Raw genomic sequence first — 126,625 nt, 5'->3', positions numbered from 1 at the left:
AGCCCTCAAGAGCTCCATCAATCACTATATTTGAAATTTAAATTTCAAATATTTTAACCCCTGAATAGGGTGTTTGAAATTCAAATTTCAAATATTTTAAGCCCTCAGTGTTTGAAATTCAAATTTCAAATATCGATAGAGTCTATAGCTCCATCGATGTATCATAATTATCTAAGAAAAAAAGGAAGCTACTCAATACTTGTGTTTTAGCAAATTATAAAATTTATTTATTCTGCGGAAATAACTTTTATAAATATTTAAATATATTCTAAACTCTAATTTTCCTTAATTATAAATCTAAATTATATTTTATTTTACCAAAAAATAATTATAATAATATATAGATAACTTTCTATAAAAGATTTTAACTTTGTTTGACATTCTTAAAAATGATAATTTGTTTATTATTTTGATTTTAAATATCACATATTTTTATACTTAATCATTTTATAATTTTTCATATTTTTATACTTAATCATTTTATAATTTTTCTATTTTTTATACTTAATCATTTTATAATTTTTTTATATAGAAATTTTCAATAAAAATAAATCAAATTATAATGAATAAAAAAAACAAATCTAAACTAAATGTTATAATATTATTATTTTAAAAATAATTTCATATGCACATTTAATTCTAGATTACTCAAATTCAAATTAGTCAAATAATGTTTTAAAATTTATGATTTCCTTAAGTTTTTATTATTTAAAAATATATATTGTAAATTTAAATCAAGAGTAAATATTTCTATATATACTTGGCAAGTGTGCAAACTACCCACAAATTTGAGTGCAATCACAATCTACAAGTTGAGAAAGATTTATAACAACAGATAGCATTGCATCCATTACAACTATAGTAATTATAACTTACAACTATTACAACTACGTTAATTATTACCACACATTTTTTTCTTGAACAAGTATATATATATGTGTGTTTGATTTTAATAGTTACGATTATCAACTCTCTAGTGAATTTTATAAAATATATATTTTAAGTAGTATGAAATTACAAGTTCAATTACAAGTGGGATGGAATATTTTTTTCAAATCTATACACAAAAACTTACCATTATTACAACTATGTTAATTATTACTACACTCATTTTTTTCCTGAACAAGTGGATCTATATATTATATATAGTGAAAACTAATTTTTAAGTTACTAAAAATATTACAATTTCAATTGTAAGTGGGATAGAATCTTTTTTCAAATCTATACACCAAAAAGGTAGAAATGTAATGAGAAATTAATCGACACCATTGTTAATTACTTATTAAATGTAATTAGTAATTAAATTTAGTTTTTCTATAACTATCAAATACTTACAATTTTAAAGTTTGCATATCATTATCTATATTTACATAGATTTTAACGTGGGGTTACACAGGAGCTCGATTGAGGGTTTGTTTAAATGCTCAATCAAACTATTTTTAACTACCTCAACAACTCGATCAAGCCCTTAAAAATTGATTGCCCTTGAAGTTGTTCCATCGCTAAAAAGTGTAACCTAGCTCCATGTTATCACCCATATGTCCAAAATAAAGATTGAAAATTGAAGATAGTTGGAAATATTCTTTTTCAAGAGTTGATGCCTAGTTCGAACAAGTGACATCACCAAGTATGCCAAGAACATTTGTTTCTTCATAAGAGGTCACAAGTTCAAATCTAAAGGGAATAAATCATGTACACCTCCATAGACTTTAGTATTCAAATGGTTGTGAAGAGTCTTATTCCCCACAAGCAATTTAATTTCATGCACTTCTATATTTAGGATATTTTTGGCATATTTTTTTCACTAATTTAACTAAAAATCAAACTAAAAATGGTTAAAATTATAACTTTAAGTTATTCAGCCTATATAAAATAAAAAGTTTCAATATCTTTAAAACATAAATAAATTCAAAAAATACAATTTTAAAAATAAAATTTTTTAAAATTTATTAGATAACACTATTCTATGAATGCTAAAAAAAATTACAAAATAAACTGATACTTTATATTTAAACTCGTTCTTTGTTTGATGATCTTGTTTCATTGATGGTTAAATAATTACACGGGAAAAAAAACTGTATATTGTTTTTTAAAGTAAACAAAAATTAAATGTTATATATTCTTAAATCTCGATTAATAATTAAATTTACGAAGAACATTGTTCAAATAGATGTAGTTTACACGTTTTGCTCATATTAATTTTGGCATAAAACTCTAAATCTTTTTATACACTAAAAATATATTTTAAAGCAGTTAAATTCATCCTAGCAAATATTGCATATAATAATAATAATATTTAACCATTAAACTGCGTTGTTGAAGTAAATCTTGATATTTATGAAAGGTTGAATGTGCTGCAGATATTTATGAAAATTGATGTAGGCATACCATGGTCCATGTTAAATCACGTTTCTCCGTACTGTCATTAGCAACAACATTTGTGAAATGTTTTTTCCAGAGAAAAAGCAGCATTGTATTATATTGAGAATATATAATATATCTAGATAGTTACAAAAATCCGCTCTTAGAAGGTTAAGTATCTTGATCATGAAAGCATAAATTGTAGGTAGAGTTCCCTTGTAAATAAGAAAAAACAGAGTTCCCTTGTGAATAAGAAAAAACACCTGAAATGTGTAACATTTGTGAAAGGTTACCTAAATGGTGTAGGTGTTTATGAAAAATGATGTAATCATAATGAAAAATGAATTACAATTAAGTTTCTGTTAAATCACGTTTCTTCGTACTGTTGTATAGTAGCTGAATTAACAAGCTCGAAAAAAGAATAGAAATTGTGGCAAAATTATTCCAACAAAAAACCGTCCATGCCGGCGAATTTGTGGCTTCTGTAAACAACGCTAACGCACATTGTTAATTTCTTCACCATTGTGTATTGGAATACATATCCTTAGAATTTGTACGCATAATGATTTAGAGAAAAGTTTTATGCACATTGTTAATTTCTTGACCATTGTATAATGATTTAGACAAAAGCTTTTTGAGTTTCCACTGAGTTGATAGTTTTAAATATAAAATTTTTCTTATGAATTGATATGGTGCGGTATATTGATATCACAAATTTATTTGGGTGTTGGATTTGTTTTCAAAATTTTTGAAAAGAATTTAAAAATTAGAGTGATAGAGTGTTTGAATTAATTTTTTTTATGATTAAAATATTATCAAAAATTATTGGGATACCTAAAATCTTGAAATTTAACAACTGTAATTTAGAATTTCAAAAAATTTTGTCAAATTTTATCATAATCTTATAAAAATTTCTATTGTTTTCTAAACTATTTTGTGAATTCTTTGAAGTAACCTAATGATATGTTTAAATATAAATATAAAAATCTTTCTCTTAGCTATAAAAGCATATACACTTTTTATTTGTTGCTAAGTGAACTTAACAAGGTTTACTATTAAATGCGCTCGACAAGGTTGAAATGTCAAAAGTATAGTTTTCTTTTGAGAAAAGAAAAATTAATAAGAAATGATCAACCTTTGTATTGAAAAGATAAGATTTCATGTACAAGTCATTAAAAATTCTTTAAAAAAAAACACATAATCTGTGGAAGAATAGAAATTCATCCAAGATTTTTGGAGTGCGTAAAAATATTTAAAGTCAAAATCACTCATGACTTTACAATATAGAAATTTATCTATTGAATGTGGAAATCCTATATAAAAATAAAAGGGGCACAGTGATCTAGCCATGAACAAAAATTACTGAGATTAATTTGTGTGTGGTCCAAAATATTGAATCAAGTCCCATTTGTGTCTTGTTGTCCAGCTAAACTGCCAGTGCTATGATTTACTGTTCATTATATAAATCAACTTAAGTCCCGCTTCTCTTGACTGCGTTCCCAACTCTGTCGAGAGAATTTAGAGTTGAAAGTAGAGGGCCCAGTTCAGCATTTTTGGGTATTCTAACGTTTTTCAACCAGGCACTGTCCTCTTAACAATCGTACAGTCGTATTCAACTTTTTCCCTTTACCAGAACCTCTTCTTCCCTTGACAGCCTGTCTTCCTTTCTTTCCGTCGCCTTCTCCGCGTGATGTGAAAGGAATTTCTTCCAAGTTGTGGAGAGCAAAATACCGGATTACTTGCTCTATCACTGTTCTATTTTCCTGCATACGGTTTATTATTCGTTACTTAAGTATAATAGAAACCCTAATTTAATATAGTTATTCAAATAGTTTTTACCACCAGATCACAAAAACCTTCCATGAATTATTGTACCAAGAAAACCCCATTGTTATAGGAATCAGTGTTATATCTGTTAAGAGTAGAACCTGAGGCGCCAAGACCCAGTTTCCCCGGAGCCAATGTTGAGCTGGGCGTAATTCTGAATGGGGGTATGCCTTGAGAGTGCGAGTGTCAGGGAAGTAGACCGCCCAAAGCTCCTCTTCTGCGCCTGTAAGCAATTTGACGATGAAGCCGCGCCACCAGCAGTCTGTGTCATAAGCTTCCACTGCGTCCCCAGCTGAGCAATGGAGAGGCAACTGAATGTGGGGTGGAATTGGTCTCCTTTTAGCCCTTTCCAGAGTATAGCTTTCTATTTAAAGAACAGACGGAGCATTTAATGATTTCGTATCCTCATGCGTGCGACGGAGCAGTGGTCGATGCATTTTCCATAGAGGCGTGGGGCGTGGCGTGTTAAAAGCATCATCGCTCGTCTGATATAACCTGTGACATACTGCCATGGCCTGCCTAGCAGTATGCCACATGCATCCATCGACACTATATTACAAATGACCTTATACCACATGCATCCAGCGACACTATATCACAAATGACCTTATCCCACATGCATCCAGCGACACTATATCACAAATGACCTTATCCTTATATTCGTTGATACGAAACTCCACCTCGCATTGCTCATACCAGCAACTGATGGACACGCAGAGCTTCTGAAGCTTACGATCCGATCGATTGAATTCGGGATCCTTATACAGGATGATCAAGAACTTGGATCTGCTGATTCAAACGGGAATTCAATCGCTTCTGAAGCTTCCGATCCAATGATTGAATCAGCAGATCCAAGTTCTTGATCATCCTGTAAATGAAGATACACTTCTTCAATAGAGTAATGAAAATGTTGAAAATACGGCCGCGGAATCCGTCGCCATCGAAAAAAGTGCGGGGATGGTCGTTTCGCAAAATGAGAAGGAAGTCCGTTTCCCCCTTTCCCGCGGAGAAGGTTATCATCGTGTGTTTCCCATGGTCCATGCTTATTAGAATTTTTTTTGTTTTTTTTTTCTAATTAAAAAATATTATAAATGATGTAGATTTAATAATTTAAGAATAAATCCAGACGCGCACACAAAGTGAGAAACTTTATGACATGGCAACCTTTCCCATGCCATGTCATATTCAAATCTGGTTCTCCGTCCAAGTCAGCTGAGGGAATGTTATGCTGTTGCTATTCATAGTTCGGTTGGTCAAAATGCTTTTGATGGACCTGTAACAGATTGCGGATGAGATTGGCTTAACTGAAGTGTAGACTATGCAGATCATTCCATGGAGTTTGATTATAATAATATAAAGGTGATGTGATAATGGACCTATATCATATCATTAAGGTAGGTCGGTGGGAACTGTCCACAAGTAGTAATAAGTGCCAACTTGTCTGTGTTGGTCTAGTCATTCCCCCACATAAAAAGAGACATGGAGGGAAGGGAGAAATATCAAATTCACAATTAAATCCACCATTATTATATATGGGATATATATATATATATAATTAATATTATATATAATTATAATTATAATTTAAATTATTAAAATATATAAATTACTCATGAAAAACTAAGCTTTATAATATATCCCTAACTTAAATTTAAATTATTTATTTATATTTTATTAAGTTATAAAATTAAATATTCAAAATCTTGATAATAAATAATATCTTTAAAAAAATTAATCAATATAAAGAATTTATATATATATATATATATATATATATAATTAATATTATATATAATTATAATTATAATTTAAATTATTAAAATATATAAATTACTCATTCTAATATTAAATGAAAAACTAAGCTTTATAATATATCCCTAACTTAAACCTAAATTATTTATTTATATTTTATTAAGTTATAAAATTAAATATTCAAAATCTTGATAATAATATCTTTAAAAAAATTAATCAATATAAAGAACTTGCGGTATTTTATATTTATAAGTTTATAGAATATATGCTATATAAATTATTCATATGAGTTGTAGAATATGTTCTATTTAAATTATTTATTCAAATACAAATTATTCATATAAGTTATAGAATATGTTCTATATAAGTTATAGAATATGTTCTATTTAAATTATAATAGTGAAATTTTAATTTTATTAAATTTTAAAAATGATAATGAACAAGGAGCCATTGCCGTGGCGGTAGTCCCTGCCGGGGTCTGCAGGGAAGTGCAGAACTTGGAAAAGTTGGGCTGGCGGAAATTGTTCCAAGTCTAGAAGGGATGGGAGGCAGAGGTCAAAGAATAAATGGAGTGAACCAAATATTACATAGTAAGAAAATAGCTATGGGGCCAGTTTGTTGACTGGCCTACATGCTGCAGAGCAGCGACCATTTGCATCCATCTGTCCAGGTATGACAAGAACGATTATGAACTTAAAGAAGCTTTATTTGAATGAAGATGCTAAACAGAAATGCAGAAAATGATTTAGGAACAGGGTTTGGAGATACAAAGTGATCCCTTTCAATAATGCTCAACCACAAATAAACATTCTGTTCAATGTTGACTGAAAAATTAATTGCCTATACTGAAAAATATCTTTAAATCTTAAAAGCAATAATTCATATAAGTCGATGTTTAAACCTTAAAAGCAGTGATTCATATAAGTCGCTCAAGGCAAGCAGGTACTCTCAGCCGTAAATCATTTCACAGTGGATGCAAATATTACATAGTAACAAAATAGCTATGGGGCCAGTTTGTTGACTGGACTATGTCAGAAGCACTTCTTGTTGCATGAGTTGCATCAGCAACAACAATTCCTATGTCTGCCTTTCTTAGCCTGCAATCGTTTAACGATCTCGTACTTATGCTCTGCAATGACCAGTCAAAATCAGGAAGGATATGGAATCAAACACTAATTAAGGAAATGAAAAAAAACAGAAGTAAAAGATAATTGTTGCTCACCAGGGAAAACACCAGCAAAATCATCAGCCTTCTCTATCAATTCATCAACTGGCGAAGCTGCAATTGGTTCATCTTTGTCCTGACCTAGTAAAGCGGATGATGGATACATGTTTGTACCCATGTCCAGTTGGCAAGCTGTCTCCTTGGCAATAGCCAATTGATCTCCTGATGAACATTTGCAAGTAAATGGTTAAATGTTGGCTCGTTGCATTACAAAAACAGTAGTGAAACTGATGACAGCATAACCTCACCATACCTGTGATCATTTTGACATTTATACCAAGATTAAGAGCCCTTGTGATTGTTTCATCATTGTCATGGCGTGGGGGATCAAAAAGAGGCATCAATCCAATAAAATGCCACGGCCCTTCTGGACTCTCCTCCTTGCCCTTTGGAACTTGTTGCAAATATTTTGAGATAGCTATAAAAATATACATAATCAACAAGAAGAACTTACTGGGAAGATTGAGCCCATGGATAAAGCAAAAGAAGCCATATTATTAACCTGATATGCAACTGCAAGAGAGCGAAGTCTTCGTTCAGCAAAGTTATCAATAATTGTATGAACTCGTCGGTCAATTTGTGGCTTATTATGTGCGAGGTTAAGAATCTAGCAGAAGGTATTTGGTCATTTCAGTTTTAATAGAATGTATACAAATAAGTTTTGAAGCACTTTCTAAACAATACAGCCCATTACCAATGCAAGTTAAAAGTGGCATAAGACTAGGGTTTCCAATTTGAAATCCTTACCTATAACTGTATGTTTTGAAGGCAAGGTCACCATATCGCTTTCAACACATAGAAGTTGACATGCCTGTGACTTAAATTAAAAATAATTGTGTAAAAATATGTATTCAAAAAATTTGTTTATATATATGTGGATAAATTAATCCATTAACAAGTATAGGTGTTGTGATTACCATGGAAACTGCATCAGAGATTATAGGCTGGTTCTCCAATAGAACGGTCAACTACAGGCAGATGAAGTCGGCATTGATCCTTCTCTGATGCAATAGATTGTAGACGCTTTGCTTTCAGCGAAGACTTAAAAGCAAATGCCTGTTAATGCAAAATCAAAGTCAGAGTAAGCTGTAGCTCTCTAAGATGGTAAGTCCCAACTACCATGTTGGAACATAGCACTGTGGCTTTTGTAATCTGTGCAAGTGAACCGATTTGGAAAATTTTCAAATCAGTGATCATGACCACTGCTTGATAGTTCATCCAGAAACCATCAGTCCTAACTAATATTATGGTAGAACCAAATTTGCAAAAAACTGTCACGCCCATTGAATCTTTGAATAGTTACAGGGATTTGGAGTCTTGGATTACATAATCATACGTTTTGTCAATATATTCAGTTTGCCACCATGTTGTCAATAAATCAGGGTCACTGTGCTTAACTAGTATGTTATAATCAAATTACTCAATTAAGTCAGCTTATGCCATTGTTAGATGATCTGATTAAGGCTTTGTCAGTTTCATTAGAGGCATACGCTGGTGTATACACAAAACAGAGCTTAATTCTGAGGAAATAGTAAAACATTGGAAACACCATCTTATTAACATTTGTGGAGAACGTTCATATCAAACCACAACTGCAAATGTGGGCCTTCATCGAGACTGGACCACCCCCAATTCTTGTCATTTTCCAATGGGCAGATCAAGAAGAAAATATTTTATTGATCTTAGTGCAAATTTTTGCAACATTCTGTCGTAGATTTTTCGTTCTTCTTTGAGAGACCTGATGATGTTTGTAAAGTACTTGCAGGCTGATACTATTATTTAATTTGCCAAAAAATTATTGATGAACTTGCCATTCGCATGAAAAAACTTGTAAGGATGACAAGAAAATCCAGTGCGTACATATTGAACAACTACATGGTAATTAACCTACTGATCAGTGTTTGAAAACTGCTAATTCGACAATTAGACCGAACAAACTTCCAGCCTTGATGGCATATGCTGCAATGCCTACACGTTCCTAAGCTGATGTGAAAACACTCAAACACTTATACTAAAAATAGATATTCAACAAAACAATGAATTGAACTAGAATCTTATCCATCCTTGACAGAAATCATGTCAAGCACTTCGCCTTGAAGACGATAGTGGTCCCATTTGACCCGGCTAATAATAACAAGTACGAGGATGCAATGGCAAGGGCTAAGAGTATCATCCTTGACGGGGTCAAGGACCATATAGTACCACATATTGCTGAGAAGAACACGGCAAGAGATGTGGGAGGCCCTAACATATTTGTATTAGCGTACTTCTGTGTAGAGGAAGATGCTCCTAGAAAATCAGCTGTGGTCATAGAAGATGCAAAAGGGAGAACACATCAACACCTTTCTCGATTGACTAAAGGAGATCTGGGATCAACTGAATTCCATAGGGCCCACACCAGATCCAAAATGGATGGTGAGAACAGCCCTGAATGCAATCTCAGAAGACTGGGAGGTGTTTTTCCATACCATAATGGGTAGGGCGACCCTTCCAGATTGGGAAGAACTATGGGCGGCTCTTTGCCAAGAAGAGATCAGGAGGCTGACCAAGACGGGAAGCAATGACAAGGGGATCAAAATAAAGAAGGAGTAGGCAGTGGATGCTACCCTAGAATCTGAGGGAAAGCAGGAAAAGCGGAAGAAGGACCTCTCCAAGGTCAAATGCTTCCACTATGGGGAGCTGGGTCATTATGCAACCCAGTGTCCAAGGAAGAAAAGAAAGGGAGAGGCCTCTGAGACCAAAGCTGCGCCAAGAAGGGCAAAGAAGGAAGTGGAGACAGATGATGACTGTGCCATGAGTGCTCACACACCACTTGAGCGGAAGTGGGGAGACATTGAGCTATAGTCAGACAGACTACAGGGGCAAGGTCCTCGAGGTACCCAACCTCTTGGATTATACCTTACTACGGGAGCCCCAATGAGGAGTAGCAGTACTAGTGGATGTCAATAGAGACAAATGTAGCTAGAGCGATAGAGGGAGCTATAGTGCAGGATTCCCAAGACAACGTGAGGCAACAATGCGAGAAGCACGAGAGTGTTGCACCAGTGCAGGACGGAACAGAGAGGTGTGCAATGGTGCGAGATGAGTTGCAGTGGCACAAAGGTAAGAAAGGGAGCACTTGTCAGCGATAGAGGGAGTTTCAGCATCGTGGGTGTCTCTAGCCTGACAGAGATGTCAAACTTGGAAGATTAGTTACTTACTTCTCAGTAATTGAGTTGCAATGCAACAGTGCCAGTGCTATGGGCAACACAATGCACCAGGATGAGAGGGAGCTGCCATACTGATGCAGCAGTGGGAGTGGCAGGGCCATGAGTAGCAGTACAGGATGCAAAAATGTAGGTTATGGGAAACAACCCTACCATTGACACAGGGACTGATGCTGGATGATCGGAGTGATGCTCAGTGAGGAGTATTACTAGAGCACAGTGCTCGCTAAGAGGGAGTGTGGATTTTGGGTAGCATCGGATGTGCTCTAGCCACGAAAATTGGTGAAGAGGCTAAGACACATGAGATATCCAATACCCAGAAAGGGTTTGGGCAGATTCTAAACAGTATGGAAGATATTAAAATAATTAATATTTTTAATGGAGTCCCTAAGTCTAAACTTAGGGAAATTAAAATATTAATGTGAATTAATATAAAACTGTGTTAGAATGGTCCAAAAGTCATGTATCAAGCCAGATCTAATCTTAGCCGTCGATTAGGGACTTAATCTCGGTCGTTGATTTGTCAACGAGAAAAGTATAACAGAATGCTTGAGGGTCACTTGGAGAACACATCGAGTTGATCAATATTTCTATTTTCTGGGGCAAGGTTTGTTGAGGAAGTCGAAAGAGTGATCAGAGTTGCAGCTAAGGGGTAGTGAATACAGAAGCAGAGAGGCAAAGAGGGTACCAGGAGAATCAATGTAGAAGCCAGGAGAGAGGGACACAGAGCCAGCCAGAGGCCACGGAGAACCAGCTAGGGCCCACGTAGAGGCAGCCAGGAGATGCACAGTGCCTCAGAGAGCCAGTGTGGGTGATGCAGAGGCTCTAGAGGCTAACGTAGTTCCTTCGGGGGTTGATGCAGAGGTTGACGTAGGGGTTATTGAGCTGACGCTGGGCCAAGAAGCGCTAACGCAGTCCCCAGAGGTAGACGTTGAAGTTTTCATGGGGTAGATTGGAGCTAGGATCTGCCAAAGTGTTTATCCGGGGTTTCAACCAGAATATATCATTTTGAGTAGAGAGGTACGACTGTCGAGATTATTCCCTATTGGGTGAGCAGGTTTTTGCACCCATATTGTATTCTGAAACTATTTAATAATTAAAACCCTCAGATAGCCGCACCAATTTTCCCGCATTGGGTTTTTTCGGGGACATTAGTCCAAAAACAACAATGTCACTTGTGTGCTTGTTTTGTTTCCTTCAATTGATGATCTGTAATGTGTTGAGCATGTACTTGTATTTATTTTCAGTATTTACATGATAAATAACTTGTTAATTAATCAGAACAAGTAGGCAAACATAAATCAGAAAGTACATGAAGGGTTTCTAACAACTAGACTTAGAAATTCCAACAAAATCTCCAATGTGGGGATGTGTGGGCTCGATTGGGATGACTTGGCCCATTATATCCATCATATAGAAAACCTCAAATTTGGGCAAGCGCTCAACACTTGAGCAAACTTATCCGCACTCAACTCATTGAAGTCATGTGAAATCTTCTCAATTGTCTCATTTGATCATGGGCACACTCATCTCGACTCCTTTGACTGAGAAACATCAAAATGTCACACAATCATTGCAAATCATGCTATGTCTATCTAGTCTTGCGACTTGACAAGAAAAAATTGTGGCGCTTGTGGGGCAGTCAACCCTAAGGCCCTAACATCCTACCCCACTTCAAAGATGTTGTCATCCTAGAAAACGAACACCCTTAGCAATCCATCCTGCACCCAGGTGTTGCATCCTCAAGAATATTGCCCATCAAACTAACATCTCATGCCATCAAACAACGTCCTATCAAACTACATGAATCATGTGTTGAATGATCATTTCCTAACACTACATCAATCATGTGAACTTACAAATTCTCTCATAAGAATGCCATGTGTTGGATCCCTTTATGTCATTAGCTAATTAAGTAGCTAATCTGATCATAGCGCCAACTCCACAAGAACTCATGCCATCCAAACAAGTGCAAACACATCACATCCCAATGTCGTCCCAAACATATAAAATCCATCATCTCAAATCTTCTCCTCAAGAAGTACCTCTACTAAGCACTCCACATATCTTTATACTTGCAACCCTGAGCAATTGACGATGAGCCCATCTCCAAGATCTCACTGAGAAGATGAAGTCTGGTAGTCTTGAGGACTACCTTTCCTCACTCCATATCTGACTCCAAATCTTGATGATGTACCCTGCTCTCTTGAATATGCTCTATCTAATGCTACAAGCATGCCTCTAGCTACTAGAATCACCCCTCCATATTTGTTTGGAATGTATCTCAACAATAGGGGATAGGAACATATCCTACCCTTGTTGTCCTTAATTAATCTCTCCAACTTTGGATCCTCAAGCCATACAACTCATTGTTGTTTCCCTAGACTCCTCAATCTCCCTATTGGCTTGTCTCTACAAATATTCATCATTTTGAATCTCATCCCATACTGCAAATGAAACCCTCCTAGCCCCATCATCATCGAGGAAATCGTCAATAAAATCTCCCTCCTCGTCATAAAAGTCAACAAACTCATCAAATTCAGGAGATGATGTCTTAGCATCAACCATCCGAGGTCTCTCCGCAAGGCTCAGGACCCTCTCTATCAAGTCATTCATCATCCTGGTATGTTCTAAAGTCTAGAATGGACTCAAAGAGGTGCCCAGGGCCTGGTATGCGAGGATTGATAGTTATTTGTAGGGAAAAGGCTTGACCAAGAGTGAGGGAGATCCCAACCTATATTTCTTGTTGGTAGGATCTGAGACCCTAATTTTGGTGTTTTATGTGGGCGATCTCATTCTAAGAGGTGTAGAGAGACTAATGCAGTTTGCAAGTCATATCTAGTGTAAGAATTTGAGATGAAGGTGTTGGCATTATGATGCGTGTGTTGTACTTGATGGCAACCCACTTGTAGAAGAACAACTCTCTTGTATATGGTAACTAGATGAATCTACAAAGGAGATATCAGATGTGACAGAATGCATGACAGGAGTGTTTACAAATGTGATGAATTGTAGGGCAGCTTCAAGGAATCAGTTCAGAAAGCAACTCATTCAAATCATAGATCACAATACTACAAGTTCACAGCACAAAGTTACAGATCAGACTACACAGAATGAAGAAAGAGACATATATGCATGTACACCATTTACTAAAACACATATACATGTGGGTTCACTATATACAAGTCGCATATACGTACACACGCACTTTCACAAAAGGAAAAGAGCGTATACCTTGGAAAACTAAGTGTTTGGTCCAACATATTTGGTCCATGGTATTGGTCCAAGGTATCGGGTCTGAGGTATTGACCCCAGGTATTTGGTCCAAGGTATTGGTCCTAAGTGGTTTTGGTCCCATGGTATTGAGAAAGGCCTAAAACTATAAAAGGAGGAGAAGATCATAGGACAAGTATACAAGTATCGAATATCTGATATAGTGTGAGATCTAATATGCAGGTTATTGGATTATGGTGTTGTGCTTGATCTGAACCGATGAAGAACCTTAGCGCTTGATGAAGGATAAGATCTAATGATGTATCAGGATCTTAATGCTTGAAGTGAATTATCTTTATGTGGTTTGATCATGTATCTGAATAACTGGCACATGTTGTAGTCTATGAATATGATGTTATGGGTATGACTAAAGTCTGGAATAGTTGTTATGTTTAAATCATCTTTTACAGATCTGTACGCAAGTTCACTTTAGAAAATAAGAGTATACACGCTAGTTCTGCATATCAAAACAACGTATACATCATAAATTTTATTTGTAGATCTATACACTTGTTCGCTTTGAGGAAAGTGCATATGCACGTAGGTTCGACATAAGGAAGTAGTGTATACCTTATAAAATATGTTTTAGTTGCTTCTGTTTGTTATTGCAGTGTTCTGGGTTATTGCTTGGGTTCTGGTTACTGTATTTTGGTGATAACATTCTGAATGATCAGATTGATGGAATGATTGATTGATTCAGTTGTGGTTGGTTCAAAAGGAGATTGGTTGATGCAGATGATTGAATGATGTTGTTGATGGATCCAATCTGAAAATTTATGAAACGTGGTCCCTGGAAGAAAAGAGAAAGTTGTAGCCTTCTGTAGGCCGACACCCATGTATTAGTAAACATATCAGCTAGTACAAGAGCTAGGGGGTCATAGCTCCCTTCCAGTAGAAGTTGGAGAACAAGATAAGGTTGTAGCCTTCTGCAGGTAGAAGCCTGCGTACTGGTATAAGACTGCACTAGTACAAAAAGTGTAAACAGATTATTCTTATTATTAAAAGAAGACAGAGACGATTGCAGCAAGTGGTTTTCACCCACATTTGGTTTCCACCTTATATCTTGTTGTTCATGTGTGTTTCTTATGTGTGATGATCTGTTCTATTTTTACTGCACCTAGTTACTGTTTATATGGTTAATGAAGTTCTGATGCACTGATTAAAGATCCACATATGATGAATTAATTGAATCATAAGTTTGCTGGATATACGCTGGTTGCATTAAACACAGTGGCGTGTACACGCATGTTCCCTTAACTGAAGTAGTGTATATGAATCTAATTATGGAAATGAAAAATTATTGATTTTTTAACACTGATTCACCCCCCACCTCTCAGTATTATTTCCAACAGAAGGATATTGGGTCGATGTATTACTTTCTAGCACTTGAGGTTTGGTAACATCCAGGCGAGATCCTCCTCGAACAAGGGAAGTACACTCCATAGATGCTAAAGAGATTCCAGAAGTAGGATAGCATACCAATGGCCACTCTAATGGTCACTGGTTTGAAGAATATTGATTCTTCAGTTTTAAAGTTGGCTAACTCAAGATAGTACCGGCAGTTGACTTTCTCATTAATGTATCCAATCAACACTCAACCAGAGATTAGCTTTGTTGTTAACACCCTGAGCTAGTTCATAGTGTAACCATGGGAGGTTCATTGGATTGAGAAAAGCACCTGCTTGGATATCTTCAAGGAACATTAGGATATGTATTGCAGTGTCTTGGTGGAGATTGTATGAGGTTGCAGGGTTGATCAGATTCAGACTGGGAAGGCAGTGATATAAATTGGATGAGCACTTTTGGGTGCTACTTTAGTTTGGGGTCAATAGTTATTTCCTGATTCAGAAGAAACCAAACCTCAATAGCACTAAGTTCAACTGAGGTAGGGTACATGGCAGCAAGTCAAGCTCCAATATATTTCTACAAAGGAGTAGTTGGAAGACATTTTCACCAAGTCCTTGGCGAAGGGCAAGTTTTTCTAGTTCCGAGACAAGCTTGGAATGGTGGAAAATACCTTCCTCGCTAAGAGGGAGTGTTAGTGTTTGTAGCTCAGGCGGGTGTTTTCATGAGGGTGTCAACTTATGGAAATCATCATTAAATGTATCTTATGTTTTTTTCTAGAAATTCACTTAATTAATTAATTAATTAATTAAGTGAACGTTTTTTCATTAAAATGACTTTTAATTAAAAAGTGAATAAAGTGGGTCACTTTATGATTTAATTAAAAAAGAGCCATCTCTCTCACGATTAGACCTTAGCCGTTGAAGATTAGGCTTTTAACTCATGTCAAAGTTAAAAGAGATGGAAAGGGCAAAGAAACAAAGAGAATTCATTTCACAAGTCACGTGAGAGAAGAAGAAAAATAATCTAATTTTCGGCCATTGGCGAATATTTCAACAATGGTACAACAAGCAAAAGGAAGCGAGTGTTGACTAAAGAGACGACAACCAATCCTCCATATAGATTTCATACAGTCTTATAGATTGGAGAGCAACCTGCCTCAATTTCAATGAACACTGAAATTTTCAGGTTTGTTGTATTCATGGTTAATTTCTCAAAGCCATTTTCCTTGTAAGGGAGCTCTTGTAAATTGTAGAGATTGTTTTAAATGATGAACCAATCTAGAAGACCATAAATAATTATGAATTGTCTATGATTGTTTTTCTCATTTCCTATTTCAAATTGCATACAAAAGTTAATAATTCCTACAAATAACTAGATTTGATAAGTTTGCCTAGATAGTTCGTTTTAGGATAATTTAACATCCTCTAAAATCCATTTCCCAATCAAGGCAAATGCCCTTACAATTTATTTCTAAACTGTTGAAACCCTTCCATTACCTTTTGATTCCTTTTCAAATCACTATTCTATTGATATTAGAGTCATATACTTTTCCATCATTAATTTTACCTATAATGAGAAAAATTTTGTATTCAAATGTTTTAATGCAAAACATAAATTTTGCCTCTCAAACAAGAGGTTTCCTAAATAGTAACCCTATTAATTTTCATCCTTTAGGGTTGTTATGAAATATTAGAAAAACATTGTTGACAACAAACAAGATTCCATTCCTTAATCCCCCTAATCGGCTAGGCAATTCAAGAGATAAGGCATCGATGTGTTCCAATGACTTGCATCCCTATTATAGGAAATTATGCACCATGAAGAATATAAATGGTTGACAATCAAATCTACAATTTAAAAAATTAGTGGATAGTTAAAAAATTCATTAATATGCCTAAAGATGAAGTTCATGCACATCAAAGGATTATCACCACGCTATTGCAATCCCCTAGCTCTCCAAAACCCTAGTTAAGGAAAACAATGAAAACCCTTTCTCACACCACTAAGGTGTAACAATCATATGCTTAATTTATTATTATTGACTATAACTAGTGACCGTATAGGAGTAAGTCAATTTAACATTCTTGACTATAACTAGTGACCCTATAGGAGTAAGTCAAATAGACAATCCTTTTTAGTGTTGTAATGACATATTATAATATATTGTAAATCAACAAAGCCCTATAGGGAATTAGTAAATAGACAAGTATTTTATTGTAACAAAATTGTCATTGAATCAAAAATTGGAAAGAACGCTTTGAAACTTCTATTGTTCCCGTCAGTCATGGTGAAGATCAACGAAAAAAATCATATGAAAATATACAAATAAAACATGTTTTTTAAGAATTGAATCAAACTACAAGTAAACTATGAAAGCCTTACTCCTACAAGAAGTTTTAATAAGGGCTATTGATCACAAATGAGACAAATGAAAAAGGATTCCTCCATAAAGAGACCTTTTCAACTTCTAGAAAAAACTTGTACATGCTGATTTCTAGAATTTAGAATGACTTGTGTAACTACCCTTGAAAAAAAGTGTGATATTTTGGTGGCTTAAACCAAATTATGATGGAAGGTTGTATATGAACTCCTCTTGCCTATAAGCCAAAAAATGTTTCTCAAACAACTTTATTTCTTTTGCAACAACCAAGAGACATAGATGTCAACGTAATGAAGCCTATAAAAACATTTGTGAACTCAATTTTAACTTACCTCAAGTGATCAGGCTCAGCTGAAGTGGCCAAGCATACATCATGAAGTTGAGATGAGTCACAACTCATCCATGTAGTTATTTTTTGGTTATTGGTTACTTATTTCCATTTCACATCATTTTTTATACCATGAAGTTGAGATGAGGCACAACTCATCCATGTAGTTGTATTTTGGTTATTGGTTACTTATTTCCATTTCACATCGTTTTTTATTCCTAACAATCGATGCTAAAGCATATGTTGCTTTGAGAGAGAGATTGTGAAAGTTGTAAGATGGAGAATTTTTTTGTCTAGTATTTTTATGTAGGAGGAATATATTGTTGCTGGTTGCAAATTGCCCAGACTCCAAATCTTAGAGTAAAGTTGCAACTGTTGTGCTTTTCACGTGTTGCTGAAATCATGAAGGTGTTGCAAAAGCTCGAGTTTCCATACATATCATATTTGTAAGTGTGAGAAATGGGTGTCGAGTCACTTTATTCTGAATGTCATAGTTCAATCTTTTTTTTTTATTGTTAGAGTTTCACATTTGGCTAAAATACAATGATATTGGAAGTACAAACATATATATCGTACTTATATCTAGATTTGTAGAGTCAATAGAAAATCTGAATGGAATGACCTCTAGCAGACTAGATTAACATTAATCGATAACCTTAGGAAGCAATCATAGTTTTTCTACTGGCTCAAGTTTTGGGCACCTTATGAGGCTAACCATGATGTTGCACAACATTCAAATACTTGTTGTACCTGAATTTAAATGATGTAAGGTTGTAGGTGCTACATCATTAATTGTACCTCACATCCTCAAGTTTTTGGACAAAATTATAAAGGCCGACCTTACACAAGTTACTTAAGCATACATTTTGTACAATCATTTGTTTGATTGCTAGAGTTTCCCATTTGGCTAAAATCCAGTGTAGATAATGGGAGTTTAAATATCTAAATTGCACTTTTATCTAACATTATAAAGTTAGAATAGAATATGAATGGAATGAGTTCTTGCAAACATGAGCGACATTAGGTGATAACCCTAGTAAGAAAACATAGTTTCTTTGATTGGCTTGTGCTTTGGGCACATGATGAAGCTAATCTTGATGTTGTTGTACAACACTCAAATACATGTTGTACTTGAATTGAAATGATATAATGTTGGAAGCGATGAATGATCGGTTGTACCCAACACCCATGCATTTTTGGTCCAATATGTAAAGCCTAGCCTTGGGAAGGTTACCTAAACATACATTTTGTAACACATGGAGTCCTCCCTCTTATGCACGGAGGATCAATTTTTAGAATGAACCACTTGGATAGGTACCACAGTCGCAGGTATTCGTATGTTGACCCAATGTTGTTGGAGATGTTCAATATTCTATTAAGGGGAAAATGTGTGAAGCAATCTCAGAATGTGTGATAGTTGAGACCAAGTCCCTAAGGAATCTAGCATGCAAATGAAAATATTTTCTTTAAACTAGTGAGTACAACGGTTACCACCCGTGTATCTCAATAGATAGATTTCCTTTTATATGGACATCAAAGATAGATTTCTGTAGGTACAAAAGGAACAAGCAAGCAATCCCAAGAAAGAATGAACTAAAGATAAGAACATGACTCAAATCAAGGCCAAGACAACAAATGAATAAATAGAAGATTGGATAAGAGGATAAACATTAAGGAACCATCTTGTGAATTCTTAGCAACATGATTAAGGGGAAGTGTTGGAATATTATAATTACACTGGTAATGGATCTACAAACTAGTGTTTTGTTAGGTGTTTTCTAACTATTATACATTTTGGAGTTTTTTGTTGGAATTTGGCAAAACGATTTTTGGTCAAATTATGATATTTTGTATTTAAAATGTGTTTTTGACTACATATATGGATTCATCATCTTGAAAAACCCTAAGGCACTCAGAGTCTGAGTTCACAACTCAAATTTGTGATTCCAACAAAGACATACAATATTCTAGGAAATTTTGACCACAATGAAGCTGTTGAGGACATACAACAAAGGTGAATGCACCTTTAATGAGTTCACTGATTTTTCCATGGTGGGTGGGATCACGAGGGAGAATTTAGTGGCCTACAACCTGCAACAAAATGGGGTTGCAGAGAGGAACAACGAGTGTATCATTAGTGAGGGGAAGACCGTGATCCATGATTAGAGTTTGCTAATGTATTTCAACATCGAGGCATGCAACAATGTTGTGTATTTTCACAATAAAAGCCCACACTGGATTCTAGAGGATAAGACACTAGAGGAAGCATTCACAGGAAATAAACCCAAGATAGGACATCTCTAGATATATGGTTTTCCAATATATACCCACATAACTCAGGAAAAAGAGGAAAAAGTGACAACCATCAAGTGAGAGGGGCATCATGGTGGGATATTGAAAGGATTCGAAGGCTTATAGAATCTTCCTAATAGATCGATGGAAGACAATGTTGAGTGGAGGTGTCAAGTTCGAGGAGAACTTGACATCTAGGAAATCTCAGGACCTACCAATAGTGGCAGAGGGGGCTCAAGAGAGGAACCAAACGAGGAACCAAGAGTAGAGATTTCCAATAGCAGAGAAATATAAGGCCAGATTTTGTGCTCTTAGGTTCTATCAAAAAAAGGGAGTAGACTATGAGGAGATGCTTGCTCCTGAAGGTACTTACTCCTCTAGTTCTTTCAATAGCTTTTGAGATGGGAAGGAGCATCCATCAGATGAATGTGAAGATTTTCTTCCTTAACCGCATCATTGAGGAAGAATTTAACATCGAGCAACAAGGGTTTGAGGTCCATGACAGATAGAAGCATGTATGCAGGGTTAAGAAATCCCCATATTGACTCAAACAGCCGCCCAGGGCCTAGTATGCTAGGATTGACAACTCTCTATAGGGCATAGGCTTCACCAAGTGTCAGGCAGATCCCAACCTATATTTCTTGTTGGTTGGATTTGAGACCCTCATTTTCATGTTGTATATGGGCGATCTCATTTTCACAAGTGTGGAGAGACTAATGCAGGTTGGAATTCAAATCTTGTGTCAGAATTTCAGATGAAGGATATTAGGTCAACGCATTACTTTCTAGGACTTAAGGTTTAGAAGCTACCAAGCGAGATCCTCCTCACACAAAGAAAGTACAGTCTAGAGATTCTAAGGTCATTCAAGATGGCGCATAGCATAGCGATGGACACTCTAATGCTAACCAATGTAAAGAATATTCAGGACTAAACATCTAAGTTTGTTATTAAAATCACAATTCCAATCCCTCAACTACTATTCTCATCCAACTCATGCACAAAACCTCCTCTCCAACTTCTATTGATTCAGTTTTCTTCTCTTCTTTATCCATGAGGTAGAGCGAACCTCAAATTCCATTCTGCTCTCCTTGATGGCTCAGAATTGTGACACAATTTTGAGTTGAGTATTGCTCGTCTTGCCTTGCTCTATGAACTTGCCTCCCAATTCTCGCTTCTTTCCTTCCAACTCAGTTACACGGATCTAAATATATATGCATCACATGGGCTAGTGAACGGACTTGTCCCGTCCAATCGACATGTCTCTTTGATTGGCCGACACTTCATATCTCACTAACCAACACTAAAAATACTCATGCCTACTTCCTTTCTCATGAAGTCAACCCATTTATGATGAAATCACCAATGTGGGGATGTGTGCGCTCGGTTGGCATGACCTGGCCTACTCAATCCATCATACAAAATACCTCAAATTTGGGCAAGCGCTCAACACTTGAGCCAACTTATCCCCACTCAACTCATTGCACTCGGGCACACTCATCTCAACTGTCTCATTTGATCATGGGCGTAATCATCTCGAATCACTTGACTAAGACCCCAAAATGCCGCAAAATCGTTGCAAATCATGCTATGCCTATCTAGTATTGTGACTTGACTAGCCAAACTTGTGGCGCTTGTGGGCACTCAACCCTAAGGTCCTAAAATCCTCCCCCACTTCAAAGATGTTGTCGTCCTCATAAATGAACACCCATAGCAATCCATCCATCACCCAGGTGTTGCATCCTCAAGAAGATTGTCCATCAAACTAACATCTCAAGCAATCGAACAACCTCCTATCAAACTGCACGAATCATATGTTGAATGATCATTTCCTAACACTGCATGAATCATGTGAACTCGCAAATGCTCTCATAAGAATGCCATGTGTTAGATCCCCTTGTGTCATTAGTTAATCAGGTAGCTAATCTAATCGTAGCGACAACTCCACAAGAACCCATGCCATCCAAACAAGTGCAAACACATCACATCCCAATGTCGTCCCAAACATCTCTAGACATAAAATCTATCATCTCAAATCTTCTCATCAAAAAGTACCTCTCCTAAGCACTCCACATATCTTTTTCTTGCCACCCTAAACAATTGACGATGAGTCCATCTCTAAGGGCTCAGTGAGAAGATGAAGTCTAGTAGTCTTAAGGACTACCTCTCAACGCTCCATATCTGACACCAAATTCTGAACATGTACCCTACTCTCTTGAATATGCTCTATCTAATGCTAGAATCATAACTTTAGCACCTAGAATGACCCCTCCATATTTGTTTGCAATGTATCTCAATAAGAGGGGATAGGAACCTATTCTACCCTAGTTTTCCTTAATTAATCTCTCTAACTTTGGATCCTCAAGCCATACAACTTACTATTGTCTCCCTAAACTATTGAATCTCGTTGTTGGCTCATCTATATCAAGGCTCATCATTTTGAATCTCATCCCATACTGCAAATAAAACCCTCCTGGCTCCATCGAGGTAATCCTCAATCAAATCTCCCTCCTCATCATAAAAGTCAACAAACTCATCAAATTCAGGAGATGATGTCTTAGTGCCAACCATCTGAGGTCTCTCAGCAAGGCTTAGAACCATTTATTCCAAGTCATTCATCATCCTGGTCTATTGTAAAGTCCTGTAAGCACTCAAAGAAGCGCCAAAGGCCTGGTATGCTAGGATTGATAGCTATTTGTAAGGTAAAGGCCTGACTAAGAGTGAGGTAGATCCCAACCTATATTTCCTATTGGTTGGATCTGAGACCCTGATTTTGGTGTTATATATGGACGATCTCATTCTAAGAGGTGTGGAGAGACTAACGCCGGTTTCAAGTCAGATTCAACATCATAATTCGAGATGAAGGATATTGGGTTGATGCATTACTTTCTAGGACTTGAGGTTTGGTAGCAACTAGTTGAGATTCTCCTCGGACAAGGGTAGTACACTCCAGCGTTGTTAAAGAGATTCAAGATGTAGGATAGCATACTAATGGCCACTCTAATGGTGACAAATCTGAAGAATATTGATTCTTCAGTTTTAAAGTTGGCTAACTCTAGATAGTACCGGCAATTAAATTGCTCATTGATGTATCCAATCAACACTCGACTAGACATTAGCTTTGTTGTTAACACCCTGAGCTAGCTCATATTGGAACCAAGGGAGGTTCATCAGATTGTAGCAAAGCACAAGCTCATATATTTTCAAGGAACATTAGGATATTTATTGCAGTGTCTTGGTGGAGATTGTGTGAGGTTGCAGGGGTACTCAAATTCAGTCTGGGAAGGCAGTGATATAGATCAGAAGAGCACCTTTGGGTGCTATTTTAGTTTGGGGTCAATGGTATTTCCTGATTCAGTAGGAAGCAAACCTCAATAGCACTAAGTTCAACTAAGGCAAGATACATGGCGCCAATCAAGCTCCAATATATTTCTACAGGGGAGCAGGTGGCAGACGCTTTCACCAACTCCTTGGTGAAGGGCAAGTAATTCTCGTTTTGAGAAAAGCGTAGAATGGTGGAAAATACCTTCCTCGTTAAGAGGAAGTGCTAGTGTTTGTAGCTATGGAGGGTATTTTCATGAGGATGTCTACTTATGGAAATCATCATTAAATGTATCTTATGCTTTCTTTCTAAAAGTTCACTTTATTAATAAATTAATTAAATGAACGTTTTTTCATTAAAGTCACTTTTAATTAATAAAATGAATAAAGTGGGTCAATTTATGATTTAATTACAATCGAGCCATTGATCTCATGATTAGATCTTAGGCGTTGAACATTAGATTTATAACTCTTGTCAAAGTTAAAAAAGGAGAACGCAAAGACACACAGAGCATTCATTTCACAAGTCACGTGAGTGAAGAAGAAAATTAATCTGGTTTTTAGCCATTGGTGAGGATTTCAACAATGGTACAACAAGCAAAAGGCATTGAGTCTTTAACCAAAGATAAGGCAAACAATCATAAACAAGGAAAAGAGAAGCCATAAAACCAACTAGAGTAGGTCGTACAATCGTCCATATAGATCTCGTACAGTCATATAGATTGGAAAGCAAGCCGCCTCAATTTCAATGAAGACTAAAGTTTTCGGGTTTTTTGTTTTCGTGGTTAATTTCTCAAAGCCATTTTCCTTGTAAGGGAGCTCTTGTAACTTGTAGAGATTATTTAAAATGATGAACTAATCTATAAGACCATAATTAATTATGCATTGTCTGTGATTGTTTTTCTCATTTCCTATTGCATACAAAAGTTAATAATTCCCACAAATAACTAGATTTGATCAGATTTCTTAGATATTTGGTTTTAGTATAATTTAACATCCTCTAATATCCATTGCCCAATCAAAGCAAATGCCCTTACAATTTCTTTCTAGACTGTTGAACCCCTTCCATTACCTTTTTATTCATTTTCAATCACTCTTCTATTCATCTTAGAGTGATGTACTTTTCCATCATTAATTTGACCTACAATGAGAAAGTTTGTGTATTCAAATGTTTTAATGCAAAAAAAAAATTTCTCTTATCAAACAAGAGGTTTCCTAAATAGTAACCCTATTAATTTTCATCCTTTAGGGTTGTTATGAAATAGAAACAAAACATTGCTGACAACAGACAAGATTCCATTCCTTAACCCCCCTAATCAATTAGGCAATTCAAGATATAAGACATCGATCTATTCCAATGACTTTCATCCCTCTAGGGAAATCTTATCATGCATATAACATATCTAAAAACATTAATGGAACCTATAATAACATCAATAAAACTTTCCTTTTGTTGTTTAATTATAATATTAAATCACTTAGAATATCTACCCTTAACTTATGTTGAATTGGCAAAACATATATTATTGGAAATGGAAATTATGCACCGTGAAGAATCTAAATGGTTGACAACCAAATCTACAATTTAAACGAGTAGTGGATGGTTAAAAAAAAATTTAATGTGCATAAAGACGAACTTCATGTACATCAAAGGATTATCACCACACTATTGCAATTCCCTGGCTCTTTAAAACCCCAGGTAAGGAAATTAATGAAAACCCTTCCTCATACCAATGAGGTGTAACAAGCATATGCTTAATTTATCATTCTTGATTATAACTAGTGACCCTATAGGAGTAAGTCAAATAGACAATCCTTTTTAGTGTTGTCATGACATATTATAATATATATTAAATCAACAAAACCCTATAGGGAATTAGTAAATAGACAAGTATTTGATTGTAACAAAATTGTCAATGAATCAACAAATGGAAAGACCACTTTGAAAATTCTATTGTTCCTAACATTAATGGTGAAGATCAGCGAAAAAGGTCATTTGAAAATATAGCAATAAAACATGTGTTTTAAGAATTGAATCAAACTACAGATAAATTATGCAAGCCTTCCTCCTACAAGAAGTGTCAATAAGGGTCATTGATCACAAATGAGACAAAAGAAAATAATTTCTCCTTAAAGAGACATTTTAAACTTCTAGAAAAAATTTGTACTTGTTGATTTTCTAGAATTTAGAATGACTTGTGTAACTACGCTTCAAAAAAAGTGTCATATTTTGGTGGCTTAAACCAAATTATGATGGAAGGTTGTATATGAACTCCTCTTGCCTCTAAGCTAACAAATGTTTCTCAAACAACAACTTTATTTCTTTTCCAACAACCAAGAGGCATAGATGTCAGTGTAATGAAGCCTATAAAAAGGCTCGTGAACTCAATTTTAAGCTAACTCAAGTGGTCGGGCTCAGCCAAAGTGACCAAGCATATACCATGATGTTGAGATGAATCACAACTCATCCATGTAGTTGTTTTTTGGTTATTGGTTACTTATTTCCATTTCACATTGTTTTTTATACCATGAAGATGAGATGTGTCACAATTCATCCATGTAGTTGTTTTTTTGTTATTGGGTACTTATTTCCATTTCACATCATTTTTTATTCCTAACAATCGATGTCAAAGCATAGATTGATTTGAGAGAGAGATTGTGAAAGTAATAATATGGAGAACTTTTTTCTCTACTAATTTTGTGTAGTTGGAATATATTGTTGCTGGTTGCAGATAGTCCAGACTCCAAATCTTAGAAAAAAGTTGCAATTGTTTTGTTTTCCAAGTGTTTCTGAGATCATGAAGTTGCTGAAAAAGCTTGAGTTTAGATATACTTCAATACATATCATATTTGTAAGTGTGAGAAACGAGTGTCGAGTCACTTTATTCTGGATGTCATAGTTCAATCTTTTTTTCTATTGTTAGAGTTACCATTTGGCTAAAATACAATGATATTGGAAGTATACATATCTATACCATACTTATATCTAGAGTTGTAGAATTAGTACAAAAGTTGAATGGAATGAGCTATAGCAGACTAGATTAACCGATAACCCTAGTAAGCAATTATAGTTTTTCTACTGGCTCAAGGTTTGGGCACATGATGAGGCTAACCTTGATGTTGCACAACACTCAAATACTTGTTGTACCTGGTATTAAATGATGTAAGGTTGCAGGTGCTACATCATTAATTGTACCTAACATCCTCAAGTTTTTGGACCAAATTATAAAAGCTGACCTTACGCAAGTTATTTAAGCATACTTTTTGTACAGTCATTTGTTTGATTGCCAGAGTTTCTAATTTGGCTAAAATCCGGTGTAGATAATGGAAGTTTAAATATTTAAATTGTACTTTTATCTAACATTATAAAGTTGGAATAGAATATGAATGGAGTGAGCTCTTGCAAACAAGATCGACATTAGGTGATAACCCTAGTAAGCAAACATAGTTTCATTGATTGGCTCGTGCTTTGGACACATGATGAAGCTAATCTTGATGTTGTAAAGTCTAGAATGGACTCAAAGAGGTGCCCAAGGCCTGGTAAGCGAGGATTGACAATTATTTGTAGGGAAAAGGCTTGACCAAGAGTGAGGGAGATCCCAACCTATATTTCTTGTTGGTAGGATCTAAGACCCTCATTTTGGTGTTGTATGTGGGAGATCTCATTCTAAGAGGTGTAGAGAGACTAATGCAGTTTGAAAGTCATATTTAGTGTAAGAATTTGAGATGAAGGTGTTGGCATTATGATGTGTGTGTTGTACTTGATGGAAACCCACTTGTAGCAGAACAACTCTCTTGTATATGGTAACTAGATGAATCTAAAAAAGAGATATCAGATGTGACAGAATGCATGACAGAAGTGTTTACAAATGTGATGAATTGCAGGGCAACTTCAAGGAATCAGTTCAGAAAGAAACTCATTCAGATCACAGATCATAGTACTATAGGTTAACAGCATAGAGTTACAGATCAGACTACACAAAATGAAGAAAGAGAGGTATACGCAGGTACACCATTTACCAAAATGCATATACACGTGGGTTCATACAAGTGGCGTATACGTACACACACACTTTCACAAAAGGAAAAGCGCGTATACCTTGGAAAACTAAGTGTTTGGTCCAACGTATTTGGTCCATGCTATTTTGATCCATGGTATTGGTCCAAGGTATCGGGTCCGAGATATTGACCCCAGGTATTTGGTCCAAGGTTTTGGTCCTAAGTGGTTTTGGTCCCATGGTATTGAGAAATGCCTAAAACTATAAAAGGACGAGAAGATTATAGGCCAAGTATACAAGTATCAAATATTTGATATAGTGCGAGATCTAACATGCAGGTTATTGGCTTATGGTGTCGTGCTTGATCTAAACCGGTGAAGAACCTTAGCACTTGATGAAGGATAAGATCTAATGATGTATCAGGATCTCAACGCTTGAAGTGAATTATATTTATGTGGTTTGATCATGTATCTGAATAACTGGCACATGTTGTAGTCTGTAAATATGATGATCTGGGTATGACTGAAGTCTGGAATAGTTGTTATGTTTAAATCATCTTTTACAGATCTGTACACAAGTTCACTTTAGAAAAGAAGCATATACATGCTAGTTCTGCATATCAAAACAATGTATACATCATAAATTTGATTTGCAGATCTATAAGCTGGTTCGCTTTGAGGAAAGCACGTATGCACGTAGGTTCGACACAAGGAAGTAGCATATACCTTATAAAATATGTTTTAGTTTCTTTTGTTTGTTGTTGCAGTGTTATGGGTTATTGCTTGGGTTCTGGTTACTGTATTCTGATGATAGCATTCTAAATGATCAGATTGATGGAATGATTGATTGATTCGATTGTGGTTGGTTCAAAAGGAGATTGGTTGATGCAGATAATTGAATTATGTTGTTGATGGATCCAGTCTAAAAATTTATGAAACGTGGTCCCTGGAAGAAAAGAGAAGGTTGTAGCCTTCTATAGGCCAGCACTTACGTATTAGTAAACATATCAGCTAGTACAAGAGCTAGGGGGTTGTAGCTCCCTTCTAGTAGAAGCTAGAGAAAAAGAGAAAGTTGTAGCCTTCTGCAGGTAGAAGCCTGCGCACTGGTATAAGACTGCACCAGTACAAAAATTGTAAACATATTATTCTTATTATTAAAAGGAGACAGAGATGATTGCAGTAGGTGGTTTTCACCCACATTGGGTTTCCACCTTATATCTTGGTGTTCGTGTGTGTTTCTTATGTGTGATGATCTGTTCTGTTTTTACTGCACCTGGTTACTGTTTATATGGTTAATGAAGTTCTGATGCACTGATTAAAGATCCACATATGATGAATTAATTGAATCATAAGTTTGCTAGATATATGCTGGTTGCATTAAACACAGTGCCGTGTACATGCATGTTCCCTTAACTGAAGTAGTGTATATGAATCTAATTATGGAAATGAAAAATTATTGATTTGCTAACACTGATTCACCACCCCCCCCCCCCCCCTTTCAGTATTATTTCCAATAGAAGGATATTGGGTCGATGTATTACTTTCTAGCACTTGAGATTTGGTAACAACCAGGCGAGATCCTCCTCAAACAAGGGAAGTACACTCCAGAGATGCTAAAGAGATTCAAGAAGTAGGATAGCACACCAATGGCCACTCTAATGGTCATTGGTCTGAAGAATATTGATTCTTTAGTTTTAAAGTTGGCTAACTCAAGATAGTACTGGCAGTTGACTTTCTTATTGATGTATCCAATCAACACTCGACCAGAGATTAGCTTTGTTGTTAATACCCTGAGCTAGTTCATAGTGTAACCATGGGAGGTTCATTGGACTGCAGCAAAGCACGTGCTTGGATATCTTCAAGGAACATTAGAATATGTATTGCAGTGTCTTGGTGGAGATTGTGTGAGGTTGTAGGGTTTATCGGATTCAGACTGGGAAGGCAGTGATATAAATCAGATGAGCACCTTTGGGTGCTACTTTAGTTTGGGGTCAATAGTTATTTCCCTATTCAGTAGAAAGCAAACCTCAATAGCACTAAGTTTGTTGGGTCCCTATAATACTAGTGATTACCCCATTACTATTGTAGTTATACCCCTTATTTATATTGATGTACCCATGTAGTGCCCATATTGTTACTATTGTGCCACATAGAAGCCCACTATTGTTATTTTTGTGCCCTACAATATTATTGTTATGTAGGCTCTGATTGTATTGGGACCACTTAGACTCCTATATATAGAAAGGAGGTATTTTCATTTGTATCATCCAAGAATTGTTCATTTATGTAATGTAAAGGAGGTTGCCCCCTCGAAGAGGCTGAATTCTAAGGCGTGGATCTCTCTTTTCTATCTTTTTGTGAGCTGGTTTCATAACATTTGGTATCAGAGCTTTGGATTCTAGGGTTTCGCTGCTCCAAACAGGTCATCGTGGCATTTTCGCTATAACTTTTTTTCTGGGACGTTTCAGAAGTCGCAAAAAAAACCCATTTGAGAAGAATTGGCGCTGAACCTTGGGTCCGAATTTCAGAGCTTTTCTCGCGATATTTTCGGAGATATGATCTGAGGAAGTTGGTCTTTTGGCAGACTCCTGAATTACATTCAAAACAGGTGACCTGGGGAAAATCGTCATAACTCTCTCTCTGAGGATCGGATTGAAATTTCGTAAAAAGGTACAGAAAGAGGACGGACTGTAGTTTCTTGTGCGTGTGTTTTAGATTCAAAGGTGGAAACAGTGACTCGTGGCACGTCGTACAAGTTCGCTCTACTGAACCAGTCTAAAAGCAAGTAACTGTGGGAGATTTCACATAACTCTTCCTTGGAGAATCCAATTTGGCTCAGACTTGTGGCATTGGAAAGAGGACGCAGAAGGCTACTACAGGTAGCAATTTCAGAATTGGATGATCTGAAATTACAGAGATACATCAGATTCAATATCAGGCTTCTATAAAGTGAAAAAAGGTGTGTAGTTTTTTTTAAATTTTTGTGTAAGCTTGGTTTAACGGAATTCAAAGGGCATAGTAAAACATTATTATCGGTAACTGATGCCCCGAGGAAAGAAAATGCAAACACCTAGTAAGGAACCTGAAAGCTCTAGCATGACTCATGAAGAAGAGGAAGAAATGCTACATGATATATCAAAATTACAAGAACAAGTGCAACAAATGTCACGCTCACAAAAGCTAACAGAAGCTAAGATAAGTGGCGTGGAATCTAAGGTAAATGGCATGGAAGCTAAGATGGATGGCATGGAAGCTAAGATTGATGCTAAATTTGATGGCATGGATGATAAGATGGATGAATTGAAGAAGTTGCTACAAGAAAGGGTCACTAATGGTGAAAAGGTAGTAAAGGAAACTCATGATGAGAACAAAAGAAATGTTAATCATGATTCCATAGATGCTAATGTTGGATCGAAGACTCACCATGTTCCAAAAATCGATATGAGGAAGTTTGATGGCAAGGATCCCGCCACATGGATATTACAGATGGAGCAATTCTTCGATCTCAATAATGTGCAAAACACACAAAAGGTACGTATGGCAACTTTATATTTGGAACCAAATCAGTTTGTATGGTATCAATGGCTTTGTTCTCGTAAACAATTTATCACTTGGGCAATTTTTACGGAAGAATTGATAGCACATTATGAGGATACAAAAAGCAACACTTTTTTTAGCCAATTGATAAGTCTCAAACAAAAGGGTTCAATAATGGAGCACATTGAGGAGTTCCAAAAATTGAACATAAGGGTAAAAGATATTCCAGAGGAGCATAGGATTGATGTGTTCATAGGGTCTTTAAAGGATAATATCCAACATGATGTGCGCCTTTGGGAACCTGATTCATTAGAGAAGGCATTCAGGTTAGCAAGAAAAATGGAAAGCAAAATTATGGCAACTAGGAAGCATACCATTCACAACTATAAAGACGGAAGTGTTGTTGCCCATAGTCTTCCACAACCTACAAGGTTGACACCACAACAATTGGAAGAAAAAAGAGCAAAAGGGCTTTGTTACAATTGTGATAGCAAATACACAAAAGGTCATAAGTGTGCTGAGAAGAAATTATTCTACATAGATTGTGAAGAGGAAGAAGAAAAGGAGCAAGAAAGGTCAAAAGAAGAGGATATATTCCAGGAACAAAGCCTAGATGAAGAACAAATAAATCCGACCATATCTTGTAATGCATTGGCGGGAATTACCACTCCTCAAACCATCAAGATAGAAGGACAAATCAAGAAGAAAAAGGTAATAGTGTTGATTGATTCAGGAAGCACCCACAATTTTATTCATTGTAGGGTAGCAAAAGAATTGAATTGCTTCCTATATCCAGCACCAGAGTGTCAAGTGATGATTGCAAATGGAGGAACAATAAATTGTTCTGGAAAGTGCCATAATATCAAGCTATCCATGGGAGAATATGTATTGACTAGCCCAATGCTTTCCATTCCAATGGGAGGTGCTGATGTTGTACTAGGAGTCCAATGGCTACAATCCTTGGGTACAATAGCTTTTAATTTTCAAGAACTTTTCATGAAATTTTCTGTGGAAGGAAAGGAAGTTGAATTAAGGGGTATTGCAGGGAAACCAGGAAAGATAATCAGCTCTAATGGAATGACAAAGCTTCTAAAAAAGGAGCAAAGAGGTGTAATTGCACAATTATGTTCGCTAGATGTTTCCACATTGGAATCATCTATTTCTCCAGATCTCCAAAAAGTCCTGGACAATCATTCCAAGGTATTTGAGACTCCCAAAGGTCTCCCACCTATGCGTGATCATGATCATGCTATTCATCTGATTCCAGGAAGTGTTCCTCCAAACATCAGGCCGTACAGATATCCCTATGTCCAAAAAAGTGAAATTGAACGTATGGTTGCAGAAATGCTAGAGGCTGGTATAATTCAACCGAGTCAAAGTTCTTTCTCAGCTCCAGTAGTATTGGTGCACAAGAAGGATGGATCATGGCGCATGTGTCCAGATTATAGGGAGCTCAACAAGCTCACTATTAAAGATAAGTTCCCCATTCCTGTTATTGATGAATTACTGGATGAATTGCATGGATCAATTTACTTCACCAAGTTGGATCTTCGTTCGGGATATCATCAAATCAGAATGAAGATTGAAGACATTCCGAAAACAGCATTTAGAACTCATGAGGGTCATTATGAATTTTTGGTCATGCCTTTTGGCCTTACCAATGCACCTTCAACATTTCAAGGTTTGATGAATTCAATTTTCAAACCATTCCTTAGAAAATTTGTGTTAGTATTTTTTGATGATATACTAATCTACAGCAAGTCTTGGAAGGATCATGTTGAACATGTTGACAGGGTGCTACAACTATTGGAGGAGAAACAATTATATGCAAAAAGATCCAAATGTTTCTTTGGAGTCCAGGAGGTGGAATATTTGGGTCATATTGTATCTCATGAAGGAGTTAAGGTAGACCCTAGCAAAATTAAAGCCATTAAGGAATGGAAAATCCCCACATCCATAAAGCATCTGCGAGGATTTCTTGGGTTGACAGGGTATTATCGCAAGTTTGTTAAGAATTATGGGAGAATAGCAGCACCTCTAACAACATTATTGAAGAAAGATTCATTTTCATGGACTTCGGAAGCAACAAAGGCCTTTGAACATCTTAAAGAGGCAATGTGCCAAGCACCGGTCTTAGCTACACCGGACTTCACAAAAACCTTTATTGTGGAATGTGATGCTTCAGGAAATGGAATTGGTGCTGTTCTAATGCAAGATGAAAGACCCATTGCTTTTGAAAGTCGTCCAATCAAGGGAAAGTTTTTAAGCAAAGCTATTTATGAGAAGGAAATGTTGGCAATACTCCATGCACTTAAGAAATGGCGACCCTACCTAATGGGAAGACACTTCAAGGTAAAAACGGATCATGATAGCCTTAAATACTTTTTAGAACAAAGATTATCCTCTGAAGAGCAACAAAAGTGGGTCACAAAGATGTTGGGTTATGACTTTGAAATCATCTACAAAAAAGGGAAGCAAAATGTGGTGGCAGATGCACTCTCAAGAAAGGATGAGGATGTGGAAGCATTGTTGTGTGCCATTTCTATTATCCAACCAGATTGGATAAACGAAGCAAGGGAGGAATGGAAGAATGACGAAGAAGTGTGGGCACTTATTCGAAAGCTACAACAAGATTCCAGTACTTCTGATACATTTAGCTGGAAAAATGATTCGTTATGGTACAAAGATCGCTTATACCTCTGTAAGAATTCCCAGCTAAAACAAAAGATTCTTATGGAATTGCACACTTCTCCCTTAGGAGGGCACTCAGGATTTTTAAAAACTTACCACAGGGTTAAGAAGGAATTTTTTTGGGATGGCCTTAAATCAGATATTCAAAAGTTTGTGGCGGAATGTTTGGTTTGCCACAAAATAAAGTTGAAACAATTAAGACACCGGGTCTATTACAACCTTTATCCATTCCAAGCCAACGTTGGGAGGAGGTTTCAATGGATTTTATCACAGGTTTACCCAAGTCTGAGGGAAAGAGTGTCATCATGGTGGTAGTTGACAGACTTACCAAGTATGCACACTTTTGTGCATTATCACATCCATTTAAAGCCAGTACAGTTTCTACTGCATTTATGGAAACAGTTCAAAAGCTACATGGAAACCCAAAGATTATTGTAAGTGACAGAGATCCCATTTTCACTGGAAATTTTTGGACAGAATTATTTTCTTGTCTTGGTACTCAGTTAGCTCATAGCTCATCTTATCATCCTCAATCTGATGGGCAAACTGAGATAGTAAACAAATGTTTGGAAGGATATCTTCGTTGCTTTGTATCTGATAAACAGACACAATGGGTCAAATGGTTGCCTCTGGCTGAATGGTGGTATAACACTTCCTTCCATACAGCAACAAAAATGACCCCATTTATGGCACTTTATGGGTATCAACCACCATCCATCACATCATATTTAAGAGAAAATTCTAAGGTTCAGGCAGTGGAACATCACATCGAACATCAACAACAAGTCCTCCAACTCTTAAAGGATAACCTCGTGTTGGCACAAAATAGAATGAAACAACAGGCAGATCAACATCGCAGTGAAAGAAGTTTTGATGTAGGTGATTGGGTATTCCTACGGCTACAACCATATAAGCAAATGTCCCTCAAGCAAGCTAAGAAGGATAATAAATTATCACCAAAGTATTATGGTCCGTACAAGGTGTTGCAAAAGATTGGTACTATGGCATACAAATTGGAGCTTCCTGCAGCTTCTCGATTGCACCCAGTTTTCCATGTTTCATGTTTAAAGAAGGTTATAGGCGACAAGCTCCCAGTTCAAACAATATTGCCAGAACTTGACGAGGAAGGAAAAATTATATTGGAACCAGAAGCAGTCACAGAAACAAGAACTCGACAGCTACGAAATCGATCAATTTCAGAGTATCTTATCAAGTGGAAGAACTTATCCGCTGAAGATTCCACATGGGAGGATGAGAATTTTATGCAGAAGTATCCAGAACTACTCAAGCGTTGAGGACAACACTTTTTGAAGGAGAGGGGCATGTTGGGTCCCTATAATACTAGTGATTACCCCATTACTATTGTAGTTATACCCCTTATTTATATTGTTGTACCCATGTAGTGCCCATATTGTTACTATTGTGCCACATAGAAGCCCACTATTGTTATTTTTGTGCCCTACAATATTATTGTTATGTAGGCTCTGATTGTATTGGGACCACTTAGACTCCTATATATAGAAAGGAGGTATTTTCATTTGTATCATCCAAGAATTGTTCATTTATGTAATGTAAAGGAGGTTGCCCCCTCGAAGAGGCTGAATTATAAGGCGTGGATCTCTCTTTTCTATCTTTTTGTGAGCTGGTTTCATAACAAAGTTCAACTGAGGTAGGGTACATGGTGGCAAGTCAAGCTCCAATATATTTCTACAAAGGAGTAGTTGGAAGACATTTTCACCAAGTCCTTATCGAAGGGCAAGTTTTTCTAGTTCTGAGACAAGCTTGGAATGGTGGAAAATAACTTCCTTGCTAAGAGGGAGTGTTAGTGTTTGTAGCTCATGCGGGTATTTTCATGAGGGTGTCTACTTATGGAAATCATCATTAAATGTATCTTATGTTTTTTTCTAGAAATTCACTTTATTAATTAATTAATTAAGTGAACGCTTTTTCATTAAAATGACTTTTAATTAATAAAATGAATAAAGTGGGTCACTTTATGATTTAATTAAAATAGATCCATCTCTCTCATGATTAGAACTTAGCCGTTGAAGATTAGGCTTTTAACTCATGTCAAAGTTAAAAAAGATGGAAAGGGTAAAGAAACAAAGAGAATTCATTTCACAAGTCACGCGAGAGAAGAAGAAAACTAATCCAATTTTCAGCCATTGGCGAAGATTTCAACAATGGTACACCAAGCAAAAGGCAGCGAGTGTTGACTAAAGAGACGAAAACCAATCCTCCATATAGATTTCGTACAATCGTCCATATAGATTTCGTACAGTCTTATAGCTTGGAGAGCAACCTGCCTCAATTTCAATGAACACTGAAATTTTCGGGTTTGTTGTTTTCGTGGTTAATTTCTCAAAGCCATTTTCCTTGTAAGGGATCTCTTGTAAATTGTAGAGTTTGTTTTAAATGATGAACCAATCTATAAGACCATAAATAATTATGAATTGTTTGTGATTTTTTTTCTCATTTCCTATTGCAAATTGCATACAAAAGTTAATAATTCCTACAAATAACTATATTTGATAAGTTTGCCTAGATAGTTCGTTTTAGGATAATTTAACATCCTCTAAAATCCATTTCCCAATCAAGGCAAATACCCTTACAATTCATTTCTAGACTGTTGAACCCCTTCCATTACCTTTTTATTCCTTTTCAAATCACTCTTCTATTGATCTTAGAGTGATATACTTTTCCATCATTAATTTTACCTATAATGAGAAAAATTTTGTATTCAAATGTTTTAATGAAAAACATAAATTTTGCCTCTCAAACAAGAGGTTTCCTAAATAGTAACCCTATTAATTTTCATCCTTTAGGGTTGTTATAAAATATTAGAAAAACATTGTTGACATCAGACAAGATTCATTCCTTAATCCCCTTAATCGACTAGGCAATTCAAGAGATAAGGCATCGATGTGTTCCAATGACTTGCATCCCTATTATAGGAAATTACGCACCATGAAGAATATAAATGGTTGAAAATCAAATCTACAATTTAAAAAAGTAGTGGATAGTTAAAAAATTCATTAATATGCCTAAAGATGAAGTTCATGCACATCAAAGGATTATCACAACACTATTGCAATCCCCTAGCTCTCCAAAACCCTAGTTAAGGAAAACAATGAAAACCTTTTCTCACACCACTGAGGTGTAACATGCATATGCTTAGTTTATCATTCTTGACTATAACTAGTGACTGTATAGGAGTAAGTCAATTTATCATTCTTGACTATAACTAGTGACCCTATAGGAGTAAGTCAAATAGACAATCCTTTTTAGTGTTGTAATGACATATTATAATATATAGTAAATCAACAAATCCCTATAGAGAATTAGTAAATAGACAACTATTTCATTGTAACAAAATTGTCATTGAATCAAAAATTGGAAAGAACACTTTGAAACTTCTATTGTTCCTGTCACCCATGGTGAAGATCAACGAAAAAAATCATATGAAAATATACAAATAAAACATGTGTTTTAAGAATTGAATCAAACTATAGGTAAATTATGCAAGCCTTACTCCTACAAGAAGTGTCAATAAGGGCTATCGATGAAAAATGAGACAAATGAAAAAGGATTTCTCCATAAGGAGACCTTTTCAACTTCTAGAAAAAACTTGTACATGTTGATTTTCTAGAATTTAGAATGACTTGTGTAACTACCCTTGAAAAAAAGTGTGATATTTTGGTGGCTTAAACCAAATTATGATGGAAGGTTTTATATGAACTCCTCTTGCCTATAAGCCAACAAATGTTTCTCAAACAACTTTATTTCTTTTTCAACAACCAAGAGACATATATGTCAGTGTAATGAAGCCTATAAAAACATTTGTGAACTCACTTTTAACCTACCTCAAGTGGTCAGGCTCAACCGAAGTGGCCAAGCATACATCATGAAGTTGAGATGAGTTACAACTCATCCATGTAGTTATTTTTGGTTATTGGTTACTTATTTCCATTTCACATCATTTTTTATACCATGAAGTTGAGGTGAGGCACAACTCGTCCATGTAGTTGTTTTTTGGTTGTGTTACTTATTTCCATTTCACATCGTTTTTTATTCCTAACAATTGATGTCAAAGCATATGTTGCTTTGAGAGAGAGATTGTGAAAGTTGTAAGATGAATAATTTTTTTGCCTATTATTTTTATGTAGGAGGAATATATTGTTGCTCGTTGCAAATTGCCCAGACTCCAAATCTTAGAATAAAGTTGCAACTGTTGTGTTTTGCACGTGTTGCTGAAATCTTGAAGGGGTTGCAAAATCTTGAGTTTCCATACATATCATATTTGTAAGTGTGAGAAATGGGTGTCGAGTCACTTTATTCTGAATGTCATAGTTCAATCCTTTTTTTTTATTGTTAGAGTTTCCCATTTGGCTAAAATACAATGATATTGGAAGTACAAACACATATATCGTACTTATATCTAGAGTTGTAGAGTCAGTAGAAAATCTTAATGGAATGACCTCTAGCAGACTAGATTAACATTAACCGATAACCCTAGTAAGAAATCATAGTTTTTCTACTTGCTCAAGTTTTGGGCACCTTATGAGGCTAACCATGATGTTGCACAACATTCAAATACTTGTTGTACCTGAATTTAAATGATGTAAGGTTGTAGGTTCTACATCATTAATTGTACCTCACATCCTCAAGTTCTTGGACAAAATTATAAAGGCCGACCTTATGCAAGTTATTTGAGCATACATTTTGTATAGTCATTTGTTTGATTGCTAGAGTTTCCCATTTGGCTAAAATCCAGTGTAGATAATGGAAGTTTAAATATCAAAATTGTACTTTTATCTAACATTATAAAGTTAGAATAGAATACGAATGGAATGACTTCTCGCAAACATGATCGGAATTAGGTGATAACCCTAGTAAGCAAACATAGTTTCTTTGATTGGATTGTGCTTTGGGCACATGATGAAGCTAATCTTGATGTTGTTGTACAACACTCAAATACTTGTTGTACTTGAATTGAAATGATATAATGTTGGAAGGGATGAATGATCGGTTGTACTCGACACCCACACATTTTTGGTCCAATATGTAAAGCCTAGCCTTGGGAAGGTTACTTAAACATACATTTTGTAACACATGGAGTCCTCCCTCTTATGCATAGAGGATCAATTTTTAGAATGAACCACTTGGATAGGTACCACGGTCGTAGGTATTCATATGTTGACCCAATGTTGTTGGAGATGTTCAATATTCTATTAAGGGGAAAATGTGTGAAGCAATCTCAGAATGTGTGATAGTTGAGACCAAGTCATGGCTAAGGAATCTAGCATGCAAATGAAAATATTTTCTTTGAACTGGTGAGTACAATGGTTACCACCCATGTATCTCAATAGATAGATTTCCTTTTATATGGACATCAAAGATCAGATTTCTGTAGGTACAAAAGGAAGAAGCAAGCAATCCCAGGAAAGAATGAACTAAAGATAAGAACATGACTCAAATCAAGACCAAGACAACAAATGAATAAATAGAAGATTGGATAAGAAGATAGACATTAAGGAATTTTATTTTAAATTCTTAGCAATATGATTAAGGGGAAGTGTTGGAATATTATAATTACACTAGTAATGTATCTGCAAAACTAGTGTTTTGTTAGGTGTTTTCTAACTATTATACATTTTGGAGTTTTTGGTTGGAATCTGGCTAAACAATTTTTGGTCAAATTATTATATTTTGTTTTTAAAATGTGTTTTTGACTACATATATGGATTCATCACCTTGAAAAACCCTAAGGCACTCAGAGTCTAAATTCACAACTCAAATTTGTGATTCGAACAAAGACCTGCGAGATTCTGGGAAATTTTGACCACAATGAAGCTATTGGACAGAGAACAAAGGTGAATGAACCTTTAATGAGTTCACTGATTTTTCCACAGGGGGTGGGATCATGAGGGAGAATTTAGTGGCCTACAACTTGCAAAAGAATGGGGTTGCAGAGAGGAACAACAAGTGTATCATTAGTGAGGTGAAGACCATGATCCATGATTAGATTTTGTTAATGTATTTCAACATTGAGGCATGAAAAAATGTTGTGTAGTTGTACAATAAAATCCCACACTGGATTCTAGAGGATAAGACACTAGAGGAAGCATTCACAGGAAATAAACCCAAGATAGGACATCTCTAGATATATTGTTTTCCAATATATACCCACATAACTCAGGAAAAAGAGGAAAAAGTCGCAGCCATCAAGTGAGAGGGGCATCATGGTGGGATATTGAAAGGATTCGAAGGCTTATAAAATCTTCCTAATAGATCGATGGAAGACAATGTTGAGTGGAGTTGTCAAGTTCGAGGAGAACTTGACATCTAGGAAATATCAGGACCTACCAATATTTGCAGAGGGGGCTCAAGGGGAGGAACCAAACGAGGAGTCAAGAGTAGATATTTCCAGTAGCAAAGAAATATAAGGCCAGATTTGGTGCTCTTGGGTTCTATCAAAAAAAGGGAGTAGACTATGAGGAGATGCTTGCTCCCGAAGGTACTTACTCCTCTATTTGAGTATTTCTTTCAGTAGCTTTTGAGATGGGATGGAGCATCCATCAGATGGATGTGAAGATTTGCTTCCTTAACCGCATCATTGAGGAAGAATTCAACATCGAGCAACCACAGGGGTTTGAGGTCCATGATAGAGAGACACATGTATGCAGGTTTAAGAAATCCCCATATGGACTCAAACAAGTGCCCATGGACTAGTATGCTAGGATTAACAACTCTCTGTAGGGCATAAGCTTCACCAAGTGTGAGGCAGATCCCAACCTATATTTCTCGTTGGTTGGATTTGAGACCCTCATTTTCGTGTTGTATATAGGCGATCTCATTTTCACGTGTGGAGAGACTAATGCAGGTTAGAATTCAAATCTAGTGTCATAATTTCAGATGAAGGATATTAGGTCAACACATTACTTTCTGGGACTTAAGGTTTAGAAGCTACCAAGCGAGATCCTCCTCACACAAGGAAAGTATAGTCTAGAGATTCTAAAGTCATTCATGATGGCGCATAGCATAGCGATGGACACTCTAATGCTGAACAATCTAAAGAATATTCAGGACTAAACATCTAAGTTGGTTATTAAAATCACAATTCCAATCCCTCAACTACTATTCTCATCCAACTCATGCACAAAACCTCCTCTCCAACTTCTATTAATTAAATTTTCTTCTCTTCTTTATCCATGAGGGTAGAGCGAACCTTAAATTCCGTTTTGCTCTCCTTGATGGCTCGGAATTGTGACACAATTTTGAGTTGAGTATTTATCGTCTTGCCTTGCCCTATGAACTTGCCTCCCAAGTCTTACTTCTTGACTTCCAACTCAGTTACACGGCTCTAAATATATATGCATCATATGGGCTAGTGAACGGACTTGTCCCACCTAATCGACATGTCTCTTTGATTGGCCGACACTTCATATCTCAATAACCAACACTACAAATACTCATGCCTAATTCCTTTCTCATGAAGTTGACCCATTTATGATGAAATCACCAATGTGGGGATGTGTGCGCTCGGTTGGCATGACCTGGACTACTCAATCCATCATACAGGAAACCTCAAATTTGGGCGAGTTCTCAACACTTGAGCTAACTTATCCCCACTCAACTCATTGCACTCAGGAACACTCATCTCAACTGTCTCATTTGAGCATGGGCGTAATCGTCTCGACTCACTTGACTAAGACCCCAAAATGTCGCACAATCGTTGCAAATAATGCTATGCATATCTAGTCTTCTCACTTGACTAGCCAAACTTGTGGCGCTTGTGGGAGCTCAACCCTAGGGTCCTAACATCCTCCCCCACTTCAAAGATGTTGTCATCCTCAAAAATGAACACCCCTAGCAATCCATCCATCACCCAGGTGTTGCATCCTCAAGAAGATTGTCCATCAAACTAACATCTCATGCAATCGAACAAACTCCTATCAAACTGCACGAATCATACATTGAATGATCATTTCCTAACACTGCATGAATCATGTGAACTCGCAAATGCTCTCACAAGAATCCCATGTGTTAGATCCCCTTGTGTCATTAGTTAATCAAGTAGCTAATCTGATCATAGCGCCAACTCTACAAGAACCCATGCCATCCAAACAAGTGCAAACACATCAAATCCCAATGTCGTCCCAAACATCTCTAGAAATAAAATCCATCATCTCAAATATTCTCATCAAAAAGTACCTCTCCTAAGCACTCCACATATCTTTATACTTGCCACGCTAAACAATTGACGATGAGTCCATCTCTAAGGGCTCAGTGAGAAGATGAAGTCTAGTAGTCTTGAGGGCTACCTCTCCACACTCCATATCTGACTCCAAATTCTGAACATGTACCTTGCTTTCTTGAATATGCTCTATCTAATGCTAGAATCATAACTTTAGCACCTGGAATGACCCCTCCATATTTGTTTGCAATGTATCTCAATAACAGGGGATAGGAACCTATTCTACCCTAGTTTTCCTTAATTAATCTCTCCAACTTTGGATCCTCAAGCCATACAACTTACTATTGTCTCCCTCAACTATTCAATCTTGTTGTTGGCTCATCTATATCAAGCATCATCATTTTGAATCTCGTCCCATATTGCAAATGAAACCCTCTTGGCTCCATCGAGGTAATAATCCTCAATCAAATCTCCCTCCTCGTCATAAAAGTCAACAAACTCATCAAATTCAGGAGATGATGTCTTAGCGTCAACCATCTGAGGTCTCTCAGCAAGGCTCAAAACCCTTTATTCCAAGTCATTCATCATCCTGGTCTATTGTAAAGTCCTGTAAGCACTCAAAGAAGCGCTAAAGGCTTGGTATGCTAGGATTGATAGCTATTCGTATGGCAAAGGCTTGACCAAGAGTGAGGCAGATCCCAACCTATATTTCTTGTTGGTAGGATCTGAGACAATGATTTTGGTGTTATATATGGACGATCTCATTCTAAGAGGTGTGGAGAGACTAACGCCAGTTGCAAGTCATATCCAACGTCATAATTCAAGATGAAGGATATTGGGTCGATGCATTACTTTCTAGGACTTGAGGTTTGGTAGCAACTAGTTGAGATCCTCCTCGGACAAGGGTAGTACAATCCAGCGTTGCTAAAGAGATTCAAGATGTAGGATAGCATACTAATGGCCATTCTAAGGGTGACTAATTTGAAGAATATTGATTCTTCAGTTTTAAAGTTGGCTAACTCTAGATAGTATTGGCAATTAACTTGATCATTGATGTATCCAATCAACACTCAACCAGACATTAGCTTTGTTGTTAACACCCTGAGCTAGTTCATATTGGAACCAAGGGAGGTTCATCGAATTGTAGCAAAGCACATGCTCGGATATTTTCAAGGAACATTAGGATATTTATTGCAGTGTTTTGGTGGAGATTGTGTGAGGTTGTAGGGGTACTCAAATTCAGACTGGGAAGGCAGTGATATAGATCAGAAGAGCACCTTTGGGTGAAATTTTAGTTTGGGGTCAATGGTTATTTCCTGATTCAGTAGGAAGCAAACCTCAAAAGCACTAAGTTCAACTGAGGTAGGGTACATGGCGGCCAATCAAGCTCCAATATTTTTCTACAGGAGAGAAGGTGGCAGATGCTTTCACCAACTCCTTGGTGAAGGGCAAGTAATTCTAGTCCTCATAAAAGTGTAGAGTGGTGGAAAATACCTTCCGCGTTAAGAGGAAGTGCTAGTGTTTGTAGCTAAGGAGGGTATTTTCATGAGGATGTCTACTTATGGAAAACGTCATTAAATGTATCTTATGCTTTTTTTCTAGAAGTTCACTTTATTAATAAATTAATTAAATGAATGATTTTTCATTAAAGTCACTTTTAATTAATAAAATGAATAAAGTGGGTCACTTTATGATTTAATTAAAATAGAGCCATTGATCTCATGATTAGATTTTAGGCGCTGAACATTAGATTTATAGCTCTTGTCAAAGTTAAAAAAGGAGAGTGAAAAGACACACAGAGCATTCATTTCACAGGTCACGCGAGTGAAGAAGAAAATTAATCTTGTTTTTAGCCATTGGTGAGGATTTCAACAATGGTACAACAAGCAAAAGGCATTGAGTCTTTAACCAAAGATAAGGCAAACAATCATAAACAAGGAAAAGAGAAGCCATACAACCAACTAGAGTAGGTTGTACAATCGTCCATATAGATCTCGTACAGTCATATAGATTGGAAAGCAAGCTGCCTCAATTTCAATGAAGACTGAAGTTTTCGGGTTTGTTGTTTTCGTGGTTAATTTCTCAAAGCCATTTTCCTTGCAAGGGAGCTCTTGTAACTTGTAGAGATTATTTTAAATGATGAGCAAATCTAGAAGACCATAATTAATTATGCATTGTCTGTGATTGTTTTTCTCATTTCCTATTGCATACAAAAGTTAATAATTCCCACAAATAACTAGATTTGATCAGTTTTCTTATATATCTAGTTTTAGAATAATTTAACATCCTCTAATAGCAATTGCCCAATCAAAGCAAATGCCCTTACAATTTCTTTCTAGACTGTTGAAACCCTTCCGTTACCTTTTTATTCATTTTCAATCACTCTTCTATTCATCTTAGAGTGATGTACTTTTCCATCATTAATTTGACCTACAATGAGAAAGTTTGTGTATTCAAATGTTTTAATGCAAAACAAAAATTTCGCTTCTCAAACAAGAGGTTTCCTAAATAGTAACCCTATTAATTTTCATCCTTTAGGGTTGTTATAAAATAGAAACAAAACATTGTTGACAGCAGACAAGATTCCATTCCTTAACCCCCCTAATCGACTAGGCAATTCAAGATATAAGACATCAATCTATTCCAATGACTTTCATCCCTCTAGGGCAATCTTATCATGCATATAAAACATCTAAAAACATTAATGGAACCTATAATAACATCAATAAAACTTTCCTTTTGTTGTTTAATTATAATATTAAATCACTTAGCATATCTACCCTTAACTTATGTTGAATTGGCAAAACATATATTATTGGAAATGGAAATTATGCACCATGAAGAATCTAAATGGTTGACAACCAAATATACAATTTAAACAAGTAGTGGATGGTCAAAAAATTTATTAATATGCATAAAGATGAACTTCATGTACATCAAAGGACTATAACTAGTGACCCTGTAGGAGTAAGTCAAATAGACAATCCTTTTTAGTGTTTTAATGACATATTATAATATATAGTAAATCAACAAAACCCTATAGGGAATTAGTAAATCGACAAGTATTTGATTGTAACAAAATTGTCAATGAATCAACAAATGGAAAGACCACTTTGAAAATTCTATTGTTCCTATCATTCATGGTGAAGACCAACGAAAAAAGTCATTTGAAAATATAGCAATAAAACATGTGTTTTAAGAAATGAATCAAACTACAGATAAATTATGCAAGCGTTCCTCCTACAAGAAGTGTCAATAAGGGTCATTGATCACAAATGAGACAAAAGAAAACAATTTCTCTTTAAAGAGACATTTTCAACTTCTAGAAAACATTTGTACTTGTTGATTTTCTAGAATTTAGAATGACTTGTGTAACTACGCTTGAAAAAAAGTGTCATATTTTGGTGGCTTAAACCAAATTATGATGGAAGGTTGTATATGAACTCCTCTTGCCTCTAATCTAACAAATGTTTTTCAAAAAACAACTTTATTTCTTTTCCAACAACCAAGAGACATAGATGTTAGTGTAATGAAGCCTATAAAAAGGCTTGTGAACTCAATTTTAAGCTAACTCAAGTGGTCAGGCTCAGCCAAAGTGACCAAGCATATACCATGATGTTGAGATGAATCACAACTCATCCATGTAGTTGTTTTTTGGTTATTGGTTACTTATTTCCATTTCACATTGTTTTTTATACCATGAAGATGAGATGTGTCACAATTCATCCATGTAGTTGTTTTTTTGTTATTGGGTACTTATTTCCATTTCACATCTTTTTTATTCCTAACAATCGATGTCAAAGCATAGATTGATTTGAGAGAGAGATTGTGAAAGTCATAATGTGGAGAACTTTTTTCTCTACTAATTTTGTGTAAGTGGAATATATTTTTGTTGGTTGCAGATAGTCCAGACTCCAAATCTTAGAAAAAAGTTGCAATTGTTTTGTTTTCCAAGTGTTGCTGAGATCATGAAGGTGCTGAAAAAGCTTGAGTTTAGATATACTTCAATACATATCATATTTGTAAGTGTGAGAAACGAGTGTCGAGTCACTTTATTCTGGATGTCATAGTTCAATCTTTTTTTCTATTGTTAGAGTTACCATTTGGCTAAAATACAATGATATTGGAAGTATACATATCTATACCATACTTATATCTAGAGTTGTAGAATTAGTACAAAAGTTGAATGGAATGACCCATAGCAGACTAGATTAACCGATAACCCTAGTAAGCAATCATAGTTTTTCTACTGGCTCAAGGTTTGGGCACATGATGAGGCTAACCTTGATGTTGCACAACACTCAAATACTTTTTGTACCTGGTATTAAATGATGTAAGGTTGCAGGTGCTACATCATTAATTGTACCTAACATCCTCAGGTTTTTGGACCAAATTATAAAAGCTGACCTTACGCAAGTTATTTAAGCATACATTTTGTACAGTCATTTGTTTGATTGCCATAGTTGCCAATTTGGCTAAAATCCGGTGTAGATAATAGAAGTTTAAATATTTAAATTGTCCTTTCATCTAACATTATAAAGTTAGAATAGAATATGAATGGAATGAGCTCTCGCAAACAAGATCGACATTAGGTGATAACCCTAGTAAGCAAACATAGTTTCGTTGATTGGCTCGTGCTTTGGACACATGATGAAGCTAATCTTGATGTTGTTGTACAACACTCAAATACTTGTTGTACTTTAATTGAAATCACATAATGTTGGAAGGTATTCATGATCGATTGTACCTGACACCCTCGATTTTTTGGTCCAATTTGTAATGCCTAGCCTTGGGCAGGTTATTTAAGCATACATTTTGTAACACATGGAGTCCTCCCTCTCATGCATGGAGAGCATGTAGGATCATTTTTTGGAATGAACCACTTGGATAAGTACCACAGTCGCAAGTACTTGTATGTTGACCCAATGGTGTTGGAGATGTTCAATATTCTATTAAGGGGAAAATTTGTGAAGCAATCTCAGAATGTGTGATAGTTGAGACCAAGTCATGGATGAGGAATCTAACATGCAAATGAAAAGATTTTCCTTAGAACTGGTGAGTACAATGGTTGCCACCCATGTATCTCAATAGATTTCCTTTTATATGGACAACAAAGATCAGATTTCTGTAGGTACAAAAGGAAGGAGCAAGCAATCCCAAGAAAGAATGAAGAACTAAAAATAAGAACATGACTCAAATCAAGACCAAGACAACAAATGAATAAATAGAAGATTGGATAAGAAGATAAACATTAAGGAACCGTATTGTAAATGCTTAGCAACATGATTAAGGGGAAGTGTTGGAATATTATAATTACACTGGTAATGGATCTACAAAACTAGTGTTTTGTTAGGTGTTTTCTAACTATTATACATTTTGGAGCTTTTGGTTGGAATTTGGCGAAAGATTATTTCGTCAAATTATGATATTTTGTATTTAAAATGTGTTTTTGACTACATATATGGATTCATAACCTTGAAAAACCCTAAGGCACTCAGAGTGTGGAGAGTTCACAACTCAAATTTGTAATTCTAACAATGCCCTACAAGATTCTAGGAAAATTTGACCACAACGAATGTGTTGAGGACAAACAACAAAGGTGAGTACACCTTTAATGAGTTCACTAAATTTTCAAAGGAGGCAGGAATCAAGAGCGAGAATACAGTGGCCTATAACTTGCAGCAGAATGGGGTTGCAGAGAGGAACAACAAGTGTATCATTAGTTCAGTGAAGACCATGATCCATGGTTAGTTTTTGCTGATGTTTTTCAACATAGAGACATGCAACAAAGCTGTGTATTTGCACACTAAAAGCCCACACTAGATTCTGGAGGATGAGACACTAGAGGAAGAATTCACAGGAAATAAAACTAAGATAGGACATATATAGATATATGGTTTTCCAATATATACCCACATAACTCTAGAAAAAGAGGACAAATATTGAGCCATCAAGTGATAGGGGCATCATGGTGGGATATTGAAAGGATTCGAAGGCTTATAGAATCTTCTTGATAGATCAATGGAAGACAATATTGAGTGAAGGTGTCAAGTTCAAGGAGAACTTGGCATCTAGGAAATCTCAGGACCTACCAATAGTTGGAGAGAGGCCTCAAGAGGAGGAACCAAAGGAGGAGCTAAGAGTAGAGATTTCCAATAGCGGAGAAATATAAGGCCAGATTCGGTGCTCTTGGGTTCTCTCACAAAAAGGGAGTAGACTACGAGGAGATGCTTGCTCTTGAAGATACTTACTCCTCTATTCATGTATTTCTTTCAATAGCTTTTGAAATGGGATGGAGCATCCATCAAATGGATGTGAAGATTTCCTCCCTTAATCGCATCATTGAGGATGAATTCTACATCAAGCAACCACAAAGGTTTGAGGTCCATGATAGAGAGATGCTGATTTGGGGAAGCATCGGATGTGCTCTAAGCCTCTAATTTTGCAGGGAGACTTGGGCACAAGTATTCCAAAGAATCGAGAAAGCGTTTTGGGAAATTCCACCCAAAAATAATTTTATTAAAATAATTGATATTTTTAATGGGGTTCCTCAGTCTAAACTTAGGGAAACTAAAATATTAATGGGATTTAATCTAATCAGGGGTGAAACTTCTAGAAAAAACCACAGATCAAGCCAAAACGATCCGAGCCTTTGATTATGATTTAATATAGGTAGTTGGTTTCCCACCAGGAAAATATAAGAAGGGGCTTGAGGGTCGTTTGGAAAACACACAGAGAGATCGAGAAAATCGATCTTCTGAAGTGAGAAGTTTTCAAGAGGAAAAATCGATTAAGGAAATCTCTTGTAGTTGAGGGGCAGGGATAGTAGCTTCCGGAGAGAGATTCTCGGCTGGAGATACATCAGTAGAGAGAGGCAGTGAGTGATCCAGAAGCCTTTGCATAGAGGCTAACACAGGGCTAGATGGGCCACACAGAACCAACACAGAGGAACATAGAGGAGTCTGAAATCTACATAGGAATTCGATTTTCAGAAGCCGGGAGCCGGGGTGTGAGACCAAGAGACAAAAATCGAATTTCCTGGGTAGCAGATCGACCAGCCAAAGGAGTGACAGAACACCCAGAGCTTGACGATGGGCTGACACAGACACTGCGTAGAGGTAGCACAAAGACAGCGAGAAAAGTCAGGAGGCAGTCAGTTTAGGGTTGGCTTAGCCAGGATTTTTTAGTGATTGTGTGAGGTAAAACTCACAAAGCTTCTGCCAGTATTTCTCACTGTAACTGAATAACCCTGTGAGGTATTTCTATTTTCCTTGCTTAGTTTCTATGTTTCAGAATCATATTTAATTTTTGTAGGCTGCTTCAGTAACTTACTTCGATATTTCATGAAGAAATCTGAAATAAGCTTGTAACATAATTTACAATCTAGGAGAAGTAGATTCAGCTGGTTGCAGTAGGATTCCTGAGATTATTAGATCCTAGGGCTTTTCACATGGTATAACAGTTGTTGATGTGAAACAGGAAGAGCAGATCTAGCACTGAAGTAAGGGCCAACTTGTTGCAGCAAGCAACAATTTGAATTCCTTGAGGGATTTCGCAGTTCTAGCCAGGAGGGCTATATTTTTGTGGGTGTCTCTCTCTGAGTGCGCCGACAGAGATGTAAGACTCCCCGATCGAAAATTTTGATCTTGCCAAGGCAAAGGGATATACGCAGAGCCACGCAAAGCTAGAGGGACACAGTTTCTACAAGTTGAGTGTTGGACAAAAAAGTCGTCAGAAGGAAGAAGCAGATCACATAGTGAGGGAATACTTCCTCAGTGATTTCTTGCCGAGGAAATCAACATTTATCAATTATTGAGCATCATCTTACCAGCTCCATCAGGGAGTGCATAAGTCAACCTAGGAGCAAAGCAGTAGGCAGAAAGATGGAGGTGTTCGACATTTTTCAGAGGATATGGCAACCAATGGCTTGAGGGATCAGGACAGGTTAGACGAGGCCTCCAACTATGCCATCTGGAAGGCTAGAATGACATTCCTTCTAGATGAGCATGCCCTCAAGGACTATGTTGATAATGTGGTAGCTGTCCCAATGAATGCAGATCCACTAAAGAAGTACAGTGCTGAGATGGCTAAGGCGAAGAGGATGATCCTAGATGGAGTCAAGGATCACGTGGTGTGCCACGTTGCTAGCAAAGGGATTGCTAAGGAGATGTTGGATGCCTTGGCCACATTGTATCAAGGATCTTCCGAGCAGCAAAAGATGTACTTAAACCAGAAGCTGAGATTTGCTCAGATGCAGAAGGGAGAACGTGTGGATTTGTTTCTCACAAAACTAAACGAGAACCATGATGAGATGTCAGCTACGGGACATACACCTAAGGATTCAGAGTTAGTGAGTCTGGCTCTAAATTTCGTGTCTGATGAGTGGAAAATCTTTGTCCAGAGTATCCTGGGCAGAGCAGCATTGCCAAATTGGGACGAGATGTGGGCAACTCTGAAACAAGAAGAGCTGAGGAGAGACCTGCTCAAGGTCAAACTTGACGGAGCAGCAATAGCAGTGGGTCAAATCCCAAAGTAGAGGAGGAGGATAATGCAGCCCTTGCATCGAAGGCAAAGCAGGGGCAACAGAGAGGAAAGAAGGACGTCTCCAACTTGAAGTCCTTCAGATGCGGCAAGATGGGCCACTATGTATCCAAGTGTCCTTTGAAGAAAAAGGACAAGGATGAGAAGCATAACCCTAAGGTTGTAGCCACAAAGATTGAATAGGAGGAGAAGTTCACCATGGCAGCCAAGATACCTCTAGGAGGGAGGTGGGATGATATAGAATTGTAGTTCGATAGAGCTACAAATGGGCAGGATCTTTGACGAGGCCACCACTTGGATCATCACCTTGCTACGACAACCCATGATCAGTAGTAGCAGGATGGTGAAATTTCAATTGGTTCCATGGAGTGTTGATTCGACAGATGCAATGGTTAGTAGCACCAAAAGGTTAGCAACACAAAGCAGAGAGGCAGCATTGCGAGGAGGCATAGTGCAGAGCTTCAGTAGCAGAGTGGCTTCAGAAGAGACTGTGGGACTAGTAGGAGTCAAGGTTTCAGCACCGAGGAGTATCCTTTGCGAGGAGGCACAGTGCAAAGCTTCAGCAGCAGAGTGGCTTCAGAAGAGAGTGTGGGACTAGTAGCAGTCAGGATTTCAGCATCGAGGAGTATCCACTGGATACTTATGCAGTTTTGTGTGTGTTCAGTTGCTTCTCTCAAACAACTGAGTTCCAGTATGGATGCAATGTTAATAGTGGAAATAATACCAGCATAGCAGATGCAAAATTTGAGAGGGAGTTGTAGTACAGGTGTAGCATTATCAGTGGAATTTTCAAAGGCAGCAGTACAATAGCAACATTAGCACAGTAGTTAGTGGACAACAGGTCAGACATCAGCAGCACAGAGACGATGCTTCAGAATCAGAGTTGTATGCAGTAGTAGTGTATTGCTAGAGCACATTCCTTGCTAAGAGGGATTGTTGATTTGGGGTAGCATCAGATGTGATCTAAGCCTCAAATTTTGTAGGGAGGCTTGAGCACAGGTATTCCAAAGAACCCAGAAACCGTTTTGGGAAATTCCACCCAGAAGTGATTTCATTAAAATAATTAATATTTTTAATGGGGTTCCTAAGTCTAAATTTAGGAAAATTGATATATTAATGGGTATTAATCTAATCAAGGGTGAAACTTCTAGAAAAAGCCATGGATCAAGCCAAAACGATCTGAGTCTTTGATTATGATTTAATCTAGGTCGTTGGTTTCTCAATAGGAAGATATAAGAAGGGGCTTGAGGTTCATTTGGAAAACACACAGAGAGATAGAGAAAATCAATTTTCTAAAGTGAGAAGTTCTCAGGAGGAAAAATCGATTTAGGAAATCTCTTGTAGTTGAGGGGTAACAATAGCAGCTTCCAGAGAGAGAGATTCTCAGCCAAAGACATCAATAAAGAGAGGAAGTGAGTGATATAGAAGCCTTGGCGCAGAGGCTGACGTAGGGCCAGAAGGGCCTTGCAAAACCAACGCAGAGGGAGAGAGCGGAGCCTAAAATCTGTAGAGGAATTCGATTTTCAGATGCCGAGAAATGGGGTGTGAGACCAAGAGGCAAAAATTGAATTTCTTGGGTAGCAGAACGACCAGTCGGAGGAGTGACACAACAACTAGAGAGCTTGACACTGGGCTAACGAAGGCATTGTGTAGAGGCAGCCGGAAAAGTCGGGATGCACTCAGTTTGGGGCTGGATCAGCCAAGATTTCTTAATGATTGTGTGAGGTAAAACTCACAAAGCTTCTGCCAACATTTCTCTCTATAACTGAATAACCCTGTGAGGTATTCAGTGATGTATTCAGATTTTGCTACTGCTTCATAATAATAAACACTCAGAGTTGATGCACCGATTTTCCCGCATTGTGTTTTTTTGGGCACATTTGTCAAAAAACAACTGTGTCCTATGTGTTTCTATTTTCCTTGCTCAGTTTCTATGTTTCAAATCATATTTAGTTTGTGTAGGTTGCTTTATTAATTTACGTCGATATTTCATGAATAAATCTGAAATAAGCTTGTAACATAGTTTACAATCTAGGAGAAGTAGATTCAGCTGGTTGCATTAGGATTCCTAAGATTTTTAGATCCTAAGAATTTTCACAAGAGACACATGTATGCAGGCTTAAGAAATCCCTATATGGATTCAAACAGGTGCGAAAGGCCTAGAATGCTAGGATTAACAACTATCTGCAGCGCATAGGCTTCACCAAGACTGAGGTAGATGCTAACCTATAGTTCTTGTTGGTTGGATTTGAGACCCTCATTTTGGTGTTGTATATGGATGATCTCATTCTGACAAGTGTCGAGAGACTAATGCAGGTTGGAATTCAAATCTAGCGTTAGAATTTGAGATGAAGGATATTAGGTCAACGCATTAATTTCTGGGACTTGAGGTTTAGCAGCAACCAAGCAAGATCCTCCTCGGACAAGGAAAGTATAGTCTAGAGATACTAAAGTCATTCAAGATGGAGCATTACATAACGATGGGCACTCTAATGATGACCAATCTAAAGAATATTGAGGACTAAACATCTATGTCTGCTATTACAATCACAATTCCAATCCCTCAACTACTATTCTCTTCCAAATCATGCACAAAACCTCCTCTCCAACTTCTGTTGATTCGTTTTTCTTCTCTTCTTTATCCGTGAGCGTAGAGCAAACCTCAAATTTGGTTATGCTCTCCTTCATGGCTCAGAATTGTGACACAGTTCTAAGCTGCGTACTACTCGTCTTGCCTTGCCCTGTGAACTTGCCTCCCAAGTCATTCTTCTTTCCTTCCAACTTAGTTACACGACTCTCAATATATATGCATCATATGGGCTAGTGAACGGACTTGTCCCGCCCAATAGACATGTCCCTTTGATTGGCTGACACTTCATATCTCACTAGCCAACATTACAAATACTTATGCCGACTTCCTTTCTCATGAAGCCGACCCATTCATGTTGAAATCTCCAATGTGGGGATGTGTGGGCTCGTTTGGCATGACCTAGCCTACTCAATCCATCATACAAGAAAACCTCAAATTTGGGCGAGCGCTCAACACTTGAGCCAACTTATCCCCACTCAACTCATTGCACTCAGGCGCACTTGTCTCAACTGTCTCATTTGATCATGGGCACACTCGTCTCAACTCACTTGACTAAGAAACCCCAAAATTTCGCACAATCGTTGCAAATCACACTATGCCTATACAGTCTTGCGACTTGCTTAGAGAAACTTGTGGCATTTGTCGGCGCTCAACCCTAGGGCCCTAACACCCTTCCCCACTTCAAATATGTTTCCGTCCTATAAAACAAACACCCCTGGCAATCCATCCATCACCAAGGTGTTGCATCCTCACGAAGATTTTCCATCAAACTAACATCTCAAGCAATCGAACAACCTCCTATAAAACTGCATGAATCATGTGTTGAATGATCATTTCCCAACACTGCATCAACCATGTGAACTTACAAATGCTCTCATAAGAATTCCATTTGTTGGATCCTCTTGTGTCATTAGCTAATCAGGTAGCTAATCTGATCGTAGAACCAACTCCACAAGAACTCATACCATCCAAACAAGTGCAAACACATCACATCCCAATGTCGTCCCAAACATCTCTACACATAAAATCCATCATCTCAAATCCTCTAATCAAGAAGTACCTCTCCTAAGCACACCACATATCTTTATACTCACCACCCTAAACAATTGACGATGAGCCCATCTCTAATAGCTCATTGAGAAGATGAAGTCTAGTAATCTTGAGGACTACCTCTCCACACTCCATATCTGACTCCAAATTTTGAAGACCTACCCTGATCTTTTGAATATGCTCTATCTAATGCTAGAAACATGCCTTTAGCTCCTAGAATGACCCTGCCATATTTGTTTGCAATGTATCTCAATAATAGGGGATAGGAACATATCCTACCCTTGTTGACCTTGATTCATCTTTCAAACTATGGATCCTCAAGCCATATAACTGACTATTGTCTCAATAAACTATTCAATCTCCCCATTGGCTCGTCTATACCGAGGCTCATTTTTTTGAATCTCATCTCATACTACAAATGAAACCCTCCTGGCTCCATTGAGGTAATCCTCAATCAAATCTCCCTCATAATAAAACTAAATAAACTCATCAAATTAAGGAGATAATGTCTTAGCGTCAACCATCTAAAGTCTCTCAGCAAGGCTTAGAACCCTCTCTGCCAAGTCAGTCATCATCCCGGTCTGTTGTAAAGTCTTGTCTGAAATCAAAGAAGCACCCAAGGCCTAGTATACTAGGATTGACAACTATTTGTAGGGCAAAGGCTTGAACCAGAGTGAGGTAGAACCCAACCTATATTTCCTGTTGGTTGGATCTAAGACCCTGATTTTGGTGTTGTATATGGACGATCCCATTCTAAGAGGTGTAGAGAGACGAATGCAGGTTGCAAGTCATACTTAGCGTCATAATTTGAGATAAAGGATATTGGGTCGATGCATTACTTTCTAGGACTTGAGGTTTGGTAGCAACTAGGCAAGATCCTCCTTGGACAAGGGTAATACTCTCTAGAGATGCTAACAAGATTCAAGATGTAGGATAGCCTACCAATGGACACTCTAATGGAAACTAATCTGAAGAATATTGATTCTTCAGTTTTAGAGTTGGCTAACTCTAGATAGTACTGGAAGTTTACTTGCTCATTGATGTATCCAATCAACACTCGACCAAATATTAGCTTTGTTGTTAACACCCTGATCTAGTTCATAGTGGAACCAAGGGAGGTTCATCAAATTGCAGCAAAGCACGTGCTCGGATATTTTCAAGGAACATTAGGATATGTATTGCAGTGTCTTGGTGGAGATTTTGTGAGGTTGCATAGGTACTCAAATCCAAGCTGGGAAGGCAGTGATATAGATCGAAAAACCATCTTCGGGTGTTGCTTTAGTTTGGGGCCAATGGTTATTTCCTGATTCAGTAGGTAGCAAACCTCAATAGCACTAAGTTCAACTGAGGTAGAGTACATGGCGGCCAGTCAAGCTCCAATATATTTCTACAGGGAGTAGTTGGCAAACGTTTTCAAGTCCTTGGTGAAGGGCAAGTTATGCTAGTTCTGAGACAAGCTTAGAGTGGTGGAAAAAACCTTCCTTGTTAAGAGGGATTGTTAGTGTTTGTAGCTAAGGCGGGTATTTTCAAGAGGGTGTCTACTTATGGAAATCGTCATTATAAATGTATCTTATGCTTTTTTCTATAAGTCCACTTAATTAATTAATTAATTAATTAAGTGAATGTTTTTTCATTAAAGTGACTTTTAGTTAATAAATAGAACCATTGATCGCATGATTAGATCTTAGGCTTTGAACATTAGGTTTTTAACTCTTGTCAAAGTTAAAAAAGGAGAGGGGAAAGACACACAAAGAATTCATTTCACAAGTCACGTGGGTGAAGAAGAAAATTAATCTGATTTTCAGCGATTGACGAGGATTTCAACAATGGTAGAAAAGGCAAAAGGCAATGAATGTTTAGCCAAAGAGAAGGCAACTAATTGTAAGCAAGGAAAAGAGCAGCCATACAAGACTTTCTTTGATTGTATTTATCATTTCCTATTGCATACAAAAGTTAATAATTCCAACAAATAACTAGGTCTGATCAGTTTCCTTAGATAACTAGTTTTAGGATAATTTAACATCCTCTAATATCCATTTCCCAATCAGGGTAAATGCCCTTACAATTTCTTTCTAGACTATTGAACCCCTTCCATTCCTTGTTTATTCCTTTTCAAATCACTCTTATATTGATCTTAGAGTGATGTATTTTTCCATCATTAATTTGACCTATAATGAGAAAATTTGTGTATTCAAATGTTTTAATGAAAAACAAAAATTTCGCTTCTCAAACAAGAGGTTTCCTAAATAGTAACCCTATTAATTTTCATCCTTTAGGGTTGTTATGAAATATAAACAAAACATTGTTGATAGCAGACAAGATTCCATCTCTCAACCCCCCTAATCGACTATGCAATTCAAGATATAAGACACCGATGTGTTACAATGACTTTCATCCTTCTAGGGCAATCTTATCATGCATATAACATATCTAAAAACATTAATGGAACCTATAATAACATCAATAAAACTTTCTTTTTGTTGTTTAATTATAATTTTAAATCACTTAGCATATATACCCTTAACTTATGTTAAATTGGCAAAACATATATTATTGGAAATTAAGCACCATGAAGAATCTAAATGGTTGACAACCAAATCTACAATTTAAAAAAGTAGTGGATGGTTAAAAAATTCATTAATATGCATAAAGATGAAGTTCATGTACATCAACAGATTATCACCACACTATTGCTATCTCCTAGCTCTCCAAACCCTATGTAAGGAAAACAATGAAAACCCTTTTTCACACCAATGAGGTGTAACAAGCATATGCTTGATATATCATTATTGACTATAACTAGTGACCCTATAGGAGTAAGTCAAATAGGCATAATCCTTTTTAGTGTTGTAATGACATGTTATAATATATAGTAAATCAACAAAACGCTATATGGAATTAGTAAATCGACAAATTCATTGAAAAGACTTTGATTGTAACAAAATTTTCATTGATTTGGGATAGCATCAGATGTTCTCTAAGCCTCAAATTTTGTAGGGAGGCTTGGGCACGGGTATTCCAAAAAACTTAGAAACCATTTTGGGAAATTACACCCAAAAGTGATTTTATTAAAATAGTTAATATTTTTAATGGGGTTCCTAAGTCTAAACTTAGGAAAAGTAAAATATTAATGGGTATTAATCTAATCAGGGGTGAAACTTCTAGAAAAGCCATGAATCAAGCCAAAATAATCTGAGCATTTGATTATGATATAATCTAGGCCATTGGTTTCCCAACATGAAGATATAAGAAGGGGCTTGAGGGTCATTTGGAAAACACACAGAGATAGAGAAAATCAATTTTCTAAATTGAGAAGTTCTTAGGAGGAAAAATCGATTGAGGAAATATATTGCAGTTGAGGGGCAGGGATACTAGCTTCCGAAGAGAGAGATTCTCAGCCAGAGATACATCAGTAGAGAGAGGCAGTGAGTGATCCAAAAGCCTTGGCACAGAGGCTGACGCAGGGCCAGAAGGGCCACACAGAACCAATGCAAAGGGATAGAGAGGAGTTTGAATTCTGCAAAGGAATTCGATTTTCAGAAGCCGAGATCCGAGGTGTGAGACAAGGAGGCAGAAATCGAATTTCCTAGGTAGCAGATCAACCAGCCAGAGGAGTGACACAACACCCAGAGAGCTTGACGTTGGGCTGACACAAACACAATGCAGAGGCAACCAGAAAAGTCGGGAGGCAGTCAGTTTAGTGTTGTATCAGCCATGATTTCTCAGTGATTGTGAGGTAAACTCACAAATCTTCTGCCAGTATTTCTCTCTGTAACTGAATAACCCTATGAGGTACTCAGTGATGTATTCAAATTTTTCTACTGCTTAATAATAATAAACCCTCAGAGCTCCTGCACCGGTTTTCCCGCATTGGGCTTTTCTGGTGACATTTGTCCAAAAATAACTATGTCCTATGTGTTTCTATTTTCCTTGCTCAGTTTCTATGTTTCAGAATCATATTTAATTAGTGTAAGTTGCTTTAGTAATTTACTTCGATATTTCATGAAGAAATCTGAAATAAGCTTGTAACATAATTTATAATCTAGGAGAAGCAGATTCAACTGGTTGCAGTAGGATTCCTGAGATTGTTAGATCCTAGGGATTTTCACATGGTATCCTAATTGTTGATATGAAACAGGAAGAGCAGATCTAGCACTGAAGCAATAGCCAGCTTGCTGCAGCAAGCAGCAGTTCGAGTCCCCTAAGGGATTGCGTAATTCTTGCCAGGAGGGCTATATTTTCGTGGGTGTCTCTCTCTGAGTGAGCCGACAGATAGGTAAGATGCTACATCGAAAACTTGCCAAGGCAGAGGGATCCATGCAGAGCTAGAGGGGCACAGTTTCTACAAGCTAAGTGTTGGGCAAAAAGTTGTCAGAAGAAAGAAGCAGATCGCGTAGTGAGGGAATACTTCCTTAGTGATTTCTTACCGAGGAAATCAACATTTCTCAATTGTTGAGTAGCAACTTACCAGCTCAGTCAAGGAGTGTGTATGTCAACCTAGGAGCTACGCAGTAGGGAGAAAGAGGGAGTTGTTCGGCACTTTTCAGAGGATATGGCAACCAGTGGCTCGAGGGATCAAGACAGGTTGGACGGGGCCTCCAACTAGGCCATCTGGAAGGCTAGAATGACATTCCTTCTAGAGGAGCATGGCCCTCAAGGCATATGTTGATAATGTGGTAGTTGTCCTAGCGGATGCAAATCTATTGAAGAAGTACAGAGCTGAGATGGCTAAGGCGAAGAGGATGATCCTGGATGGAGTCAAGGACCACGTGGTGTACCACATTGTAAGCAAAGGGACTGCTATGTGTGATGCCTTAGCCACATTGTATCATGGATCTTCCGAACAATGAAAGATGTACTTCGAGCAGAAGCTGAGATCTGCTCAGATGCAGAAGGGAGAACATGTGGATTCGTTCCTCAGGAAACTGAAGGAGACCCGTGATGAGCTGTTAGTTGAGGGACATACACCTTAGGATTCAGAGTTAGTGAGACTGGCTCTAAATTTCATCTCAAATGAGTGCCAAATCTTTGTCCAAAGTATCCTGGGCAGAGCAGCATTGCCAAATTGGGACGAGATGTGGGCAACTATGAAACAAGAAGAGCTGAGGAGAGACCTACTCAAGGTAAAACTTGATAGGATCAACAGAAATAGTGGGTCAAAGCCCAAGGTAGAGGAGGAGGATAATGCAGTCCTTGCATTGAATGCATAACAGGGGTAATAGAGACGAAAGAAGGACGTCTCCAAGGTGAAGTGCTTCAAATGTGGCGAGATGGGCCATTGTGCATCCCAGTGTCCTTTGAAGAAAAAGGACAAGGATGAGAAGTATGACCCTCAGGTTGCAGCCTCAAAGATTGAACAGGAGGAGGAGTTTGCGATGGCAACCAAGATACCTCTAGGAGGGAGGTGGGCTAATATAGAACTGTAGTTCGATAGAGCTACAAATGGGCAGGATCCTTGATGAGGCCACCTCTTGGATCATCACCTTACTACAAGAGCCCATGATCAGTAGTAGCGGGATGGTGAATTTTCAACTGGTGCCATGGAGCGTTGATTCGATAGAGACAGTGGTAAGTAGCGCCAGAATGTGAGCAGCGCAGAGAAAAGAGGAAGCAGTGCGAGGAGGCATAGTGCAGAGCTTCAAAAACGCAGTGGCTTCAGAAGAGAGCGTGGGACTAGAAGGAGTCAAGATTTCAACACCGAGGAGTATCCACTGGATACTTGTCTAGTTTTGGGTGTTTCCAGTTGCTTCTCTAAACAATTGAGCTGTAGTATGGATGTAGTGTTAATAGTGGCAGTGCTAGCAACGTAGCATGTGCAACATTTGGGAGGGAGTTGCAGTACAGATGTAGCATTAGCAGTGGAATTTTCAAAGGTAGCAGTACAGTAGCAGAAGCAACGCAGTAGTTGGTGGAAAACAAGTCAAACATCAGCAACACAGAGACGATGCTTCAGAATCAAAGTAGTATGCAGTAGCAGTGTATTGTTAGAGCACATTCCTCGCTAAGAGGGAATGTTGATTTGGGGTAGCATAGAATGTGCTCTAAGCCTCAAATGTTGTAGGGAAGCTTGGGCATAGGTATTCCAAAGAACCCAGAAAGTGTTTTGGGAAATTCCACCCATAAGTGATTTCATTAAAATAATTAATATTTTTAATGGGGTTCTGTTAAAATTGGAAACCAGTGGAAAACTTCATGTGGGTCATCTTATTCATGGCTAATAATATTTTTATTAGATCCCTCTCATCGAGAGGTGTAGTATTGATATAAATATAATGCAATTCCGATAAGTATTCATGGAGATATGAATTTATTTTGATTATGGAATTATTATCAAGCCGACCTACAACTCATGTAGGCTCAGAAGCCCAACAGTCGCATCTATTCACCCACCAACGTTGTGTATAAATATAAGAGGACTTTTCCTCATTTAGATTCACTCATCTCATCACTCTCTCTCTCTCTCTCTACTACGCTGAAATGGGTCTCTCTCTCTCACACATGTGAAGCCGGAAGCTGTTGAATTTGAAGCTGCAACTGCAGAAGTAAAGATTGACTTGCGTGGCCTAGAAGATCTCCTCTTTGGAACTTCACTGTAGGTTCATCTGAACCTCCTCTGAAAGCCGCAACTTTTGGTGGTGGAATGAAGTCAATTCGACGAACGGTTTGCAAGATATCGACTGCCCTAGTTTGAAGCCGGAAACTGCTGAAACTGAAGCTGCAACTGCAGAAGTAAAGATTGACTTGCGTGGCCTAGAAGATCTCCTCTTTGGAACTGCACTATAGGTTCATCTGAACCTCCTCTGAAAGTTGCAACTTTTGGTGGTGGAATGAAGTCAATCCGGTGAACGGTTTGCAAGATATCGACTGCCCTAGTTTGAAGCCGGAAACTGCTGAAACTGAAGCTGCAAATGCAGAAGCAAAGATTGACTTGCGTGGCCTAGAAGATCTCCTCATCTGAATTGTGCTGTAGGTTCATCTGAACCTCCTCTAGAAGCCAAAACTTTTGGTGGTGGAATGAAGTCAATCCGATTGTCGGTTTGTGAGATATGGTCTGCCCTAGTTTGATAATGAAGCCGCTAATGCTGATGCTACTGATCTAGGGTTTGCTACTGCTGATATGAATCAGATTTATTGTACTATTTCTCTCTGCTGAATTATTGAATATAAAAGAAGATTTGATCAAATGGTTTCCCCACACATTGTGGGGTTTGTCCCTGGCTAGCTGCCACATCTTGTGTCTCTTGTCTCGGCTTGTTTTCTGTCGATCGTTTAATGTTCTATTTGCACTTTACTTTATGTACATGTGATTGCTAATCGGTGGAATATAATAAGAAAAAGAAGTAAACTGTTATAAGCATAGAACATACCATAACTTAACATGGTATCAGAGCTGAGGTGAAGACAAAGCCCAAGCAAGAGCAAGAGAAATCATTGAAGAGAAGATTGGCAAGGCTATCCTAAAAGAACTATGGGGTCCTCAACACTCTTTCCTGCCGAAGACAAGCTCCGTGAGAAAGCTGACTATCACGGATGGAAGATGTCTATCGATCTAACCCTTGAAGATCAAGGAGTTCTGGACCATGTAAGAGGCAATATTATTGAGCCTTCATCAAATACATCTGCTGCTGCCTAGAAAAAATGGAAAAATGGAGAATTCAAAACAAAGAAGATCATCTGGGCTCTATCGACAAGCGCTTGGTGGCCTACATCTATGATCTAGACACCTCCAAGGAAATCTATGACAGACTGGTGAGTTTATTTAAAGTTAATGATGCAAATCAAGTTTTGTTTCTTAGAAATAAGCTGAGGTAAATCAAGAAGGGTAAAGATGAAAGTATGCAAGCATACTTCTTAAGAATCACCAAGATCAAGAACGATCTCCTATCTATTGGGGAAACTATTACTGACAGAGAAATGGCACTCATAACTCTTGGAGGATTACCATCCGAATGGTACGTGTTCAAGACTACTCTTCTGAACTATAATGTAATTCCTGGTTTCGAGGAATTAATGGCTAGATGCATTCAAGAAGAAACAAGGGAAGAAGTGCAAGAAATGCCCATGCCTAAAGGTCCTCCTGCTGCCTTTTCTTCTCATGCAAATAGAAGAAAGGACTCACGCCGGGACAATGATCAAAATCCCTCTGATGGCAAATCAAAGGAATGACAAATTCAACAGCAAAGGTAAGAGGACAGCTAGAGATCGAGGAAGAGGACAACCATTCAAGAAGGCTAGAAAGTCCAGGATGTATTAAATGCACCTGACCTCAAAAAGAACCTAGTTTCCATCTTGGCAATGGAAGACAGAGGCTACAAGGTAACCTTCAGCAATGGCAAGGTATGTATATGGAAAAATAATGTTAAATATGCCTTTACTCTTGGGTTTAGTGTTGATTCACTATATCAGGTTGATGGAAGTCCGCTAGGTGTCATGTCTTGTGACACAACTCTTTAGTCCAAAATTTGGCATCGGAGGTTTGCCCACCTTCATTACAAAGCTCTACCTGATGTAAGACAGATGGTAACATGGATGCCTGAATTCCAAGTAGAGAAAGAAGGTGTATGTCCAGGATGTGCCGAAGGAAACCTCAAAAGGGGACCATTCCCCTCAAGCCAAAGCAAGACCTCCGATATATTATAGTTGGTTCACTTAGGCATATCTGAGGCTGGCATTAAGAGGGAGACTACTACACCACGTACTCCTGAGCAGAATGGTGGGGCAGGAAGGAAGAACCACACGATGATGGAAGCTGTCCAGGCCATGCTACATGATCAAAGACTTCCAAAGTTTCTATGGGCTGAAACTACAATCACCGCCATATATGTACAAAATTGATGCCCTCATCAAGCATTGGGTTCCTAAACTCTTGAAGAAATGTTCACCACCGGTCAAAGGGAAGTCGTGATTAGTCATGATGTCACCTTTGACAAAGATATGGCTCTCAGCAAGGTGGACAATCTACTGAATTTAAGTAGCTCTCTAGAAGCCGACACCAGGGAACCGAAAGAAAAGGATGATGAATCAATGCCTGATGTAGAAGAACCCATGGATCCGATTGATCCTCATCCACATGAGCCTTCCTCTTCTAGGAAGAGGCCTTCATGGCTTAGGGGGATACTTGATGATGCTGAAGGACATGCTACACCCTGAGGAACCTTCCATCAAAGTAAGAAACTTAATAGGTATCAAGGATACCTGACCATCATGAGCACGATCATACAAAATGAACCTTCATCATTCTCAGATGTCATCAAGCACTAACTATGGAAGGATGCTATGACCATAGAATATGATTTTATTATGGAGAATGATGTCTGGGAAGTAGTTCCCAGACCCTGGACAAGACAATTGTTACTTCAAAATGGCTTTACAAGATAAAGCATGCAGCAAATGGAAGTATGGAAAAGTATAAGGTTCATTTTGTTGCTCATGGTTTATCCCAGAAGGGAGGTATAGTCTATGATATTTTCACCTGTTTTCAGATATAAGACCATCCACTTGATCATAGCCCTTGTGGCTTCACAATGATGAAACCTACATCAAATGAATGTTAAGACCGCGTTCTTGCACGGCTTGATCAAAGAAGAGGTCTATGTGGAGCAACCCGAAGGATTTGAGATTTATGATTGAAAATCTCATGTATGCAGGTTGAAGAAGGCTCTCTATGGGCTGAAGCAAGCACCCCGAGCATGGTATGAGAGGATCAATAGCTACTTGATGAAGTTGGGATTCACTAGGAGTGAAGCCGTTCCTAACCTTTACTTTAAGGTTGAAGATGACAAGCCTCTCATACTGGTGTTGTATGTGGATGACCTCTTTCTAATAGGTGTAGACCCTCTCATTCAAAAATGTAAGAGGGAGCTGGCTTCTGAATTTGAAATAAAGGACCAAGGGCTGGAAGTATGGCAGAAGCCAAGGGAAATTTTCCTATCTCAAGGAAAATATGTGGTAAAGATATTGGAAAGATTCGGTATGATGGACTGCAAGCCTGTGACTACCTCGAGGATCTTAACTCTTAGAAGTTATATGGTAGTGATGTCGGAACAGACTTGGGAAATGCCTCTGAGTTTCAAAAACTCATTCGCATTGATGTTCTTGGTGAACCTCCATCCGAACATATGTTTTGCAGTTAGCATTATGAGCTCATATTTGGTTGAGCCTCACTGAATTGATGCCAGGAATCTTCTGATATGTCTTCAGGACACAATCTCTCATGGATTAAGATACGCTGCTGGAGATGTGAGACTACTTGGATATACTGATGTTGATTGGGCAGGCAGTGTGGTGGATCGTAAGAGCACTTCCGGGTGTTGTTTCACCTTGGGATCTGCTTCGATATCCTGGATGATCAGGAAGCAGAAGTCGGTGGCTTTGAGCACTGCCAAAGTAGGATATATTGTTGCTAGCATGACCTCATGTGAGGCAGTCTGGTTGCGAAAGCTATTCAGTGAGCTGTTTGGATTTACATTGTATACCTCTGTGATTCTCTGTAACAACCAGAGGTGGGATTCGATTATTGAGGAATCCCGTATTTGTCAATTTCTCCAAAAAATAGACATCATCTGGGATATGATAAGTCGATGAGCAAGGAAGCTCCATCACATTAAGATGATGTACAGGTTGATACACCTTGTCAAAACCCTGGGGAAAGATCTAATCTATGATTTTCCCAAATGAATTGGAGTCGGCAAGAAACCCTTATACAAGGGTCCTGCTTGTTGCATACATTGAGCTCTGGGAGCTCTGAGGGCTTGCGGTTATTACTGGAGCAACATATGACCACAGGGTGACTCACCCTCCCCTGGTGGTGCGCACTGGAACAAGATGATTCGCTCTCTTGTGGGACAAGATGATTCGCTCTCTTGTGGAACAGGATGATTCGCTCTCCTGTGTAGCAGGATGATTAGTTCTCCTGTGAGGCCTGGATTGATGTGTTCTCCATGGCAGCCTGGATTGATGTGTTCTTCACGGCGATTGTAGCGGGATTGATGTGTTCTCCATGGCAATTGTAGCAGGATTGATGTGTTCTCCTGTGAGGACAAGATTGATTAGTTCTCCTGTCGAGGCATCCTACCCATGCAGTCTGGGACTCATGGGAAGTACCTCTCATCTGATCAATGAGCAGGGAAATGAAGTTAGGGACCATAGTAGTACCGATGGACGCATCGTTGTAACTACCGTACTCCCTACGCTAGGATGACCTCCATTGATCTGGGATCAATGATACTGGTCTGGGACCAGTGGTAGGAGTTGTACCATACTATGACACTGACTTCGGGTCAGTTGAGACTGGTCTGGGATCAGTGGTACATACTCTGAGAGTGACTTTGAGTCAGTGGAGGATGATATTGGTCTGGGACCATTAGAGTTGTACTCACTATGACGCTGACTTTGGGTTGGTTGAGACTGGTCTGGGACCAGTGGTACATACTCTAAGACTGACTTTGAGTCAGTAAGATACATCCTCGATCATTTCTTCTTCTTCATAATTCGGACAAAAGCAGAGTAGAACAGAACAATGCAAGAGCAGAGCAGAACAGAACAAAACAGTACAGATCAGTGCAGGGCAGAACAAGACAAAGTAGAACAGGAAAAATAGAGCAGAGCAGGGCAAGGGTCAGGCTGTACAAGGCAGTGCATTTGATGGATGAATAGTAACAACCGATAGACAGATTGCAGATGAAGTTCTCCATGGTTGAGAGGGAGCGTTAAAATTGGCAACCAGGGCAAAAATTCCAGTGGGTCATCTTATTCATGGCTAATAATATTTTTATTAGATCCCTCTCGTCGAGAGGTGTAGGATTGATATAAATATCATCCAATTCTGATAAGTATTCATGGAGATATGAATTTATTTTGATTATGGAATTATTACAAGCCGACCTACAACTCATGTAGGCTCAGAAGCCCAACAGTCGCATCTATTTACCCACCAACGTTGTGTATAAATATAAGAGGACTTTTCCTCATTTAGACTCACTCATCTCATCACCTCTCTCTCTCTACTGCACAGATATAAGTCTCTTCTCTACTGCGCTGAAATGGGTCTCTCTCTCTCACACATGTGAAGCCGGAAGCTGTTGAATTTGAAGCTGCAACTGTAGAAGTAAAGATTGACTTGCATGGCCTAGAAGCTATCCTCTTTGGAACTGCGCTGTAGGTTCATCTAAACCTCCTCTGAAAGCTGCAACTTTTGGTGGTGGAATGAAGTCAAACTGACGAACGGTTTGCAAGATATCGACTGCCCTAGTTTGAAGCTGGAAACTGCTGAAACTGAAGCTGCAACTGCAGAAGTAAAGATTGAATTGCGTGGCCTAGAAGATCTCCTCTTTGGAACTACGCTGTAGGTTCATCTAAACCTCCTCTGAAAGCCGCAACTTTTGGTGGTGGAATGAAGTCAATCTGACGAACGATTTGCAAGATATCAACTGCCCTAGTTTGAAGCCGGAAACTGCTGAAACTGAAGCTGCAACTGCAGAAGCAAAGATTGACTTGCGTGGCCTAGAAGATCTCCTCATCTGAACTGTGCTGTAGGTTCATCTGAACCTCCTCTGGAAGCCGAAACTTTTGGTGGTGGAATGAAGTCAATCCGACTGTCGGTTTGTGAGATATGGTATGCCCTAGTTTGATAATGAAGTCGCTAATGCTGATTCTACTGATCTAGGGTTTGCTACTACTGATATGAATCAGATTTATTGTACTATTTCTGTCTATTGAATTATTGAAGATAAAAGAAGATTTGATCAAAGGGTTTCCCCACACATTGTGGGGTTTGTCCCTGGCTAGCCGCCACATCTTGTGTCTCTTGTCTCGGCTTGTTTTCTGTCGATCATTTAATGTTCTATCTGCACTTTACTTTATGTACATGTGATTGCTAATCGGTGGAATATAATAAGAAAAAGAAGTAAACTGTTATAAGCATAGAACATACCATAACTTAACAGGTTCCGAAGTCTAAATTTAGGAAAATTAAAATATTAATGGGTATTAATCTAATCAGGGGTGAAACTTCTAGAAAAAGCCATGGATGAAGCCAAAACGATATGAGCCTTTGATTACGATTTAATCTACACCGTTGGTTGCCCAACATGAAGATATAAGAAGGGGCTTGAGGGTCATTTGGAAAACACACAAAGAGATAGAGAAAATCAATTTTCTGAAGTGAGAAGTTCTCAGGAGGAAAAATCGATTAAGGAAATCTATTGCAGTTGAGGGGCAGCGATATTAGCTTCGAGAGAGAGAGATTCTCAGTCGGAGATACATCAATAGAGAGAAGCGGTGAGTGAACTAGAAACCTTGGCGAAGGGGCTGTTGCAGGGCCAGAAGGGCCACGGAAAACCAACGCAAAGAGAGAGAGAGAGAGGAGTCTGAAATTTGCAACGAATTAGATTTTCAGAAGTCGAGAGTCGAGGTGTGAGACCGAGAATCAGAAATCAAATTTCCTAGGAAGCAAATCAACCAACTGGAGGAGTCACACAACACCTAGAGAGCTTGACGTTAGGCTGACGATGACACTGTGCAGAGCCAACCAGAAAATCTGGGAGGCATTCAGTTTGGGGCTGGATCAGCCAGGGTTTCTCAATGATTGTGTGAGGTAAAACTCACAAAGCTTCTACCAGTATTTCTCTCTATTATTGAATAACCTTATGAGGTATTCAGTGATGTATTTAGATTTTGCTACTACTTAATAATAATAAGCCATCAGAGTTGTTGCACCGGTTTTCCCGCATTGGGTTTTTCCAGGGATATTTGTCCAAAAATAAATCTGTCCTATGTGTTTATATTTTCCTTGCTCAGTTTCTATGTTTCAGAATCATATTTAATTTGTGTACACTACTTCAATGATTTACTTCGATATTTCATGAAGAAATCTGAAATAAGCTTGTAACATAATTTATAATCTAGTAGAAGTAGATTCTGCTGGTTGCAATAGCATTCCTGAGATTGTTAGATCCTAGGAATTTTCACAAGAGATGCATGTATGTAGGCTTAAGAAATCCCTATATGGATTCAAACAGGCACCTAGGGCCGAGTACGCTAGGATTGACAACTATCTGCAGCACATATGCTTCACCAAGAGTGAGGCAGATCCCAACCTATACTTCTTGTTGGTTGGATTTGAGACCCTCATTTTGGTGTTGTATATGGAAGATCTCATTCTGAAAAGTGTATAGAGACTAATGCAAGCTGGAATTCAAATCTAGCGTCAAAATTTGAGATTAAATATATTAGGTTAACACATTACTTTCTGGGACTTGAGGTTTAGTAGCAACCAAGCGAGATCCTCCTCGGAGAAGGAAAGTACAGTCTAGAGATGCTAAATTCATTTAAGATAGAGCATAACATAACGATGGACACTCTAATGCTGACTAATCTAAAGAATATAAAGGACTAAACATCTATGTTTTCTATTACAATCACAATTCCAATCCCTCAACTAATATTCTCATCCAACTCATGCATAAAACCTCCTCTCCAACTTCTGTTGATTCAATTTTATTCTCTTCTTTATCCGTGAACGTAGAGCGAACCTAAAATTTTGTTCTTCTTTCCTTCATGGCTCAAAATTGTGACACAATTCTGAGTTGCATACTGCTCGTCTTGCCTTGCCCTACGAACTTGCCTCCCAAGTCTTTCTTCTTGCCTTCCAACTCCGTTACACGACTCTCAATATATATGCATCATATGGGCTAGTGAACAGACTTGTCCAACCCAATCAACATGACTATTTGATTGTCCGACACTTCATATCTCACTAGCCAACATTAAAAATACTCATTCTGACTTCCTTTCTCATGAAGCCGACCCATTCATGTTGAAATCTCCAATGTGGGAATGTGTGGGCTCGGTTGGCATGACCTGGCCTACTCAATCCATCATACAGGAAACCTCAAATTTGGGTGAGCGCTCAACACTTGAGCCAACTTATCCCCACTCAACTCATTGCACTCGAGCGCACTCATCTCAACTGTCTCATTTGATCATGGGCACGCTCGTCTCAACTCACTTGACTAAGAAACCCCAAAATGTCGCACAATCGTTGCAAATCATGCTATGCTTATCTAGTCTTGCGACTTGACTAGACAAACTTGTGGCGCTTGTGGGTGCTCACCCCTAAAGCCCTAACATCCTCCCCCACTTCAAATATGTTTCCATCGTTAAAAACGAACACCATTGGCAATCCTTCCATCACCAACGTGTTGCAGCCTCAAGAGGATTGTCCATCAAACTAACATCTCATGCAATTGAACAACCTTCAATCAAACTACATGAATCATGTATTGAATGATCATTTCCTAACACTGCATCAATCATGTGTACTTGCAAATTCTCTCATAAGAATGCCATGTGTTGGATCCCCTTGTGTCGGTAGCTAATCATGTAGCTAATCTGATCGTAGCACCAAGTCCACAAGAGCTCATGCCATTCAAACAAGTGCAAACACATCACATCCCAATGTCGTCCCAAAAATCTCTACACATAAAATCCATCATTTCAAATCTTATCATCAAGAAGTACCTCTCCTAAGCACTCCACATATTTGTATACTTGCCACCCTAAACAATTGACGATGAGCCCATCTCCAAGAGCTCACTAAGAAGATGAAGCCTAGTAGTCTTGAGGACTACCTCTCCACACTCCATATCTAACTCCAAATTCTGAAGATGTACCCTGCTCTCTTGAATATGCTTTATCTAATGCTAGAAACATGCGTTTAGCTCCTGGAATGACCCCTCCATATTCGTTTGCAATGTATCTCATTAATAGGAGATAGGAACGTATCCTACCCTTGTTGTCGTTAATTAATCTCTCTAACTCTGGATCCTCAAGCCATAAAACTGACTATTGTCTCCCTAAACTATTCAATCTCCCTGTTGGCTCGTCTATACCAAGTCTCATCATTTTGAATCTCGTTCCATACTGAAAATGAAACCCTCCTGACTCCATCGAGGTAATCCTCAATCAAATCCCCCTCATCATAAAACTCAACAAACTCATCAAATTAAGGAGATGATGTCTTAGCATCAACTATCTAAAGTCTCTCAGCAAGGCTCAGAACCCTCTCTGCCAAGTCAGTGATCATCTTGCTCTGTATGGACTCAAAGAAGCACCCAAGACCTGGTATGCTAGGATAGACAACTATTTGTAGGGAAAAGGATTGACCAAGAGTAAAGCAGATCCCAACCTATATTTCCGGTTGGTTGGATCGGAGACCCTGATTTTGGTGTTGTATATGGACGATCTCATTCTAAGAGGTGTAAAGAGACTAATGCAGGTTGCAAGTCATATTTAGCTTCATAATTTGAGATAAAGGATATTGGGTCGATGCATTACTTTCTAGGACTTGAGGTTTGGTAGCAACTAGGCGAGATCCTCCTCAGACAAGGGTAGAACACTCTAGAGATGCTAAAGAGATTCAAGATGTAGGATAGCATACCAATGGCCACTCTAATGGCGACTAGTCTGAAGAATATCGATTCTTCAGTTTTAGAGTTGGCTCTCGATAGTATTGGCAGTTGACTTGCTCATTGATGTATCCAATCAACATTTGACCAAACATTAGCTTTGTTGTTAACACCCTGAGCTAGTTCATAGTGGAACTAAGGGAGTTTAATCGAATTGCAGCAAAGCACGTGCTCAGATATTTTCAAGGAACATTAGGATATGTATTGCAGTGTCTGGGTGGAGATTATGTGAGGTTGCAGGGGTATTCAAATCCACACTGAGAAGGCAATGATATAGATCGGAAGACCATCTTCGAGTGCTTCTTAGTTTGGGGTCAATGGTTATTTCCTGATTCAGTAGGAAGCAAACCTCAATAGCACTAATTTCAATTGAGGCAAGGTACATGGGGGCCAGTCAAGCTCCAATATATTTCTACAAGGGAGCAGTTGGCAGATGTGTTCACCAAGTCCTTGGTGAAGAGCAAGTTATTCTAGTTTCGAGACAAGCTTAGAGTGGTGGAAAATACCTTCCTCGCTAAGAGGGAGTGTTAGTGTTTGTAGCTAAGGCGGGTATTTTCATGACAGAGTCTACTTATGGAAATCGTCATTAAATATATTTTATGTTTTTTTATAGAAGATCACTTTATTAATTAATTAACTAAGTGAATGTTTTTTCATTAAAGTGACTTTATTTAATAAAATGAATAATGTGGGCCACTTTATGATTTAATTAAAATAGAGCCATTAATCACATGATTAGATCTTAGGCATTGAAAATTAGGTTTTTAACTCTTGTCAAAGTTAAAAAAGGAGAGAGCAAAGACACACAAAGCATTCATTTCACAAGGCACATGAGTGACAAAGAAAATTAATCTAAATGTCAACCATTTTCGGGGATTTCAACAATGGTACAACAAGAAAAATGTAGCGATTGTTTAACCTAAGAGATAGAAACCAATCATAAGTAAGGAAAAGGGCAGCCATACAACCAATCATAGTAGGTCGTATAATCATCCATATACATCTCGTATAGTCTTATAGATTGGAAAGCAAGTTGCCTCAATTTCAATGAAGACTGAAATTTTCGGATTTGTTGTTTTTGTGGTTAATTTGTCAGAGCCAGATTCCTTGCAAGGGAGGTATTGTAAATTGTAGAGATTATTTTAAATGATCAACTAATCTAGAAGATCAAAAATAATTATGCACTATCTTTGACTGTATTTCTTATTTCCTATTGCATACAAAAGTTAATAATTCCCACAAATAACTAGATCTTATCAGAATCCTTAGATAACTAGTTTTAGGATAATTTAACATCCTCTAAGAGCCATTTCCCGATCAAGGCAAATGCCCTTACAATTTATTTCTAGACTATTGAACCCCTTCCATTACCGTTTTAGTCCTTTTCAAATCACTCTTCTATTGATCTTAGAGTGGTGTACTTTTCCATCATTTATTTGATCTTTAACGAGAAAAATTGTATATTCAAATGTTTTAATATAAAACATAAATTTCTCTTATTAAACAAGAGGTTTCCTAAATAGTAACCCTATTAATTTTCATCCTTTAGGGTTGTTATGAAATATAAACAAAACATTGTTGACAACATACAAGATTCCATTCCTTAACTCCCCTAACTGACTAGGCAATTCCATATATAAGACACCGATGTGTTCCAATGACTTTCATCCCTCTAGGGCGATCTGATCATGCATATAAGATATCTAAAAACATTAATGGAACCTATAATAACATCAATAAAACTTGCCTTTTGTTGTTTAATTATAATATTAAATCACTTAGCATATCCACTCCTAACTTATGTTAAATTGGCAAAACATATCTTATTGGAAATTACACACCATGCAGAATCTAAATGGTTGACAACCAAATCTACAATTTAAACAAGTAGTGGATCGCTAAACAAATCATTAATATATATAAAGACGAAGTTCATGTACATCAACGGATTATCACCACACTATTGCAATCCCCTATCTCTCCAAAACCCTAGGTAAGGAAAACAAGGAAAACCCTTTTTCACACCAATGAGGTGTAACAAGCATATGCTTAATTTATCATTCTTGACTATAACTAGTGACCCTATAGGAGTAAGTCAAATAGACATAATCCTTTTTATTGTTGTAATGACATATTATAATATATAGTAAATCAACAAAACCCTATAGGGAATTAGTAAATCGACAAATTCATCGATAAGGATTAGATTGTAACAAAATTGTCATTGAATCAACAAATGGAAAGACGTCTTTGAAAATTCTATTGTTCCTATTAGTCATGGTGAAGATCAATGAAAAAATTCAATTGAAAATATAGCAATAAAACATGTGTTTTAAGAATTGAATCAAACTACACATAAATTATCCAAGCCTTACTCCTACAAGAAGTGTCAATAAGGGTCATTGATCACAAATGAGTCAAATGAAAAAGGATTTCTCCTTAAAGAGACATTTTCAACTTCTAGAAAAAACTTGTACTTGTTGATTTTCTAAAATTTAGAATGACTTGTGTAACTACGCTTGAAAAGAAGTGTCATATTTTGATGGCTTAAACCAAATTACGATGGGAGGTTGTATATGAAATCCTCTTTCCTATAAGCCAACAAATGTTTCACAAACAACAACTTCATTTCTTTTGCAACAACCAAGAGACGTAGATGTCAATGTAATGAAACCTATAAAAATGCTTGTGAACCCAATTTTAAGCCACCTCAAGTGGTCGAGCTTAGCCGAAGTGGCCGAGTATATACTATGAAGTTGAGATGAGTCACAACTCATCCATGTAGTTGTCTTTTGGTTACTGGTTACTTATTTCCCTTTCACGTCATTTTTTATACCATGAAGTTGAGATGAGTCACAACCCATCCATGTAGTTTTTTTTTGGTTATTGGTTACTAATTTCCATTTCACATCATTTTTTGTTCCTAAAAATTGATGTTAAAGCATAGTTTGCTTTGAGAGAGAGATTGTGAAAGTTGTAAGATGGAGAATGTTTTTGTCTACTATTTTTGTGAAGGAGGAATATATCATTGTTGGTTGTAGATTTCCCAGACTCCAAATCTTGGAAGAAAGTTGCAACTGTTATGTTTTGCACGTGTTGTTGAGATCATGAAGGTGTTGCAAAATCTTGAGTTTAGATATAATTTAATACATATCATATTTGTAACTGTGAGAAATGAGTGTTGAGTCACTTTATTATGGATATCATAGTTCAACCATTTTTTTTTATTATTAGAGTTTCCTATTTGGCTAAAATACAATGATATTGGAAGTATAAATATCTATACCGTACTTATATATAAAGTTGTAGAGTTAGTACAAAAACTTAATGGAATGACCTCTAGCAATCTAGATTAACATTAACCAATAACTCTAGTAAGCAATCATAGTTTTTCTACTAGCTCAAGTTTTGGGCACATGATGAGGCTAACCTTTATGTTGCACAACATTCAAATACTTGTTGTACTTGAATTGAAATGATGCAAGGTTGCAGGTGCTACATTATTAATTGTACTTAACATCCTCAAGTTTTTTGGACCAAATTAGAAAGGCTGACCTTATGCAATTTATTTCAGCATACATTTCGTACAGTGATTTGTTTGATCGCTAGAATTGCCCATTTGGCTAAAATCTAGTGTAGATAATGGAAGTTTAAATATCTAAATTGTACTTTTATCTAACAATATAAAGTTAGAATATAATACGAATGGAATTGTGCCACATTCCTGAGTTGTGTACTTCTCGTCTTGCCTTGCCCTGTGAACTTGCCTCTCAAGTCTTCCTTCTTACCTTCCAACTCAGTTACACAACTCTAAATATATATGTGTCATATGGGCTAGTGAACAGACTTCTCCCACCCAATCGACACGTCTATTTGATTGGCCAACACTTCACATCTCACTAGCCAACACTACAAATACTCAGGTCGACTTCCTTTCTCATGAAGCCGACCCATTCATGTTGAAATCTCCAATTTGGGGATGTGTGGGCTTGGTTGGGATGACCTGGCCTACTCAATCCATACAGGAAACCTCAAATTTGGGTGAGCGCTCAACACTTGAGCCAACTTATCCCCACTCAACTCATTGCACTCGGGCGCACTCATCTCAATTGTTTCATTTGATCATGGGCACACTCATCTCGACTCACTTCACTAAGAAACCCCAAAAAGTCACACAATCGTCGAAAATAATGCTATGCCTATCTAGTCTTGAGACTTGACTAGCCAAACTTGTGGTGCTTGTGGTCTAGTCTTGCGACTTGACTAACCAAACTTGTGGTGCTTCTGGGCGCTCAACCCTAAGTCCCTAACATCCTCCCCCACATCAACGATGTTGCCATCCTAAAAAACGAACACCTTGGCAATCCATCCATCACCAAGATGTTGCATTCTCAAGAAGATTGTCCATAAAACTAACATCTCATGCAGTCAAACAACCTCCTATCAAACTCTAAGAATCATGTGTTGAATGATCATTTCCTAACACTACATCAATCTTGTGAACTTGCAAATGCTCTCATAAAAATGCCATGTGCTAGATCCCCTTGTGTCATTAGCTAATGAGGTAGCTAATTTGATCAGAGTGCCAAATCCAAAGAACTCATGCCATCCAAGAAAATGCCAACACATCCCATCCCAATGTCATCCCAAACATCTCTACACATAAAATCCATCATCTCAAATCTTCTCATCAAGAAGTACCTCTTCTAAGCACTCCACATATCTTTATACTCGCAACCCTAAACAATTGACGATGAGTCGATCTCTAAGAGCTCACTAAGAAGATGAAGTCTAGTAGTCTTGAGGACTACCTCTCCACACACTATATCTGACTCCATCAAATCTAGTGTCAGAATTTGAGATGAAGGATATTAGGTCAATGCATAACTTTTTGGGACTTGAGGTTTAGCAACAACCAAACGAGATCCTCGCGTCACAAGGAATGTATAGTCTAGAGATGCTAAAGGCATTCAACATGGAGCATAACATAATGATGAACACTCTAATGTTGACCAATCTAAAGAATATTGAGGACTAAATATCTATGTCTACTACTACAATCACAATTCCAATCCATCAAATACTATTCTCATCCAACTCATGCACATAACCACCTCTCCAACTTCTGTTGATTTAGTTTTCTTCTCTTCTTTATCTGTGAGGGTAGAGCGAACCTCAAATTATGTTCTTCTCTCCTTCATGGCCCAGAATTGTGACACAGTTCTGAGTTGCGTACTACTCATCTTGCCTTGCCCTGCGAACTTGCCTCCCAAGTCTTGCTTCTTGCCTTCCAAATTAGTTACATGGCGCTCACTATATATGCGTCATATGGGCTAGTGAACGGAATTGTCCCGCCCAATCGACGTGTCTCTTTGATTGGCCGACACTTCATATCTCACTAGCCAACGCTACAAATACTCATGTTGACTTCCTTTCTCATGAAGCCGACCCATTCATGTTGAAATCTCCAATATGGGTGTGGGCTCGGTTGGCATCACCTAGCCTACTCAATCCATCATATACAAGAAACCTCAAATTTGGGAAAACACTCAACACCTGAGCCAACTTATCCCCACTTAACTCATTGCACTTAGGAGCGCTCTTCTCAATTGTCTCATTTGATCATGGGCACACTTGTCTTGACTCACACGACTAAGAAACCCCAAAATGTCACACAATCATTGCAAATCATGCTATGCCTATCTAGTCTTGTGACTCAACTAGCCAAACTTGTGGCACTCGTGGGCACTCAACCCTAAGGCCCTAACATCCTTTCCCACTTCAAAGATGTTACCATCATAAAAAATGAACACCCCTGGCAATCCATCCACCACCAAGGTGTTGCATCCTCAAGAAGATTTTCCATCAAACTAACATCTCATGCAATCGAACAACCTCCTATCAAAAAGGATGAATCATGTGTTGAATGATCATTTCCTAACACTGCATAAATCATGTGAACTTGCAAATGCTCTCAAAAGAATGCAATGTGTTGGATCCCCTTGTGTCATTATCTAATCAAGTAGCTAATATGATCGTAGCGCCAACTCCACAATGTGAAAATTCCTAGTCCAAGGAACCCCTACTGCAGCAAAAACTTAATTTCGTAAAGTCGTAGCCCTGCATAAGCCCATTGGGATAGTAGTTCATAAATAAGAAACAAACATTTGAATCATAATTACCTTTGTGATGGTATTACATCATGACATCTTCGTGTAGGCGTTGGCATCCAACATACGTGTTGACACATCTCCTAAAGATATGTATTTTCAAGGGTCTCTATCTTTTCATGAATTCCATCAGTCTTCATATCTTTCTGGGAGATATCATAGTCAAATATTCTTGGTATTTCGAATGTTTGACTGCCTTTACCATTGTTGTGTATTCCACAATCTCTTCCATTCTTTCTTGACATATCTCATTCCTAGGAATTTCCAATTAGAGTTCCTCAATTGTAGTTAGTTGCCTCATCTTCCATATGAGGACATATTATGCTGATTTCATCTAGTGAATATGTGATCTATGCATTCCTATATCCTAGCTGGAGATCCTTTCTTTGATCATGCTTCTCAAGATAGAGCATTGATCCATGTTGTCTGCAACCATATGACATAACTTTTATAATATCACCTATGAGCATACATACCTCATCTTTCCTTTGGGTCATCCAGTCTTCCTGTATCAGCATCCTCTGAATGAAGGATCTTCATTCCATTATCCTGCTTCCCTGTTATGTCATCATGCCATCATCCCATGAATTCCACAAGTTTGGAATTCTTGATGAAACACTTGTCTCTACTCATGATTTGTGAAACTTTACATTGAAGATTCCATCAAAGAATATGGAGGATCTAGCATATCCTATCTTGCAAATGTTATGTATGATGAGCCTTGTCCTAGATTACTTCTTCCTTCTCCATAAGTATCTTTCAATGAGGTTTTCAAGAATTATGCCTTACATAGCTATAGACTTTTGTCCCAGACATTTTTCAAGCTACCCATGTCATGAGCTCTTAATGCTTCTACCATGATGCCATTCGCTAGTATGATGCATCTTATCTTATTTCCAAAGTTTCCTATCTATAAATTTATACAACAGAAGAATATCGTAGAGATATCTCACTTCTTCCTTCTTAGGCTTCTTTGTTTCAGGCTCTTCCACTCCTTCGATAATATGGGCTTCTTCCTTATTTATCTTGTTATTGTCCCTTTGAGAATAATCTCTTTTATAGTGCCCATATTCTTGACATCTATGGCACTGAACCTTAGCTATTTTCTTCTTTTTCTTTCAAGGAACAAATTTACCGAAATTTCCTTTTCTTTTAGCCACTGTTTGACCCATTTTTCTAGGTTCTTTATAACATTTTCCCTTCAACCTGTTCTCTTTTGTCTTGCATAGAGACCACAAATTGTTGAATGGGATAACTTCCTCTTCTTCATTGGACACGAGGTTACTTTGTTCATCAATTAGTGCTTTTAGAATGATGGGGATCATTTCCTTATCAGACATCATCTCTCCTAGGTCTTGTAATTGAGTTTTTATTTGAGATGCATTTGAGAGGCATGAAGATATACTTTGATCCTTCGATATCTTATATCTAAGTGATATGATCTTTCTTATTATGCTTCTAGAGAATAGATTTACTAGCTCATCATATATCTCTTTTGATGTCTCCAAATCGGTTATATGAGGAATGAGAGGATCTTTGATAGATTCCTTAAGAATATTTTGAGCCTTTAGATCCTTTTCCTTGTATTCAGATAGTGCTTGATCTTCAGATGGCTTGGAGATATTTCCATGGACATGATCAACGACTTCATTTACTTTGAGAATTATGTCTATCCTTCTTTTCCATGCAAGGAAGTTTGTTATCCCATCTAGCTTATGGTTTTCTTTGAAACATGAAGTCATTTTACTGTTGGGCATTGGATAATCCAACACTCCCTGTGTGTTTCGCAACATGGCTTAACCACTTCTTATGGATCCGTTAACTCTGGAAATGCATCCTTTTACTAACACCCGCAGGTTTTGGTGTAACAGCAATCGTGATTCCAAAAAGTGGTATTAGATCCAAAGGTCTCAAGTTCAAATCACACCTGGCTTGCACTAGGGGGAGATTGTTGGTCATTGGATAATCCAACGCTCCCTGTGTGTTTTGGGACATGGCTTAACCGCCTCTAGTGGATTTGTTAACTCTGGTGATGTGTCTTTTTACTAACTCCTGTGGGTTTTGGTGTAATGACAATCATATTTTCCAACATTTACTATATTATGAGAGAAGAGGTACTTCCTTGTGAAAATGGAATCTTCAACTAGATATCTTTGTTGGTGATGAATTTTATGCTTCTCAGATGATCCTTTTAAGGATAAGAAGGTCCTTACTTTGATGAAGGAAAGACTGCCTTCTTTTGGATGATCTTCTTCCAAGTGAAGTCCTTGCTTCAATAAAGAGAAGATCTCCCTTTTTATGACAACACCTTTCGATCTAGCCTTCTTTAGTCTTTCAAAAGCTTCCACTCCTAGGTGATGGATGAATGATGATCTGAAAGATGCTACTAGGGTTTTGGTCTTTCTTTTTGCTTCCTCCTTAATGATATTGATCTCTTGCTTGGTATTCTTTGTCTTGGTTTGATCCCTCTCTTGAACCTTTACTCTTATGTGTCTCGTTGATTAGATGCCTCTCCTTGACCTTAGCACCTTAGCTCCAATACCATGTTGAGAAATCTAAGGCATCAACAGTTAGGTGATTTTTCTATTTACGATAATTGCTTGTGATTGTCTTTTTACTACTTGATTACGATCTTCTCTTCTTGAGTTATTATTGTATTCTTTTCATCAAGACAATTACCAAATTATGAACAATAAAGAGACCAGAAACAGTATATAGGCTTGTCAGCCAGGGCCAAAACCTCTCACTCTTTTAGAGGAAAACCCAAACGAAATTCTTATTATAGATCTTCAATTGACGAATACCAAAATCATGACAAAGACCCTTGACGATAGAGTCCTCCCAAGACCAAGTCACTAGACTTCTCTCCAACACTATTCTTCCTCTTCTCTTTCTCGACTCCTTTGAGAATCTCGGTCTCTTCTTGTAGGTCTGCAACCCTATCAAAGAAATCCTAGAACACTTTCGCTCCTTGATTAGTCTCCTTAAGAGGGAGACTAATTTCACTTCCTTACTCAGCCTTCTTGAGCGAAGTCCTTTCCCAAACTAGATCAATGCAAACTATGGTCTATCCTTGCTAACTTCAGACCTGCCCTTCCTCGCACGTGTGAAGGTAAACTGACCCAAAAACAGTGCTCTAAAGATGACCCTCTCCTTTGCTATATTCCTTTGTTTCTCGTTGTCTTGGAGGCTTCTTCTAAGATGTAATGCCCACTTCCTTTTGGAGACTTGCTTCACTGAACTGCTTGCCTTCAAATGAGCGCGAGCACTGCTATATACACACGTTTGACCATGTCCTTTAGGCTGACATGATCACTTGGAGGAGGGCCGACATCATCTTCTATATTTCTCCCTTCGTTGTAAGTGGACTTTAAGAGGGATAGTGACAATGTCTTGGAGGACGAATTTACATAGACAAGTGTGACTCTTTAAAATGTGTAACATGTCTTCATTACATGACGATGACTCTTTAGACTTTTATGACTAGATGAAAAAATTCCTAAGGGCTCTTAATGGGAGCTTATACTAAAATAAAATATCTTTCTCATGAAACCCATGTTGAAAGTATTACAATAATTTTATTTTTCTTCTTTACATCTCTTACATAAAATTCACAATTACATGTCATTATGAAGACCGAAGCTAGTTACACTTTTCAACACCAAGGAGGCAGGGATCAAGAGGGAGAGTACAGTGGCCTACAACCTGTAGTAGAATGGGGTTGCAGAGAGGAACAACAAGTGTATCATTAGTGCGGTGAAGACCATGATCCATGATCAGAGTTTTCTAATGTTTTTTAGCATCGAGGCATGCAAATAAAGCTGTGTATTTGCACAATAGGAGCCCACACTGGATTCTAGAGGATAAGACACTAGAGAAAGCATTCATAGGAAAGAAAATTAAGATGGGAAATCTCTATATATACGGTTTCCAATCTTAATCCACATACCTCTGCAAAAGAGGACAAAATTGCAGCCATAAAGTGAGAGGGGCATCATGGTGGGATACTGCAAGGATTTGAAGGCTTATAGAATCTTCTTGATAGATCGACGGAAGACAATGTTTAGTGAAGGTGTCAAGTTCGAGGAGAAATTGGAACCTAGGAAATCTCAAGACCTACCAATAGTTGCAGATGGGCCTCAAGAGGAGGTACCAAAGGAGGAGCCAAGAGTAGAGATTTCCAATAGCGGAGAAATATAAGGCTAGATTTGGTTCTCTTGGATTCTCTCACCAAAAGGGAGTAGACAAGGAGGAGATGCTTGCTCCTAAATACATAATCCTGTATTTTAGTTATTTCAATAGATTTTGAGATGGGATGTGGCATACATAAGATGGATGTGAAGATTGTCTTCCTTAATCACATCATTGAGGAAGAATTCTACATCGAGCAACCACAGGGGTTTGAGGTCCACGACATAGAGACGCATGTATACAAGCTTAAGAAATCCCTATATGGACTCAAACAGTCGCCCAAGGCCTAGTATGCTAGGACTGACAGCTATCTGCAAGGCATAGGCTTCACCTAGAGTGAGGTAGATCCCAACCTATACTTCTCCTTGGTTGGATTTTAGACCCTCATTTTGATGTTGTATATGGACGATATCATTCTGAAAAGTGTAGAGAGACTAATGCAGGTTGGAAGTCAAATCTAGTGTCAAAATTTGAGATGAAGAATATTAGGTCAACGTATTACTTTATGGGATTTGAGGTTTAGCAGAAACCAAGAGAGACCTCCTTTCACAAGAAAAGTACAGTCTAGAGATGCTAAAGTGATTCAAGATGGAGCATATCATAACGATGACCACTCTAATCTTGACCAACCTAAAGAATATTGAGGACTAAACATCTATGTCTGCTATTACAATCACAATTCCAATCCCTCAACTACTATACTCATGAAACTCATACACAAAACCTCCTCGCCAACTTTTGTTTATTCGGTTTGATTATATTCTTTATCCATGAGGGTAGAGCGAACCTCAAATTTAGTTATGCTCTCCTTCATGACTCATAATTGTGACACGGTTTTGAGTTGCGCACTGCTCATCCTGCCTTGCCCTGTGAACGGACTTGTCCCGCCAAATCGACATGTCTCTTTGATTGGCCAACACTTAACATCTCACTAGAAAACACTACAAATACTCATGCCGACATTTTTTCTCATGAAACTGACCCATGCATGTTGAAATCTCCAATGTGGGGATGTGTGGGCTCGGTTGGCATGACCCGGGCTACTCAATCCATTGTACAGGAAACCTAAAATTTGGTTGAGCACTCAACACTTGAGTCCCTACTCAACTCATTGCACTCAGGCATACGCATCTCAACTGTCTCATTTGATCATGGGCACGCTCGTCTCGACTCACTTGACTAAGAAACCCCAAAATGTTTCACAATCATTGCAAATCGTGCTATGCCTATCTAGTCTTGCGATTTGACTAGCCAAACTTGTGGCATTTATGGGCACTCAACACTAAGGCCCTAACATCCTCCCCCACTTCAAAGATGTTGTCGCCCTAAAAAACGAACACCCTTGGCAATCCATCCGTCACCAAGGTGTTGCATCCTCAAATAGATTGTCCATCAAACTAACATCTTATGTCATCGAACAACCTCCTATCAAACTGCATGAATCATGTGTTGCATGATCATTTCCTAACACTACATCAATCATGTGAACTTGCAAATGATCTCATAAGAATGCCATGCGTTGGATCCCCTTGTGTCATTAGCTAATCAAGTAACTAATTTGATCGTAGCGCCAAATCCACAAGAACTCATACCATCCAAACAAGTGCAAACACATCACATCCAAATGTCGTCCCAAACATCTCTAAACATAAAATCAATCATGTCAAATCTTCTCATCAAGAAGTACCTCTCCTAAGCACTCCACATATATTTATACTCACCACCCTAAACAATTGACAATGAGCCCATCGCCAAGAGCTCACTGAGAAGATGAATTCTAGTAATCTTTAGGACTACCTCTCCACACTCCATATCTGACTCCAAATTCTAAAGATGTATCTTGGTCTCTTGAATATGCTCTATCTAATGCTAAAAACATGCCTTTAGCTCCTGGAATGACCCATCCATATTTGTTTGCAATCTATCTCAATAATAGGGGATAAGAACCTATCCTACCCTTGTTGTCCTTAATTAATCGCTCCAAATTTGGATCCCCAAGCCATACAACTGACTATCATCTCCCTAAACTATTCAATCTCCCTGTTGGGTCATCTATACCAAGGCTCATCATTTTGAATTTCATCCCATACTGCAATTGAAACCCTCCTGTATCCATCGAGGTAATCCTTAATCAAATCTCCCTCATCATAAATCTCCTTAATAAATCCCTCCAATTCTGGATCCTCAAGCCATACAACTGACTATCGTCTCCCTAAACTATTCAATTTCCCTGTTGGGTCGTCTATACAAGGCTCATCATTTGAATCTCATCCCATACTGCAAATGAAACCCTCCTGGATCCATTGAGGTAATCCTTAATCAAATATCTATCATCATAAAACTCAACAAACTCATCAAATTCAGGAGATGATGTCTTAGCGCCAACCATCTAAAGTCTCTTAGCAAGGCTCAGAACCCTCTCTACCAAGTCAGTCATCATCTTGGTCTATTGTAAACTCCTGTATGGACTCAAAGAAGTGCCCAAGGCCGGGTATGCTAGGATTGACAACTATTTGTAGGGCAAAGGCTTGACCAAGATTGAGGCAGATCCCAACCTATATTTCCTGTTGGTTGGCTCTGAGACCCTTATTTTGGTGTTGTATATGGATGATATCATTCTAAGAGGTGTAGAGAGACTAATGCAAGTTGCAAGTCATATTTAGCGTCATAAATTGAGATAAAGGATATTGGGTTGACACATTACTTTCTAGGACATGAGGTTTGGTAGCACCTAGGCGAGATCTTGCTTAGACAAGGGTAGTACACTCCAGAGATGCTAAAGAGATTCAAGATGTAGGATAGCATACCAATGGCCACTCTAGTGGCAACTAATCTGAAGAATATTGATTCTTCAATTTTAGAGTTGGCTAACTCTAGATAGTAATGGCAGTGGACTTGTTCATTGATGTATAAAATCAACACTCGACCAAACATTAGTTTTGTTGTTAAATAATGAATCCATATAGGTGAGGATAGTTTTAGATAGAGGAGGAATGACCTGTTATAGAGTTTTTTGAACCCAACGTTTCAGACTGCCAAGTGAGTCCATCATCAGGGGATGCGACAATAGATAATCTTCAAACCTTAATGATATATCCATGAGCTATGTTTAGGTTATATATATAGGTTATTAAGGAAGGATGTGAGAAATCAGGTCAACCATTTTTTTTTTCCTTATTATTATTATTTTATTTATTTATTTATTTTATTAATTGATTTATTTATTATTTAATTAGTTGGAACCAAGGGAGGTTCATCGAATTGCAGCAAAGCACGTATTTGGATATTTTCAAGGAACATTAGGATATGTATTGCAGTGTCTTGGTGGAGATTGTGTGAGGTTGCAGTGGTACTCAAATTCCAGATTGGGAAGGCAGTGATATAGATCGGAAGACCACCTTTGGGTGCTGCTTTAGTTTGGGGTCAATGCTTATTTCCTGATTCAGTAGGAAGCAAACCTCAAAGCACTAAGTTCAACTGAGGCAGGGTACATGGCGGCCAATCAAGCTCCAATATATTTCTACCGGGGAGTAGTTGGCATACGTTTTCACCAAGTCCTTGGTGAAGGGAGAGTTATTCTAGTTCTGAGACAAGCTTAGAGTGGTGGAAAATACCTTCCTCGCTAAGAGGGAGTGTTAGTGTTTGTAGCTAAGGAAACTATTTTCATGAGGGCATCTACTTATGGAAATCATCATTAAATGTATCTTGTGCCTTTTTCTAGAAGTTCACTTTATTAATTAATTAAATAAGTGAACGTTTTTTCATTAAAGTGGCTTTTAGTTAATAAAATGAATAAAGTGTGTCACTTTATGATTTAATTAAAATAGATCCATTGATCGCATGATTAGATCTTAGGCGTTGAACATTAGGTTTTTAACTCTTGTCAAAGTTAAAAAAAGAGAGTGCAAAGACACACAAAGCATTCATTTCACAAGTCATGTGAGTGAAGAAGAAAATTTATCTGATTTTCAGCCATTGGCGAGGATTTCAACAATGGTACAACAAGAAAAAGGCAACGAATATTTAGCCAAAGAGAAGGAAACAAATCATAAGCGAGGAAAAGGGCAGCCATACAACCAACCAGAGTAAGTCATACAATCGTCCATATAGATCTCGTATAGTCTTATAGATTGGAAAGCAAGCTACCTCAATTTAAATGAATGCTGAAATTTTCGGATTTGTTGTTTTCGTGGTTAATTTCTCAAAGCCATTTTCCTTGCAAGGGAGCTCTTGTAGTTTGTAGAGATTATTTTAAATAATGAACTAATCTATAAGACCAGAAATAGTTATGAACTGTCTGTGACTGCTTTTCTCATTTCCTATTGCATACAAAAGTTAATAATTCCCACAAATAACTACATCTGATCAGTTTCCATAGATAACTAGTTTTAGGATAAGTTAACATCCTCTAATAGCCATTTCCCAATCAGTGCAAATTCCCTTATAATTCCTTTCTAGACTGTTGAACCCCTTCCATTACTTGTTTATTCCTTTTCCAATCACTCTTCTATTAACCTTAGAGTTATGTACTTTTGCATCATTAATTTGACCTATAATGAGAAAATTTGTGTATTCAAATGTTTTAATGCAAAACAGAAATTTCGCTTCTCAAACAAGAGGCTTCCTAAATAGTAACCCTATTAATTTTCATCCTTTAGGGTTGTTATGAAATATAAACAAAACATTGTTGACAGCAGATAATATTCCCTTCCTTAACCTCCCTAATCGACTAAACAATTCAAGATATAAGACACCGATGTGTTCCAATGACTTTAATCCCTATATAGCAATCTTATCATGCATATAACATATCTAAAAACATTAATGGAACCTATAATAACATCAATAAAACTTTCCTTTTGTGTTTAATTATAATATTAAAACACTTAGCATATCTAACCTTAACTTATGTTAAATTGGCAAAACATATATTACTGGAAATTACGCACCATGAAGAATCTAAATGGTGCACGATTAAAAAACTCATTAATATGCCTAAAGACGAAGTTCATGTACATCAACAGATTATCACCACACTATTGCAATCCCCTAGCTCTCCAAAACCCTAGGTAAGGAAAACAATGAAAACCCTTTTTCACACCAATGAGGTGTAACAAGCATATGCCTAATTTATCATTCTTGACTATAACTAGTGACCCTATAGGAGTAAGTCAAATAGACATAATCCTTTTTATTATTGTAATGACATATTATAATATATATTAAATCAACAGAACCCTATAGGGAATTAGTAAATCGACAAGAATTTGATTGTAACAAAATTGTCATTGAATCAACAAATGGAAAGACCACTTTAAAAATTCTATTGTTCCTACAAGTCATGGTGAGGATCAACAAAAAAAATCATTTGAAAATATAGCAATAAAACATGTGTTTTAAGAATTGAATCAAACTATAGATAAATTATGCAAGCATTACTCCTACAAGAAGTGTCAATAAGGGTCATTGATCACAAATGAGAGAATGAAAAAGAATTTCTCCTTAAAGAGACATTTCCAAGTTCTAGAAAAAAATTGTACATGTTGATTTTCTAGAATTGAGAATGACTTGTGTAACTACGCTTGAACAAAAATGTCATATTTTGGTGGCTTAAACCAAATTAAGATGGAAGGTTGTATATGAACTCCTCTTGCCTATAAGCCAACAAATGTTTCTCAAACAACAACTTTATTTCTTTTGCAATGACCAAGAGACATAGATGTCAATGTAATGAAGCCTATAAAAAGGATTGTGAACTCAATTTTAAGCTACCTCAACTGGTCGGCCTCAACCAAAGTGCCCAAGCATATACCATGAACTTGAGATGAGTCACAACTCATCCATGTAGTTGTTTTTTGGTTATTGGTTACTTATTTCCATTTCACATCATTTTCTAGACCATGAAGTTGAGATGAGTCACAACTCATCCATGTAGTTGTTTTTTGGTAATTGGTTACTTATTTCCATTTCACATCATTTTATTTCTAACAATCAATGTTAAAGCATAGGTTGCTTGGAGAGAGAGATTGTGAAAGTTGTAAGATGGGGAATTTTTTTGTCTACTATTTTTGTGTAGGAGGAATATAATGTTGCTAGTTGCAAATTGTCCAAACTCCAAATCTTGGAAGAAAGTTGCAACTGTTATGTTTTGCACGTGTTGTTGAGATCGTCAAGGTGCTACAAAAGCTTGAGTTTAGATATACTTCAATACATATCATATTTGTAAGGGTGAGAAACGAGTGTCGAGTCACTTTATTCTAGATTTCATAGTTCAATCTTTTTTTTATTGTTAGAGTTTCCCATTTGGCTATAATACAATGATATTGGAAGTATAAATATGTATATTGTACTTATATCTAAACTTGTAGAGTTAGTAGAGAAGCTTAATGGAATGACCTCTAGTAGGCTAGATTAACATTAACCGATAACCCTAGTAAGCAATCATAGTTTTTCTACTAGCTCACGTTTTGGGCACATGATGAGGCTAACCTTTATGTTGCACAAAATTCAAATACTTGTTGTACCTAAATTGAAATGATGTAAGGTTGCAGGTGCTACATCATTAATTGTACCTAACATCGTCACGTTTTTGGACCAAATTAGAAAGGCTCACCTCACGCAAGTTATTTAAGCATACATTTTGTACAGACATTTGTTTGATTGCTAGGGATTTATTTAAGCATACATTTTGTACAGACATTTGTTTGAATGCTAGGGAGTTATTTAAGCATACATTTTGTACAGACATTTGTTTGATTGCTAGAGTTTCCCATTTGGCTAAAATCTAGTGCAGATAATGGAAGTTTAAATATCTAAGTTGTACTTTTATCTAACATTATAAAGTTAGAATAGAATATGAATGGAATGACTTCTTGCAAACAAGATCGACAATACGTGATAACCCTAATAAGAAAACATAGCTTCTTTGATTGGCTCGCGTTTTGGGCACATGATGAAGCTAATCTTGATGTTGTTGTAAAACAATCAAATAATTGTTTTACTTGAATTGAAATGATATAATGTTGGAAGGGATTCATGATCGGTTTTACCCAATACCCTCATGTTTTTGGTCCAATTTGTAATGCCTAGCCTTCAGCAAGTTATTTAAGCATACATTTTGTAACACATGGAGTCCTCCCTCTCATGCATGGAGAGCAGGTAGAATCAATTTTTGGAATGAACCACTTGGAAAGGTACCACGGTCGCAGGTACTCGTATGTTGACCCAATGTTGTTGGAGATGTTCAATATTCTATTAAGGGGCAAATGTGTGAAGCAATCTCAAAAAGTGTGATAGTTGAGACCAAGTCATGGTTGAGGAATCTAACATGCAAATGAAAAGATTTTGCTTATAACTGGTGAGTATAATGGTTTCCACCCATGTATCTCAATAGATATATTTCGTTTAATATGGACATCAAAGATCATATTTCTATAGGTACAAAGATCATATTTTTGTAGGTGTTTTCTAACTATTATACATTTTGGAGATTTTGGTTGGAATTTGGTGAAACAATTTTTTGTCAAATTATGATATTTTGTATTTAAAATGTGTTTTTGACTACATATATGGATTCATCACCTTGAAAAACCTTAAGGCATGCAGAGTGCAGAGAGTTCACAACTCAAATTTGTGATTCCAACAAAGCCCTGCAATATTCTGGGAAAATTTGGCCACAACGAAGGTGTTGAGGACAGAAACAAAGGTGAATACACCTTTAATGAGATCATTGATATTTCCAAGGAGGTAGGGATCAAGATGGAGAATACAGTGGCCTAAAAACTGTAGTAGAATGGGGTCGCAGAGAGGAACAACAAGTGTATCATTAGTGCGGTGAAGACCATGATCCATGATCAGAGTTTGTTGATGTTTTTCAGCATCGAGGCATTCAAAAAAGTTGTTTATTTGCATAATAAAATCCCACACTAGATTCTGGAAGATGAGACACTAGAGGAAGCATTCACAAGAAATAAACCTAAGATAGGACATCTCTAGATATATGGTTTTCCAATATATACCCACATAACTCTCGAAAAAGAGGACAAAGTTGCAGCGATCAAGTGAGAGGGGCATCATGGTGGGATATTGCAAGGATTTGAAGGCTTATAGAATCATCCTAATAGATCGACAGAAGACAATGATGAGTGAAGGTGTTAAGTTCAAGGAGAACTTGCAATCTAGGAAATCTCATGACCAACCAATAGTTGCAGAGGAGCCTCAAGAGGATAAACCAAAGGAGGAGCCAAGTGTATAGATTTCCAATAGCGGAGAAATATAAGGCCAGATTTGGTGCTCTTGAGTTCTCTCACAAAAAGGGAGTAAACTACGAGGAGATGCTTGCTCCTAAATGTACTTACTCCTCTATTTGCGTAGTTCTTTCAATAGCTTTTGAGATGGGATGGAGCATCCATCAGATGGATGTGAAGATTTCCTTCCTTAATCACATCATCGAGGAAGAATTCTACATTGAGCAAGCACAGGGGTTTGAGGTCCATGACAGAGTGACGCATGTATGCAGGCTTAAGAAACCCCTATATGGACTCAAACAGTCACCCAGGGCCTAGTATGCTAGGATTCAAAATTGTCAGCACAACATAGGCTTGACCAAGAGTGAGGTAGATCCCACCCTATAATTCTCGTTGGTTGGATTTGAGACCCTCATTTTGGGGTTATATATGGACGATCTCATTCTACCAAGTGTAGAGAGACTAATGAAAGTTGGAATTCAAATCTAGTGTCATAATTTGAGATGAGGGATATTAGGTCAATGCATTACTTTTTGGGACTTGAGGTTTAGCAACAAACAAGCGAGATCCTCGTCGCACAAGGAAAGTAAAATCTAGAGATGCTAAAGTCATTCAAGATGGAGCATAGCATAACGATGGACACTCTAATACTAACCAATCTAAAGATGATTGAGAACTAAACATCTATGTCTGCTATTACAATCACAATTACAATCCCTCAAATAATATTCTCATCCAACTCATGCAAAAAACCTCCTCTCCAACATCTGTTCATTTGATTTTCTTCTCTTCTTTATCCGTGAGCATAGAGTGAACCTCAAATTCCATTCTTCTCTCCTTCATGGCTCAGAATTGTGACACAGTTCTGAGTTGCTTATTGCTCATCTTTCCTTTCCCTGCGAACTTGCCTCCCAAGTCTTGCTTCTTGCCTTCCAACTTAGTTACACAACTCTTAATATATATGCATCATATGGGCTAGTGAAGGGACTTGTCCCACCCAATCGACGTGTCTCTTTACTTGGATGACACTTCATATCTCACTATCCAACACTACAAATACTCATGCTAACTTCCCTTCTCATGAAACCGATTCATTCATGTTGAAATCTCCAATGTGGGGATGTGTGGGCTCGGTTGGCATGACGTGGCCTACTCAATCCATCATACAAGAAACCTCAAATTTGGGCTAAAGCTCAACACTCGAGCTAACTTATCCCCACTTAACTCATTGCACTCGGGCGCACTTGTCTCAACTGTCTCATTTGATCATGGGCATGCTCGTCTCAACTCACTTAACTAAGAAACCCCAAAATGTCGCACAATCGTTGGAAATCATGTTATGCCTATCTAGTCCTGCGACTTGACTAGCCAAACTTGTGGTGCTTGTGGGTGCTCAACCCTATGGCCCTTGTTATACTCCTATACCAATAGGTGTCATATTTCATGATTGACTTGTTGAGCTCTGTAATATCTTCATCCTTTTCCTTGTTGCAAAGGTTTTCCATATTATCAAAAAATCAAAAAAATCAAAAAGTTTAAAAAATGTAAAGAGGGTATGCCCTAAAATAAAAATCAAAGGGTAAAAAGAATAAAATGGTCAAAAAAGTGAAAGAAATGAACCCCAAAAAAAGAAAGACTAGGAAAGTGTGCAAGTCCAAAATGCCACTACTTTTTCATTTTTCGTAAATAAAGCATTATGTGCAGCTTGTTATTTTATGCCACAATTGATGAATGGCCAAACAGCTCAATCTTGGCTAGTTCATGTTTTGAATTTCATGTTTTAGAGAGAGAGAATAAAATCTGACCAAATTGTTTAATCTTGGCAGATAAGTAGATAGGTAGAGAAGCAAAGGAGCTCAAAAGTTAAATCTGAGCCCTTGGATGTAATAAGTGCAGACTTAGGTAGGCTTTCCATGAAAAGAAAAAGAAAAGTTGAAAAGGGTTTGCTAGTCTAATTGCACTCAAAGAAAGAAGAAAAAATTCTAGGCCAAGTAGGCAGGGTAGGTAGATTGGTGTTGCAGAATGATACTTGTGATGGATCATGTCTCTCAATATGTTAACTTCTACTTTTATCACAAGTACCATGGAGGACATCACACTTGATGCAGCTCAAGCGAGGCAGGGTTGACATGACTAACTCCCCTTCATACTTTCCCCTAAATCATTCACTAACTCCCCCAAAGGTATTAAGATCTACTTAATATCACTCACAAGCCACTCATTCCATTTCATCAATTGCCTAAGTAAAACCCCATTTTACTTAGGAGAATAGCCATATTTCTCATATAAAACCACTTTTCCCTTTTAGCCTAAATTTTTAACCATATAACTTAGCGCTTTCCACTTCAAAATTCATATTAACTTTAATTTATATTATTTAAATCCCACTTTGTCACCCTTCCCCGTATTATGTAAATATAATAAAAACACCAAATATTAATTTATCCCCGCCTCGGTCGATTACGACCATAGCACCGTTTTAAAAAGGGATTAATAAGTTTATCTGGAATTTATTAAGAACCCTTCCCGCCACGCAAACCATGGGTTAATTATCCACCTGGGCTAACTAATAACCAACCCCGCGACCAATAAAGTTACGCTCGATACCATTAAAAAACATTGTTTATTTGCGTCGGCCCCGCGAGTTAAACTCTCGCCATCTCCATTCACCATCCACCGTCAGATCTCGACCCATCCATCCAACGGTCCAAAACCATTTCGCGACCCCCTCCTTCGCCGAATGTTAACATGTGATCGGCCGGTGGTTTTGCCACCATAGCAAGGACACACGTCGCGCTCCCGCTATGATCGCTTGCCCTCCGCCCAATACCACCATGCCCCAAAAGCGGTGCCGAAAAAACCGCTTACCACCGTCCTTCTGCTGACATCATCCTCTGATGTCACCCTTCACTGACATCATCCATCTTTCTGCTGATGTCACCCGCCACGTCACTGCCATGTCGTTTATCCCGTACTCTTGCTGATGTCATGCTTACATCATCCATCCTTCAAATCAAAAATTCCTGGCAAGCTTCATTTTGTCCAAAAACACCAAAAAAATATCATTTTTTTCTATATTTCGCTACAAATGGTGCTCCGGGCGTAAAAGCGACTGAGTTCACAGTTCTAGTTTCTCGACTGCCTCCGGACCAGAAAAAGGCTCCATCGACGAGCTCCTCCGCCTGTCAACGGACCCTCCAGTGTACGGTTTCCTCCTCTTTGACATAGGTACCTGTAAATTTTCTCACTACATGGCTATCAGCGCATCAATTGCTGGAAACATCTCAGCAATCTCCACAAAAATATCTAAGTGTTATGAATCGAAAGGCGCAGAACAACCTCCAGTGCCCCAAAAAACAGGTGTTTATCCATAGTTACGCTGTTACCCTTGGGAAAAGGGAAATTTTGGGCTAAATATCAGACAACAATCAGCAGGGGAAAGTGCATTAAAGAGCATCAAAACAAAGTTAAAGAGTATCAGTTCAACATTAAAGTGTATCAGATCAGAATTGAAGAATGTCAGAGCAGAATTAAAAGCAGTAGAGAAGAATTAAAGAAGGCAGATCAGAATTAAAGAACAAATTTAAGACAGGCAGTCAGCGCAGAGCTACTGCAGAAGACAGCTGCCAGCCGAAGTAAAGAGCCATCCTCCAACACAACATAATTTAGCTGTTTCTATTTTACTTGTATATTATTACTAAACCTAGATATTATCTCACAGTTTATGAGATATTTGTTGTACATATTTGTTGCATAAATACCCCCTCCATTGGAGTATTAGGAGGTTGGTGGTGTGTGAATTTTCTAGACTTTGTTGTAATACTGTTATTTGGGAATAAAGAGCTATTGGAATCAAACTTGTCTAGGCTACTGGATGAAGAATTGAAGCAGAGGACTTGTCACAGAATTCTTGAATCAACCTCCGGATCAATAAGTCCCCTATATCTTGTGTTTTACAGTTTTCTGGTTTACTATATCATCTGTGTTTCATAATCTGAATGATAAAGAAAAAGGTTAATTTCAGAATTTGCTTGATTGCACTCTGTTTTCAGTCTTTGTTGTTCTCTTTGTTTTCTTTAGAATTAGAATAATCAGTGAACTCTTAATTGCTCCTGTTTCCTGATTCTTTCATGTTGATTATTTTCCAAGGAATTCTTAACTACTCCTTATCAGTAATCATCCATCTTCCCTCTTTCAATATGTTGAAGGATTCTTAACTGCCCTTCACCCATTTGAGCCCATTCCATCTGTTTCAATCCTTCAGTTGTTCCTTGTTTGACTACCTTGCTCTGTGAAGCCATCCCCTATTAAGAAACCAAATCTAGAAAGCCTTTTTCTTTGACTCCATCATGCCCAATGGACTGAACTATTCTATCTTACATCTCTGTTCTATTGAATCTCACCACCCAAACTCAAAACAAAACCCTTTAAATTCATAACTAGCCTAATACCTTTAAAAAAAAAGCTAAATCATAAAGAGAGAGCCCTCTCTGCATACAGATTGGCTAGATTTTGTATCTAAAAGATAGGTCTGTGGTTACCTCGACAGTATTCCCTTTCTTACAACTTTGGGAAAAACCTGAGTGATAACAGCCCTAACATCCTCCCCCACTTCAAAGTTGTTACCGTCCTCAAAATTGAACACCCATGGCAATCCATCCATCACCGAGGTGTTGCATCCTCAAGGAGATTGTCCATCAAACTAACATCTCATGCAATTGAACAACCTCCTATCAAACTGCATGAATCATGTGTTGAATGATCATTTCCTAACACTACATCAATCATGTGAACTTGAAAATGCTCAAATAAGAATGCCATGTGTTAGATCCCCTTGTGTCATTAGCTAATCAGGTAGCTAATCTGATGGTAGCGCCAACTCCACAAGAACTCATAACATCCAAACAAGTGTAAACACATCACATCCCAATGTTGTCCCAAACATCTCTACACATAAAATCCATCATCTCAAATCTTCTCATCAAGAAGTACCTCTCCTAAGTACTCCACATATCTTTATACTCGCCACACTATACAATTGACGATGAAACCATCAATAAGAGCTCACTGAGAAGATGAAGTCTAGTAGTCTTGAGGACTACTTATCCACACTCCATATCTGACTCCAAACTCAAATCTAGTATCAAAATTTGAGATGAAGGATATTAGTTCAATGCATTACTTTTTGGGACTTGAGGTTTAGCAGCAGCAAAGCAAGATCCCTCACACAAGGAAAGTACAATCTAGAGATGCTAAATTCATTCAAGATGGAGCATAGCATAATGAGGGACACTCTAATGCTGACCAATCTAAATAATTTTGAGGACTAAACATTTATGTTTGCTATTACAATCGCAATTCCAACCCCTCAACTACTATTTTCATCCAAGTCATGCACAGAACCTCCTCTCCAACTTTTGTTGATTCAGTTTCCTTCTCTTCTTTATCTGTGAGGGTAGAGCGAAAGCTCAAATTCCGTCTACTCTCCTTCATGGCTCAAAATTGTGATAATTCTAAGTTACATACTACTCATCTTGCCTTGCCCTATGAACTTGCAACCCAACTCAACTCAGTTACATGGCTCTCAATATATATGTGTCATATGGGCTAGTGAACGGACTTGTACTGCCCAATCAACGTCTCTCTTTGATTGGCCGACACTTCATATCTCACTAGCCAACACTACAAATACTCATGTCGGCTTCCTTTCTCATGAAGCCAACCCATTCATGTTGAAATCTCCAATGTGGGGATGTGTGGGTTCAGTTGGCATGAACTTGCCTACTCAATCCATCAAACAGGAAACCTCAAATTTGGGCAAATGCTCAACACTTGAGCCAACTTAACCCCACTCAACTCATTAAACTTGGGCACACTCGTCTCAATTGTCTCATTTGATCATGGGCACGCTCATCTCAACTCACTTGACTAAGAAACCCCAAAATGTCGCACAATTGTTGCAAATCATGCTATACCTATCTAGTCTTGCGACTTGACTAGCCAAACTTGTGGCACTTGTGGGCGCTCAACCTTAAGGAGGCCCTAACATCCCCCCCAACTTCAAAGATGTCATTGTCCTAAAAAATGAACACCCCTGGAAATCCATCCATTTCCAAGGTGTTGCATCCTCAAGAATATTGTCCATCAAACTAACATCTCATGCAGTCGAACAACCTCCTATCAAAATGCATGAATCATGTGTTGAATGATCATCTCCTTACACTGCATAAATCATGTGAACTTGCAAATGCTATCATAAGAATGGATATTTTTGGATCCCTTGTGTCATTAGCTAATCAAGTATCTATTAGGATCGTAGCACCAACTCCACAATGTGAAAATTCCTAGTCCAAGGAACCCCTACTACAGCAAAAACTGAATTTCGTACAGTCGTATAGATTGTGGAGCAAGCTGCCTCGATTTCATTGAAGACTGAAAATTTCCGTGTTTGTTGTTTTCGTGGTTAATTTCTCAAAGCCATTCTCCTTGTAAGGGAGCTCTCGTAAATTGTCGAGATTATTTTAAATGATGAACTAATCTAGAATACCAAAAATAATTATGCACTGTCTGTGATTGTTTTTCTGATTTCCTATTGCATATAAAAGTTCATAATTCCAACAAATAACTAGATCTAATCAATTTCCTTAGATAGTTGGTTTTAGGATAATTTAACATCCTCTAATAGCCATTTCCCAATCAGTGCAAATGCCCTTACGATTTCTTTCTAGACTTTTGAGCCTCTTCCATTACCTTTTGATTCCTTTTCAAATCACTCTTCTATTAATCTTAAAGTGATGTATTTTTCCATCATTAATTTGACCTATAATGAGAAAATTTGTGTATTCAAATGTTTTAATGCAAAACTGAATTTTTTCCTCTCAAACAAGAGGTTTCCTAAATAGTAACCCTATTAATTTTCATCCTCTATGGTTGTTATAAAATATAAACAAAACGTTGTTGACATCAGACGAGATTCCATTTCTTAACCCACCTAATCAATTACACAATTCAAGAGATAAGACATCGATGTGTCCCAATTACATTCATCCCTCTAGGGAAATCTTATCATGCATATAACATATCTAAAAACATTAACAAAACCTATAATAACATCAATACAACTTTCTTTTTGTTGTTCAATTATAATATTAAATCACTTAGCATATATACCCTTAACTTATGTTAAATTGGCTAAACATATATTATTGGAAATTACCCACCATGAAGAATCTAAATGTTTGACAATCAAATCTACAATTTAAACTAGTGGATGGTTAAAAAAAATTCATTAATATGGATAAAGATTGAGTTTGTGTACATCAAAACCCTAGGTAAGGAAAACAATGAAAACCCTTTCTCACAACAATGAGGTATAACAAGCATATGCTTAATTTATCATTCTTGACTATTACTAGTGACCCTATAGGAGTAAGTCAAATAGGCATAATCCTTTTTAGTGTTGTAATGACATATTATAATATATAGTAAATCAACAAAACCCTATAGGGAATTAGTAAATCGACAAGTATTTGATTGTTACAAAATTGCCATTGAACCAACAAATGGAAAGACCACTTTGAAAATTATATTATTCCTATGATTCATGGTGAAGATTGATGAAAAATTCATTTGAAATATAGCAATAAAACATGTGTTTTAAGAATTGAATCAATCAAAAAACCTAGGGTGCGCGCTCCTGCTGCCGCTGCTGCCTGCAACCTGCTTGAAGATCCTAGCGCGCGGGCTCCTACTCCCTTTGACGCCTGCAACCTGCTTTGTATCGACCCTCGGCTGCTCGGATGGCCCCTCCGGAGGCTCCACCAGAGGAGGCAGCACAACAGCAAGAATTTTCGACATTGATAAACTCCTTACCTCCTCAGTGTGCTCACCCTTCGATTTCCAAGTTTGTTAAAAAAATCGAGGGGTTACAGGAAGTCTCTCTCCCTCCTACTTTGCCCAGAATGGCTGCTCTTGCTCTGGCGGAAAAAGGACTTATAGGGCAATTTACAGGTCTCTGGCCCTCACCAAAAACTGTTCAGAGGTGGGTGGAAAGGAATTGGACAGACAAAATTCAAGGGAAAATTTCTATCAGATTTTGTGGGAAGGGTTACTTCACCTTTCATTTTGAGACAAAGGAAGACAAGGATTTGATTTTTCGCAATGGACCTTACTTCATGGATTCTAGAGGTTTGTACTTAAACAAATGGACACCGGACTTCGACCCGAAGCTGGATATCCCTAATGCAGTCCCTGTTTAGGTTCATCTCCCTCACCTCCCTCTGCATTGCTGGGGAGACGAATCAGTGCATGCCATTGGAAATGCGATAGGGAAATACATTGATCGGAGCGAGCCAAGAGATAATATGCAGGCTTGTGCCCATATTTGCGTTGAATTTGATCTAGGTAAAGGTCTTCCAGAGGCCATTAAGCTTAAAGTTGACGATTGGTCGCACATTCAGCAACTTGACTATGAGCAGATCCCTTTCAAGTGTAAGGTATGTCACGAGTATGGTCATTTTGCTAATCGTTGTACTAAGCTCTCTAATGTTGATAATAATCCGCAAGAAGAGCAATGGGAAATGGTCAAAAAGAAAAAAACAGCCCCTAGCCACAAACTACCCAATGAAGCTGGACCTTCCACTCAACACCCTCCCATCTCACATAATCCTTCCCCCCCGCCCTCGTCCCCTCTTCCTTCTTCCCCTCAACCGCCTCAATCTTCTGGCCGCCAGCTGAATCCTCTTCCTTCTTCTCCCTCCTCCAACCCCTTTCACGTCCTTTCCCTTCCTGAAGATTCCCCTGCTCCCTTGAATCAATCTGAGCCTCCCTCTTCCCCCCATTCCATGATCATTCCCTCCTCCCTCCCATCAGATCCACTCCCTCCTAGAATCACTCGAAGCAACTCCAAGGATCAGGGGCCCTCTCTAGATGGTCAAAAGAAGCTGGGAAGAAAGTCTTTCAAACAGCACAGGGATGAGAATGCGCAAAAAGACATAGCTCTAGGACTCGAGAATCCTATAGAGTCTTACATACAAGGATCAATAGATAAAGAAATAGCAAGCAAAGATAAGGGAGGGAAAGCAACTCCTTGAATCACACTTTTGAAATGATTAAAATTCTTTCATGGAACAGCAGGGGACTTGGGCATCCCTCCAAAACCAACGCCCTAAAGGATCTTATAAATCAAGAGCAACCATCCATTATCTTATTGCAGGAAACAAAACAGAGAAAGTCAGAAATTAACAAGATTATTGACCATCATAAGCGCTATAAAGGATGTACATGTGAAGCCAGAGGGGCCTCAGGCGGGATTACTACTATTTGGAGCCAGGAAGAGTGGAACAGTGAAGCTGAAATAATAGAACAACATTGGATAAAGACAGTGTTGAGGAACAACATGAGCAAACAGCAGATTGTAATTTTCAATGTCTACGCCCCTAACCATTACAGGGACAAAGAAGTTTGCTAGGATTCTCTCAGCAAGAACATAATAGAAGAAGATAGCAGCAACATCATCTTAGGGGGCGATTTAAATTTAATATTACATGCCAATGAAAAACGTGGGGGCAGCTTTACGCCAGACCCATTTAGAAATCAGCTGGAAACCATAATGCAAAACGGTGATCTGATCAACATCATTCCAAAAAACCGAAAATACACCTGGAGTAATCGCAGATTGGGTAGCAACAATATAATGGAGAGACTGGATTGGTTTCTGGTTAATATCTCCTTTCTTTCCACTTATTCAGCTGTCAACACCACCATTCTGCCCTTTGCTGTCTTAGATCACTATCCAATTACTTTAGCTATTGATTCGCACTGCCCTCTTGGGCCTCTTCCTTTCAAATACAATCATATTTGGAGCGATTATCAAGCAGCCAAAAGTCTGATTCAGCAAACCTGGGGTCAACATGTTGAAGGATCTCCAGGCTTTATATGGGAAAACAAATTAAAAAATGTGAAAAAAGCGCTCAAAAATTGGGCAAAAACGCAGTATAATGAACCAGAGGAAAAAAAATGAGAGGTGAAAGCCAAAATTGAAGACCTTCAATGTGCAATAGAAAATCAAGAGTACCATCAGGATGAAAAGATTCAAGAAGAAAATCTTTACAATCAGTTATGCAGTATCAAAAGAGAAGAGGAAGAAAAATGGCGTATAAAATCTAGGCAGACTTGGCTGAAAAGCGGAGATAAGAATACCTCTTTCTTTCATAAGCAAGCCACTGTTCGGAAAATTAAAAACAACATAACAGCCATCATAGACAATGCAGGGACCCAACACACTGATCAAACAACCATCAAAAGTGCTGCCTCAGACCATTTCAAGGAGCTCTTAACTGAAACAGGGGAGGAAGAACTCTATGCTGACCTCTTGCAGCATTTGCCAACAAAAATCACAGCAGAATTAAACAAAAGGTTGATAGAAGAGATAAAAGAGGAAGAAATTAAGGAAGAAATTTGGTGCCTTTAGCCCAACAAGGCACCCAGACTAGACGGTTTCCCAATATGTTTTTATAGAGAATATTGGGAATTGATAAAAAAGGATCTCATAAAATACTTCAAATGGATTCAGAGAAAAGGAAAAATAGGAGGCTATACAAACTCAACACACCTGGCCCTCATTCCAAAGGAGAACCACCCTTCTAATTTCTCCCGCTTCAGGCCAATATCATTATGCAACTCTTCCTATAAAATCTTCACAAAAATCCTTGCTTCCCGTCTCAAACCTCTCCTGCCGATGTTAATCTCTGAAAACCAAGGAGGCTTTATGGCTAACAGGCAAATCTCAGATTCCATTCTCTTGGTTCAGGAAGCCATTCATTCTAGCCATTCCAGGAATGAAAAGGGCTTCATTCTGAAATTGGACTTGGCCAATGCCTTCGACAGGGTAAGGCATTCATTTCTTTTTGCGGTTCTCCAAAAAATGGGCTTCTCTTCCTCCTTTCTTGATATCATAAGAGCCTGTATTTCTGGGCCTTGGATTGCTCCTCTTATCAATGGTAGACCTGGACCTTCCTTTCGATCCTCAAGAGGATTAAGACAAGGTTGCCCCTTATCCCCTTACCTTTTCCTCTTAATGGCAGAGTCATTCAGCTGTGCGCTTGACCACAAGAGGCAGGCAGGCCTCATCACTGGTATTAAATTTGAAGATGGAGTGAAAAACATCAATCATTCCCAATTCGATGACGATACTTTGCTGCTGGGTGGGGCGACGACAATCATAGCTCGAAGATTCAAATCCTTGCTAGATTAATTCATGAGATACTCAGGGGGCCATATTAACCATCTCAAAAGTTGTATTTATGGATGGAATACTTCAGCTCAAACGATTCAAAGCATTGCCACCATATTTGGTATTCCTTGCAAGTTAAATTGGGACTATTTCAACTACCTGGGAATGCCGGTGAGTATAGGGAATGCAAGGGCAGATGTTTGGGAATTAAGCTTAGAAAAAATGAAAAGAAAAGTCCAGAAGTGGGGAACTTCATGACTCAATCCAGCTGGATGGCTGGTGCTCCTCAAATCAGGCCTTTCCTCTCTTCCCCTTTACCAATATTCCCTGGCACAAACTCCAGCTTCTTTTCTCCGCAAAATGGACAGTGTTCTCAGATTCTTTCTTTGGCAGGGAGGGAAAAATGAGAGGAAAAAATTCAACTTGGTTGGATGGAAACAAGTCATCCAAAACCAAGAGAAAGGAGGCCTTGGCATTAGATCCCCAACTCTCATGAATTTAGCCTTTGGCGGAAAGTTGATATGGAGACTCATGGAAAACCAAACAGCCTGGTGGAAAACGTCTTGGAGGCAAAATACCTCAACCAACCAAGGCAGCATCTGCTTGTGGCTAAGATTCCCAACAGAAACTGCACAAAGATTTGGAAGCTATGTAAAAAATCCATCACATTCATGGCGCAAAACGTTTCCAAGGTGCCTAAAGGAGGTAAGAAAGTCAACATCGGCACTGATAAAATCATGGGAAATCCACCAATCAACAGCCTCCCAGGTATGGATTCAATAATTCTCTTCCTCCAAAGTAAAGGTATATGAAATTTAGACCAAATTTCTCAATGGGATGCAATAACCCATGCTTGGATGCGATGGAATTTTCCTCCCATCCCTCAACACCTCAAAGGCAGCTTTGAAAACTTTTGTAAACATCTGCACAACATTGCTCCCACTTTTAAAAACGACAAGGATGAATTCAGATGGGATCCCACAGGCACCAGCTACACAATTCAAGCAGGCTATGATTATTTAAATAGCAAGGAACACCCAGCGCCAACATGGATACATTGGAAGACTTTAAGGAAAGCAGAAGAAATTCCTAAGGTAAAATTCTTCATGTGGATTCTTTTGAAAGAAGAAATTCTCACTGCAGATAACCTTAAAAAAAGAGGTATTGCTGGACCCTCCAGATGTCCCAATTGCCAAGAAGCAGAGGAGTCTATACAACGTCTTTTTATCTCATATCCTTTCGCAGTCTCTTGTTGGAGCAGCATCAATCCTTCCACGCCCCCCATCTGGAATCCTCAGCAATCCATTGGAGAAGCTGTAAATAATTGGAAAAGAAATTACCCCTGGAAATCCATGAAACATGACCCTGCTAAGAGAGTGTGGGATGCCCTCCCATTTGCTCTTTTATGGAGGATCTAGATCACTCGGAACAACATGATATTTAGCGACAAAGAGACTTCAATTAGGCATCTTTGTATACAGGAAAAAAGTGTGGCGATCGAAACTATTGCTTCTAAGATCACTAAAAAAATTGACATAACTAGTCTATGGACTAAGGAAAAAGATTTCATAAGAAATTTAATAGACAAGATTAGTATCCCCCCAGCAGTGAAAGCTTGCAGCAATCTGGGAAAAGCTAACAGTCTCAGATGGAAAATTCGATTAAAGCAGGATGACTTCAACAATTTGCTTCGCCCAAGTAATTCCCACTCCTTGTTCTTTGACGGTGCCTCTAAATCAAATCCGGGAGCGGCGGGAGCAGGGGGCATTATCTTCAATCCTTCTCGTAAACCCTTAGTCTCCTTTGAATGGGGATTGGGGATCCTCTCAAACAACAGAGCCGAGGCTCTGGCCCTCTATCAAGGCATTCTTCAGTTACAGGCTCAGGGAATAAAAAAAGCCCTCATCTTCGGCGACTCTGCCATCATTATTAATTTAATGAATAACAAGAGGAAAGCTTCCAATATTTTCTTGCAGCAAACCATCAGTAGATGCAAAGTCTTGATAACCCATGATCAGGAATTCCAATTCTATCACATTCTTCGATCCATCAACCGAGAAGCTGACAAACGGGCCAGTCAAGCTTGCTCTCGGCCCAAAGGAAGCATTCTCTATAACAATGAAGACTTACACCAATTCATCCCTTGATTTTCATGATTGTTTTAATTTGTTTATATCAAATGACCCGCGTTTCTGCCAAAATGTACCCTGACCAAATCCACAGTAATCCTGAGGCCCTCTGTCGCAAGCCGCTGAAAATCCCTTCGTATCCCATTGCAGATTTTGTTGTACCTCTGAATCTAAGCTATTCCTGTGAAATCCGTGATCGCCCAAGCTCCTTTCACGTGATCCGGCATTTCATGGGCCTCTTCCCGCCTGTTATTTATTTCGGGAAGCTTCCCCTTCATCCGCAAACCCCCATCTTCATGCTCGTTGACCCCTCTGCTCTCGTTCCCTTGGTTAACAGTCAGCTTACGATATATAATTGTTTTCGCTTCTTTTCATAGGCTCCTTAACGCCCGATCCTTCCTTTCTACTTTGATAAGGATCGTCATCTTGCCTCATCACATTCCTTTTTTGCTCATTCATGCTTCCTCTCGCTCAGCATTAGCCTCTGCCTTAAAGTCTAGTATTTCCTTTAGCTCTATCTCCGAGATTCTGGGACCTCCTTCAACTCTCTCCCCTGCTATTTTGATCCTCCTTTGGGTTCCCATTGTCACTACTACAACTTGTAGGAGCGTTCTTTCAGTATCACCCCAGGCCAGTTTTGAAGTTATTTGGATGGACCGCAGTGAAGATTGTCTTCATTGTCGTGACTTACAAGCTGAACTTGAGCAAGTCAGAATGCATCAGTGTCTCTTGGATGAAAAAATTGAAGCTGCTACAAGGATAATCACAGCCAAATATGAGGCCGATCTCAACCTCTTCCTTCATTGCATCTCTACTCTACAGGAGCATTTCAACGCTCTAACAAATACATGTGCGCACATTCAGGAGTCTGTTGATATTCTCAAGTATATGATGGATAAGATCAACGCCCCAAGTACCAGTTCCTCTGGTATAAAGATCGTAGAAGCTGACAGCCACCTGGAGGAATCCACTGCTCGGCAGATCAGTCACATAAGTATAGATTAGATGTTTTGTAAAGTCAGTTTGATTCTGTTTCAGTTTGTCTGAATTTACACTTGTGTTAGAGCCTTTCAAATTGAATATGAAAGCATTTCAGCGGAATGCTTCAATGTAATTCAGCTGCAAGCTCATCCTATGAGCTCTTCTCTTGTAACACTGGAGCTTAGTCTCCCCTTCTTTTTTTGAATACATCCAGCAGTCGATTTTGTGAAAAAAAAAGAATTGAATCAACCTAAAAATAAATTATCCAAGTCTCACTCCTACAAAAAGTGTCGATAAGGTTCATTGATCATAAATGATACAAATGAAAATAAATTTCTCCTTAAAGATACCTTTTCAACTTCTAGAAGACACTTGTACTTGTTGATTTTCTAGAATTTAGAATGACTTTTATAACTACCCTTGAAAAAGTTGTCATATTTTGGTGGCTTAAACCAAATTCTAATGGAAGGTTGTATATGAACTCCTCTTGCCTATAAGCCAACATGTTTATCAAACAACAACTTTATTTATTTTGCAACAACCAAGAGACATAGATGTCAGTGTAATGAAGCCTATAAAAAGGCTTGTGAACTCTATTTTAAGCTACCTCAAGTGGTTTGGCTCAACCGAAGTGGCCAAGGATATACCACGAAGTTGAAATGAGTCACAACTCATCCATGTAGTTGTTTTTTGGTTATTGGTTACTTATTTCCATCTCACATCATTTTTAATTCCTAACAATCGATGTCAAAGCATAGGTTGCTTTGAGAGAGAGGTTGTGAAAGTTGTAAGATTCTGGTTTTTTGTTTTCGTGGTAAATTTCTCAAAAACCATTTTCCTTGTAAGGGGGCTCTCATAAATTGTAGAGAAGACCAAAAATAATTATGCACTATCTGTGACTGTTTTTAATAATTCCCAAAAGAAAACTGATCTGATTAGTTTACTTAGATAACTGGTTTTAGGATAATTTAACATCCTCTAATAACCATTTCCCAATCAGGGAAAATTCCCTTGCAATTTCCTTCTAGACTATTGAACCCCTTCCATTAAATTTTTATTCCTTTTCAAATCACTCTTCTATTGATCCTAGAGTGATGTACTTTTCCATCATTAATTTGACCCATAATGAGAAAATTTGTGTATTAAAATGTTTTAATGCAAAACAAAAATTTCACTTCTCAAACAAGAGGTTTCCTAAATGGTAACCCTATTAATTTTCATCCTTTAGGGTTGTTATGAAATATAAACAAAACATTGTTGACAACAACCAAGATTCCATTCCTTAACCCCCGTAATCGACTAGCCAATTCAAGAGATAAGACACCGATGTGTTCCAATGACTTCCATTCATCTAGGGCAATCTTATCATGCATATAAGGTATCTAAAAACATAATGGAACTTATAATAACATCAATAAAACTTTCCTTTTGTTGTTTAATTATAATATTAAATCACTTAGCATATCTCCGTTAACTTATGTTAAATTGGAAAAAACATTTATTATTAGAAATTATGCACCATGAAGAATCTAAATGGTTGACAACCAAATATAGAATTTAAACAAATAGTGGATGGTTAAAATATTCATTAATATGCATAAAGACGAAGTTCATGTACATCAAAGGATTAACACCACACTATTGCAATCCCCTAGCTCTCCAAAACCCTAGGGTAAGGAAAACAATGAAAACCCTTTCTCACACCAATGAGGTGTAACACGCATATGTTTAATTTATCATTCTTGACTATAACTAGTGACCCTATAGGAGTAAGTCAAATAGACATAATCCTTTTTAGTGTTGTAATGACATATTATAATATATAGTAAATCAACAAAACCCTATAGGGAATTAGTAAATCAACAAGTATTTGATTGTAACAAAATTGTCTTGAATCAACAAATGGAAAGACCACTTTGAAAAGTCTATTGTTCCTATCAGTCATGGTGAAGATCAACAAAAAAAATCATTTGAAAATATAGCAATAAAACTTGTGTTTTAAGAACCGAATCAAACTACAGATAAATTATGCAAGCCTTACTCCTACAAGAATTGTCAATAAGGGCCATTGATCACAAATGAGACAAATGAAAAAGGATTTCTCCTTAAAGAGACCTTTTCAACTTCTAGAAAAAACTTGTACTTGTTCATTTTCTAGAATTTAGAATGACTTATGTAACTACGCCTGGAAAAAAAGTGTTTTTTTGGTGGATTAAACCAAATTATGATGGAAGGTTGTATATGAACTCCTCTTGCCTATAAGCCAACAAATTTTTCTCAAACAACAACTTTATTTCTTTTGTAATGACCAAGAGACATAGATTTCAATGTAATGAAGCCTATAAAAAGGATTTTGAACTCAATTTTAAGCTATCTCAAGTGGTCGGGCTCAACTAAAGTGGCCAAGCATATACCATGAACTTGAGATGAGTCACAACTCATCCATGTAGTCAGTTTTTGGTTATTGGTTACTTGTTTCCATTTCACATCATTTTTTATACCATGAAGTTGAGATATATCACAACTCATCCATGTAGTTGTTCTTTGGTTATTGATTACTTATTTCCATTTCACATCATTTTTTATTCTGAACAACTGATGTCAAAGCATAGGTTGATTTGAGAGAGAGATTGTGAAAGTTGTAAGATGGAGAATTGTTTTGTCTACTATTTTTGTGTAGGATGAATTATTGTTGTTGTTTTTTGCAGATTGTCCAAACTCCAAATCTTAGAAGAAAGTTGCAACTGTTGCATTTTCACGTGTTGCTGAGATCATGAAGGTGCTGTAAAATCTTGAGATTAGATATACTTCAATACATATCATATTTTAAGTGTGAGAAACGATTGTCGAGTCACTTTATTTTGGAGGTCATAGTTCAATCTTTTTTTTATTGTTAGAGTTTCCCATTTAGCTAAAATACAATGATATTGGAAGTATAAATATATATATCGTACTTATATCTAAAGTTATAGAGTTAGTACAAAATTTGAATGGGATGACCTCTAGCAGACTAGATTAACATTAACCGATAACCCTAGTAATCAATCATAATTTTTCTACTGGCTCAAGTTTTGGGCACATGATGGGGCTAACCTTAATGTTGTACAACATTCAAATACTTGTTGTACCTGAATTGAAATGATGTAAGGTTGCAGGTGCTACATCATTAATTGTACCTAACATCCTCAAGTTGTTGGACCAAATTATAAAGGCTAACCTTACGCAAGTTATTTATGCATACATTTTGTACAATCATTTGTTTGATTGAGAGAGTTTCCCATTTAGCTAAAATCCATTGTAGATAATGGAGGTTTAAATATCTAAATTGTACTTTTATATCACATTATAAAGTTAGAATAGAATATGAATGGAATGAGTTCTCACAAACAGGATCGACATTAGCTGATAACCCTAGTAAGCAAACATAGTTTCTTTGATTGGCTTGTGTTTTGGGCACGTGATGAAGCTAATCTTGATGTTGTTGTACAACAATCAAATACTTGTTGTACTTGAATTGAAATGATATAATGTTGGAAGGGATGCATGATCAGTTGTACCTAACACCCTTGAGTTTTTAATCCAATTTGTAATGTCTAGCCTTCGGCAGGTTATTTAAGCATACATTTTCTAACACATGGAGTCCTCCCTCTCATGCATGAAGAGCATGTAGGATCAAGTTTTGGAATGAAACACTTGGATAGGTACCACAGTAGCAGGTACTCGTATTTTGACCCAACGTTGTTGGAGATATTCAATATTCTATTAAGGGAAAATGTGTGAAGCAATCTCAGAATGTTTGATAGTTGAGAAGAAGTCATGGCTGAGGAATCTAACATGCAAATGAAAAGATTTTCCTTAGAACTAGTGAGTACAGTGGTTGCCACCCATATATAGAAACAAATAGATTTCATTTTATATGGACATCAACAATCAGATTTCTGTAGGTACAAAATGAAGGAGCAAGCAATCCCAAGAATGAAGAACTAAAGATGAGAACATGACTCAAATCAAAACCAAGACAACAAATTAATAAATAGAAGATGGATAAGAAGATAAACATTAAGGAATCGTATTGTAAATACTTAGCAACATGATTAAGGGAGAGTGTTGGAATATTATAATTACACTGGTAATGGATCTACAAAGCTTTATATATAGTCTTATTAGTTGTTTTCTAACTATTGTACATTTTGGTTGGAATTTGGAGAAACAATTTTTGGTCAAATTATGATATTTCATATTTAAAATTGTTTTTGACTACATATATGGATTCATCACCTTGAAAAACCCTAAGGCACTCAGAGTGTGGAGAGTTCACAACTCAAATTTGTGATTCCAAAAAGCCCTCCTAAATTCTAGGAAAATTTGACCACAATGAAGGTGTTGAGGGTAGGCAATGAAGGTCAATACACCTTTGATGAGTTCACTAATTTTTCCTCCGAGGTGGGGATCAAGAGGTAGAATACCATGGCTTCCAAGTTGTAGCAGAATGGGGTTGCAAAGAGGAACAACAAGTGTATCATTAGTGTGGTGAAGACCATGATCCATGATCAGAGTTTGTTGATGTTTTTCATCATCCAAGCATGCAACAAAGATGTGTATTTGCACAATCAAAGCCCACACCAGATTCTAGAGGATAAGACACTAGAGGAACCATTCACAAGAAATAAACCTAAGATAGGACATCTCTAGATATATGTTTTTTCAATATATGCCCACATATCTCTAGAAAAAGAGGACAAAGTTTCAACCATCAAGTGAGAGGGGCATCATGGTGGGATATTGCAATGATTCAAAGGCTTATAGAATCTTCCTGATAGATCGACAAAAGAAAATGTTGAGTGAACGTGTCAAGTTCAAGGAGAACTTGGCATCTAGGAAATCTAAAGACCTACCAATAGTTGTAAAGTGGCCTCAAGAGGAGGAACGAAAGGAGGAGCCAAGAGTAGAGATTTCCAATAGCGGAGAAATATAAGGCCATATTTGGTGTTCTTGGGTTCTCTCACAAAAAGGGAGTAGACTGTGAGGAGATGCCTACTCATGAAGGTACATACTCCTCTATTTGATTAGTTCTTTCAATAGCTTTTGAGATGGGATGGAGCATCCATCAGATTGATGTGAATATTTCCTTCCTTAATCACATCATTGAGGAAGAATTCTACATTGAGCAACAACAGGGGTTTGATGTCCATGACAGAGAGACGCATCTATCCAGGTTTAATAAATCCCTCCATGGACTCAAACAGACGCCCAGGGCCTAGTATGTTAGGATTGACAACTATCTGCAGGGTAGAGGCTTCACCAAGAGTGAGGCAAATCCGAACCTATACTTCTCGTTGGTTGGATTTGAGACCCTCATTTTGGTGTTGTATATGGACGATCTCATTTTGACAAGTGTAGAGAGACTAATGCAGGTTGGAATTCAAATCTAGTGTCATAATTTGAGATGAAGAATATTAGTTCAACGCATTATTTTCTCAGACTTGAGGTTTAGCAGCAACCAAGCGAGCTCCTCCTTGCACAAGGAAAGTACAGTGTAGAGATGCTAAAGTGATTCAACCTGGAGCATAACATAACGATGGCCACTCTAATGCTGACCAATATAAAGAATATTGAGGACTAAACATATATGTCTAATATTATAATCACAATTCCAATCCCTCAACTACTATTCTCATCCAACTCATGCACAGAACCTCCTCTCCAACTTTTGTTGATCCAATTTGTTTCTCAAATTTATCCGTGAGAGTAGAGCAAACCTCAAATTTTGTTTTGCTCTCTTTCATAGCTCAGAATTGTGACACAGTTTTGAGTTGCATATTGCTTGTCTTGCCTTGCCCTGCGAACTTGCCTCCTATGTTTTTATTCTTGCCTTCCAATTCAGTGACACAACTCTTAATATATATGCGTCTATGGGCTAGTAAACAGGCTCCTCCTACCCAATCGACGTGTCCCTTTGAGTGGCCGACACTTCACATCTCACTAGCCAACACTACAAAATACTCATGTAGACTTCCTTTCTCATGAAGCCGACTCATGCATGTTGAAATCTCTAATGTGGGGATGTGTGGGCTCAATTGGCATGACCTGGTCTACTCAATCCATCATACAGGGAACCTCAAATTTGGGTGACGCTCAACACATGAGTCAAATTATCCCCACTCAATTCGTTGCACTCAGGCACACTCGTCTCAAATGTCTCATTTGATCATGGGAAAACTCTTCTTGACTCACTTGACTAAGAAATGCCAAAATGTCGCACAATCGTTGCAAATCATGGTATGCCAATCTATTCTTGCGACTTGACCAACCAGACTTGTGGCACTTGCAGGCGCTCAACCCTAAGGCTCTAACATCCTCCCCCATTTCAAAGATGTTGTCATCCTCAAAAACGAACACCCCTGACAATACATCAATCACCAAGGTGTTGCATCCTCAAGAAGATTATCCATCAAACTAAAATCTCATGCCATCGAACAACCTCTTATCAAACAACATGAATCATGTGTCGAATGATCATTTACTAACACTACATCAATCATGTGAACTTTCAAATGATCTCATAAGAATGCCATGCGTTGGATCCCCTTGTGTCATTAGCTAATCAGGTAGCTAATCTGATCGTAGCGCCAAATCCACAAGAACTCATGCCATCCAAACAAGTGCAAACACATCACATCCCAATGTCGTCCCAAACATCTCTACATATAGAATCCATCATCTCAATTCTTCTCATCAAGAAGTACCTCTCCTAAGCACTCCACATATATTTATACTTGCCACCCTAAACAATTGACGATGAGCCCATCTCCAAGAACTAACTGAGAAGATGAAGTCTGGTAGTCTTCAGGACTACCTCCCCACACTCCATATCTAACTCCAAATCTTAAAGATGTACCCTCCTCCCTTGAATATGCTCTATCTAATGCTAGAAACCGTCCTCTATCTCCTTGAATGAGCCCTCCATATTTTTTTGCAATGTATCTCAATAATAATGGATAGGAACCTAACCTACCCTTGTTCTCCTTAATTAATCTCTCCAACTCTGGATCCTCAAGCCATACAATTGACTGTTGTCTCCCTAGACTCCTTAATCTCCCTCTTGGTGCGTCTATACCAATGCTCATCATTTTGAATATCATCCCATATTGCAATGAAACACTCCCAGCTCCATCGTCATCAAGGTAATCCTCAATCAAATTACCCTCCTCATCATAAAAGTCAACAAACTCATCAAATTCAGGAGATGATGTCTTATCGTCAACTGTATGAGGTCTCTCAGCAAGGCTCAGAACCCTCTCCGCCAAGTCAGTCATTACCCTGGTCTATTGTAAAGTCTTGTATAGACTCAAAGAGGTGCCCAAGGCCTGGTATGTTAGCATTGACATCTATTTGTAGGGAAAATTCTTGACCAAGATTGAGGTAGATCTGAACCTATATTTCTTGTTGGTTGGATCAGAGACCTTAATTTTGGTGTTGTATGTGGATGATATCATTCTAAGAGGTGTATATAGACTAATGCAGGTTGCAAATCAGATCTAGCATCAGAATTTCGGATGAAGGATATTGGGTCAATGCATTACTTTCTAGGATTTGAGGTTTGGTAGAAACCATGCGAGATCCTCGTCGGACAAGGGAAGTACAATCCAGAGATGCAAAAGAGTTTCAAGATGTAAGATAACATACCAATGGCCACTCTAATGGCGGCTAATCTAAAGAATACTGATTCTTCAATTTTAGAGTTGGCTAACTCTAGATAGTACTGGCAGTTGACTTGCTCATTGATGTATCCATTCAACACTCGACTAGACATTAGCTTTGTTGTTAACACCCTGAGCTATTTCATAATGGAACCAAGGGAGGTTCATTGGATTGCAGCAAAGAACGTGCTCGGATATTTTCATGAAACATAGAAATGTATTGCAATGTCTTGGTGGATATTGTGTGAGGTTGCAAGGGTACTCATATTCAAACTCGGAAGGAAATGATATAGATCGGAAGAGCACCATTCTGAATAGCATTAAGTTCAACTGAGGCAGGATACATGGCGGCTAGTTAAGCTCCAATTTATTTCTATAGAGGACCAATTGGCATACATTTTCACCAAGTCCTTGGTGAAGCGCAAGTTTTTCTAGTTCCAAGCCAAGCTTGGAGTGGTCAAAAATACTTCCTCGCTAAGAGGGAGTGTTAGTGTTTATAGCTCGGGCAAGTATTTTGATGAGGGTGTCTACTTATGGAAACCGTCATTAAATTTATCTTATGATTTTTTCTAGAAGTTCACTTTATTAATAAATTAATTAAGTGAATGGTTTTTCATTAAAGTGACTTTTGATTAATAAAATGAATAAAGTGGGTCACTTTATGATTTAATTAAAATAGAGCCATTTATCTCATGATTAGATCTTAGCCGTTGAAGATTAGGTTTTTTATTCATGTCAAACTTAAAAAAGGAGGGGGCAAAGAAACAGAGAGCATTTATTTCACAAGTCACATGAGTGAAGAAGAAAATTAATCTGATTTTCAGCCATTAGCGACGATTTGAACAATGGTACAACAAGTAAAAGGAAACGAGTGTTTAGCCAAAGAAAAGGAAACCAATCATAATCAAGGAAAAGGGTAGCCATACAACCAACTAGAGAAGTTCATATAATCGTTCATATAGATTTTGTACAGTCATATAGATTGGAGAGCAAGCTGCCTCGATTTAAATGAAGATTGAAATTTTTGGGTTTGTTGTTTTCGTGGTTAATTTCTCAAAGTCATTTTCCTTGTAAGGGAGGTCTTGTAAATTCCAGTGATTATTTTAAATGATTAACTAATCTAGAAGACTAGTAATAATTATGCACTACCTCTACTTGTTTTTCTCATTTCTTATTACATACAAAAGTTAATAATTCCCACAAATAACTAGATCTGATCAGTTTGATTAGATAGTTGGTTTTAGGATAATTTAACATCCTCTAATAGCCATTTCCCAATTAGGGAAAATGCCCTTACAATTTATTTATAGACTGTTGAACCCCTTCCATTACCTTTTGATTCCTTTTCAAATCACTCTTCTATTGATCTTAGAGTGATGTACTTCTCCATCATTAATTTGACCTATAATGATAAAATTTGTGTATTCAAATGTTTTAATGCAAAACAAAAATTTCGCCTCTCAAACAAGAGGTTTCCTACATGGTAACCCTATTAATTTTCATCCATTAGGGTTGTTATGAAATATAAACAAATCATTGTTGACAGCAAACAAGATTCCTTTCCTTAACCCCCCTAGGCAATTCAAGATATAAGACACCGATGTGTTCCAATGACTTTCATCCCTCTAGGGAAATCTTATCATGCATATAACATATCTGAAAACACTAATGGAACCTATAATAACATCAATAAAACATTCATTTTGCTTGTTTAATTATAATATTAAATCACTTAGCATATCTACTCTTAAGTTATGTTAAATTGGCAAAACATATATTATTGGACATTACGCACCATGAAGAATCTAAATGGTTGACAATCAAATCAACAATTTAAACAAGTAGTGGGTGGTTAAAAAATTCATTAATACACATAAAGAGGAAGTTCATGTACATCAAAGGATTATCACCACACCATTGCAATCCCCTAGCTCTCCAAAACCCTAGGTAAGGAAAACAATGAAAACCCTTTCTCACACTAATGAGGTGTAACACGCATATTCTTAATTTATCATTCTTGACTATAACAAGTGACCTTGTAAGAGTAAGTCAAATAGACATAATCTTTTTTAGTGTTGTAATGACATATTATAATATATAGTAAATCAATAAAACCCTATAGGGAATTAGTAAATCGACAAGTATTTGATTGTAACAAAATTGTGATTGAATCAACAAATGGAAAGAACACTTTGAAAATTCTACTGTTTGTATGAGTCATGGTGAAGATCAGTGAAAAAAATCATTTGAAAATATAGCAATAAAACATGTGTTTTAAGAATATAATCAACCTACAGATAAATTATCCAAGCCTTACTCCTACAAGAAGTGTCAATAAGGGTCATTGACGACAAATGAGACAAATGAAAAATGATTTATCCTTGAAGAGACCTTTTCAACTTCTAGAAAAAACTTATAATTGTTGATTTTCTAGAATTTAGAATGACTTGTGTAACTTCCCTTGAAAAAAAGTGTCATATTTGTGTGGATTAAACCAAATTATGATGGAAGGTTGTATATGAATTACTCTTGCCTATAAGCCAACAAATGTTTCTCAAAAAACAACTTTATTTCTTTTGCAACAACCAAGAGACATATATGTCAGTGTAATGAAGCCTATAAAAAGGCTTTTGAACCCTATTTTAAGCTATCTCAAGTGGTCAGGCTCTACCGAATTGGCCAAGGATATACCATGAAGTTGAGATGAGTCACAACTCATCCATGTAGTTGATTTGGGTTATTGGTTGCTTATTTCCATCTCACATCATTTTTTATTCCTAACAATCGATGTCAAAGTATAGGTTGCTTTGAGAGAGAGATTATGAAAGTTGTAAGATGGAGAATTTTTTTGTCTACTATTTTTGTGTAGAAGGACTATATTGTTGTTGGTTGTAGTCCAATCCACCATTCTCCATGTCCATGTCCATGTATTTGACTTAGGATATCAATCCTAATCCGTTACAGTACTTGACACAAGGAGAACCAGTGTCCAACCTTACTCACACTATAAATCTTAGAAGAAAGTTGCAACTATTGTGTTTTGTAGGTGTTGCTAAGATCATGAAGGTGTTGCAAAATCTTGTGTTTCAATATACTTAAATACATATCATATTTGTAAGTGTGAGAAACGAGTGTCAACTCACTTTATTCTTGATGCCATAATTCATTATTTCATTTTTTATTGTTATAGTTTCCCATTTGGCTATAATACAATGATATTGGAAGTATAAATATCTATATCATACTTATATCTAAGGTTGTAGAGTTAGTACAAAAGTTGAATGGAATGACCTCTAACAGACTAGATTAACAATAAGTGATAACCCTAGTAAGAAATCATAGTTTTTCTATTGGTTCATGTTTTGGGCACATGATGAGGCTAACCTTGATGTTTCACAACATTCAAATACTTCTTGTACCTTAATTGAAATGATGTAATGTTGCAGGTGTTGCATTATTAATTGTACATAACATACTCAAGTTTTTGGACCAAATCATAAACGTTGACCTTACGCAGGTTATTTAAACATACATTTTGTACAGTGATTTGTTTGATTGCTAGAGTTGCCCATTTGGCTAAAATGCAGTGTAGATAATGGAAGTTTGAATATCTAAATTATACTTATATCTAACATTATAAAGTTAGAATAAAAGATGAATGGAATGAGTTCTCATAGGCAAGATCGTCATTAGGTGATAACCTTAGTAAACAAACATAGTTTGTTTGATTGGCTTGTGTTTTGGGCACATGATGAAGTTAATGTTGATGTTGTTGTACAACACTCAAACACTTGTTTTACTTGAATTGAAATGATATAATGGTTGAAGGGATGCATTATCGGTTGTATCGGACAACCCCAAGTTTTTGGTCCAATTTGTGATGCCTAGACTTAGGCAAGTTATTTAAGCATACATTTTGTAACGCATGGAGTCCTCCCTCTCATGCATGGAGATGTAGGATCAATTTTTGGAATGAACCACTTGGATAGGTACCGCGGTCGCAGGTACTTCTATGTTGACCCAATTTTTTTGGAGATATTCATTATTCTATTAAGGGGAAAATGTGTGAAGCAATCTCATAATGTGTGATAGTTGAGACCAAGTCATTGTTAATTTTAGGTATGTTCTATGCTAGAGCAATTTATTTTAATTTTCCAATATCTTTTTCAGATTAGCAATCACATCAGCATTAAAGTAAACTGTAGATAGAACATAAATATAAATCGCATAAGACAAGCCAAGACAAGAGGACACAAGATGTGGCGCCAGCCAGGGACGAACGCCAATGTAGGGAAACCCTTGATCAATTCTTCTTTTATGTTCTTCAAAGTTCAGCAGAGAAAGTGAGAGAGATAGTACATTTACAAAAGTCAACACTTTGACTTTTGATATCTGCAGAGATCAGTTGAAGACATATTGCTTCAATTGATTCTCTAAGGTGACTCCTTCATCTATCATAGTATTGGCTCTCGTTCATTTGCTGCACATTACCATGTGACACCTTGTTGTACTGTCACATGTGTTGAACCTTGATTACTGAGCTGTTCTCATCTTCATGCTGCATCTTCCATGGTCTTATTCATCATCAAGTTTCCCATGCTCATGATCTCATTCATCATCATGCTACCCATGCTCATATCATCATGCATCATTATGTTGCTCATGCTCATGATCTCATTCATCGTGATGTTGCCCATGATTATGCTGCCCATGATCTCGTTTATCATTATGCTGCCCATGATCTCATTTATCATCATGCTGCCCATGATCTCATTTTAATGCTACTGTAGGATTTCATAGATCCTCTTGCCATAGGAATACGTTGATGATACATGTGCCAAGGATTTCCTCTTCGAATCCTTATCTCATCATAGAGTCATAGCAAGACAGTAATATAACTTACTACGGTTCCATGACCTTGACTGTGACTCCATTTGATTGTGACTTTACTTGACTGTTGTTTCATGCCTTTGCTGTGGCTATGCCTTCATGTATTGACCCAATTCATAGATCATAGCTACGTCCTTATCCTACTGAATATGATTGCACCTAGTACATCTCCTTTGCCTGTGTATAATACATGACTGCGTAGAAGGTGACTTCATTACAGTGTGTAAATATCTTCTCTTATAGCGTGTAAATGTCTCTATTGTTGTGTATACATATTTCCATTACTGCGTATATGTATCTCCATTATGGACAGTGTATATAGTTGTCTCCTCTACAGCATTTAGGGCTAGCTGTAGTTTAGGGTTGCATAAACCTTCACACCTTGGTAGGTACAGGTCTCTTATTAACAACGACCAAATCTCCTTGACATTATTATGACTGTGGCATCTTCCATGCGTTATGACTGCGGCTTCTTCCATGCTTTATGACTGTGGCTTCTTCCATGCGTTATGACTGTGGCTCTTCATGAATGTCATTGCGTGTAAGGAGTCTCTCTTCCCTTCGTATAAGTGACTTCCAGATCAGCGTATGAGAACAACGTATAAGGTCTCCTCATGATTAGTATAAGTCTGCGTTGGATTAGGGCATCATCTTGCAGCTAGGGCTCCTTATAGGCCAACGTATTATTTAGTTCTATCCTTCTCCAAAAACCCAAGACATGGAGAGGAGATCACCTCAAGAATACATGAGTAAAATGACTTCAAGTCCTCACCAATTTATACTAACACATGGATGATGAATAGACACTTCTATTGGGCTTCTGAGCTTACTCAAGTTGCTGGTCGGCTTGATAATAATTCCATAATCAAAATAAATTCATATCTCCATAAATACTTATCGGAATCGGATGATCTTTAGATCAATCCTACACCTCGCGATGAGAGGGATCCAATAAAAATATCAGCTGCCATAAATAAGATGACCCACATGGAGTTTGGCCCTAGTCACCAATTTTAACACTCCCTCTCAACTAGGGAGAACTCCATCCGTTGATCCATATATCCGACTGTACTATCTTTGCAGTTAGTGCCCTGCACTGCTCTGCTCTGCTCAGCGCTATTCAGCTCTGTTGGCTCTTCTCTACTCTGAATAGCACTATTCATCTTTGTTGGCTTTGCTCTGCTCTACTGGCTCTGCTCTGCTCTGCTCAGCTCAACTTTTTTGGTTCTGCTCTGCTCTGCTGAACCATGAAGAAGAAGAATTGATCGAGAATGTATCATACCATTCTCCACTGACTCAAAGTCAGTCTCAGAGTACGTAGCACTCGTCCTAGACCAGTCTCAACTGACCCAAAGTCAGCATCATAGAGGGTACCACTCCTACCACTGGTCCCAGACCAGTATCATCAATCTCAGAGTGTGTACCACTGGTCCTAGACCAGTCTCAACTGACCCGAAGTCAGCGTCATAGTATGTACCACTCTCACTGGTCCCAGACCAGTCCTCCACTGACCCGAAGTCAGTCTCAGAGTATGTACCACTGGTCCCAGACGAGTCTCAACCGACCCAAAGTTAGCCTCATAGAGGGTACCACTCCTGCAACTAGTCCCAAACCAGTCTGAATTGACCCAAAGTCAGCGTCATAGAGGGTACCACTCCTACAACTGGTCCCAGACCAGTATCATATATCCCAGGTCAATGAAGATCATCCTAGCATAGGGAATATGGTAGACACAACAATGCATCCATCGGTACTACTATGGTCCCTATCCTCATTTCCTTGCTCATTGATCAAATGAAAGGTACTTCCCATGAGTCCCAGACTACATGGGTAGGATGCCTTGATAGGAGAACTAATCAATCATGTCCTCACAGGAGGACTAATCATCCTGCTACATAATCGTCATGGAGAACACATCATCCAGACCTCACAAGAGAACTAATCATCCTACTACAAAATCGTCATGAAAAACACATCATCCATACCTCATAGGAGAACTAATCATCTTGCTACACAGGAGAGCGAATCATCCTGTCCCACAAGAGAGCGAATCATCTTGTCCCACAAGAGAGCGAATTATTTTGTTCCAGTGTGCACCACCAGGGGAGGGTGAGTCACCCTGTGGTCGTATGTTTCTCCAGTAACAACCGCAAGCCCCCAGATCTCCCAGAGCTCAATGTATGCAACATGCAGGAACCTTTTACAAGTGTCTCTTGACGACTCCGAGTTGTTCGGGAAAATCACAAATTTGATCTTTCCCCGGGGCTCTGACAAAGTGTAGCGACTTGTACATCATCTCAATGCGATGGAGCCTCCTTGCTCATCGACTTACCATATCCCAGATAAGGTGGTATCTGATGTCTATCTGTTGGAGCAATCATTGAATAAGGGATTCCACAATAATCAAATCCCACCTCTAGTTGTCACGGAGAATCATAGTGGTATTCATCATGTGTACTCACTGAAGAATTTCCACAACCATGAAACTTCATACGAGGTCATACTCGTAGTTATGTATCCGGTCTTGGTGGTACTTATAACAACCGACTTCTACTCCCTGGTCATCCATGATATCGAAGCAGAATCCAAAGAGAACCAACACTGAAAAGTGCTCTAATGATCCTCCACACTGCCTGCCCAGTCAGCATTCGAATAATCATGCAGTTTTCATATTTCCGACAGTGTATCTCAATCCATGAGAGATTGTGCCCCGAAGATATCTCAGAAGATTCTTGGCACCAATCCAATAAGACTCAACCAAATATGAGTTCACCATGCTAACTGCAAAACATATGTCCAGAATCCAACTCCCTCTTACTTCTACAAATGAGAGGGTCTGCACTTGTCATAAATAGTTCGTTTGCATAAGGTGCCAGTATGAGAGGTCTATCATCCATAACCTTTGGGTAATGGTTTGGATTGGTTTCACTCCTAGTGAATCTTGGCTTCATCAAACAGATATCAATCCTTTCATACTATGCCTGGGGTGTTTTTCTTCCAGCCATAAAGGGCTTTCTTCCCCCTGTATACATGAGATTCCCGTTCATGAATCTCAAACTCCACAGGTCAAACCTATGGACCTGCTACATGAGGGGAATGGTCCCTTGTAAGATTTTCCTTTGATACATCTTAGACATGTGCCTTCATGCTCTTTTAGAATTTAAGCATCCCGGTCACCATCTGACTCACAGACCTCCGGTGCTGAGTCAATGGACATGGTCCCCAGTGGACTTGATACAACCCTGAACTCTAAAAAATCTTTGAAAAATCTATTTTTAAACACCTACCTTTCCATCGATGAGTGCCACCCTGAAACCTTTGACTTAGATTTCTAAGATGGACACTAGGTTCTTCTTGTGATCAGGTACATAAAAGAGATTCTGGGGTTCCTTGCTTTCTTTGAAGAGTCGACCATTTCCTTGATGACCTGCATTACCAGTCATTCCTTTGATCATTGAAGATGTCCCTAGAATGATTGTTATCTTCATCAAGAGATGTGTCCCTTTCCTTCGGACATTCCTTCGCATGATGGTCGAACTTATTGCAACCAAGGCATCTGCCTTTCCTTCCACCCTTGGATCCAAGCTTCCCAATGAAGTGATCTTTAAGTAGGCCATAAGAAACTTTCACTTCGCCATTTTGATAATATGCTCTGCTTCGACTTCACCCTTTGTGAATTTAGAAGAGAGATCTGGAACCCATTGATCCTTTTGTCATGTCCCTATTGTCTTCTGTGATTGCTCTTTCACTCTTGCTTGGGCATTGTCTAAACCTTAGCTCTGATACCATGTTAATTTTAGGTATGTTCTATTGCTAGAGAAATTTATTTTAATTTTCCAATATCTTTTCTAGATTAGCAATCACACCAGCATTAAATTAAACTGCAGATAGAACATAAATATAAATCGTAAAAGACAAGCCAAGACAAGAGGACACAAGATGTGGCACCAGCCAGGGACAAACCCCAATGTGGGGAAACCCTTGATCAATTCTTCTTTTACGTTCTTCAAAGTTCAACAGAGAAAGTGAGAGAGATAGTACAATTACAATAGAAGTCAACACTATGAATTTTGATATCTACAGAGATCAGTTGAAGACATATTGCTTCAACTGATTCTCTAAGGTGACTCCTTCACCTATCATAGTGTTTCCTCTCGTTCATTTTCTGCACATTATTGTGTGACACCTCACTATACTGTCACATGCGTTGAACCTTGATGACTGCACTGTTCTCATCTTCATGCTGCTCTTCATGCTGCATCTTCCATGGTCTTATTCATCATCAAGCTGCCCATGCTCATGATCTCATTCATCATCATGCTACCCATGCTCATATCATCATGCATCATTATGCTGCTCATGCTCATGATCTCATTCATCATGATGCTGCCCATGGTTATGCTGCCCATGATCTCAATTATCATCATGCTACCCATGATCTCATTTTAATGCTGATGTAGGATTTCATAGATCCTCTTGCCACAGGAATACGTTGATTATACACGTGACAAGGATTTCCTCTTCGAATCCTTATCTCATCATAGAGTCATAGCAAGACAGTAATATAACTTACTACGATTCCATGACCTTGACTGTGACTCCATTTGATTGTGACTTTACTTGACTATTGTTTCATGCCTTTGTTGCAGCTATGCCTTCATGTATTGACCCAATTCATAGATCATAGTTGCGTCCTTATCCTACTAAATATGACTGCACCTAGTACATCTCCTTTGCCTGTGTATAAGACTTGTCTCCATGACTGCATAGAAGGTGACTTCATTACAGCGTGTAAATGTCCTATTACAGCGTGTAAATATCTTCTCTTATAGCGTGTAAATGTCTCTATTGCTGTGTATACATATTTCCATCACTGCGTATATGTATCTCCATTATGGACAGCATATAGAGTCTTCTCCTCTACAGCATTTAGGGCTGACTGTAGTTTAGGGCTGTGTAAACCTTCACACCTTGGCAGCTATAGGTCTCTTATTAACAGCGGCCATATCCCCTTGAAATTATTATGACTGCAACATCTTCCATGCGTTATGACTGCGACTTCTTCCATGCATTATGATTGTGGCTTCTTCCATGCATTGACTGTAGCTTCTTCCATGCGTTATGACTGCGGCTCTTCATGAATGTCACCGCGTGTAAGCAGTCTCTCTTCCCTTCATAGAAGTGACTTCCAAATCAGCGTATGAGAACAACGTATAAGGTCTCCTCATGATCAGTATAACTCTACGTTGGATTAGGGAATCATCTTGCAGCTAGGGCTCCTTCTAGGCCAGCATATTCTTTAGTTCTCTCCTTCTCCAAAAACCCGAGACGTGGAGAGGAGATCACCTCAAGAATACATGAGTAAAATGACTTCAAGTCCTCAACAATTTATACTAAAACGTGGATGATGAATAGACATGTCTATTGGGCTTCTGACCCTACTCAAGTTGCTGGTTGGCTTGATAATAATTCCATAATCAAAATAAATTCATATCTCCATAAATACTTATCGGAATCAAATGATCTTTATATCAATCCTACACCTCTCGATGAGAGGGATTCAATAAAAATATCAGCGGCCATAAATAAGATGACCCACATGGATTTTGGCCCTAGTTTCCAATTTTAACAGTCATGGATGAGGAATCTAACATGCAAATGAAAAGATTTTCCTAAGAACTGGTGAGTACAATGGTTGCCACCCATGTATCTCAATAGATGGATTTCCTTTTATATGGACATCAACGATTAGATTTCTTTACGTACAAAAGGAAGGAGCAAGCAATCCCAAGAATGAATAACTAAAGATGAGAACATGACTCAAATCAAGACCAAGACAAAAAATGAATAAATAGAAGATTGGAAAAGAAGATAAACATTAAGGAACCATATTGTAAATGCTTTGCAACATGATTAAGCGGGCGTGTTGGAATATTATAATTACATTGGTAATGGATCTACAAAGCTTTAGATCTAGATTTTTTATGTGTTTCACACTATTATACATTTTGGAGTTTTTGGTTGCAATTTGAGGGAACATTTTTTGTCAAATTATGATCTTTTGTATTTAAAATGTGTTTTTGACTACATATATGGATTCATCAACTTGAAAAACCCTAAGGCACTCAGAGTGTGGAGAGTTGACAACTCAAATTTGTGATTCCAACGAAGTCCTACGAGATTCTGGGAAATTTTTACCACAACGAAGGTGTTGAGGACAGACAACGAAGGTGAATACACCTTTAATGAGTTCACTGATTTTTCCAAGTGTTGAGAAATCTAGGGCATCAATAGTTAGGTGATTTCTCTACTTATGATAATTTCTTGTGATTGTCTTTTTACTACTTGATTACCATCTTCTCTTATTGAGTTATTATTATGTTCTTTTCATCAAGATAATTACCAAATTATGAACAATAAAGAGACCAGACAGAGTATATAGGCTTGACAACCAAGTCCAAAACCTCTCACTCTTTTAGAGGAAAATCCAAACTAAATTCTTCTTATATAGATCTTCAACTAACGAATACCAAGACCATGACAAAGACCCTTGACAATAGAGTCCTCCCAAGACCAAGTCACTAGCCTCCTCTCCAACACTATTCTTCCTCTTCTCTTTCTCGGTTCCTTTAAGAATCTCGGTCTCTTCTTGTAGGTCTGCAACCCTATCATAGAAACCCTAGAAGACTTTCACTCCTTGATTAGTCTCCTTAAGAGGGGCACTACTTTCACTTCCTTACTCGGCCTTCTTGAGCGAAGTCCTTTCCCAAACTAGATCAATGCAAACTACAATCTATCCTTGCTAACTTCGAACCTGCTCTTCCTCGCACATGTGAGGGTAATATGGCCCAAAAATAGTACTCTAAAGATGACCCTCTCCTTCGCTATCTTCCTTCATTTCTCGCTGACTTAGAGGCTTCTTCTAAGATGTAATGCACACTTTCTTTTGGAGACTTTCTTCACTGAACTACTTACCTTCAAATGAGACAAAGCACTACCATACATGTTTGCCCATGTCCCTTAGCTCGACATGATCACTTGGAGGAAGGTCGACATCATCTTCTATATTTCTCCCTTTGTTTTAGGCCAAATTGAAGAGGGCTAGTGACAAGGTCTTGGAGGACGACTTTACATAGACAAGTGTGACTCTTTACAATGTGTAACATGTCTTCATTACATGACTATGACTCTTTAGACTTTTATGACGCAAGCATTACAATAATTTATTTTTCTTCTTTACATCTCTTACATAAAATTCACAATTACATGTCATTATGAAGACCTAACGTAGTTACACTTTCCAACACTCCCTCTTAACTAGGGAGGTATTCATAATGGTACTCGGTCATCCTCAATCAGAATAATTTCTCATAAGAAGAATCAGATTGGTAACCCATTTGTTTAGCATCACATCAACCAGCATTGTTATATAGCAAGGCCTTGACTAACAACTCTATCTCTCCACAAGATCTAAGCTCAATGCTGGCGAGACCAATGATTGATAGACATTATCATCATTGTCTCTCTCGGAACATACCCCACCTGGGTTCTCAGGTTGTGTTCCATGAGGACTATCCTTATTTTAGACTCCCCAGCCCTCGAAGAATATCGGCCCTCAATGACTCCTCTTATCTTGGATGCCCTATCTCATCCTAAAAAAGTATCGGATGCCAAATGATTACCCAATCCTCAATTCTGTCTTCCCAAGTGAAGACAAGAATAATGTGTCTATCTCTCCCTCCCAATTAGGGAGAACATAACTATTCCAATAAAGGAATGTACTCATTCCTATAGAAAGAATGTACCTAAGCTCCCTCTTGGCTTAGGAATTTCCAAGTTTCTTCCAAGTAAGAAACTTGTTTCCAGGCTCCCTCTTAATCAAGGACCTGCAACAACTCCTCAGGTGGAGATGATGGGACAACCAGCTACTAGAAGAACTCCTTCCTTCGATGTCATGAATTTTCTTTGTCTCAGAGTCTTCATCTTTTGGGGACTTCCTCATAGGGCACAAACCATCCATCACTTTCATCCATGAATTAGTCATGTCATCATTGCTCTCATCAGAAAGTGATCTATCAATCTATGTTTGACATTGCTTCATGTTATGCTATTGAAATCATGCTTTCTTCTTTGGAAGGATCTTGCATCCTTTTACATGGTTATCTTGGAAGATATCCATAGTTCTTCACTTTGGTAGCCCTGCATAAGCCCATCTAGATAGTAGTTCATAGATAAGAAATGAACACTTGAATCATAATTACCTTTGTGACGGTCTTACATCATGACATCTTCCTATAGGCATGAGCATCCAACGTACACGTTGACACATCTCCTAAAGATATGTATTGTCAAGGGTCTCTATCTTTTCATGACTTCCATCAGAGTCTGCATATCTTTCTGGGAGATATCATAGTCAAATATTCTTGGTCTTTCGGATGTTTGACTGCCTTTACCATTGTTGCTTATTCCACGATCTCTTCCATTATTTCGACATATTTCATTCCCAGGAACTTCCAATTAGAGTTCCTCAATTGTAGTTAATTGCCTCATCTTCCATATGAGGACATATTATGTTGATTTCATCTAGTGAATATGTGATCTATGCATTCCTATATCATAGGAGGAGATCCTTTCTCTGATCATGCTTCTCAAGATAGAGAATTGATCCATGTTGTCTGAAACCATATGACATGACTTTTATAATATCACATGTGAGCATACATACCTCATCTTTCCTTTGGGTTATCCAGTCTTCCTGTAGTAGCATCCTCTGAAAGAAGGAGCTTCATTCCATTAACCTACTTCCCTATCATGTCATCATGCCATCATCCCATGAATTCCACAAGTTTGGAATTATTGATGAAACTCTTGTTTCTCCTCATGATCTGTGAAGCTTTACAATGAAGATTCCATCAAAGAATCTGGAGGATCTAGCATATCCTATCATGCAAATGTTATGTATGATGAGCCTTGTCCTAGATGACTTCTTCATTCTCCATATGTATCTTTCAATGAGGTTTTCAAGAGCTATGCCTTACATAGCTATAGATTTTTGTCCCAGACATTTTTCATGCTACCCATGTCATGACATCTTAATGCTTCTACCATGATGTCATTCTCTAGTATGATGCATCCTATCTTATTTACAAATTTTCCTATCTATAATTTACACAACAGAAGAATATCTTAGAGATCTCTCACTTCTTCCTTCTTAGGTTTCTTTGTTTCAGGTTCTTTCACTCCTTCGGTAATATGGGCTTCTTCCTTATTTATCTTGTTATTGTCCCTTTGAGGACAATCTCTTTTATAGAACACATATTCTTTACATCTATAGCACTAAAAACCTTAGCCATTTTCTTCTTTGCACAATAGGAGCCCACACCGGATTCTAGAGGATAAGACACTAGAGGAAGAATTCACAGGAAAGAAACCTAAGATGGGAAATCTCTAGATATACGTTTTCCAATCTTAATCCACATGCCTCTACAAAAGAGGACAAAGTTGCAGCCATCAAGTGAGAGGGGCATCATGGTGGGATACTGCAAGGATTCGAAGGCTTATAGAATCTTCCTGATAGATCGACGGAAGACAATGTTTAGTGAGGATGTCAAGTTCAAGGAGATCTTTGAACCTAGGAAATCTCAAGACCTACCAAAAGTTGTAGAGGGGCCTCAAGAGGAGGAGCCAAAGGAGGAGCCAAGGGTAGAGATTTCCAATAGCGGAGAAATATAAGGCCAGATTTGGTGCTCTTGGATTCTCTCACAAAAAGGGAGTATACTAGGAGGAGATGCTTGCTCCTGATGGTATACAATCCTCTGTTTGAGTAGTTATTTCAGTAGCTTTTGAGATTGGATGTAGCATCCATCAGATGGATGTGAATATTGTCTTCCTTAATCACATCATTGAGAAGGAATTCTACATCGAGAAACCATAGGGGTTTGAGGTCCATGACAAAGAGACACATGTATGCAGGCTTAAGAAATCCCTATATGGACTCAAACAAGCGCCCAAGGCCTAGTATGCTAAGACTGACAACTATTTGCAGGGCATAGGCTTCACCTAGAGTGAGGCAGATCCCAACCTATAATTCTCCTTGGTTGGATTTGAGACCCTCATTTTGATGTTGTATATGGAAGATCTCATTCTAACAAGTGTAAAGAGATTAGTGCAGGTTGGAAGTCAAATCTAGTGTCAAAATTTGAGATGAAGGATATTAGTTCAACGCATTACTTTCTAGGATTTTAGGTTTAGCAGCAAGCAAGTGAGCCCTCATCGCACAAGGAATGTACAATCTAGAGATGCTAAAGTGATTCATGATGGAGCATAAAATAACAATGGCCACTCTAATGCTGACCAATCTAAAGAATATTTAGGACTAAACATCTATGTCTGTTATTTCAATCACAATTCCAATCCCTCAACTACTATATTCATGAAACTCATCCACATAACCTTCTCTCCAACTTCTATTTATTCGGTTTTCTTATATTCTTTATCCGTGAGGGTAGAGCGAACCTCAAATTCAGTTATGCTCTCCTTCATGACTCAGAATTGTAACACAGTGCTAAGTTGCATACTGGTCATCTTGCCTTGCCCTACAAACTTGCCTCCCAAGTCTTGCTTCTTGCAATGCAACTTAGTTACATGACTCTCAATATATATGCATCATATGGGCTAGTGAACAGACTTGTCTCACCCAATAGACAG

The 126,625-nt window shown here is 37.8% G+C and overlaps 1 protein-coding gene across 1 annotated transcript; it reads right to left on the bottom strand.

The window, feature by feature from the left end:
- Positions 1-7,001: 7,001 nt before the first annotated feature.
- Positions 7,002-96,842, bottom strand: LOC149240910 (plasma membrane ATPase 2-like). Its single transcript, XM_089370356.1, has 6 exons — positions 96,705-96,842; positions 8,138-8,221; positions 7,667-7,772; positions 7,419-7,562; positions 7,163-7,327; positions 7,002-7,069 (listed from the first exon to the last, which is right to left on the bottom strand). Exons 1-6 carry the CDS (start codon positions 96,840-96,842, stop codon positions 7,002-7,004), a joined length of 705 nt encoding a protein of 234 aa, XP_089226482.1.
- Positions 96,843-126,625: the final 29,783 nt, after the last annotated feature.

The sequence above is a fragment of the Pinus tabuliformis genome, chromosome 8 (genome assembly GCF_031772625.1).
Source record: "Pinus tabuliformis cultivar Carrire ecotype Pingquan chromosome 8, CPIR1, whole genome shotgun sequence".
NCBI classification, from domain to species: domain Eukaryota; kingdom Viridiplantae; phylum Streptophyta; class Pinopsida; order Pinales; family Pinaceae; genus Pinus; species Pinus tabuliformis.
Note: the sequence above shows the minus strand (reverse complement) of the source record. Positions and strands in the feature narration are given on the sequence as shown.

What these genes read in the sequence shown, in the direction of transcription:
- LOC149240910 (XM_089370356.1), bottom strand. Translation starts at nt 96,842, where the DNA reads ATGTCGAAAATTCTTGCTGTTGTGCTGCCTCCTCTGGTGGAGCCTCCG. An exon ending in AATGCCGACTTCATCTGCCT is followed by an intron (nt 7,773 to 8,137) that starts GTAGTTGACCGT and finishes ACCTTCTGCTAG; the next exon opens with ATTCTTAACCTCGCACATAA. An exon ending in TTTTGCTGGTGTTTTCCCTG is followed by an intron (nt 7,070 to 7,162) that starts GTGAGCAACAAT and finishes TGGTCATTGCAG; the next exon opens with AGCATAAGTACGAGATCGTT.